We start from the raw sequence: 143,203 nt of genomic DNA, 5'->3' as shown, positions 1-143,203 counted from the left end.
TCCAGTTTGTTAGTTAGTTTGTTCTAGTGGTTGGCTGTTAGTTACATTCTTTAAAGGCTGGTGTGGCCTTTTCTTGTACACTTGTATTCCCTTTATTTGTGTCTCAACAGTCCCTCCTCCCTTGAAAGCGACCTTTCCCTCAAGGTCAAGATGTGGAAATCTATTATGTAAATCCAAGAAAGGTTCCCAAGTTGCATCCTCAATTGGGAGACCTGACCATACCATCAATGCCTCTGGTTCGATGTGATTCCCTTTGTGTATCCACCTGAAATCTGTTCCTTAGGTTCTTGGAAGATCACTAAGAACTTCTGAAGTAGCTTCTGTAGTTGTGTGCGGCCTTCTTCGGATCTGCTTCCTTGGGCTAGAATGGGGCCGTTCCCGTGGGAGTCTATCTACATTAAAACGATGTGGGCTGGGTCTGTTGCCTGTTTCCTTAGGGAGGCGAGACTAATAGGTCCTGGACCCTTGAACAGTTGCCCTTGAATATGCACCTGTGAGCTGCCCACTTGAAAATCCATGGTGAGACATGCCCAATCACATATCACAGGCCCTAGTTGCCTTAACCATTAGACTCCGAGAACTACATCTGCTCCACTGATTTCCAGGGGGTGCAGATCTACCTCGAACTCATGTCCTTGTATCTTCATCTTTAATTCTGTGCACGTATTGTCGCAAACCAAGTTGCTCCCATTAGCTACGTGCACCCGGAAGGTTGTACATGGTTGGACTGGAATCCCTAGTTGTCTGACCAATGTTTGGGTAATGAAATTGAGAGTGCTGCCACTATCTATCAGAACTGACACATGGCGCCCTTGTACCAGTCCGGTTACTCTCATAGTTTGAGAAGAAGCAAGACCAGTCAAGGCTTGCAGGGGTACTTCCGGGTATTCCTTTGTCCATTGCCCCCATTCTTGGTTGTCCATTGGCTCTTTAATGTCTGTTGATTGCTCGACGTATTCGGTTTCAGGTTGAAGGAAGAAAACTTGAGGGATCTTACAGCGATGGCCCGACCCGAATTTGTCTCCACATGCATAACAAAGGCCCTTTTCCCATCGGGCTTGCATCTCAGCCCATGTTAACCTCTTGGCTGAGTCGGGGCCTGAACCTGGTTCTGGGTTCGGTATACCTGGTATGATCGCAGCTCCCAGAGGTTGATTAATCCTTCTTGCCCGATTCAGTTTGTCTTCATATAGTCTAGCTAATGTTGCTGCTTCAAGAACGGTGGTGGGCTGCATGGATTTTACCTCCAGCCACAATTCTTCCCTGAGTCCACCAACAAAACTGCCAACAAGCACGTTTTCTGGCCAGCCTTGCACGCACACAGCTTATCTTTCGAACGCCATCTGATAATCTTGGACGGAGCCAGCCTATCGTAGCTTAGCGAGGCTTTCATCATAGTTCTCAAAGGCCGAGACTCCAAATCGCATGGTTAAGGCATCGGTGAAGTCTGCCCATGTGGCTCTTGGGTGCCGTCGCCGGTACCACTGGTACCAGACGATCGCCTCTCCTTCCAGGTGTGCAGAAGCTAATGGGACACGATTAGGTCTCTGTGTGTCGTGCTAATCAAAGTATCTTTCTGTTCGCAAAAGCCAGGATGTGGGATCTCCCCCTGCGAAGATGGGAAACTCGATTCTTGCTGTTCTTGATCCGCTTCGATGACTGGTGTCACTGCGCTCTTTCTGATTCGGCGCAGGTGGTGCCTGTGTCAGTCGTTCAAGCAAGGATGCGAAGCTTTCTTTGATTTCTTTGACGTCAACCAATATTCTTTGCATTTCTCCTTCCATGTTGTCGACTCTGTTCTCCATTGCAGATGACCTTGTGTTTGGCATCTTGGCTCTGATACCAACTTGTTAGGGATTGCCTAGCTCAGGGTCTCTTTCGAGGGAGCCTGCCTCCTGAATGAGAGAGAGAGAGAGAGAGAGAGAGAGATTGTATTCCCAAATCGATAATCCCCTCCTAGCTTCTTTTCCTTATTTATATACTGCTGCTACAATTCTGTTATACCCGTCTCTCCACTTCTCCAGCTTGTTAGTTAGTTTGTTCTAGTGGTTGGCTGTTAGTTACATTCTTTAAAGGCTGACGTGGCCTTTTCTTGTACACTTGTATTCCCTTTATTTGTGTCTCAACAGAATATTATATATTTAATACAACAAAAGTAGTTAGATAATAAGATACAAAATTACCTAAATTCTGTCACATTGAAAGTGCCACTGTATTATAAACTTGACTATAACAAGTCTGACACAGCGAAATCTTCGAAATTGAATGTTTCAATTTCCCATGTTATGTTGCATGTAGATTGTAGAGTTGTTAATTTTGTTGTTGTATAATGAAAAGTAAGCCAGTAATTATGCTTTGCATATTTTCTCAGACGACTATGGCAGCAAAGACCACCATGCTTAAGGCCCATTCGTTGTAATCTTCAAGGTAAGACAATATATTTTATAATATATACTACAATGTTCTTAATGGTGCTCATTATTGTTGCATGGTCAGTTCCATGCCCATTGAAAATGGTGGCCATTGTAAGTTTCATATTGAAGCTCCAAAAAATTGTTTGTAATGTATGTATGCAAGTCAATATCATCTCTAGATTCTCTACACAGATAGTCCTTACATACCAACCTATTTATATTGTCTAACACAGAATTAAGTAAACTTCATATAGCTAAACCATTTGTATCATCTTTACACATAACAACTTATCATTGTGTTATGGGTATGCCATTGGTTGTTTCTCTGTTATGGTCATCCTATCATCCATTTCTTTGCTATGTGGAAAATGGGGCTCTTCCTGTATATCATCTTTTTCTTCTTGTATCTCTGTCTTACTTTCTGAGGGGGCGTGCTGAAAGCCTTTACCTGAGGCTATTTATCTCTGTTTCTGAAACAGGGGTTTTGTCCCTATCTATCTAATACACCTGTGGCTATTTGAATTTTCTACTTCGGACAACCCTCCTATTCATGTTTAGTGATCTGTTAACATTTGCATTATGCATATTTATGTATATATATATATATATATTTTTTTTTTTTTTGAAAAATCATATTTATGTATATATTACCATTACTATCTATGTATATATGAGTAGCACCCTGCTTCAATGTGGTCAGCATCAAATTGGTGCCATGGGTACCATGGCAATAGGAGGATCTGTTGCCTTAGTGGCACCATTGCCATTGATACCTTGATATACTATACTATTAAGTATGGTGGACAATGCACTGTTTGGCTGAATACTGTTGCCTGGTATGCATATTTCCTGTATCTTCTGTTGGAACTGTTTCTTCGTGCTTACTTTCCATCTTTTTTGTGTTAGGTGATTGGAGTGTCATAGAAACAATTGCTAATGTGCTTACATCACTTCCTTTTATTGCCCTTGGAATCCAGGCCCCAAGGTGACAAAGCAAGATTTGATTAACCTTATATCTGACATCAATATACTTATGTTCATTTATTCTTTCCAATAACTTGTTTTAGTGATGATGCAGGAAAAATTTGAATTGCACACTGTATGCTAATTCATTAATTGGAGTTGGAGTTGCATCAAGTTTATACCACTCCTCAAGAGGAGAGATGAGGAAGTACTTAAGATGGGCAGATTATACAATGATCGCAGCAGCAACAGTTGTAAGTTAGAGTTAACTCATAAATCTTGCACTTTGTTATCATCATCTAAGCCTTGTCCCAACTATATGGTGTCAGCTAATACTTAGCACATAGATCAATTTTTATCAAAAAGTAACAATGCTCTATGGAACTTCAATAAATTCCCAAAATAAATTTTATATAAATAGATTCCTTATTCATTGATATTTAGGGCAGGTAAATGTGCAGTTTCAAACACCCTATGGAATTTAATTGCATTTTACATTGCCTTTTACGTGAAACTTATGCATCAAGGGATTATTTTACTCATTGTCTGTTATGCATTTCTTTTTTCATAATTTGATTTTAAGAATGCTTATGAAAATGTTATCGCTGGGAAGGCATGGATGTCTTTTGCAGTTGCTGAAGCTGTTCCTATACCATTCATTAAATCTTTGCCAATCAGAAATAACAAACGAACAATTAAAATTAAAATCCAACAATTTAACAATATCATTCCACATTCTTGGTGTCAACCAGTTCAACTTGATGCATCATTCATTGCTAAATGCATGGCAGTTCATGAAATCAATTTACTTTAAAGAATTTACTGCTCACTTTCAAAGGTCTTTTACTGGACCTAACTGAATCTTATTGCAGTGTCTTTCAAGGGCACTCAGGAATGAGAACCCAAAATTTCTCACAGCAGCATCTGCTGTTTTTCTACCTATCCAGCCCTTAATAGTTTCAGCTGTACACACTGGTCTGATGGAGGTAATCTTCTGTTTCTTATCCTGGGATTTATTGGTGTTTTGTTAAATTAGATATCGATTTGTTATATTCATTTTGTTATAATTTTTATAAATTGCATTGTAATTTTACAAACCTATCTGCAGATAATGGTGATGATCTCATACCTCTAGAGATTCTCTTATTGAAACTTGATTTCTTTTTTTTTTTTTTTTTATAATTAACAGAAGTATTGAAACTTGAAATATCACTTGTTGCTCTGAGCTCCATCCAATAATTGTTGTATATAATATCCATTTTACTGATCTTTTGAATTACCCAAGTTCTGTAGTGGTAGTAAGTGCTGGCAATCAGCATACACTTAATAATTTATCTTGTTCCCTATGGTGCTTTTTTTTGTCATAATCACTGCTCCCACAGGGTTGAACTGGTCTTATGGTTAAACTTCAGGATAGTTTTTCTTTTGCATTAGTTCTTGCTGCAGTCCAGTAATCCTTTTTATGGTGGTTGTTATTCTGTCTTATCTTGTAGTGTACTTCTAGACAGTCCCTTCAATTGCAGTGGTTATATATACAGAATATTGTGATTCTTAGGTGTGTTTGGACCTAAAGCACATTTCCTCTGAATTCATATTTTCTCCCTATTCATCTGTCAACATCCTTTTTTAACTAGGTACAAATTCATTTTGTTTCTTTGGATTCGTAAGGTAAAATGGAATTTCATCACATGGATAATTACTAAAATTCTTGGTTACAAAGGGAACCAGGAAATGGGAATAGGCCATTTAATGATTGCTGGTCTATGAACCTTGAGATCTCTTTCTCTGCAATGAGATGTTGTTTGTTCCTTCCCCAGATTTCTAGTTATTCTGGTTGTTCCATCTTTTCTTTTAGCAAGATTTCCATTGGCTTCTTGTTTTGAATTTACAGGAATTTTTCAATAAAATTTTCAGCTTTAATTTTCTGATGATTCTTCTTTAGCAGATGAGTGAGTTGGTTTTGTTTTGCTTTCTTACAACATTCCATTATCTCTAGCCAACTTGATTGCACCTTTTACTTGGAACTTTCAAAACTTTCCTAAAACCTGTTCCCTTCCTATGGTGGCTCAATAGGTGCTAAGCATTTTCTTTTCCTTAGACATTCTCTTGCTCGCTCCATGTTTTCTGACTGCTATGAGTTTTGTCCCATATGCATATCTGGCATCTACATTCTGTTTTAGGTAATCATCAGTTTCAAAACAGGACCAAGCAAATAGTAGGTGGATTAATATCAGTCACGCTGTGAATGTTGGCAATAACCTGAATCCATTGGTTTCAATCTCCCTCTTGCTGACAGATAATTTTGTTCATTTGCTTGACAATCCTGCTAAATTAATATAGGAAAATACTGCTGTGCAGTTACATCTTCATCTAGAGGGCTTCCACCATATTTAACTGGATTTCTTCCTTTTGTTGTTTCCTTCCAGGTAGCATTTGCAAGAAGAGTACTAGATGAACCTGACCTGAGAATGGCCCACAATGTGCATAAGATGTCATCTCTTTTGGGAGGTGCTCTTTTTATTGCTGATGATATCTTCCCCAGAACTCCATACCTTCATGCTGCATGGCATCTAGCTGCAGCAGTTGGTGTTGGGACATGTAATAAACTTCTTGAATGATGTTTGATGTAACCTCCAAAAATGCATTATAATCTAACCCTGTATGAGCCATCACTATCTCAAATCAATTCCATATCCTATTCTTTCTCCTGGAGCAACCCATTTTAAACAAAATCAAGATTCATACACCTAAAAGATCAATGCATCCTGCAATTCTTTCACCACTATGAGATGGTTGTTGGGATAACCTGGGTTAGAGTAAACATCTCTGTTGGACTTTACAAAATTCATGAGCTTGAGAAAGGAGGGCTTTTTGAGCAACTCCGTTGAGATTATTGTCAGTGTTCTTGTATATATCAGCAGAAATGAATATTTCCTGTAAACCAATGCCAATTGGGTAGCCATGGATCTTGATTGAGCAATGATCAATAAGAAAAGCATGATCTCTTTTTAAGATCATTTCCCCGAGTCCGACTTTCTGGGGCTCCTGTGAGCCGTTGATATTAACCGTGGCAGAGCCCCAAGGAACGAAACAAAGATTCCCAAGACATAATGCCATTATTAAATCTAACCTTTGCGCTTAAGACAGAGAAGACCACAATCCACAAGGTACCCATTTGGGAGGGCTTAAGCGTTGGTTGAGCAGCCTTCACATAGACGCTTTGGAGAAGTCACTAAAAAGGGCGAAAAGCCATGTTTTTGGCTTTCAGATAGTCATTCTTGGCTCTCCAGTGTTTTCATCAAACAGGACTTCTAGACTGTTCTGGTGGGCCAACCTCACAAAGTCAGAAACCACTGCATGGAAGCCCTCCCAAATTGGCACTAGATTCAGTTTTGAACTCCATCTCGGATTAAGGATGTAAATGGACGGGGTGTCGTATGGGTTTGGTTCGACACTTCAACCTATACCCAATCCACACTATACCTTATTCAATTAGTTAGAGTATTGAATTAAATTGATGAACCATAGAAGGAATTTAACAAGTTCTGGGTAAGATGGGACCACTCTAAAACACATAAGTAGGAATAATGCCACCAACATAACTAAATATGCATTTACCAAATTTAGAGTTGTCAATTGATGGTTTTGACCCGATGTACACAAACCAATTGGGTCGGTTCTAGTTCCAAGATCTGGTACTAATGGGTCAGTTTCAATTCATTATCTATTGTCCTAATCATTATTGATTTGGAATTGGTTCTACCTAGTCCCAATTCCCAAATTGATTCAGACCCAACCTGAGCCATTTATCGAGTTCATCGGATTAGACCCGATTGTCCCAATAACCAATCAGTTTGGTTTTGAATCTAAAATTACAAACCCTATCGAGTTTGGTTCAGTTCCAATTCCTTAATATTTCTTATCAAGTCGATTCCAATTTTATGTAGATCCATCACGTTGACGGTTGACAGCCCTACCAAATTGACTCCAGTGCTCCATTTTAATACGCATTTACCAATTTAGCATTGTAGTGGAATTTTCCAATTTGGCTTCAATTAGACTTCTTTTTATAAGACTTAATTGAATTCTAATAAAGAGTAGCAAGTTAGATTAAGGTAAGGGTGTAAAAATAGGCTGTAAAAACAGTAGACTAGTGCTAACAAACAAAGTTATTGAATTGTTTTTCTCTTAGGCTCCGTTTGGTTTGTGGGAAAATTTGGTTGAAATGGGAAAGTGTAAAAATTTAACTTTCCATTGTTTGGTTTTATTAGGATGGGATGGGAAAGTGTAAAAGGGGACTTAAATGGCACTGTTCACCTTCCTCCTTCGTTTGAGACAAACAGTGGTGAGTCAAGTGACGGCTACCCCCTTCATCTCCCACCTCTAAAATGGCATTGTTCACCTTCCTCCTTCATTCTAGACAAACAGAGGTGAGTTAGGCGACCACTACCCCCTTCATCTCCCACCTCTCCCACTCTCTTCTTCTTCTTCTTCCTCCTCTTCTTCTTCTTCTCGTTTCAACCTCTCTATTTATTCTTGATTGCCACTGTAACTTGTATGGTCGTGCTCTTCTAACTCTACCGTAACTTGTTCAGTCGTCATCGCCGCCGCCTTCGACCCGTGCTCTTCTAACTCTCATGATGACGATCCCACTGGCATGGTCATGCTCTAATGTCACTGCTGCCTTATGGGAGGAGGGAGATCGTAACTTGAATTGTCTCGAGTTTTTCCACCAGGGTCACAGTGTTTTGGTGTGATCCCGAATCCACAATTTTGGGATCTCACATCCCACCTTTTTCTCATCCCATCTCCCTCTTTCCTTGAAAACAAATATGAGAAAATATAATATTTTTTGAATATTTCCTTTTTCTCATCCCTATCCCACAAACCAAATGGAGCGTTAGCAATTGATTTTTTTTTTTGTTCCACTGTTATGATCTTTACTTCTCTTCCCCTAGAAATACTTCATGCTTAAATGTAGAAACAAGTACTGTTGTGGGAATCCAGATTTCCTACCCACTCTCATTGCCGGCAGGTAAAGAGTCGGTAGGAAAAGTGAGTAGGAAATCCCGCTTTCTGTTGTGAACTCTCAAGGATCGTTTAACTTCTCCAAATGTGCCTTTGTGCCAAGAAGAAAATTAAGAGGACAGCATCTACCTAAAGCGTAGTAAACTAGGTAGGGTGCAACCCATCCACGATAGGGTTGGATCGGGTTTAAGTTGAGGTAATCCCAATTTGTCGACATTACAGAATTGAAATATTATATACATGTATTATATTTGTGGCCCAAGTTGGAAAAAATACACGTTTAAAAAAAGCTAAGGTTGTGTTTGCTTTGAAGGAAAAAGTAAGAAAAGGTAAAAAAATCTTTACAAACCTTTTATAAGTTTTGCTACCTTTCTTTTCATACCCCTTCCTTTTCCTACTTTTTTCTACCTTATGTTTCAAACCAAACATAACAAATATAAAACAAAACAAAATTAAAATGAAAACAAGCTTATACGTTCATTATAGAAATCATCCCATCTGACAGCTAATTTAAGAAAATTAAAACATAAACATTAGAAAACCAAAGTGTACGCCAACCCCCACACTGAATTCCCATATATCAGCATACCCACTGGTTAGACCAGTTAGTTTTGAGGTGTTAATAATGTTTCTCCAATTCTCCCTCATTTTTAGAACCTATTATTACCTAGCTGGAACTTTTTTTTTACCTAGCTAGAACTAATTCTATATAAATAAATAAACAATAAAAAGGTCGTAGGCACAACCTACATATAGATTGTAATGCATTTGAGTGATAAAATATTATTCAAAGTCTCTCTCTGGCGGCCTTGGTGAAGATTATGTATGGGGTTAATTAGTACATGGCTACGTACTGGCTCATTGACCCTGGCCTAGACCCAGATTCTTAGTCGGCACAAGACACGATTCTTCCATTCAAAAACAAAAAGAAATGCATCCCCTAACTGGACGACCGATCAAATCAATTATAAACCAAACAATAATTCAGTAACATGACCGACTAGAAGCCAAACCATGTACTATATTATAAAAAAAAAAAAAAAAATCACCATTAATTAATCCATCATCTCACAGCTCTTTAAGATAAATAGATTTCTATATATATTAACAAATCACTCAGAACAACCTGGAATAATGAATTGAAAAATGTAAGGTAGGTAGCTGGCTATATCTATATCCACCAAATGCCAACTAAAGCAAACCCCACCACAGCTATCTGATTAGAAGGCTCTTTAATTTGTCTACGCACCAACTAACAACAACATTCCAATCAAACTAAGCTAATCGCACTTTACAACCACTCTGTTTTTACCCATTCAAACCCAACACTACTCCTTCACCCATATTATCACATCTATCACCATCACCATAATTTCGTCGAGCACCTTCATTCAGCCACCCCTCCTCCTTCTTCTTCCTCCTCTTCTTCATATTCGCCTTCATCTTCGGCCGTGGCATCCTGATACTGCTGATACTCTGAGACCAGATCATTCATGTTGCTTTCAGCCTCAGTGAACTCCATCTCGTCCATTCCCTCTCCAGTGTACCAGTGCAAGAAGGCCTTCCTCCGAAACATGGCCGTGAACTGCTCGCTGACTCTCCGGAACATCTCCTGTATCGACGTCGAGTTGCCGATGAATGTCGATGCCATCGTTAGACCCTTCGGCGGGATGTCGCAGACGCTAGACTTGACATTGTTGGGTATCCACTCGACGAAATAGGATGAGTTCTTGTTCTGTACATTGATCATCTGTTCATCCACTTCCTTTGTGCTCATCCTGCCTCTGAACATGGCGCATGCAGTCAGGTACCTGCCATGTCGTGGGTCTGCAGCGCACATCATGTTCTTCGCATCCCACATTTGTTGCGTTAATTCAGGAACAGTGAGCGCACGGTACTGCTGTGACCCCCTGGACGTCAATGGAGCAAACCCAACCATGAAGAAGTGAAGTCGAGGGAACGGTATTAGGTTTACTGCAAGCTTCCTCAGATCTGAGTTCAGTTGCCCTGGAAACCTTAAGCAACATGTTACTCCGCTCATCGTCGCCGAGATGAGATGATTCAAGTCCCCAACTGGATCATCATTACACATATATATAACAAATCAACAAATTATTTTTAGTTTCATGGAACGTAACAGCTACCCAGATAGAGATCGATGAAGTTAAAAACTACTCAGTTGAGAAATTAAGTGATCGAATTGTAAGCAACCCAGAAAAGATTGCAGCATGGGTTCTACATATTCTACTTACAGCTTGGCGTGCTAAGCTTGAGAGTCCTGAAACAGATATCATAGAGCGCTTCATTGTCAAGGACCATGCATTCATCTGCGTTCTCCACCAGCTGATGCACAGAGAGTGTGGCGTTGTAGGGTTCGACGACGGTGTCGGACACCTTCGGCGACGGGAAGACTGAGAACGTAAGCATCATACGATCTGGGTATTCTTCCCTTATCTTTGATATGAGCAGAGTCCCCATTCCAGACCCAGTTCCACCTCCCAGAGAGTGACAGACTTGAAAACCTGCGTTCATATTAAGAAGTAAGAACCCATTGATAAACATGAACAGGTAAGAATTAATACTGAATTCTAATGCTTTCTGCGACGAGAATTCATACATACCTTGCAAGCAATCACAGTTCTCTGCTTCCTTCCTCACAACATCAAGAACTGAGTCGATCAGCTCAGCCCCCTCGGTGTAATGCCCTTTCGCCCAATTGTTGCCGGCGCCGGACTGTCCGAAGATAAAATTATCGGGCCGGAAGATTTTGCCGTAGGGACCGGTCCGGACGCTGTCCATGGTGCCTGGTTCAAGATCCATGAGGACAGCCCTCGGGACATACCGTCCACAGCTGGCTTCATTGTAGTAAACGTTCACTCTCTCAAGCTGCAGATCGGAGGTGCCGTTGTACCGGCCGGTGGGGTCGATGCCGTGCTCGTCGCACACCACCTCCCAGAACTTGGATCCGATCTGATTCCCGCATTGCCCTCCCTGAATGTGTAGAATTTCACGCATTTTCGCTGGGGAGGTGGTTTGCTGGTAAGGACTAAAATGGAAAGAAAATTAACTGAATAAGTTGCCGAGTAATCGACAGTGCAACTTCCCTGCGAGGGCTCGAGTGTGGAGGGACAGTTATTTATACGAGGGGCGAAGGAGATCCAACGGTGGAGATTGGTTTTCAAGCATAGGAAATTACAGATTGCCCTTGTGTCATGGGAAGATGAACGGTGAGGATTTGGTAGTTGAGAAAAGCGGTACCTACTGCGAGATCTTATGTCAATTATTGGGGTGGGTTAGTTCACTCACCAAATTGGAATCTGCTCGTCACACAGATCGCCTCACAGGCATATACCACCGTGTATTGGGAACATCTCCCGTTAATGGTAACACATAAGTATGATGTACTTGTGACTGTGAGGTTGTAAGGAGCAGATCCGGTCTCTCATTCACCTCCGTGTCGACCCAACTTGCCTTTTGGACTGGAATCCTAAAAGCCCTTGTTATTTTAGGAAATTACTTAGCTGCCACGAACCATATTTCAGAAATATTTTTTCTAGTAAGTGCTTGGGCCACTTCTGGCCCAATTTTGGTGGGATTTGACTATTCTCTCTGCTTTGGTGGGCTTTCACTTCACCTGGAATTAGAAGTATTTGACATTTAATACTGATGTGGTTGTAGTCTCTCTCTCTCTCTCTGGAGTGGGCTTTGTTCTTGGGCTCAACAAGAAGTCTTGGACATGGGCCTATGGGCAAGAAGAAGGAACACTGGACTGCTAGAAGCATAGAAGGCCCAACCCCTGTTGACGAGCCATCACTCACACTCACACTCACACTTGGGCTACACATCACTAGCAAAAGCAACGGTTGTAATAAAATGGAACTTCCATAAATTAGTGAGGAAAACAGAAAGGAATATGAGAGTGGACCTTGCTGAATTGCTGGTGAGTCACCCATTATCTAACGTGGCTTAAAGATGGCCACGTGGCAAAATGGAACAATCACACCCCAAATGTCGCTCCATCCGATTTTTACTAACTCACTCGTCTGTGGCTCAATCCTGACCCAAATACAAACCCTAATCCCTACACATAGTTACTGAAAAACTTATCTGTTGTATGGAAAAGGATGCAATACATCTCGTTTTAGGACCAAGCCCTGAAGCAATTTGTCATTGGATTATACGGACTAAGCTTTGGAAATATGAGATTTTCTGCTAAGCACGTCCAAGGGGTTAAACCCTAAATACAAGACAGGCGTTAATCAGCCATGAAACTGGATACAGATAACCCTTAAAAAGATTACAGGAAAAGAAGAATTATCCATTTTGAACTACACCAAACCTATACAATAAAAAACACACACACAGAACCTCTCTGTCCATCTATGATCTATCTAGCTAAACGATAGGTAAATACACACAAAAAAAGGCTATTTCTAGGTCAAACTAGTAACAATGGTCACAAATTTCATGGAAGAACATTTGTTCACATACTATCTATCTCCAACTTTTTCCCATGATTTGACCTTTTCTTTTTTCTTTTTGCTGGGCGATTTGACCCAATTCAGAGGTAGTGCAGATACTAAAGAAGTAAATCACAAAAATCGCATTAAGTCTGAAGAATCTCGTGCGTAACCAATTCCGAACCAGGCCATACAAAGCATGAAATCCAATGGTTCATCCTCTAAATTTGAAAAACACCACATATGAAACTCAAATCTGAATGGATAAACAAAGAGCAAATAAATAACAAGCAAAACACTAGCTATTTAAATAAACAACGAGCACAAGATTAAAGGTAATCTTCGCATCATGATGGTAGAAGAGATCACACATGAGATATAGCTAGTGGTGAGATATCGGTTATCATTCAGTTTATTTGGTTAAAAACTGAACCTAATAAACTTGGAAAAGCTAAAACCAAACTAACTGAATCGAAACTTTTTGTTTGGTTTTTCAGTTAAAAACTCAATTTCATTATATCTATATATCTATACTATATAAAAGTGTGAATATAAAGTGAAAGTTTTGTTATCTTTTATTTCTTTATTTAAAAAAGGATATAAAAATTATTTTATTATAGTTTTAATGTCAGCTTTTAGGATTACTAAATACCTATATTTATGTATTTAGTCCATCTCTAATTGTAAGGATTGTAAATGTAATTTCAATTACTATTTCCATATCATTTGATCCCTTCTCATTAAGTCTTATGATTAAGGTTTTTTTTTTTTTTTTGAATAGGGTAAGATATCTATTATTAAAAGAAAAACGAAAGAAATGTACAAGAGATGAACAAACGCAACAAAACTAACAAATCACATAGGGAACCACTTACAGCCCAAGTACAACACTCAAGGGCCAAACAACATCACAAAAAGACTTGTTCATGGGTCGGGTAGCCCGACGGGCTGGCCCAGCCCCACCTGTTATTAAGTCGGGCATGGTCATAATTTTAGGCCCACGGGCTCAGGCCTAAAGCATCGGGCCCGACTTTTATCGAGTCGGGCTTAGGCTTGGGCTTTCTCAAAAAAGCCCAACCCGAGCCCGAGTCTGACTTGATACTATACATTAAATAATAATAATATATTTTATTTAATAAAATATATATAATATTTTTTTTGTTCTTCTCTTTTTTCAAATAATAGTGAGATGTTTATTATTTTTGAGTTTTGAAGGTTTTTAATAAATAAAACACTTTTTTACTGAATAAAAAAAAGAAAAAAAACTTTTTTCAAATTTCTGACTGGGCTCGGGCTCGGGCTCGGGACCGGGCTTTGGGCTTTATATGAGGGTTGGGCTTGGGCTCAAAACTTAAGCTCGATGGTCGGGTTGAGCTCGAACTCAAGCCTGAATGTATTCTGTTGATACATATACAAAGCCTGGCCCGAACCCAACCTGGCCCGGCTCATGAGCAAGTCTAATCACAAATAAGAACACACAACAAAAACCTAGGACTTGAACCACAGACAAAGCCTATCCACCTAAGGCCTAGAAACTAACAAACCCAAAAACAGGCCTGCAAGTTAATGGGTCGAACTGTTTCTTCCTCTGCCTCTTCTACCCCTTCCCCTGGTGTTGCGGGTGCTTCAAAGCGCAGGGGTAGCAACCGGTGAGTTGCAACAATCCCTCAACAGCTTGGATTTTCTGTTCCCAAGCGGCAGCACCGAAGCCGTAAGAGAGACATATGACTAGGAGCTTTCTATTTCCGCCTCTGAGTTCAGTTCTGAGCATCTATTTTCTGAAGAGGAGCGGGTTTCGCTTCGTTGTCGAGTTCGGAACTAAACCAATCTCGTAACTGGGGCTCTTGTTCTACTGTGCAAGGACCCATTGAAAATTTATCACACCCAGCCCAATGTGACCCAAGTTGTACTCCTATTTGGGTTTTAACATCACTAAGTCCAGGCTAGAGGTTCATATTTAAGGCTGGTCAAGGTTTGGTCCTTAACCTGGCCCAAATACATCAAATTTATACCCCCAACTTTATTATAGAGAATCAAAAGGGATTGAGTGAATACAAGAGAAAACTAATGAGGTAGGGAAGATGTTACAAATATTGACAATGCGTGTATGTGTTTATAAATAGATAGATAGATATATAATTATTACAAACAGTTATATATATAGAGAGAGAAAGATTTATGATTATTACAAATAGTTAAGATATAATTAAGAGGTTTGAGGCTTGTTATTAGAGTAAAAATGGATTTTATGAGAGACAATTAATGCCTAAAATGATTTTAATTTTGCTTCATATATTTTTTATAATTTAATTTAAAATTAAATAACCACGTGTTAGAAATGAGAGGGGGAAGAGGTGTGTGAGCTTTGTGGTGAGAGGTCTCCTCACCTCCCCTCTTTCCTCTTTCTATAGATTGGAACAAGGTCATTTCATGTTTTCAAGAAGTCAACTCATTTCTAGTTTTCTTAGAACCAGAAAGACATTTTAGACGACTAAAACATTGATTCAAATGCTTTCATATGATTAAAATGAAATGATTCTGTTGTAAATGAGAATCATTTTCCCTTTGGGTTTTAACATGTAACATTTTTCCAAGTATCTGTTCACAAGTCACAACATTTAGAAACAAGAATTTTCCCATAGCTTTCTTTTTCTAGACGTACAACCTTAACGTAATTTATTACTTTACTTGTATTTTTATACTTTTATATACAAATAACATTGTACTATTTTACCAATAATAACTACCTAAGGGGAAGTCTATTAGACCTTTCTTTACCTATTTAACTATACCATTAAAAAGAGAAAAAAAAACCACTTATGTATGGCTATAAATTTGAGAACTTAATCAGACAATTAGGCAAAAAATAACTGATTTGGAAAGGAAATGAAGTCCTCAACCAAAACACAGAACAAAAAAGATAGAGGAGACATAGAAGAGAAAAAGGTTTTGAATCCTTTGGAACCTCTCTTTCCCTTATAGGGATTCACCTATGTCCAGCCTTGGCCAAATTATATAGGAAAGATGGGTTAACCAAGCTAGGGCCAATAAATGAAAGAAAGCTGAAATTGAATCTTCAATCAAAATTGAGACTAAAGGTGAATTACCAGAACCAGAAAGTAAAATGACTCCACATGGGAAATGGTTGAGCAGTGCTAAGCATACAATTTTGTTTTTTTTCCACTCTTTACCATACACCACAAATGTGGCATCGCAGGGGGTAATATTCCAAATGTGTGGTGTAAGCAGCTGCAATTGATTGAATTGGGTATAAGTGAGAATAAATAAAAAAAAAACAATGTTTATATATCTTTAGTATTTTTCAAACATTTTAATGAAGAAGAGAAAAAAAAGAAAGAAACTTGAACATATATATAGAAAGTGATGAAAATTGTGGAGCCAGAAAGAATTTAAATTTCCCTAGTGCTATCCCCATCCCAAACCCTAGATAATAACAATTAATATATGAAGTGAAAATAATGACTAGCTTGTAGAAGTGGGCACAGAGTACACCAACTAATGTACTGAATCATTCTAGCATAATGATCCGAATGCAATATATGGTCAAGCAAGTGGGCTCCCTACTGGACAAGAACAAGGACATGATGGGCATGGCATGATGGACATAGGGGACGACATGAACCTTCATACTTCAAAGTGAATGAAGTTTGAAGAATGAGTGGAGAAGAAGGAAGATTCCAAACAAAACCCTGTGTATATGATAACTCATTAAAAGGTGTTGTATCATTCTATGACTTTCGTACCTGGCATGAGAAGCCCAGTAGATAAAAGTATTGCAAATTTATTGGACGACAAGGGTAGGTGGGCCTGCGACTAATGGTTAAATAGGTGAGGGCAGTGAGGGAATTTCAAGGAAATTCGTGCAAGAGAGATCTAGAGAGAGAGAGAGGGGGGAGGAGAGAGAAGACCTAGCAGATGCAGAGAGCAATCTAGTGATCTAATCTAAGAAATGTAGGGAGGTGTTTGATAGTGTTGGGGATGAGATGGAGAGAGAGAATAGGGAGAGGGGCGAGGGGCAGTTCGGATTGAGAATAAGTGTGAAAGGCACGAGTCAGGGGGCGAACAATAAATACGAGTAAGAGGTGATGAGGCTTATGATAACCCTCATGATCGTCACGTCGTTTTTATTCGCGTCTCCCGATAACTCCCAGAATTCCACGCTTCAGCCTTGGTTTTGCTTTGCCTTTTTTGCCTGTCTGCCTTGCGCCCTCTCTCTCTCTCTCCTCTCTCTCACAATAAGCCAGTCAACCTCCTGTCGTCCTCACTGTCTTCTATTTAAATCAAGGGTAACCACTCTCTCTCTCTCTCTCTCCCTATCTATCTTGCCTGTTCAATCTCCATCTCTGAAACTAAAATACCCTTCATACAGCTGAGCTGAGTATATAGCACTCATATATCCTCCTTCCCCAACAAAGACATATGTGGTGAGAGAGAGAGGGAGAGGAGAGCGAGAGCGAGAGCAGCATCATCATTCTCTAGCTTGTTTCATTCCCTCACCTGTAAATTGTTCAGCTAAGCATATAGAAACCATTTTTCCTAGATAGATATATAACGAGAGTGAAATCTAGCGAGGGACACAGTTAGAGAGAGGGGGAGCTGCTGCTGCTGCTGCTACTAGGCTACAATGTGGATGATGGGTTGCAGTGATGGAAGTGGGTTTAACATGGCGGATTCTTTCAACGGTCGGAAGCTTCGGCCTCTCATGCCAAGGCTTACTACTAATAGCACTAACACTGCAACTGTAATGGCTCCTTGCTTGACTCGTATTCATGGTACAGATTTCTTTGCGTTGAATACTCATCTGGGTAAGTAGTGTTTGCTTTCTTTCCTTTTCCTTTTCAAACTTCACTCCTCGTCTGGGTTATTTTGATTTTTATTCTTTTGTGTGGCTTGGGTTTCCTTATCTGTTTCAGCCACTGTAACCGAACACAGTAAGAGAGAGTTCAGTGCACAACCAGTGGTGAGCTCCCGGTGGAACCCCACACCGGAGCAGCTACGGACCCTCGAGGAATTATATCGATGTGGAACTCGAACGCCGACGGCTGAGCAAATCCAGCACATCACTGCTCAGCTCCGCCGGTTTGGCAAGATCGAAGGGAAGAATGTGTTCTATTGGTTTCAAAACCACAAGGCAAGAGAAAGGCAGAAACGCCGTCGTCGTTCTGCTGCTTCCGAAGAACAACAGCACTACGATACTGAAAGCTTAGACAAGAAAGAATCAGGTAATAAACACGTTAAGTAACTTCTCAATCTTGTTATTCCCCACCAGTTTATTTTCTTCTTTTTTTTTTTCAACCACAAACCAAGTTCATGAAGGACACCAGAAGTATAACACCAAGAGAGAGAAACTGCATGAGAGAGAGAGAGAGGAGAGAGAAGTCCTTATTTGATTTTTGTTGTTTTATTTAATTTATTGATTACTTGAGATGTAAAGTGTAGGGTTTTGTTTTTCTTTCTGTCTACAGGGTCGAGTAGGACAGGCTATGAAGTTGAACAGACCAAGAACTGGGCTCCCCCTACAAACTGCAGTAGCCTTTCAGAGGTGCATATATAGTCCTTGCTTATGTTCCTAATATAAATCTCTTAAACTTAATGACCAGAGATCTCTAAACAGCAACAATGATTAGAAGTAGTAATAGGAACTATTGAGATTAAAGTTCAAAAAAGGCTAGATGGAGAGGGAAAGAAAGGAGAGATGCACAGAGCAACAAAAGCTTTGTATATGTTGGGAAACGAAAAGGGTTTAAAAGCTGCCCTCCTTCCTTTCTGTCGGGACTGTTGTTATTGGAACAAGTTGCATTTTTTGACCTTGTAATTCATTCATTCTTTAGTTTATTTTATTGTTTGTTTTTTATTTTATTGTTTTGATTTCTTCATCCTTTATGTGTTTTCGTTTTCTTCAGGAAACTGTTTCAATGCAAAGAGCAGCAGTGGCAGAAAGTAGAACAGACGGGTGGATTCAATTCGAGGAGGGAGAATTACAGCACAGAAGAACCTCAGTAGAAAGGAATCCTACGTGGCAAATGATGCAGCTATCTTCTCCTCCCTCCACCCCTCTCAAAAACACCATAACCACAGCAACAACAGAAGCAATAACAGTAGTAGACCCAAAGCTCATAAACAACCAAAATCTGGAGCTTTTTAAAACACCCAGCAGAGAATATCTCCCAGCTGATCTCCTCAGCAATGGCGAAGAACGCAAAGGCCAGGAGGAGTGTGGAGAATCTCAAACGCTTCAGCTCTTCCCACTAAGAAGCGACAGTGGAAATGGTGGTGTCGGTGATGAAGAGAAGGAGACTGAGGTGCGGAATCCAACCACGAATTCCAACTTTACTACATACCAATTTTTTGAGTTCCTTCCCACGAAGAACTGAAGAAGGAAACTTACCCATGTGGAGATGGTACTAGTGGGGCGTGGGATTACTTTGTTATGTATGTAAGTTAATGGGTGAAGCTTACATTTTGTTGTTATTGGAAATTCCCACTGTTTTAATTATTGCTCTTATTTTTATACTTCATGGAAGGTGTGCAAAGGATGGGTGTGGGCATTTAGTGATGTTGGAGTTAAGAAGGTTTCCATAAAATGCATTTCTACCATGATGGCTGGAATAATGAAGAGCTTAATTAAGGAAAATATTACAGGGTTCTGTGTTGATAGGACTACTTTAATTCTACCTTCTAGGCTCAATAATTAGGCATGAGAGAGAGAGAGAGAGAGAGAGATGGTGATGGAGACTTTGGTTCATAAATTGAGCGGCCTGAAATATGAATTTGATGTGAAATTGTTTGATGTTGAAATAACCAAGAATTAGGGATGGAGAAATATGCTTCATTGATCAGCGTTACAAAGATAGAAATCATATCTTTTCTTATGTATGTTTCTTTTTAAGTCCAAGGAATTGTGGGGGAAGGGGCAACTAACATAGTTGGAAAACCAACAAATTAATATTTTAGAAAGAGAGCTCAACAACAAACCATAAAAATATGAAACTAACTTGTCTTAGAAAGGTAAAAGTATTTAAGCAGTTCATTGAATATAAGCAAGGATTAATGCAAAAGATCATTAAACCCATCATTTTCCTGGCAGTGTGAGTTCAATGCTTTGAAGACAAAATTGAGTTATTCACATCTTAGACAAAATAAAGGTTCAGGTTGCAGCATAACATTAAGTTTTATCCTTATCCTCTTAGGGAATTAGCACCAGAAACAATCTTCCCAATGTTACACACACTATTTAAAGTGACATTTTGGTGCTATTAATTAATGTGGCTAGTTATATGAAAGAACTGTATTGCCCCATTTTGCTACTGAACAAATGAGCAATTTTCATTCATCTGAAAGATTATTGGATACACCCCATGGACCACACAAGCAGTGGACAAGTAAGATCCACCATTAAGTGAAACCCTCAACACAAGCAGAAAGATTTATATAGATGAAGCAAATGCATCACCCCATATGAATATCAGTACAGAAGTGACATAGACTGGCATGCACATATTTCTTTCACATGTGATGACTGATGAGATGATAAACACCATAGCTTTTTAGATTGAATAATTTTTTTTGGATCTATATGATTTCATTGTTATTTGAAGATCATTGCATTGTACCTTCAGATGAGGTCCATGCGTGGTAAGAGAACTAAAAACAAATCTTCTCGTCAATTATGAAAGACAAAATCTTATTATAGGACCAGAAGTACATATATTGAAAAGTATCTTGAAATATCACACAGGCAGTTGCACTTGGGGTCATTCCATATTTAATAAAAAAAAAATCACCAGATGCCTCCAAAGTTACATAAGATGAAATCCATGAACAATTTAAATTTTTTACCACAACCCTACATTAAATAAACAAGTCTTAGTTGCAAGAAGGTACGTATATGCATTGATCCCTGCAGCTAATGAACTTGTCCTTATTATTGCTTAATAACCTCTTCACAAGAACTAATGTCCGAACAAAACCAGTGAGTTCATCAGGAGTTTGTGTGGTATAGTTAAAAGGAAGAAAAGAAAATAGCAGCTCTAAAATTTGAATTATAATAGATACAACCTCTATTTTAGGAGCCTCTTTTGATTGGCCAGATGGCAAATAGTCCAACCCACACCAATATTATACTCCACCTTGTATTGATGGTTCCCCATACAAATTCTTATCTTTTAAATATTATAATGAAAGTTGCCCTAAAAAGGGGTTTGTAACCTTGTATTGGGAGGTGGCAAGGACTTTGGGGCTGAAATTTTCCCCATGAATAGAGAGGTTAGCAAGACAAATACATGTGGGGCCCTTTTGGGCTCCAACTAGATTGCCAAGTGCGATATTCCTGGATCGTTCAGGGAAGTTGACCCAGTTAGCAGAGCCACGTGACCCATCAGAAAACCTGTTTCTTGTACATGTAAACAAACAAAAAAGACTTGAGACAGATTCATTGGTTTCTCACACGATATGAATCAGCATAGATTTGTATTTGACAAACAAAAATAGTTAAGGAATTTAATCGATAGTGTAGGAATTTAATCGGTAGGTTTGTATTTCACAAAATTTCAGTTGAAACATTTTTCCTGGTCGAAGATTAAAAATGGGATTTCATTAATTACCGAAACGGAAACGATCCAGAAACTTGTGAAGTTTCAGATGAATTTGGAACTCAGATCCTTAGTGCATCCATCTTGAATTTTGTGCAACTTAGAATGCAATATCCATGGATGGAGGGGTGAACTCTTTTACATCTTGGTAGAGAAGCTGCTTTGTTGATGTATTAACTAATCATTAACACACCCTTTTGGTCCCCTATGTCAAAAACCAGTTCTTATCAGACGGCTGAGATCATTAATCAGTGATGCTATTTTTTTATTTTTTTTAATCCTGGAAATGTATCACTAAACTGTTTCATTACCTTAGACAGCACAGAGACCTTCAGAATTTACAAAAGCACGTATGTCGAGAGATCCGAATCACATGGTGAACAGATGAGGAACACCATAATCCCAACAATCCACTTAGAGAGAATAATTCAAATTAGCTCCTTGTAAGTTGTTAGTGGGGAGTCTGGGGACTGAGCCTGTTGTTTGTCTGACTGGAGGTGGTTGTCTTATTGAGACAGGGAGGAGAGAGAGAGAGAGAGAGAGAGAGAGATGGGAAGCCGTTTCCTGTGTCAATTAATGTGGCTGCTGAGACCTTTAGATTTTATAAGATCATGGCCGGTTTCTGGGCAATACGCATTATTTGAGTAAGTTAGGTTCAGTTCCAACCACTGATCCTTCCAACCACCTTTCTTCTCTACAAACTCAGACACTGTAAATGTTTAGTGACGCCCACAAGTCACAACCCTTTTTCACTCTCTCTCATTTTGGGTAGTTTTATTTTCCTCTCTCCCCACCCCACCCCCCTTCCTTATTATTATATTAATATGTAAGTAACATACAGACTGACAGGTATTGGATGGTTCTGTGCAGAAATGAGAAGTCCCAACGCTCCTTAGATGATCCATTAATTGCCCGAGCAGACCCAATAAACATAAATTAATTTGGTTTGGTAGTTGGGATGATTAAGGTTATTCATAATTCTACATTTGAGAGGGAACATTGGCTGGTTCTGTACTTGGTCTATATCTTCAATTAGTAAAATTAGGGCAATGACCTTTCACTTTGATTTTTTTTAGCAACACAATCAGAGGGACCTGCCTAAGAAGTAACTAACAGCTTAAAAGTTAGCTTTGGTCAGATGATTGAGATCATTCATCAAGTGAATTTTTCTTCTTCTTTTGTTACTTAGAAGAAAATATTTCAAACCTGACTGCCATTGGATAAACTCCTTTTAAATATTTGTTTTGTTTCTAATATCTCACAATTCTTAAGCTGAACCTGGGCATGTTTAGCTTCTGTTGCAATGTTTATTTGTTTTTTCTAGAAAATAGAAATAGAACATCAGTCAGTTCTTTGAGCTGGACCATTTTGTGTTAATGTCATGGGTAGTTCACCTGAGCCATGTTCCTATTCCAATACCGACTATGTGAACCAAACTTCCTCTTTCTTACTGAGTTTACAGCACTATGCATTTCTAGGCTACAGAAAACCAAAAAGTTTTAACCCCATCCGTTGTTTCATTTTACTAATTTACTCAAATGTTGGTTTGATTTACATGAAGTAAAAATCTTCCATGAATTCTGTTACTATGAAAAAGGGTGCAAAATGAAACATTTCTGCCTTCACCCTCTAATTAAGGGCATTAATGTGATAAAGGACAAAGGCCCTATGAAAGAATTCATGATTTACCCCCATGTATTTGTCACTTGGGCCCTTGTAACACTCAATGCTGCAAATCAACAGGGATTGGGTGGTTGAGTACTACTGCACAAATAACTTTGTTTGTGCAAGGGCCCTTTGTCCATATTGTTGGGATAAGAATGATGGTGACAAGTTATTTGATTATTGGAGAATGAGAATGAAGATACTATTTTCTTTTTTTTTTTCTCTTAACCCAAGAAAATGAGAAATGAGGGTACAATATATATATAGAGAGAGAGAAAATTAAAATGTTGCATGGGTTTGATAATATGATAAGGTTCATACCCTTTAAAGTTCAAGCTGAACCCATTCATGCAAATATTTTTGGTCAATCCAAACTTCTAAACATGAAACAGCTCTGCAGAAGGGCCCCAACCTTGCTCATCCAAACCACATCAGTAGGAAATGGGTCGTGCTCATGAATCAGGAAAAAGGGGAAATGAAGCAAAATCAAAAGAAAAGAGTTTAGTCCTTGGAACAGATGGTGACAGTTAAACAGTGAGATCACGTTATGACATGGGTGATGTCCTAATTTTGGACCCATTACGGCATGGGCCCCACTTCCCCCACACATTGAGCACGAGTGCTGGTCCAAACCGTCCTCATCTACCAGCTGAGGGCCCACATGTAAGGAGAATGGAATGTGATCTAAGGTAGAGTAATTTGAAAGTGTGGGGAAAGGGGTACTGAGCCTGCAAATAAATTGACTATACCTGGGGATAGTTAGACAGGCCCCTTAAAGCTCCTTGTGTGATGAGGTCATCATGGGATATCTTTTCTCTGTCCCTGATTCTCCAAGCAAAGTGTATGCTTTTCTGTGCTTAAATGAGTCCTCACCCACTTCTCTTCTCCCCACTCTTTTACTTTTCTCCCTTTTCAATAACCAAACCCATTTTAAAGGAGATTTTGAGTATAGGAAAATCCAAACAGACCAAAACCCAGTTATGTAATAAGCTGCTTCTTGAATCTTGATTGGTAGTTCCTTTTTTTTTCTCTTTTATTCTCTTACTGGTGTTTGGAAGTCATACTGAATGAAATCATTTTTGTATTTCATTTTTTTTCCCTTTTCAACCCACTTGAAAAATTCAGGTTCAGCAAGCACCCCATGAGATTGGCCAGGCTGGCCCACCAGGAGGCTTAGGCCCGAACCCGGTGTCTACTAAAGAGGGAACTCTCACTTAGAACCCACTGGGTTAAACTCAGAACCCATGAGTCCAGGACCTCTCACTTGGGAGTTGGCGCCTGTGACAGTGTAGAGCTTTTGGCCTTTTCCTGTATTTGAATCATGTATATGTCACTTCAGAAGATTCATTATTAGAATGCTAATTATAATTAATTAACTTTATTTCATCCATCTAATCTTAAAAATGGCATTTCATTTCATTATTTTTATTAACACCCATCCCCATTCCCTACGCTGCAGCCAATCATCTTTAATGTATAATTAGTTCAGTTCATTTTATGATATGTTAATTCAGAGCTCAAGTTAAGTCATTTCCTATAAACATACACTTGTCTATAACATGACCCAAACTCTTAAAGAATGTTTAGAAAAAACCTGAAATTCATCAAATTCATGTCTGTTTAACAAGGCCAAATTCGTACTATGCAATCTTGGTCTATCACAGAATCGTCTTTTTGTTTGGTCCTACTCAGTTGGAACATTAATCCCTGTACAACTTCACTCCCCAACAATATTTTATTTATCTACTGTTTGATTTTGAGCAGGCAGGCTAGTTTTTTTTTTTTTTTTTATCTGTTGTTACTGTGGTGGGTGAACCCAATAGGGAAAAGCAGGCTTGGTTTTGGGTTGGCTTCTAGTCCTGTGAAAATGCTTGAACCAAACCCGGCCTGTTAAAAGAAAAAGGAAGGAGCAAAAATGAACCAAATCTGGTTATTGATTGGATTGAGGGTGCCCCAAACCGAACCTCAAGGCAAGCAAAGCTAGTCACATCTCTCAGTAAAAAGTAGTTGAGTAATATCAGTCCAAACATGGAGGGTAGGACAGGTCTTCGGATAAGTCAAGCTTTGCCACCCCTAGTGAAGACAGGTTCCAAAGCCAATTACCAGGAACCAACACTCAGGCTTTACCGAGCAAACTAGAATCTTCATTTTGACTATAACAAGGAGATGACCATGTATGTCTATGTTCTTTTCTTTCCTGAGCTTTTGTCCCAGCTGCTTTTGCCCTCCATTTAGCAACAAGTGAGGGAATGTCCAGTCCTTCACTTTGGTGGTGGCCCCTCAGGTACCTTTGCTTGGTTTTGCATCTAAAACATGAGTAATTATCCAAACATACCTTGAAAACTCCCTCCAACTTCTTTTAACCTAGACGGTATATTTTTTCTTGTCTATTCTACATAGGAACCCTCTCTGCTTAAATGCTTTCAATGGAATTTTGACCACCAGCTCTCAGGCAAGCTGGTGCATGGTGCAGCCTCCTTTATCAGCGATGGAGGGGTCAAGTTCTTCCAATGATGGTTGTCTCAGCTCCCAAGTAGTTTGGTAACAAACCAGTTGATGCTCTTGACCTGAACACAATGAAACACAGGGCCACCAGTTTTCAATCCTTATCCCACAAAGTTTGGTGTTCTGGACAAGTGTTGTTCGGACACAGACATGGGATTCAGAATCTGGTGCATGTCCAAGAGTCTGTCTCAAGACCAAAAGAAAAGATGATAAAAGAAAGAAGCAGACTGAGGTAAATGTTAAAAAGAAGGGCTTGTGTTATTATTAGAACTGTCCATATACTTTGAATTCTAACATCATCTATCTTATAGGAAAAGGTCCAAAATTTTATCTTAACATTCCACAGAAAAGTGTGTCATTTATATTGTTCATTTACTGTTAAAAGCAGGGGGGGAAGTTAGATAAAAGTGTTCCTCAAGAATCCATGGAATGTCGGTGTCCAATGCGCATCCGACAGACATTTCATCCATTTAAGAGAGTCCATGCAACACTCCCCAAGTATCTTTTTCCCCCTTTCCCCTCTTTTGGGGGTGACATGGGAGGAGGTGAATTGGGATCAACCAATGACGGAGCACCACCTAAGAGTTTGTCATTCGAAGATCGGCTTGAATAATGGATGACTGTAAGTCTTTGCTGCATATGGCTGGATGGTGGGATTATTCAAAAATTATGCAGATTATATTGTTTTTTTTCTGAACATAGAAACCCTAGACCCATTTACTCATGTAGAGCCAGCAAAACCTTAGATACTCTCAAAATCTAGTTAGAGGAAGACATGAGGATCGAACTCACGAACACTTCATATTCAGATAATCAATGAAAGACATTTACTAGAAAGTCAAAAACATTTGATTGTCCGGTTTGATCCTCAAGTTGGTTCAGGGTGAAAGAGATCTCAACCCTACTGGCCAACCCAACCCAACTTGACTTAAATTCAGATGGGTCACTCCGAACTGATGTCCACTCAATTTGACCTGTAGCTATATACATTCCTCTACGTCTCTCTGTAACTATTCTATTTGTAGAACTGAACGATGTGTTCGAGGTGAAACCAATGTAGGTAGTAGGACAATTGAAGCACCAAGCAGGACCACCATCAGGCTACCAGATAGAAAGATCAGAGAAAAGCTTTACAAAACAGTGCATTTACATTCTTCTGCTATCTTTTCAACAGAACTACAGGGACGTTGCAGTGATACTGCAGTCTCTTCAATAACATTCATTCCCTTTGGGCATATCTCATAAATTACATGGTACATGCAACGTGTTGGTGGGTTAGCCCATGGTTGGTGAGTCGAAATGTTGTAAAAGTGAAGTCGAGGAACATTTATCAATGACAAATTAATCTTCGGGATGATAGACACATTTGACAGGATTCTTTGGCCTTTGTCATGGACGCAAGTAACTGTTTGGCATGGCCTGACAGAGTCTTCATGGAGCTTGATTGAAATATTGGACGTATGGGGCTGTGCCAGTGATTGCAATGTAAACTAGGAGGCCAGGTCAAGATCAGTTTATGCTTAAGGCAATGTAGATACTTGAGTTAACCCATATCAGATTAGACCACTCCTTCCGAGCCTAGGCCACTCTAGTTTTATGGCTTCATACTGGCTTGAAATTCACACACTCATGATGGTGAAGATAACTGATAAGATGGATGAGTGGAAAAAACAAGAAATGATAAAATACAAACAAAATAAATAAATAATGCATCCAAAAGAACCTTGACTGGCCCCAAAATGCGACAAGATAAGGAAAACTGATTTACAACAATGGTCACATGGATCAGGAATAAAAATGGCGACAAGTTAACTTGCTGAAAATTGAAAAGCCTAAAAGGACAAGGAAAAGACCAAAACTGCATGAATTGGAATGGTGAGAACACTTGGAAGACAAGTTATTCAATGGAAGATATGGCTCACAGTGGAAGGGAATGGAACAGTGCACAAGGCTCCCACCAACGCGGGGTCTGGGGAGGGATAGATGTACACAACCTTACTACTGCACATACAGAGATGTTTTCAACCATTGCGCCAAGGCCCACCCTCAGCCTAGCCTGAAGGATGAGCGTACTATATTTGGTTGCTATTTGCCACCCTGAGATTGATCAAACTTGTCACAATTGAAATAAACTAAAAGTTTTACCAAATACCTGTGCAACTGCCAAAATCCACTGTCTAACCCCCATCCAGATTTGTCCCCACAAGCCTGAAGCATTAATGATATACCAGACGTGTGGTCATCAATGTGATCGATTGTTGGTGTTTCAACCTCAAGAGGGGGGCTAGCTAGGCAGTGGTCCCTTGGCTTCAATCAGCTATGCTAGTGTAATAGTTGCATAGGGTGATGAAATGTCCCTTGTCCTGGCTCCTAGAGGCATTGACATACCCAGAAATGATACTTGGCCTGGCATTGCTTACACCCATTCATAATTAGCAAATTTACTTGCCGACAGCCAAATTTTTTACTCTATCAAAGCTCAATCAGAATATATGGGGATTTTTTTTTTTTTTTGTTTCTTAAAGAGGAAGAATTGAGACAAGTTTGAGTAGAATGAAATTCTGATGTCACAACCCAAATCTCAGAAGCGCCATGAGTGTGACAGACCAACCACAGTGACAGGCAAGGATTCAAAAAAGACCTATTTGTGTGCAACAGAGAGCATTTAAGATTTAACTAGCAACTTAACAGATTTGAATTCCCATGGAGGATTTACTTCTGGCTGACACAAGATTACTAACAATGAATTTCTTTTCATTCTTCAATCACCTAAAATGCATTTTACATGAAAGTAAACAAATGTGATAACTAGGCACTGGTCAAGCTCTAGGACTCCATGTAAATACCATGACTAGAGAAGAATGCCAAGCAGTAAGAGTGAAGTAATGATAATAGAGTTGGTGGTCATCAGGCAGAAAGGGTTACATGGTGGCCTTTCTGTCAAGGTAGATGGGAAGAGATCCCACAAGGAGTTTGTATTCATAAGAGTTGTTCATGCGATTGCAGTGCTACTGTGAATGCAAGGGAAGCTTGACATGGCAACAGATCTGGATATTGAAAATAGATGCAGTAACTGCCAGTGCTTGTGAATTTTAAAGCAGCATCCACAAGCAGGGTATATGTCAACAGACTAGTTACTTCACAACTGTCTGTTAGCATGGTGAATCATCAAAGATGAGAAGCCTATTCTCTGGCTTCAAATTGGCACAGCTGTAGTATGGGTGTGAATAAGAACTTTGTGGAGGGATGGCTTGGGAAAACTGGAAGATACAAATGAAGAAATGTAGATAAAATCTCAAACCAAGTTATACAGGATCATTGAAAAGTGTTTGGTTATGCAGATAAAACTCAAACCAAGTTATACAGGATCGTTGAAAGGTGTTTGGTTACTAGCAAACAATCAGATGGAATGCATGTCCTACTCTGGGTAGAGGACTCTTCAATGACAAACAAACCGCTTTAGCAGGAATACATCAGGCAGTTGAGGATTTAACGGCTTCAACTAATAGATGTCACATGTGAAGACTAAATCCAATGATCCTAACCATCCTATAGGAACTTCTGTCCTAAAACCATCCAATTAAAGCAGATGCTTGAGTTTTCTCTTCATCAATTATATCAACCAGATAATATCTCATCTACCAAATATACTACAGTGTATTCCTAGGAATAATAACTTTGTTTCACCTGGTTAAAGGTAATCAAGAAGAGCATCCTGCCTCATCTATGACATGCTACCACGTGATAACGAGGAGCTTCTTAAAGATCAAATAAAAGTACTGAGAGCAAAAATAGCAGGTTGAAAACCAAATTTACAAATGCCTTACATGGAAATGTGTGTTTAATCAGAAAGCAAATGCTATTAAAGAAGTACCGAAGTCCTCTTGTAGTTGTCTATTTCCAAGTATTACATATCACAAACATGGCTAATATTACAAGGTTCTGACAAGCTCAGACAATTTCATTTGAGATGCAAAGCAGCACAACCTCCTGAAGAGAACATATGGGCAACAAACTGCCCATTGTACTAGGTCAACAATTTAAACTCAATTCATCCTTCAAAGGAAATTGCATCTCATCGTGCTGAATTTAAACAACAGTCATCAGGAGAAATAGCTAGACAGATTGACATTGAGCTTGAATTAAGAAACATAAAGGGGTTCTGGTCCCACGTTTCTTCTAATCCTGAAAGAGGATTAACACAGAAAATAATCAACAATTAAAATTCTAATTAGAAAATGTACAAGAGTTGATAAAATTCAACTACAATCTTCAAATTATTATATATGTGGTACAACTATAATTGCAGGTATCATCTTCATAAGCACTATAGTTGCAAAGGAAAAAATCTGTAATCACATATTGCTCTTATAATCTGATTTAAACCCATAAACATGTGCAGTGGCACATATACAAAATTGAACATCATGAGATTGCTATACCAGAAGAACTGTATGTTTTAAGACCATGACTATACAGCCATTCTGGGGTAATAACTTTCTGTGACTGATGCATCAAAGGTCCAAATCAACAAAGATCAAGCAAAGAATGAGTTCTCAGAGGTAGTTATCCATATGGTGGTATTAGATGATTCATTCAGCTCAGGGAAGTTTCTCTCCTGTTTCCTTTTTAAGGAAAAATGCTAATTTGTTAGGATTATCAAACTTTATATCACAAAATGGAGTGAAGAAATTAGTTCTAATTATTAATTGGTATTATGAAGATACAAAATTCAGAGAAGTTATTAAATATACCCATTTTTTACCTCATTATTTTGAACAGATTTCTCTGTCAATTAGTTCAATCCCTTCCTTTGTTTTCCCTTTTCTTTAGGGATAGGCATGTGGGTAGGGTGGGGAAAGACATGAAAGTTAACAGTTAGTGACTGAAAACCCGCCAATGAGTAAAACTGTAGTTTGTAGGTGAATGGTTAGTTGTCAAGAGAAGTTAGCAAAACCATATCCTAACATATTCAAAATATTGACATAGATTCTAACCAGTGTTTTAAAAAGGATATGAGGCTTGCACCTTGAGGCATTTCAAGGAAGCAAGGCTCCAGGAAAATGCCTTGAGGCTCATACATGAAAGTAGAACCACATTTCTCCCACCTTGAGATGTATGTATGTGTATGTATATGTATATGTATATGTATACGTATATGATATTATCCGTACAGCAAGGATTGAAGATTTCAAAACAGCTAGGCTTCAGAGGTGTTGAGGTTGAAGGTGATTCTTTGTTAATTACAAATTGGATGAGAATGGGCAGCTTAGGCATGTGGAGTCGCAGACTAGCAATGAGAGAAGTGAGGTACCTAACAAATGAATCGGGAGTCAACTTCAGATGCGTTAGAAAATCAGTAAATGGCCAGGATATACACTTGCTAAATAGGGGATGAGTAGGATTGAGATGTTCTAATGTATCAATGAATCTAAAGGACCGTATTGCACCTTTCCTTTTCTTTTTTCTTTTTTTTTTGATAAGTAACAAACAACCTTAGTAATAAGCAAAAGATTACATACACCTTTTTTTTATCAATAAGATTACATACACCTTTTAGAGAGGGCAACCCTTAATCCCCCTTCCAATTTCAATATAATTACAATTGAACCAAAAAAAAAACTGATCTCTGCCCACCCCCTGTATTGCAAGGTTCAAAATATCGATACAGGGCGATACGTCGGTAGGGTGTACCGGCCTGTATTGGTACTTTTTTTGTGTTTTTTTTATTTTTTTCGAAACGGGTTCAGAGGGGCCGGTTTAAGGCTGGTCTATCCTCTGAACCACTCACCGACCCAAAAGCATATCGGGAAGGCTCTGATACGATACGTACCGGCTGATACGGGCCGATACGTGACAAAATTTGATCCTTTCTGTATTGCAATTTTGTCTTTCATGTTTGGTTGAATTAATAAAATTATCTGTTGCTCATCAAAATAAAATATAGAAAAAAAATCATGTATGTATAGATGTACATGTGCATGCAAATAAAAAAAATGTATGCATTATTTACAGTATTATTTAACATTTAGAAGTTCTTAATAGTTGTTAAATAATTTGTAAGAATGCAATGGCTTACCTAAGTCCAAATATTTTCAGTTCCTTTATTTATGTATTCATTTGTATAATTTTCCTAAATAAAAGTATACGCTTACCAATCCTCAATCAGCTCGGTCAAACACAAACATAATAGCTTTTTTATAGCAAAAAGCAGAATACTTGAAGACATCAGTTTCTTTTTGACAAATGTTCTTTATAATCCTTACAGGAGAAAAATGTTCTAGCTAGAACAGTTGCTCCCATACTTACCAGTTATCTGGTGCCCACTTGCAGCCATCAGTATCCACTACATGCAAGCTGTAGGCATGCCTTGATTTTGCAGATTTATTCTCAAAACTGGAATACAGAATGAGGAAGAAAGCAGAAAGTCAATGATAATTAAAATGGATCAACTATTAGTAGCTCTTTAAATCAACTGACCTTTGATGTATAAGATCCCCATCAATGACCACCAGTGAGCCAGCTTTGGCTTCAAGGGCAACAAAATCTTTATGATCATATGATGGAGATGGGTGATCAAAATGAACCCCTTCTTCATCTCTAATGAACCTCCTCACCAGGCCATCTAGAGAGAACGTGCACAAGAAGATAAAACTAAGCCCAAAAAAACAAGTAGTTGTGTGGTGTATGTAAACAAACAAAGACAGGCCAGCTAAAGACAAGAGGGCTACTCTTATGGGATCCTGGAAGAGCCCAGAGGCATCCATTGACAATGGTTGCATCCTCTAGAGCTAACCACAACCCTGTGCATGATCGGGGCTCTGTATAAAGGAATGAATTATCCTGGTGTGGCACAACTTCTCCTCCAATACCAGGTTGCTGCAAATGAAATGATCACAGATTATATAACATTCATAAAATTAGTGAAACAGCTTAATAATGCATATTTATTTAATAGAACATCCACCACCAATTTAAGAATATTGGTTGCCAAAGCACTGAGAGAAAATCAACCATATATGATGCTATGAATCTATGGGGAACTGCAGTTTGTTTTTATGTTCATTTTATGAGAACGGTTGCACTTGTAACAGTAGCAATCATTTAAAGAGAATTTCTTAATATTAATTTTTGATATTCTTACAGATGCAGGGTGTGACTTTTCAGAATCCCCTAACATTTTCCTGCCATTTTCTCGTTGTGTTACATTTGTGCATTCATCGTTGCCATCTGACTCTTCTATTGGCAGTAATCCTTCCACTGCAATTAATATATTCTTGTTTGTCAGCTGCATATTTGAAAATTCTAATCCAGCGATGGCTACCACACTTGATTTATTGAAATGAAAAGCCACTGCCTTCACTACTTGGCAATTTGGCATAAAGTGAAGAATTGAATAACCACTAGGTGCATGCTTGAGAAGTCCTAATAAGATTCTCAATAATATGCCTGACCTACTCCAAAGAAACTCCTAGAAGACAATGGTGGACACATGTAAGACATTGACTATAAGAGATTAGGGTTCCCCCCTGCCTTCTAATTTAATTTCTATTTTCTCAGGCAGAAGCAGTAGATATTCTAACTAATTCTTAAGTTTCAATTACAATCCCTCCCAGAATTAGTGTTTTTTTATTGGGAAGCCTTCTTAGAAAAATGTAACACTTAAGATCTACTTCAAAGAAAAAGGCCTAATTGGTGTTTATCCCCACACTGGTGCATCCTTTGTAAGGAGAATGGTGAGACCTGTCATCGCTTACTAATATCTTGCCCATTTATTTCAGAGATCTGATGTTGGTTTTCCTCTCTTTTTGGTTGCAGGTGGACCCCTCCCTCAAATGTACAAAGCTTGTTCCATTCTACTTCAATTAGGGGGTTAAAGAAGAGAGGGAAAATGGAGATGCGTAAAGCAGCTATCTGTTGGACAGTTTGGGAGGAAAGGAATCAAAAGACCTTCCATGGGAAAGAAAGAAATAAGGGTGCCATCATTGAATTAATTTCTATAAGGGTGGCTCATTGAGCTAAGACTATGAAGCTCTTTGAAAATTATTCAGAAGGAGACATCATCAGTAAGTGGAAAGAAGTGGTATGGCCAGCTCCAATGAAGACTTCATCTAACCCAGTTTGGTCTCCTCCAGCTTTGGGGTTCACTAAACTGAACTTCGATGGTAGCAGCAAAGGAAATCCAGGCCCGTCAAGTATAGGGGGAGTTTTCAAGGATGAAGAAAGTTGAATTATTTCCATGTATTCTGGTTCTATTGGATGGGGGGATTCTCTAAGATCTGAAATATTGGCTGTTCTGGAAGGGGTAAAAAGAGCCCAAGAGTTGAAGGTGATTCTAAGCTGGCTATCAATTGGCTACAGAAGGACGATTTCAGTTTGTGGAAATATCTGAATGAGAAAAAGAAAGTTAGATAGTTCACTCAAAACATGGAAAACAAGTTTCAATGGACTAAGAGGAGTGTCAATTCCTTGGCAGATTCATTGGCCAAACAAGGGGTGGAAAGAGTCAACTTTTTCTGGGCAATATTGTAAACTGAAATGTACCTTTAGGGAGGGTTAAGAGATTTTACCCCTCCTCTTGTATCTTTTTCTCTTAATATCTATTAATAAAAGTTTCTGTTAATTATCAAAAAAAAATTACAACAGCATGTCTCAAATACTGCAATCTCCAGCAGAATCACAAATCTTATTTCTTTGGCTTTGATTTCAGTAACAAGTTTTGTGCAAAACAATTCCATCAGAATCCATGCTTCAGACCTGTACCTCACCACACTTTGGTTACATTCGATTGTAATTAAAGCATCATCTAGGTGTTAACTAAGTGATCACCTAGGAAATTTTGAAGCGCAATGCATATGCAACCACCTAGGCAGGTGCTATAGATATAATCATCATAGTTGTCAAGGCAATGCCTAGGCAACAAGGCACACTTGGATGCTCGCCTCGCCTAATCGCCAAGCAGTTTTGTATGTTGTGTCATAAAATACTTTTATATTTTTATTTTTTTTTCTGATTATAATTATAAAATAGACATTATTAAACTAAAATATTAACTTTATGTGTTTATATACTAATTTCTTTTTATTATTTTCTTATTTGTTATGGTTTAATCAATACAAACATTGTCAATGACTGTATTGAACTCTTCTTCTTCTTCTTCTTCTTCTTCCACCTTTTCTTTTCATCTTTTCCTATAACAAAAATAGGGGTTCAGCCCCTATATTTTTTGAATTGTCTCTTCTTTCTTCCTTTTGTTCTCATGAATATGTTGATTTTCTATACTTTTCTTATGGAAACTATGGATAATTATTAAGGAAAGATGGTTATGGAACCTAGGGAACTACCCTAGGATATATGTTTTTTACTTAAAAAAAATATTGCTTAGGCGACTAGGCAACAAGGCCCTCTGTCACCTAAACTCACCTTGGCACCTTGAAATCTATGATAGTCATGAATCATCTTACTGGGGGAAAATAACTAATTATGCACAAATTCATGTTATGTATCAAAAGAAAAACTAATTATGCCCCCTTTATAATGTTGACCATTTTCGGTGTGTGTGTGTGTGTGTGACCATTTTCGGTCAACAGGATTGTATGTAGATATAAAATTAGGGCTCTTAATTCTTGTATGTATTTCTGTTTTCCTTTGAACCAGGGAAGTTATTCAAAAGTGTTATCATTATTTCTGAAAATCAAATGTAAGGACTAAGGAATCAATTTATTGATTTAATTTGAGGTTTAATAGTTTACAATTAATTTCCATGATACTTGGGGCTATATATGTTCACTATAAAATATGCAAATATTTTATTTATTCATTCCTGTCACTTAGTTGTCCTATAAGCATCTACTCACCTTGTCAGGCCAGGTGTTGCCTAGCCACCTAAAGTCCTTAACTACTTTAGTACATACCTCAAATGCCTCTTAAGCACCAGATTCAACCCAAGTAACAACACGCAACAACCAGATTCCAGCAGCAAAGCAGCTTGGGTTGAATTACTGGGCTCATGCCCTTTAGGTTTGAATCTTCTGGTTGGGCTTGCATTGACCCCAATCCAGTAGAAGCCCTCATGCAACCATAACCCCTTTAGGATTCTACAAATTGAGCACATCTGTCATTCAGAATCTAGAATATTAAAATTTTTTATCAATATCTAGAATTTTAAAATTTACAAAATTTTACTTTATAAAGATGCTTTTTAGGTGGCCATTTTTGTTTATTAAGCTCTGAATATCTTTTGTTATGTGTAAGATATCGAGATCCATAAAAATATACCAACCACTTTTCAATGCCACCTTCCAGGTAAAGACTATTTTAAGATTTTATGTTTATCAACTTGTCAACCAACAGAATAATATTAATAATCTGTTTTAGCTAATGTGGTCCCGTCCTACCACCAGAAACATAACTTGCCTGAATCTAATAATTTAGCATATGTGCAAAAATAATATAAGGAACAACAACAATACACACAGCAATCAGTTGGTGCAAGAGCCCTGCTTTCATAATGATTAGAGTATAATAAGTGGCATCCAGAAACTCAGAAAATTTTACAAAATGAACTTGAAGAACATGTAGCCGATGCCAAATATAGTTGGGGTAAAGGCTTAGATGATGATGACACTTGAAGAGCATTTTAAATGCTTTCATTGAAAATGACACTTTCTTTTACAGTTCGGTTTATTATGGTAATATTAATTTGCAGTTCTGCACTAGATTATATCTAAGCATTTCCCTTTTTTGCTCTTGCACATATGAGACTATTTTTTTCTGTCGCAATTTCATACCATAGGTTGCATCATGCTGAAGTTATGAAATGCCAAAACTAGTCACATGTCATGTAAAATATTCATTCATATTAGGCTGCAAATTTCTCATGAAGCAGAAATCAATGTCATAATAAAAGTTACAATTTCACAAAATTACAAATTACCTTGAATATGTACATGGATTGAATGACCACTGGCCTCTTATAACCCAACGACGAGAGCAAACTTGAAATTTTCGCTGAGGAAGAAAACTTTTTAAACACTGGATCGAGTTCATGTAGAGCTGCATGAATACCAGATAGGGATTGCAAAATAAGTTTCAACCAGATATGCAAGATCCAGAAAAGTGTTAAATTAAAAATACCAACGGTTTAGTATAGAAATTCAGAGAACAAGCAAAAAAATCATGGTTTTCTGAAAGGATATGCTAATAAGAAAATTTCGAAAGGCTTTAGGAGCAAACCATGGCCAACTTTGTTAATGGAGAGTTGCTTTGACTGCTTCAGGTTCCCATCGTCATCAAATGCCTTCTCTGCAACAACAAATTAACCAAACTAAGCACAGCCAATACAGCAACGAGCAACATATATTATCCAATGGAGCCGCTTAGTGGTACCTTCAAAGAAAAACGAAATTTTCTCTGCACTCTCGTAGAAATAGTTGTCGGTTAACTGTTTCTGAAGAAAATTTGGAGAACCAAAAATCAGGAAAAAAGAAAAAGAAAAACAAATCATTAACTTGAGTTCTGTTCAAAAGGGTTAGCTTGTTTGTTTGTTTGTTTGATTTTTCTAAACAAAAGAACCGATTAGGTTGCCTGGTTTTTGGAAGAGAAAATGGAGGCGGTGGAGCAGTCGAACCCATCGAGCAACTCGTCCATTCGCTTCCTCAGTCCATCGATCTCTTCAGGACATGAAAACGACTCAAGCACCAGATATCCTGCTCCATTGAAATTTACAAAAACAAAGAATAAAACTCGTAAAACATCATAATCAAGTTGCAGGAAAGAATGATTTTTTTCTCTCTTTTTACACTTCTTTGGTGCTTTTATAGTTCCAATGAATATTACCCTGAGAGTTGAACAACTGAACTTGCTCCGGAGTTAGACTTCCGACACTTCCCATTCCAGATTCTTGACGGATTCGATACTCTGAAGTTCACGCAGATGAGCTCCAGATAACGATCAAACTCAGAGAGAGAGAGGGTTCGAGACAACTTGGACGATCAGGTTACGGTTCCCAAGGGGTCCGGATGAGCTGAAGACAACAATTTACAACGCCGGCTGGTCATTCAACCGCGTTGTAACACGTAAGTACCCCATTTTTCATGTTCGAAGTTAACGGAAGAGAAGCCCCCCCCTCTCCGTTTCATTGAGTACCTATTTTAAATTAATAAAATAAATAAATAAATAAACAATCCTTTTTAAATCTAATGTAAAAAACGAAGAGTTGAAGCTGGTGCAGACGATCGATTTTCAACAACCGACATTCAACATTGGACGTAAAGCAGCATTGACAACTGAATCCAACTTAATTTATCAACACCAAACCCTCTCATTTTTTCGGCTGCAAAAACTTGCCTAGAAACAATAAATCTAATTATTGTCTTAGAAAATAAAATCTGGTTGAGTGAGCAAACCATTACAGAGAGACCTAAAAACTAATTCTGATTCCAAGAGCAAGTCGTTACAGTGACTGTTGTCTCAGAGAGATCCAACCTATAGAAAACCTTGCTCAAAAAATTAGAAACTGGGTCATATCCAGTTCTTGACCCCTAATTCCCTCTTCACTCTCTTTCTCTGTCTTCTCATTTTTCATTTTTCTTTTTTTTTTTTTTTGTCGTTGTTCACACTTCATAGCCGTAATAAGAATTTGCAATATTTGATTTTATATGATGAATTTGTTATCATTGTATAGCCACATGAATGTTCCTTTTGATGCAGAAATGAGTAAAAGTTTAGGATTGATTTTCTCTAAAAGTTATAACTGATATTCTGTAAAAGTTATAAGGAATTTGGTATCTTATCTTTTATTGTAAAGATCAATTTGCAATTTTTCTTATCAATTTTTTGGAATATGCAGGGTCTGGTATTGACAAACCGGATTGGATTCAGTCGTTAGTGCTGCTTTATATCCGATGTTGGTTGTCAGAGATCGATAGTTGGTCGTCGGCACCAACTTCAACTCTTCATTTTTCACATCAAGTTTAAAAAGGATCTTGTCTTTAGGAAAATAACGGGGAAGAGGAGGAACTGGGGTTATTTATTTATTTATTTATTTTTAGTTAATTTAAAATAGATATTAAAGATAACGGAGAGGGGAGTTTCTCTTTCGTTAACTTCAAACATTAAAAGTGGATTAAAAGTGGGGTGCTTACGTGTTACAACGCGGTTGGATGACCAGCCCGCGTTGTACATTGTTATCTTCAGCTCATCCAGACCCGTTCCCAAGTCCCAAAAATGTGGGAAAACGATCATACAAAAATACAAAATTATGCCAAGCACACCAATTATTTGTTCTCATATTCTTTACAAAGCATCTCACACCACGCATTTGGAATATTATGTCATTTCAAGTGGGTCGGCAGAATAATGTGTCCAACTGTCGTGGATTAAGTAGGACCGCAGTGCATCGGATTCTCTGCAAGCAAAAAGAACCCATCCATTCACTGGGAACATCTCCAAATAAATCTAACATATACACGTAGATATTCTCAACTTGCGGTTAAATCTCGTGGGCGCCAGTGCAAAGTTTTTGTTTGCAGAAGATCAGGATCGACTGAAGGTTTTTATTAATTATAATAAAAACAATGGGCAGAACGTATAACTTCACAACTACGGAAATGTGGATCCTGTGGGACCTAATTGAGGGAACGGGATATGCTCCTCTCACACTTGCGCGCCTCACGTGCACATCCACCGTGCATTGGGAACATCTACTGTAAATTATTATTTGTAAATACGGAAGCAGATCCGGTCTCCTAATGGAGTATCATCGAGTTGGGCTCGGAGGGAGACGAGGATATCAGCCCAGCCCCAGTTCGGTGGATAGTTGGATACACTTGGAAGTTGGACCTGATCTAGTTCAGGGTGTCATTGAATCATCGACTCCCTGATTACCCGGCCCAATAAGCATGTTTAAGGTTCCAAATGTTGGGCTCAGGAAAAAGTAGGGTAAGGAAGGGAAATGTAGGAAATTTATACAAGGTTTTTAAAGGTTTCTTTATTTTTTTCCTCCTTTCCCTACTTTTTCCTTCAAACCAAACATTACCTTATGGTTCGTTTGGTTGTCGAAAAAGGATGGGATGAGAAGGGAATTTTTTTCTCAATCCTGTCACCTATGCTTGTTATCCTGCCAAATTTGTTTCCCAATGTTTAGTTGTTGAGAAAATTTTACAAGAATGTTGGGTCCATCCCAATTTGATAAATCTATGCATTCTCTATTTCTACATCACAAGACTTGTTTTGGAGACGACATGGCACAATAGTATTTGAACATTGAAACATGTGATGTTGACATGGCACAATTAAAAATTCCTATGTAGCAAATATTAGGGGTGACCAAGAAGAACCGAAAAACCCGACCAAAATCGAATTGAAAAAATGGTTAATTGAACTAGTCGGTTCGATTTCAGTTTGATATTTTTAAAAACCTACTAAGACCGGTTCAGTTCCGGTTAACCTATTTAAAAAACCGGCGGTTAATCGAACTGACCAGTATATGTTAATAAATAATAATATATTATATATATAATATAATATTTTTAAAAATTAAAAAATCAAAATCCCTAAGACCCTAAGCGCACCTTTCCGGCTTTCCCCTTTCTTTCCCTCTCTCTCTCTCTCTCTCTCTCGACTCTCGTCTTGCCTCTTGGACTCTCACTCTCACAGTCTCACTCTCTCGAAGTCAAACTAAGAACTTCAGAAGTCAGAATCACCAATGGCCGTCGGCGATGGCGCTCCGCCAACGAAGCCTCTGTCCGACGAGTGTGTTCTAGACTTCCGGTGAGTGTTTTGTACTTCCCTATTTTGTGAATCTGTGTTCTCCTTTCTCTCTCATAACCTAATATTCTTCTTCTTCTCCCCAGTGGTCAAACTTATCGACGGCAACGAGCAAGCCTTTGAAATCCGACCAACGGTGTCTCACTATCTCTCTCTCAATGAGTGACAGTATCTCTCATCAGATAAGTGAGTCAACACTCAATAGATCTGAGATCTCTCTGAGTCTCCATCTCTCTCGCTCTCAGAGTCTCAGTTACAGACTTACAATCTCACTCATCTCTCACTCTCAGACTCAATTGTTGATCTCTCATTCTTAGTTGCAGTCTCTCTATCTTAGTCTCTCAAATATCACTCGACAAAGTGTCAGCAACTTTAGAAACTCAGTCTCTTCTCTCTCGACACCAAGTCAGTAAGTCACCAACCAGCATTCGGAAAATCGACAACCAATCCGACAGTCCGGCACTGTCAAATATCACTGTTCCTATTTTAGGTAATTTTTTTTAGTATTTTTACAATGTTTTTTGTATTCCTTCGAAGAATGAATGAATGTTTTTGTTTTAGTATTTTTAGATGTTTTTGTTTTAATTGATGTCATGTGTATGTCTATAAATCATTGTATGGATAATTCATATTTTATGGTTAATTTGGATTAAACCAATGTATTTTTTTTTTATTTTATGGAGAGTTCAGATTAAATCTTGAACGAATGAATGAATTTAGAAATTTAGTATATTTTTCTCACTCCACCTCTTTTAGGGTTTTTTTTATATTTTTAGAATGAGTGTTGGCTTAAATCATTGCCTAACTTTTCAGATTTTGTGGAGAACTTGGATTTTTGGCTTAAATCATTCATTCAAAATGCCTTAAGCTGCTTTTGACTTAACAAAAATGCCCTAAGCTACTAAGCATTGATGTTATCCCATGATGGGTGCTTAAAATCAGGACTTTCTTTTGTTCCCTTTCCATGTATATCTTTTTTTCTATTTCATATTTTTTAAGGCTATGTTAGATTTGAATGTTTATTTTTTTAATTACACATGTATTTTTTTTATTTATTAGATATATGTCAAGTACGGGTGATAACAATACAATGCCAGAGAGTAATCCTGCACCTTCAAGTAATGCTTGTAATTCATCTCACCCAACTAGTTCAGAGATTGATTCAAAAGTTTATACCACTTCATCTAGAAAAAAAAAATCTTAGGTGTGGGATCATTTTACTAAACTTGATTGTAAGGACAAAAGTGAACAAAGGGCAAAGTGTAATTATTATGGTAAATACCTAGCTTGCCCATCTTCAAGTGGTACTAGTTTCTTAAGTAATCACTTTCCTAGGTGTAAACAATATCCCCTTAATAATGTAGACAAGCGGCAAAAGATTTTGGAAGTTTCATTTCAAAGTTCTAAAGAGGGGAGCACCACACCATCACTTGTGCCTTACAAGTTTGATCAAGATGAATGTAGAAAGGAACTTTCTAAGATGATTATTGTAGATGAATTACCTTTTAAGTATGTGGAACGATAGGGTTTCATGGCTTTTGTGGTAAGATGCAACTAAGGTTTGTAGTTCCTTCACGTCACACAGTAGCTAGAGATTGTTATAGTCTTTATGTGGATGAGAAGAAAATGTTGAAACATTTTTTTGAAAAACCATCGTCAAGGGTTTGCCAAACTATAGACACGTGGACATCATCTCAAAACCTTAGTTACATGTGTCTTACTGCTCATTTCATTGATGATGAGTGGAAATTGCACAAAAAAAATTAAATTTTTGTCCAATTTCTGGTCATTCAAGAGAGATAATTGGCAAGGCCATTGAGAGGTGTTTACTTGATTGGGGCATTGAGAGAGTGTTCACTGTAATAGTGGACAATGCAAATTCAAATGATGTAGGGATTCAATATATGAAAAAAAAAACTTAATAATTGGAAGGGAAGTGTCTTAAAAAGTGAGTTCTTATACATGAGATGTGGTGCACATATTTTGAGCTTAATTGTCAAAGAATGGTTGTTAGAGGTAAATGATTCTATTTTCAAGATTCATTATATAGTGAAATATGTGAGATCTTCACCAGCAATGTTGCAAAAATTTAAGGATTGTGTGGAGAAAGAAAAGATACTGAGTAAGGGTCTTATTTGCCTAGATGTTGAAACTAGGTGAAACTCTACTTAATGCTGGAAGGCATGCGTCGGGTAGGTCTTTCCCACTTCGGCTTTTTCGCTCATATATTTGCTTCGGGTTACTGATGTTGTATTTCACCGTAGGTCCCGAGGCGAAAAAGATAGACAACCACAAGCTCTTCCACCAGATGAAGAGGAAGAAGTGCGTGGCAAAGAAGGCATGCGTCGGGTCCCCGCAAGCTTCAGCCAAACCTCGACTTTCGCAGACTTCTGCTTCGGGGCCCGAGGTGGCAGTCGTGCCCGTCATTGACTTGGAGGAGGGGGTTGTACCTAAGGGGCCCGAGGTGATGGTGGAACCTGCCGTTAAGCCCATCGAGCCTGTTGCCGAGCCCACCCGACTTGTTAGAGAAAGCATTGTCGAGGCTAACGCCGCTGTTGCTGGGGCTCATCCTGTCGATGCTGCCGTCGAGACCTCCAAGAGTTCCACTCATGATGTGGAGATGACGGCTTCCAGCTCGGAGGGTCAGGGGAGCCAAACCGTCCTGAACCCCCAATGCAGCTTGAAGAAGAGTGAGCTGGCTGCATAATCGGGGGAGGTCTGCGAGTGGGCTGAACTCACTCCTGGTCAGCTCGGCGCCCGAGCTGCCACTCATACTATGGTGGTGAGTCCCCCTTATTTATTTATTTATTTTTGTGGTCTCCTTCTTACTCGGTTCTCCTTTTTGCAGGTGAACTCCGCCATTCGCGCCTTGACCCTCCAATTAGAGCGACATTTGAGGCAGGCTCTGAAGGCTGAGGAATCATCTCGCGCAGCCTATACTAAGTTGACGGCAGCTCGTTGTCAGGTTCACCGCTTGGAGAGCAATGCCTCGGCTCAAAAGAGTTTCATCGAGGTGTTAATGTCAGAGAAGGGAGAGCTGGCTCGAGATAAAGATAAGTTGAGGGCCGAAGTGAACGGTCTCAAGGTCAGTCAGGAGGCCTTAGGGCTCGAGGTGAGCAGCCTCAAGGCTGAGAGGGATGCTCTGAGGCTCGAGGTACAAGGCCTCAAGGAAGCGAAAGGAAAACTGGAGCACGAAGTGGGGTACCTCCAAGAGGATATAAGGGAGAACATTGCAATCTTCGAAGGTGCTCTTGAGGAGGCCAAGACCCAGGCTGTCATTGACTATGTCAACTCTTCGAGATTCGACAATGTGATGACGGAGGCATATCATAAGGGTTTCAAGCTCAGTCGGTGGATGATCAGGCACCTCTACCCCGAGTTGGACACGAGTGCAATTACTACTTCACGGATTACTGACGACATCGTGCGTCAGTCAAAAGACGACCCCGATTCTAAGGATGAAGGTCCCAAAGATGGAGCAGAGGATGCCAGTCCAGACATTATCTCCGAGGGTGTCCCTAATAGAGGCGGCAAGCCCCCGAAGTAGTTTGCCCTTTATATTTGTAGCTTAATATTTTCCCTTTCTGAAATGTGAATGTACTATCCTGAGCCTTTGAGCTCAGGTAAAACTCTTGTACCTGAACTCTCTTTTTAATGAAATACAGTTTCTTTCGAGTATCTCTAATTGCAAAAATACTTCTAAGTGTGAGTGGACTCCAAGCTGGTCAATATAATGTAAAGGTTACCCGAGCTGTCATGCCACCGAGCTGGCGGTAAGGGTAACTAAGTGAAGTTGTGTTACTTCGGGTCGCGCGGGTTACATCGGACTATCGAGTTGCCGAGTTGAGTAAGAACAGCAAAGGTATAGACACCGTAGGGTTTATACCCGAGCTGTCTTTCCCTTAAGGGTTAGAGATAACCAGGTTTTTGTCAGTTTGCCATGCCAAAGTGGCAGCTAGGGCTTTCTTGTGACTCTTAGGCGTAAGAAGGGACTCGTAGTCTGCTCTTGGATTTCACCCAGGCCAAAGTGGCAACTGGGGTCTTCTTGTGACCCTTAGGCTTAGGGAGGGACCCATAGTCCACTCTTCTTACCCTTACTTTCGTCGGTGCCAAAGAGACAGCTGGGTCTTATGTGCCGAGGTCATGTTAGTTCGGTATTCTGGCCCTTAGGCTTAGGGAGTGGCTCGTGGCCTACTCGATTCTTACAGATAATATTGTCTTACGTTGACAATATTCCATGCTCGAGGTACTTGTTTCCCTTCGAGGGTCTCGAGCTCGTATGTTCCTTCCTCGAGCACTCGTTTCACTCGGTAAGGACCTTCCTAGTTGGACCCGAGCTTACCAGTGCCGGGCTCAGGCACCATAACTTTACGAAGGGCCAGGTCGCCAACGCGGAGGTTTCGCCTCTTGACCCTGGCGTTATAGTATCGGGATACTCTCTACTGGTAGGCTGCGGTCCTAATGTACGCGAGGTCCCTTACTTCGTTAAGTAGGTCGAGGTTAGTACGTAGCTCGTCTTCGTTTGTTTGATCATTGTATGCTTCTAGGCGCAACGTAGGTACTTCGATCTCTGCGGGGATCACTGCTTCGGTGCCGTAGGTGAGATTGAAGGGTGTTTCTCCCGTAGCGGTCTTCTCCGTGGTCCGGTAGGCCCATAGGACACTGGGTAGTTCATCTGCCCACAATCCTTTAGCTCAGTCCAGCTGTGCCTTTAGTCCGCAGAGGATGGCTCTGTTCGTGACTTCTGCCCGACTGTTTGCTTGAGGGTGCGTGACTGAGGTAAAGTTCTGTTGGATTCCCATGTCTCGGCACTAGTCTTGAAATTTGATGTCCTCGAACTGTTTGCCGTTGTCGGAAATCAATACCCAAGGTAATCTGAAGCGGCATACGATGTTCTTCCAAAAGAAGTTTTGGACATTTCAGACTGTTATCGTTACGAGGGGTTCAACTTCTACCCATTTGGTAAAATAGTCCATTGCTACCACTAAGAACTTCCTTCCACTCGTTGCTGGTGAGAATGGCCCGAGTAGATCGATGCCCCACTATGCAAAGGGCCACGGACTGGTGAGATATTTGAGGTCGACAGCGGGTTGGTGGTAAATATTGGCATGTCTCTGGCATTTGTCACATTTTCTAACGAGTTCAATGGCATCCGCCTTCATTATTGGCCAAATATACCCTTGTTGAAGTGCTTTCTGGGCAAGGGCCTTGCCCCTCAAGTGTCCGCCGCACAGACCCTCATGAGTGTCGTGGAGTACGAGCTCAGCTTCGATAGGTAGCAAGCAACACAAGTAGGGGAGCGTGTAGGATTTCCTATACAGCCGCTCGTCTATCATGACGTATTTAGTTGTTTGGCGCTGCACCCTTCTGGCTGCATTGCGATCTGCAGGGAGGGTCCCGTGTAACAAGAAGCTTATGAGTGGGTCAATCCAGCTCGGCTCTGCTTGAACGACGGGAGCGACCTCCTCTACCCCCCCCCCCCCCCCGAGAATGCTAGGCTAAGACAGGTCCTCTATGTACACGGTTCTCATGGTGATGTCACTAGTGATGGCTAACTTGGACAGGGCATCGGCCACAGCGTTCTCCGACTTAGGGATCTGTCTGATGAAGTGTGACTGGAAGTTTAACAGGGCCTCTATGACTTTGGCTAAGTAGGCGACCATGGTCGGCTCACGAGCTTCATACTTGCCCGTGACCTGGTTGACCACGAGCTGGGAGTCGCTACAGATAATAATGTGCTTGGCTTTTACTTCTCTGGCTAAGGCCAGCCCGGCTATCAACGCCTCGTATTTTGCTTCGTTGTTAGATGCCTTGAACTCGAAGCGTAGCGCGTACTCCAGTTTCATGCCGCTTGGGCCGTGCAGAACTATTCCGACACCGCTGCCCTATTGGTTCGAGGAGCCATCTACGTGAAGGATCCAGGGCTCTTCATCCCAGCTCGCGGTTGGCCGAGCTAGGAGAGGTGCCACACTGGCTGCTACTTCACGGGGTTCAGACTTGATCGACCCGGGAGCTTCGGGATCACCCGAGATGGGAGCCTTGCGCTCAACCTTCCTGGGAACTTCGGAGATGAATGTGCATTCGGCTATGAAATCTGCTAAGGCTTGGGCCTTAATGGCAGTTCGCGGCTTGTATTCTAGGTTGTACTCACTGAGCTCAACGGCCCACTTCGTCAACTGACCGGAGACCTCGGGCTTAAGTAGTACTTGCCTCAGAGGTTTGTCGGTAAGGACGATAACCATATGAGCTTGGAAGTATGGGCGGAGCTTCCGAGCTGCAATTATCAATGCGTATGCTAGCCTTTCCATCTCCAGGTATCTCATTTATGCTCCCTGCAATACTTACTAACATAATAGATGGGTCGTTGGACCCGATATACTTCCTTTATTAGTACCGAACCGACCACCTCGCCGCTCGTTGAGAGGTAGAGTTCTAAAACATCACCCTCATCGGGTCGGGTTAAAGTCGACACACTAGTAAGGTATTCCTTGAGCTCGTCGAACGCGAACTGGCAATCTTGGGTCCATTCGAACCCTTTGCTCTTTATTGCCTTAAAGAACGGCAAACAGCAGTCCGCCGATTTAGACATGAAGTGGCTTTGGGCAGCTATGCGGCCATTCAACCTCTGAACCTCCTTCAGCTTCCGGGGTGGTCTCATGTCTAAGATGGCCTTAACCTTATCCAGGTTGGCTTCAATGTCGTGTCGGTTAACGATGTATCCTAGGAACTTACTCGAGGTTACACCGAACACACACTTGTTTGGATTCAATCTCATATTAAACTTACGCAAAATTTCAAAAACAGAATGCAGGTCTTGTATTAATTCATGTGAGAATTGAGTTTTGGCGACCATGTCGTCTACATAGCATTCTACTTTTCTGCCGATTAACGACGCAAACAACTTAGTTACAAGCCTTTGAAAGGTTGCCCCTGCGTTTTTCAACCCAAAGGGCATAACCTTGTAATAGTATAGGCCGAACTCCGTGATGAAGGCAGTCTTTTCTTCGTCTGCCGGGTCCATCTTGATCTAGTTATAGCCCGAATAGGCGCCCAAGAAACTTAGCAACTCATGCCCTGAGGTCGTGTCCACCAAACAACCGATTCCGGGGAGCGGGAAGCAGTCTTTCAGGCAAGCCCGGTTCAGGTTGGTGTAGTCGACGCACATGCGCTATTTACCGTTGGCCTTCTTTACCAGGACGGAGTTGGCTACCCAGCTCGGGTATTGAACTTATCTTATGAAGTCTGTTGGGAATTTCATAGCCAAGTGGTAAGTGGAGACCACCGCCCGTAGGACATGGGTGATCGGCTATCCTATTATGGCATTGTAGGGGGAGGGGGTCGCTACCACCAGGAAGTTGTGTTCGAATCTGACCACACAAGGCCATGTGCCGATCTCTATAAGTACTGTTATTTTCCCAAGGGGCCGGACTTCTTCTCCGTTGAAGCCTACCAAAGGAGTGTCTGCAGGCTTTAGGTCGCTTCTCTGCAACTGGAGTTGTTCAGACACAGCTTTGAAGAGTATGTCGGCCGAGCTGCCTGAGTCGACGAGTATGTGCCTGACCTCGAAGTCGTTGATTCTCAGCTTTATTACGAGCGCGTCATCGTGGGGGTAATGGACCCCTCGCACGTCGTCTTCTGTGACATAAATTGGCTCTTCCGTTCTCTGTTGCTTTGGGGGGTTCTGCTCTTCCCGGGTGACCTCACGAACCGACGTCTGAGCTACCGCGGAAGTGCAACCTGCAACGATTGAACCTCCCACTATCATGTGGATGGTCCCCCAAACTGGCCTCTCCTCTAGAGGCTGCCTCTATGGTTGTTCGGCTGGCTTGCTGCTGGACTCGGGAGCATCTTTACCGTGCTCCCCTTGCCGACCTATTATTTTGTACAAAGTTTCTCAAATATCTGCGACGGATGAGCTCCTCTATCTCGTTGCGGAGGTTTTTACAACTCTTGGTACCGTGGTCGTGGTCTTTGTGAAAACTGTAATACAAACTCTTATTTCTTTCGTTGGTATTCCCCCTCAGACAGGGTGGCCACTTCACATACGGGGCGTCCTTGATCGCCATCAGGATTTTGGCCCGCTTTGCGTTCAATGGGGTATAATCAGCTCGGTCCGGTGCAGGAGCTCGGAACAATTGACCCGGCTTTGCACCCTGAGCTGTTTCCTTTTTTCTTCGGGTGTCCTCTTGACTGGAAGGCTCTCCTTCTCTCTTTCTTTTTTCGGGTGCACCCTCGCCCTTCTAGTTTATTTCCTCTTCAGTGGCTATGAACTTATCCGCAAGCTTTAGAAACTCGGTTATGGTCGCGGGTTGGTTGACGACCATGTGCCACTTGAACTCATTGTGCTTCACGCCCTTCTTGGCTGCTGCAAGGCGTATGGCGGGGTCCAGGCGCGGTATCTGCATACAAGCGTCGTTGAACCGCTTGATATAGCTTCGGATGGACTCTCCCTCTCTTTGTGCTACGTTGATGATGCTTTCTTCAGTTTGCGGGCACCATTTGCTGGTGACAAAGTGGGACGTGAAGGCTTGTGCGAACTGCGCCCAACTTCTTATCAACCCGGGTGCCAAGTTCCGGTACCACATGTGGGCTGCTCCCCTGAAAGTAGTGGAGAAGGCCACGCACATGCATGACTCACTAGCTCGCGCCAGGTGCATCTGTGACTGAAAGGCATCTACATGATCATTCGGGTCGAACGGCCCGTCATACTTGTCAAGAGGGGGGAGCTTGAAATCCTGGGGCATCGGGACTGCCAAGAGTTCGGAAGACAAGGGGGATGGAACCGAGAGTAGGGGAGCCTTGGCTTCGGTCAAGCCTACCTCTTCTTTGCCCATGAGCTCGGGCAAATCGCGGGTGACAGATCAGCGAGCTTGGCAGTAGCGTCTCTGCTTCTTGATGGGCTCGGCATTCGTGCTACTCACCTCCGCGCTGTCTAGAATGGTTTGCACCGGGAGTAGCCCGGTCTGCTGGTGATGGCTAAAGACAGAAGGGGCCTGCTTGGAGTCTTTTGCCAGGATCTTGAACCGGTTTTCAAGGATCAGGGTTCCAAACTTCGACTGTCGAGGCAAAGTATACCTGCCGAACCAGGGTCCTCCCGACCTGTTCGCCCGCGATGAGATCGGGGTAGCCAGTTTCTCCCGTCTGCCATGGAGGGAGGCATGGTTTTTGGGAGATTCTGGGGGGCCTCTCCTCGGTCGGAGTGCTCGCTCTGGTGGTGAGATTTGGCTTGCTGCGAGGCTAGGCGCTGAGGCGGGAGTTGAGGCTGCTGAAGCTTAGGTTGGGGCAGTTGGGGGAACTGCTGCTGATACTGGTACTGGGAGACCTAGTGCAGTACGTGTTGTTGATAGAGCTGAAGTTGTTGGAACTGTTGCATTTGAGCCTGCATGGCCCTCATGCACTGCATCAGGTCCTCCAGCTGGTTCAGGCTGGCCGTTGGGAGCACGACCGAAGGTTCGATGAACGTCGTTCTGATTGTAGCAGGGAGTGGGGCGATGATGGGTGCCATTGTGAGGGGCACATTCAACTTGGGGATTTCGTCCACTGAGAGGGGGACGGTGAACTGTCCGATACGACAGTAGGAAGCTGGGGTTGTTCCCTTGAGTTATCCATTTATGTGCTTCGTCCGACTTTTCTAGAGGAAGCCATGAGTGTTGGATTGTTTCAAGGAAGAAAAAGGAACTGAAAGAGTTTAGAGAGAAAGGCTTTTTGAAGCGTTTCCCACAGACGGCGCCAAATGATGTAGCACAATCCGGTCACTCCTTGCTAGCGCTCGCGTGGCTTTTGAGATGTACTAATGCTCCAACGCTTAAGTTAGTACTGTGTGCAAGAAGCTGAAAGAGAATGAACACTAAGAGTGCAGGTTGCGCTAGTCATTCAAGATACCTTGTTCCTTGAGGATGAGTTCCTTATAGCTGAATTCCATTTGCTCCAGGCCCTCTGACTTCTGATAGGGCAGGTATAACCGCCACTGTCAGTTTGCCACAGCCGTTACAGGCAGTGCTGAGGTGGCACGCGCGGGGCCGTCGTGTAGGGTACGTGCCTGTTAGGTGTGGGACGCCATTCTAAAGGTGGCAGGCGCGGCGAGGGGACATGCCTGAAATTCGCAGGTTTGTCAAGTACGACAGTTGGGCAGGAAGCCCTCCTATGGTATACCGAACTATTCTCCTGTGAATTGCCCTAAGCTGGGTCGTCCCGTGAGTGACGGGCTGCCTGCAGCCGGTTATGCCAAGCTAGCCGACCCGAGGTCTTTGTGCCTTGGGGCGTCCGAAGAAGAATCGATCGTTCTTGCTTGGGAGTGGCCCGAGGTCCATTGGGAGGAGCTCGGGTCTCGAAAGGGGTCAGGGGACCCCGAACTCAGGACCCCCGAAGTGCCTTAACCCCGAGGAGGAGGTGTGGGCAAGGCGGCTTTCGGCGAGTAGTTTACCTGCCGAGTTGCCGTGCTGAACTCAATGGGACTTCCCCACCGAATTGTGCTCACATCCGTTGTGCTATCACGCTGAGTCAGAAATCATGTGAGATCATTGTAGGATTTACTTTACCGATTGTCAAAGCATTACCACTTGCAGATTCTGAAGTTAAGCTTCCAATATATATATATATTCAATGTTGAAGGTGAAAGAAGCGGTTAAACAATCATTTAACAACAAGAAAATCGAATATAGCCCGATCATGCAAGTTATTGATAAAAGATGGAAAAAACAAATAGGTCACAAGCTTCATGCAACAAGTTATTATTTTAACCCATTATTTCACTATCACCCAAAGTCAACGGCAAAATCCCCAATCATCATGTTAGGTGTTGTTGATGTGCTTGAAAAGTTATGTAGAGAAGAAGGAACAGAGAGAAATGTCAACAAAGAGCTTTCAATGTTAGAGTGTGGTTTGGGTGATTTTGGAAGGCCATATGCATTGACTGCTATCAAGAGAATGGATGCAAGTAATGGTTAATACCTTTGACCTATTTGTTATTTTATATTTCAATATTTATTTTATATTATTAGTTCAAGTGCTTAAATTGATTAAATTTTGTTTTATTGTTTGAAGGTGAATGGTGAATGAGGTTTGGTTGTCACACTCCAACTCTTAGAGAAGTTGCTATGAAGGTTTTTAGCCAAACTTGTAGATCTTCTGGATGTGTGCGTAATTGGAGTGTTTTTGAACATGTACACACAAAGAGAATAAACATGTTAGAGCACCAAAGGCTCAATGACCTTGTGTATATCCACTATAACCTCCGCTTGAAGAATAGGTATTAATTTAGTCTTTCACCTTCTTATTCGTTCTATTTTAATATTTATTAATTATTGATTTGTTCACAATTAGGCTAGAGCTTATTGGCCTATGATTATTTGATTGTAACTTGTAGGAAGAAGATGAAAGACTATGATCCCATTAAGGTGGAACATGTTGACATCACAGGAGAATTAGGTAGTGGATGATGTTGAAGAGCCTCCATTGCTTGATAAAGATGAATTAGAAAATAGGTTCAAGGGGAATGGTGCAACAACTCCAATCACGGAGGTGTTAAAAATATCAAAGAAAAAAAGTTTTAGGGAAGAAAGTAAATGAGTAATTGGGTAACTTGAGATTGAGTTTTTGGGTTTGAAAAATTGTGGTTGGTATTGCACTCTAAGCTTTTTTTTCTTCATTGTATAGATGATGATGATGATTAAGATTTTCTTCTTGAGCCATTGGGAGATACGCAAGTTAATGAAAATGACCCAAATGAAGTTGAAGATGATAAAACACAGCCGAGTGATGAAGATGAAACCCAATTATGATAGCAATCATGGTCATTGTGAGATTGTGCTGTTATGAACTTTTTACTCTTTGTGTTTTCTTGGGAGTTTGGACTTTGGGTTATAGATTATGTAGTTAAGAACAATTTTTCACTTTTACGTTTTACCTTTTATTGATCTAAGAACTTTGATTGTCTATGGGCTTATGACAGCCATGGAGCTTGTTTGATTTTTTTTAATTTTTATAGAATATGATTTTTTTTTCTTTTTAGGATAAGAAATTACAGGTTTATGAGGTTATGGCAGCCATGAGAGATTGATGCTTGCATGCTCAAAGTTCAACATTTGAACTTCATCTTTAAAGGTATGAATTTCACCCCACTTTTATTTTAGTTGATGATTGATGAATGCATAAATTAGGAAGATAATTGGTAATTTGATATGTCAAGTAGTGAATGTTTGATGGTTAATGATTTATGATTGCATAATATAGAAAGATTAAGTTTGTTTGTTTGAAAACTTAATTTTCATCTTTGATTTTTCTTCTTCTCTCCACTTTTTTAGGTGATGATTGATGATTTAATGACTTAAAAAGATTATTGATATTCAAATAGTTAATGTTAGACGGTTTTCAATTTTTTGAAAATTTTTGCATTTTTATGCATTTTTTGATATATATATATATTTATTTTTTTTAATATTAGGCATTTTTATAAGTTTTAAGATATTGCAGACATTTATTTAGCTATTTATAAATTTATATTATCTTTTAGATATTTATACAGATTTTATTCATGTATATGTACATATATATGCATATATATAATTTTTAATATTTTAACTATGACATCACCATATTGAACCGTTTGACCCACCTGATCGAACCAGTGTCCCGCGACCCGGTAGGAAACCGGGTTGACCTCTGGGTTGGTTTTAAAAACATTGATTTGAAGCTCCAGATTTTAATTGTTTATTTATAAAAATATTAAAAATTATAATTTGTGGTCAAAAAAGGGATTTTGTGTGAAAACAACAGGGCAAGGTGTTGTGACACATAGATCTTGAAAAGTTATCCAAAACAAAAAATGATCATCTTAATTAGACATTGGCAAAGTTATGGCCTTTGATAGTTCGTACATACATTAAGTGTGTAACTCGTGATTCAATGTCTGGGTCAAACGGGTTAACAGTTGAACCACCCGGGTCATACAGTTTTTTACCAAATCAACAATTTTTTGTCCGAAGTACAGATTTCAATAGAATGGGACCCAAAATTCAGACAATGTAATGGTTCAAACAGTTTAACCAGCCAGATCAACGATGGGTTGAAAACACTACTTGATTTATTAATAACTTTCCTTCATCTTTTTATTTCTTTCTTATTTTATATCGACCAAGCATGGGCTAAGTGTACATATTATTTGTAAATAGATCCTATCTAAACCATAGGTTAAAATAATGTACTCCGGTTAGGGGAGTTCATGGTTCAGTTAATTGAACTGCGGGTTTTTTAACTGAACCAATCAGTTTGGTTTTTTAAAAAGCCAAACCGAAACCGAACCAATGTAAGCAATTTTGTCGGTTAACTACAGTGAGGTTTTTCAGTTTTTATATTATAATTTTACACTCAAAATTAAGAAGAAAAAGTAAAAAAAAAAAAAATAACTTTTTATCCACTGCAACCATTACTTCATACCTCTGACATGAAGTTTTACCATTATGTTGTGTAAAGGAAAAAAACAATAACTTAATTGCATATCGTGTTTAATGCCCATACCTGAAGTCTGCACTTTGTAGATTAGTGGAGCATTAAAGGGCTAGCAGAGCGCTGGAGGGCTGAGGGCCTGTTGAGTTTGCAGATCTGGTGTCTGTTATTCCTTCAGACGGCAAACTAGCAGAAATAGAACAGTGGAAGGCTGAGGCTAACAGGGAGGAAACTAGGAAAGGGGAGGACGCCACCAGTGTCACACCAGACATTGGATGACAGAGTGTTGAAGGGTAGAGGCTACACTACTGAGGAAAGGAACTTACGTAGAGAGTAGAGAGTGGTGGGAGATTGAGATTGGGAATTGGGAGGGAGGAAAAGAACTTACGTAAGTATGGCTTCATTTTTCAAAATTGAGTTGGGATTTGGGAAAGCCAAAAGGCATGCTAAGTGTAGATGATCGACTTGATTCGTGATTTTGGAAAGAGAGAAACTTTAAAATATTGCAACTGTAAAAAGTAAGACTTAGAATATTGAATTGACAAGCCAAAAGACGTGATGAGCGGGCAATTGGTTGACATGATTCTCGATTTTGGAACAGAAATAATATTTTAAACTTTAAAATATTGAAATTGTAAAAAGTTAGACTTACAATATTATATTATATAATATATACCGGACGGTTCAGTTAACTGTCGATTTTAAGGTTAACCAAAAACCAAATTGTTGCTTCGGTTTTTTAGAAAAACCAAACCAAAATCGAACCGATCGGTACTTTGTTTGGTTTTCAACTTTTGATGAACACCCCTAACTCCGGTTTGACTTTGCTATTAGATCATTTGTTCATTTGGTCTTGAACCGTTATATTGCAAAAAACCAAATTGTTGCTTCGGTTTTTTGGTTTTTCAACTTTTGGTGAGCACCCCTAACTCCGGTTTGACTTTGCAAAGCAAGCATGTGGTGGCCATAAATATATGAAATGAAAGTGGCCCTAGCCATGTTTTGAAAATCGGAATAGATGGTTGAACGGTTTGGCCCGAAAATCAATTAGGTCATTGGCTCATTTGGTCTTGAACTGTTATATTGCAAAAAAACCATTGAAATTGTTATAGAACCGTTGACTCGAACAATTTAACCACTAGATCGTTTGACCTGATTGTCAGTTTTCGAGTTGCTTCCAAACTAATTCTATTTTTATTTATTTTAAAATAAAAACTAAAAAAAATGCAAAAAAAAATCTTTCACAACCTTGTTTGATTATTCCTAATGGCCAAAATTAGTTAGGGTTTTTTATTTTGAGTTTTCTAGGTTGTAAACAACTAAGAAATTGCAAATCCTATAAATGAAAAAGATATAAAAAAAAAATCAATCGATGCAAGAGATGAAAGATGAGACAGTAATCGTCTTAGATTTGAAATCTGAGATACACGAAGCAAATGCGATTTGGGATCTAAGAGAGAGTTAGAGAGATGAGAGAGACCTAAGAGAGTAAACAGTGCCTCAGTGGTGGTGATGATGAACACAGTGTGCAGGCAGTGTTTCCTCCTCAGAAAAACGATTCTACAACTACAAGCAATGAACACGATGCGCTGCCTGTGCTTCCTCCTCCCCCTCTTCTTCTTCTTTATTAGTTTTAGCCAGTCGCCCTTCTCTAAGTCTTAGGCTCCTCCTCTAATAATATTGTATATATATGGTATATTTTAACCTATATCCTAATCTAATGGCCAAAATAAAAATCTTTGTATTATTTTGAATCTTATTGGTTTGACCCTCTCAAACTACATGGCTGAACTGTTGACCTAGAAACTAAAGGCCAAAGCAGTTTTGTTTCTAGGTTGGTTTTTAAAGCCTTGGCCCAAGCAAAAGGGAAGTTGCAACATCTCCCATTTCCATTGTTTATGTGTGCTTTCCGATGTCTTTTTTTTTTTTTTGTATTGAACCACTCTCCTTTGTGCCCTTATAGGTGTCATATTTCATTTTTCTTGGCATAGCACAAAACTTTTTTTTTTCTAGCAACATTTTAATAACTCTTCTCAAAGATGGTGAGAGCCGACAATGAGGCTCAAAAATGCATCTCATCTGGGGCTACCCAATTTACATGCCAACCGAGCCACCACTCAGTTGGTCAGTGTTGAAATTGAGTGAAAAGTTAAGGGGGGTTTTATGGCTTTTGATGAACCTAAAAATCATGAGACAACAAAAAATAATCTATGACTAGGGATGCAAATGAATCGGATCGGATTTGAACCAATGTATATTTAAAGTTTTAAAAGGCTAAAGGTATAGTTGAGGCGTAATGGCCCAAAAAGATCAAACATAAGCCTCAAAGTTTAAGAAAAAAGTGTAAATCAATGAAAACATATAATATACCAAATTAAAATGATAGAAATTACACATATCCATAAACTAAATTTTTGTAAGTAATAAGTTTTAGAATTTAAGCATTAAATAAAATAATAACTAATCAACTAACAATTGTGAACATTTTACACTTCATGTAAAAAAACCAATTTAAAAGAAAGAAAACATTTTACCCTGAAACTTGCTGCATATTTGAAGCACGAGGACTGCTACAACTAGTTACTTTTTAAACCTTCCACTACAAGGCTTCTCCACACAAAGACCTACAAATCCTTATTTTAAACTGTGGCTTCATATTTGGTTTCTGCCTAACTCTGATAAAAAATTCTATCGAACTTTAATGATAGAAGCACATATCTTATAGCCTCGCACTCATGTAGCGAGAGTTCAAGCCTTACAACGGTGACAACAATGGTGGCAACTATTGAGGCAGAGTCAACGCCTTCTTCTTTGAGTTCTACAATAGGTAATACAATGGCAACTGCAGAGCACACCCCTAGATCTCCTAGATCAAGGATGAGATCACTGAGCTCAAGACTTGGGAACCTAAAGCCCTTTCCTAGAATTTCGCCTACCTCTGCGGTGGTGGTTTGAGCCACCTTAGGTGCATTCACGACTCCCTTGACGATCTCCTCCAACTTCCCCATACTCAAGACTTGCTTCGTCGTCCCACTAGATTGAGAAGCTCCTCAAAGATTCCTCTGCTTTGTCCACATCTTTCGAGCTAAACTCTTGGCTCTTTAAGAGGAACACCTATCAGCCCAAGTGGCCATCAGGAGGAGAGGTGAGTCCAAGATTGCTTCTTATATCAAGGTCGTAAGAGGGAGATTGGGGGAGAACCAGAGCTAGAGATAAAAGAGAAAAACCACCACATAAGGTTGTAGCAGTGTCAATAGCTTCATATGTGATGTCATATGTGATCACGTGTGATGGAAAATTAACGATAGGGGAGTATTTAGTCAATTGTTAGAAATAGTAGGGGTAATTTAAGATAATACTGAAAAAGTAGGGGTAGAGTTAGTCAATTTCCTAAACCTTGTGAGTAGTTTGCCCTATTTTAAAAGTCAATAATTGTTGGAGATTAAATTATTGTTATTTGTTAGAGATTAAACTATTAATTTAGTTGAAATTAGGAGCGTTAATTAGGCAATTCGGTTTGGCTGGAGATTGCTTGGCTAGCCAAACTGATCTGGTCAGGTTAGGGAATTGGTCACTCGAAATTGACCAATTATTAGTGAAAATTAACCAACCACTAGTGAAAACTAACCATTGGTTAGTTAATAAATGTTTAATTTTTTAATGTTTAGCATAATTTACATTAATCGCTGTAATTTAATAAATTTTCATTAAATTATTACAACAATTATTTATTCACAAAAGATATTACTAATTGGTGTAATTTACTAATTTCTATAAAACCAATAATTATAGTTAACAATTATCAAATAGTTTAGGGAAACTCTTTAACTAATAATCCATAAATTTTTAAATAAAAATTAACTAAAGAAATAGGATTTTAATCTACAAAAAAAAAAACCAAAACTATTTAAGTAATAATCCATTATTATTATTCAACTAAATATTTATTAAAAATTTTAGGAAATAATCTATTAGAAATTGCTTTATGTTTATTTAAATAGCAATTCATTATTATTATTTTAATAAATAATTATGAATTAATTTGGGAAATTATTAAATCTATCTACACTAGTCTAGACCAATTGGTTGACTTCAATCATACTTGGTTTTACATTAATTAATGACAAATGATTTATTTTTAATGAAAATTAATGTAATTTACTATAATTACATCACTCTGATTAATAGTAAATAATTTATATTAATTCACATTACTTTATTGTCATTGTAAATAACTCATTTATTATACATTTTTGCTAATCAACAAAAACTTTAATAATTTTTTGAAAATTATCATAAAATATTGTAATTTATTGTTATTTAATTTACTATTAGTTAATTAGTTATAGAACATTATTAAAATCGTAGGGATGGTAATATTCCCTATAAAACTAGAGCGCTACCCTTCCCCACCCCGCGGGGCAAGTTTTCTCGAATTTTATATAGGGAAGGCGAAGAGACAGGGTGGGGATGAGGAAAATATTTTTGCTCCAAATCAGGGATGGGGTTTGCATGTAATTCCCCAAACCCAATGGTGGAGAAAATTTGGGGATTCCCCATCCTTGACAAGGAATGGGGTGCCTCACCTCAAACCTACCCCATCACCAAGGACGGGAAAAGGATGGGATAGGGTGTCTTGACTATGGGTGCGAAAGATAGGGATGAGTGCCCCATCCCATGCATCGCACGAGGCCCCAGAAGGCCCCATATCAACCTTGCCTAAAAATTGTATTATATTAACAATAACCCTCTAGTTCTTAGACAACCTTTCACCTCTTTTGTTTCTTATGCCTCCCCTCCCTTTTTCTGTTAATTATTTGTAGGAGGGGTGTAATTAGATATCTTTAATGTTTATTCCAAGGTTTTTAAAACCGACCCGAACAACGAATCGGTCAGGGGTCCGGTTCCCAGGTCGAACAGTCCGATCATTCGAACTGAATGGACGGCCCGTTCTGACAAAAAAAATAAAAAATAAAAAAAACTGGCCAAACCATTGAACGGTTTGAACAATCCAACCACCCAAGTCAGCGGTTTGCTGACCAAATCAATGGTTTTGGGGGAAATTACAGTTCTGGGGTAAAACGAAACCGGTCACCTTATCGATTCTCGATTTTTCGGATCCATGGTTTATTCTAATGATGCATTTTTTGCCAAAAAAAAAAAAAGTTATACTCCTGTGTTTGGTTTGAAAGAAAAGGAAGGAAGAGAAAGAAAGGAAAAAAAAAAAAAACATATTCAAACATTGTATAAATTTTCCTACCTTTCCCTTCTTTTTCCTACCTTCTCTTTCAAACTAAACACACCTAAGTTAAGTGTGTTTGATGATTGTTATTACAAGTTCAACTACACTCAAAACCGATTCTTTTTGCCTTTAGTGGGTTTGTTCTAAGTCAAGGACACCATCAAGGCAATATAAGCTTAGATGCATATCCGTTATTGGAGTAAGCCAGGGGCGCATGTGATTATCGATGCACCACCAGCTCACAAAAGCTACCTGGTAAAATGGAATTGCTTTTCGTAGGGGATACGTTTGTCCCAAAGAAGAAATAAAAAAGTGTGACCAAGTAGCCCAAACGGCACCCATGATTCATATTCAGTAGGCTACAATCGTTGATCAAGGTTTATTATATCCTCCATGTGAAATCCTGACCTTTCATTTGATTCCGCAACTTGCACGTGCTGATTTAAATACATATATCTATGATTCCTCCAGACATAAAGGAAACGGTGAAAATGGAAATGTATTGTTGGGTCTGCACTGCAAAAGTGTAGGCCATCACATGGCATCTTACATCTTTAATTGGATGTGGAGCTGTTATATAATAAGCTTGTATCGATTATGTGGTTCAGACTCAAGCCTAACTGTCTTATAAAAGGCTTAGTGCAAAAAGCTCTGACTTTGTATAGGATGTCAATGGGTTCACTCCACCCTAGCCAGCGGTCGGAAAAAAGAAGTAAAGGAAAATGTATCCATGATATGATCCAATTCCAACCCATAATGCCAGGAATTGAACTGATTATGTATAGACCCATTTCATATTCAGAGATCAATAAATTGAGATACTAATGAGAGATCATTAGACCCATTTCCAACCCATTTGTAGATCTGCCTGCAGTTCAAATCAGAATTCTCAGGTGGAGTGCAGTCTAAAAATCCTTAAAATTTAATTCATCAGAAAATTATATATATATGCATACATTTTCCTTTTATAAGTGAGGTATAAATATTTTTAAGAAATATCAAAAATACCCTTATGTTCTAATTTTATTATCATAATCTACAGCCTCTCTTTCTCTCTCTCTCTCAAGAAGGGTAGCTTGGATGCATATGGGTCTACAGGCATTCATAACATGGAGCGTTTGCCTTTTTTTTTTTTAACATTGCAAGTTTATACCTCCTCAAAGGAAGGAATATCAACTAACCACCAAATTATAAGGTCATGGGCAAAGTCCAAAGGCATTGGGTGCATGTACAACACATGCACAACACATGTACCCTCTCTTCATTTATTGTAGAAATAATAAGTTTAACAGTCATTCTCTTAATTAATTTGGAGATGGCCAGTAGCCACTTTTTGGGCAAACTTCATCATCTCCTAGAAAGGTCATTACCCAATGTTAGTCCCTATTAGTGGGACCTTGGGAGGGGTAGAGTGGGTATTTTCTTTTTGAGGGGGAGGGGGCACAAAGTAGCTGTCCTTAGACTCAAACCTATTTTCTCATGATTGCCAATCTATTATTTTACCATTACACCAAATAGTGGCCCCCAAGTTCCATCATCTCCTATCTATATCTGTATTTATATAGAAGAAAAGGGAGATCAAGAGTCTCTCATCTCAATGCTCATAAGTCTTAAGGTCTCATTTCTCATAAATGTGATTATTTGTTTTTTAATTAAATTTTTAAAAATATAAGAAGACAAAATAAAAACTCTCTTACATCTTAATGGTTTCTAATAAAATTCATTATTACTTTTTTTAAATCAATAAATCCATTATTACTCTCTCTAATTGTCAATATTTGCAGCATCACCCCTAGCCCATTCTCAATCCTTTTGAATATTCTATCTAATAAAGTAGAGGTTAAGGGCCAACCCAAGACCGACCCTATATTGGACCCGAAATAATGCCTAAACCCAAATTTATCAACCCAAACCTAACCAAATTTATAATTAGCCCCTACCATTGCATTGATGTCTTTACACTTGTAGTGTCTTTATTTACATCCATACACATCAAATTGAAGTTTGATTTTAGAAATCATCTAGACTATGCTTTATAGGGTGCTATCTTTATGTTAATGGCAATTTTGCCACTTAAACGAGTGTTGCAACATCTCCATCTGTACCCCTACCCTAAACCTCCCTAGCCCGATGAGGGTGGGACTGAACTCGACCCCATGTCTCCGCTACAACCAGCTAGAGACTTTACCATCAAGCAAACTGACACCTCAGTTTTTTAATTTATGACATGGCAATTGTATTTTCATTACCCACATTGATTCTAACTAATATGAGGATTTTGTATAGGGCATGTGTTTAATTTTGTCATGTTCTGCCTTTTCATGCTTGGATACATCTTGCTGGCTCTTTTCTTCAAGGAGTAATTGATTTCCTTTTCATGTGTTGTCTAAATTAGTTGGGACCCTTCATCAGTCCGGACAGTCCTAGTGTTGGACTAGCTTGTGAGTTGTGAATTAGCCATGAATTTATTTTCTTTTTCCCTTCTTTTATTATCATGTAAAATAAATATAATGATATCAAATTGATTCCTATCCACATCCCTAGCCAAAAAGGACAATCCTCATGAATAACAAGATAAATATTCTTAATGCAAAGCTGTAGTGTCGTGTGGGTAGGGATGTGGGAAGAATTTGTTGGTAGGATATTAAGGTCATCAAGTAATTGATATTTGATACTTCATTCCATTAATCGTGTATTTTTGTTAGATGACAAAATTTGCTCCTGATTCTCATAGAAAACCAAATCATGGTTTTCGAACTGTCATTTTAATGAGAGAAAATAGGAAATTATTTTATTTATAATTTATTTTAAAATTTACATTCCATTTCCATCATTAATAAAAACATTTCTTATTTGTCATATTTATTATTGTTTAATATGTAAAATATATGATATTAAAAATGCTTTTATTTTTTATTTCTATATTTTTTGCATTTTATTATTTAATTGTGACAACATAGATTGACCCATTTGACCTGAAATGGTTTAATTTCTTACCATTGCCTAGATGAAAACACTATTTTTTTTTCAGGTAGATTTTAAAAGTATGTTTTTATGTTATTGGAATTATTACTTTATTATGTATGGATTTAATTAATAGAATTTAATGATGATAATAAATAAAAATGCCTTAAATATATGGTTCAATGAAGGTGAATGCAAATTAATACCTTCAGTGTTGGATTTAATGAGAAGAAATTTCATGCATTGAATATCTTATAAATCCCATCATTAAAAGAAATAAAAATGCCTTAAATATATGATTCAATGAAGGCGAATGCAAATTAATAACTTAAGTGTTGGTTTTAATGAGAATAAATTGCATGCATTGAATATCTTATAATTGTCTCTTTTCAAATCATTTAATGTTAATAATTGATTACCCTTTTGCCCTCATTTTTTATCAATAAATTTAAATATGGAAGAATAAATTTTGTCCTAAAAAGTTCCAGAAATATTGTTGAAGCTATTCGTGCTTTTTAAAGTAGTATATATATTGATGGTGAGCGATCCGGTCACTCCTAGTGGCACTTGCGTGGCTTCCCAAGAAGTACCTGAGATGAGGAAGAAGAAGAATCCCCGGGGGGTTCGCCCGGTAGGAACGCTCCGAAGATTAAGTCAGTATTCTGAGTAAGAAGCAAAGAGAAGATAAAAACTATGAGTGAGGTAGTGCAAGAGATTTCAAGAAGATCCCTCGTTCCTTGATACTAGCTCCTTATAACAGAAATCCGTTGTATCAGGCCCATAGGCCTCTGACAGGGTGGGTATAACCGCCACTGTCACCCTGCCGCAGCCATTACTGACAGGGATGATGTGGCACGCGCGGGGCCGTCGCCATAGTGTACGTGCCTGTCAGGTGTAAGGCACCCTCTGAAGGTGGCAAACACGACGCTGTCTAATGAGGGATATGGCCGATGTTCCCTGATTTGTTGGGTATGATGGTCGGCAAAAGGTCTTCCTACGATGTGACGGACTACCCTTCCGTGAGCCACCCTGTGTCGGGTTATCCCGTAAGCGACGTGCTACCTATGGCAAGCTATGCCGAGCTGGCTGACCTGAGGTGTCTATAACTCAGGGTGTCCAGAGAAGGATCGGTGCGTTCCGATCTAGGAGTGGCCCGAGGTCCATTAGGAGGAGTTCGGGCCTCAAGAGAGGCCAGGGTACCCCGAACTCGGGGTGCCTCGGAGTGCCTTAACCCCGGGGATGAGGTGCAGGTAAGGTGGCCCCAGGTGAGTAGTTCATCCGCCCAGTTACCGAGCTCAACTCGGTGGGACCTTCCCTCTGAGTTGTGGTTGCATCCATTGCGCTCACGCTGAGTCACTGTTTGAGCAAGGTCACGCCCCCTGTACCTGTGTTGCAAGGTCGGGCCAAATCACCCTCCATCAATTGCCCCCCACTCCCTGCGCTGGCGGCAATGACCCAGCGCAGGGAGGTCATGACACTCCGAGTGGATTTGGCGTCGGTACTTATGTCATTCTGCTGCGCGCTCCTTCTAGCTGGACCGGTCTAGTGCCCGGTTCAATTAAGAGAGAGAGTCGAGTCGTGTCCAATTTATGGTGGACCTCATGCGATTTGGACTTTGCAGACGTAAAAAATGCACTAAACTATTTTTGCCTCGAGGAGCCCGCTGTTGTGGCTATAAATAGAGGGGACCCTTGGCCATTTCTTCGCCACAAAGCTTTCATTGTTGGTGCTTGAGCTCGCGCTAGAGGTCTCTTAGCTCGGGTCTTCCAATTCGTCCCATTCTCCCAGTCCGGTCATGTTCCTTTGGTGATTCCTCCTGAGCTTTCTTTTTCCTTCCAGTTTGTTATGTCGTCTAGTGTAGACAGCCTTGTCGATGAGCCCGGGGTGGGTACCTCGGCTCAGGGTGGTTCTTCTGCCGCCCAGCCATCCGAAGTGCAAGTGGCTTTGGGTCATCTGGCATCCACCTCCCACCGAGGTCGGGTGCCAGATCAGTTCGGCCCTTCCACCATGACTCCGGAGAAACTCCAGGACCTCATACGGAGGTTGCACCTTCCTGGAGAGTATTCTTACAGTCTCCCTACCGGTAACTTCCCATGGGAGCATGGTCCTGATGAGATTGTGGTCTTCAGGGAGAAATTAGTATCCAGACTCCGACTCCCTCTTCACCACTTGATTTTCGAGGTGCTGGTGCACTTCAACATTACTTTGAACCAACTTTACCCGAATTCCATACGGAATATAGTTGGGACCATTTCTCTTTGTTTTGACCGTTCTCTCCCTATTGACCTGGATGTTCTCAGCACCATTTTTGCCATAAAGAAGAGTGCTTCGAGCACTCCCCGGGCACAGACGATCTTATTACCTGTCTCCCCGCCCGGGTTTCAAGCTTATGCACAGACTCCCAAGCAAAGTCCCGGCCTGGAAGTGGGACTAGTTCGTAGTTCGGAGTAGCATGGGGTGGCCCTTCCCTACTGACTGGAGGGTGGCCGTTCAAGACCCCGACATCATGCTAGATGGGAAGACCAAGAAGGAGCTCCGGTCGCTGGCCCATCTTGGGTTAAATTATAAGGAGTTCACATCCGAGGAAAAGCTCATCCAGGCTGGCTTTAGCTCGGGTAGGTTTTTCCTTATTTCGACCCTTTGTTTGCATGTTCACTTCAGGATTGCTAATATTGAACTTCATTGCAGGTCCCATGGAGGCAGAGAAGATTGACAACCAGAGACTCTTCCGCCAGATGAAGAGGAAGAAGCGTGTGGCCAAGAAAGCATGCGTTGAGTCTCCGCAAGCTTCAGCCGAGATTCAACCTCCGCGGGCTTCAGCTTCGGAGCCCAAGCTCCCAAGCACTCCACCTGTCATCGACCTGGAGGGAGATGCGGTGCCTCAGGGGCCCGAGGTGGTAGCGGAGCTTCTGCTAAGCCCATCGAACCTGCTGTTGATAGCGCTGCCGAGGCTTGTGCTACAGAGGCTGCTACCGGGGCTCATCCTGCTGAAGCTACCACCGAGGCTTCTGACGAGGCTTCTGAGGAGTCCACTCGCGATGTAGAGATGATGGCATCCAGCTCGGAAGGTCAGGGGAGCCAAACTATCTTGAATCCCCAGCATAGCCTGGATAAGAGCAAGCTGGCTGCATACCCGGGGGAGGTCGCCGAGTGGGCTAATGATCTCACTCCTGGTCAGCTCGGTGCTCAAGTTGCCACCCATACTATGGTGGTGAGTTCTTTTCTTTTCTTTCTTAAAAAAAAAAAACCGGTTCCCCTTTTGACTGGTTTCCCTTTGGCAGGTGAACTCCGTCGTTCGCGCCTTGACCCTTCAATCATATCGGCATTTGAGGCGGGCTCTAGAGGCTGAGAAGTCATCCTGCGCCGCCCATACCGAACTGAGGGCAGTTCGTGGTCAGGTCCACCGCTTGGAGAGTGACGCCTTGGCTCAGAAGAGCTTCATCAAGGTGCTAATGGCGGAGAAGGGTGAGCTAGTCCGAGACAAGGACAAGTTGAGGGCCGAGGTGACTGGGCTTAAGGTCGGCCAAGAGGCCTTGGAGCTCGAGGTGGACAACCTCAAGGCTGAGTAGGACGCCCTGAAGCTCGAGATGCAGGGCTTTAAGGAGGCAAAGGGGAAGCTGGAACGCGAGGTGGTGTGCCTCCAAGAAGATATTAAAGAGAAGACCGCGATCTTCGAGGATGCTCTCAAGGAGGCCAAAGCTCAGGCCGTCATCGACTATGTTAGCTCTTCAAGTTTTGACGATGTGATGACCGAGGTCTACCACAAGGTCTTCAAGCTCAATCGGTGGCTAATTAGGTACCTCTACCCCGACTTGGACACGAGTGCCATCACCACTTCGCGGATCACTGTTGACATCGTGAGTTAGCCACAGGATGACCCAGATTCTGAGGATGAGGGTGCTGAAGATGAAGCAGAAGATGTTGGCCCAGTTACCTCCCCCAATGAGGTTTCTGGCAAAGACAACGAGCCCCCGAAATAGCTCGGGGCTCTGTACTTACAAGCTTAGTCTTCTCTCTATTTTTCTTGTAACAGGATTTTGTAACGACATTTATGTAATAAAAACCTTACTTTGTTGAGTATATCAGCGAGTCTTTCGTTTATTTGCCGAAGTGATTGCTTTGTTTCGAACCGTTAGGCTATTAGGCTAATTGCGCAAAGCGGGAGTTTCTCAACCACTGTGTTCCCAAACTGTATTCCATTACTTTAGTAGGGGTAGCCTTGTGTACACCGAGGTGAGTGACATAGTAGGGTATACGCTCGACCTGTTTGCACCTTGGGCGCTGCAAGTACCTAGTTCATGCTGAAGGAGTGACTAAGTCTTGTACGCTGCCGAGTTTTCTTTATTGGCTCGACGTTTCAGCCCTTAGGCTGGAGGAGTGGCTCGTGGCCCACTCTCGAAGTCTTCCCATGCCATAGAGGCGACTGGGTCCCGTTGTGCTGAGGTCATGTTAGCTCGATATTCTGGCCCTTAGTCTTTGGGGGTGGCTCGTGGCCTACCCAATTCTTATAGATAGTATTGTCTTAAGTTGACAATATTCAATGTCCGAGGTACATGTTTCCCTTCGAGGGTCTCGAGCTCGTACGTTCCTTCTCCAAGCACTCGTTTCACTCGGTAAGGACCTTCCCAGTTGGACCCGAGCTTGCCAGCGCCGGGCTCTGGTACCATAATCTTACGAAGGACCAGGTCGCCCACGCGGAGGTTCCGCTTCTTGACCCTGGCATTATAGTACCGAGCTACTCTCTGCTGGTAGGCTGCGGTCTTGATGTACGCGAGGTCCCTTACTTTGTCAAGTAGATCGAGGTTGGTACGTGGCTCATCTTCGTTTGTTTGATCACTGTATTCTTCTAGTCGCAGCGTAGGTACTTTGATCTCTGCAGGGATCACCACTTCGGTGCCGTAGGTGAGATTGAAGGGTGTTTCTCCCATGGCGGTCTTCTCTGTGGTCCGATTGGCCCATAGAACACTGGGTAGTTCATCTGCCCATAGTCCTTTAGCTCGGTCCAGTCGTGCCTTTAATCCGCAGAGGATGGCTCTGTTCGTGACTTCTGCTTGGCCGTTTGCTTGAGGGTGTGCGACTGAAGTAAAATTCTGTCGAATTCCCATATCTTGGCAGCAGTCTTGAAATTTGATGTCCTCGAACTGCTTTCCGTTGTCAAAAATCAATACCCGAGGTAATCCGAAGCAAAACACGATGTTTTTCCAAAAGAAGTTGGCTTTCTTCACCATGACGAGGTTGGCTACCCAACTAGGGTAGTGGACTTCTCTTATGAAGTCAGCTGCGATGAGCTTCTCGACCTCCTCGTCGACTGCTTTCCACCACTCCGGAACTAGGTTGTGTTTCTTCTGTCTAATGGGCCTAACATTTCGGGTCGTAGAGGTTCCTGGATGGAAGCACCGATCTGAAGCGTCCGAGCTGGACTGCCGCTGAGGTCGGAACTACGACTGTTTCTTCCGTGGGCGCGGCTCGTTCTTCGCCTTGCTCCGTAGGCCGCTCTAGTTCAAGGTCATTGGCCACTTTGGTCTTTCCCTTCAGGGCGGCAACATAGCACTTGTGGGACTCGAGCTGGTCGCTCCGTGCTACCCCCACACCAAAGTCTCTTGGGAACTTCATAGCCAAATGGTAAGTGGAGACCACTGCCCATTAGACATGGGTGATCGGTCGACCTATTATGGCATTGTAGGGGGAGGGGGTCATGACCACCAGGAAGTCATGTTTGAATCTGACCACACAAGGCCATGTGCCGACTTCCATAGGTATTGCTATTTTCCCATGGGGCCAGACTTCTTCTCCGTTGAAACCAACCAAAGGAGTGTCTGTAGGCTTCAGGTCGCTTATCTGCAACTGAAGCTGGTCGAACACAACTTTGAAGAGGATGTCGGCTGAGTTACTTGAGTCAACGAGTATGCGCCTGACCTCGAAGTCATTGATTCTCAGCTTTATTACGAGCGCGTCATCGTGGGGATAGTGGACCCCTCATGCATCATCTTTTGTGAAAAAAATTGGCTCTTCTGTCCTCGACCGCTTTGAGAGATTCAGCTCTTCCTGGGCGGCTTCACGAACTGACGTCCGAGCTGCTGCTAAAGTGCAACCCGCAACGATCGAACCTCCCACTATCATGTGGATGGTCCCCCAAACTGGCCTCTCCTCCGGAGGTTGCCACTACAGTTGTTCGGCCGGCCTATTGCTGGACTCGGGAGAATCCTTACCGTGCTCCCCTTGCTGACCTATTTTATTACTATTGTTATTATTATTTTATACAAAGTTTCCCAAACATTCACAACGGATGAGCTCCTCTATTTCGTCGTAGAGGTTTTTACAACTCTCGGTACTGTGGTCGTGATCTTTGTGAAAACTCCAATACAGATTCTTATTTTTCTCATTGGGATTCCCCCTCAGACGGGGTGGCCACTTCACGTACGGGGGCATCCTTGATCGCCATTAGGATTTCAGCCCGCTTCGCGTTCAGTGGGGTGTAATCAGCTCGGTCCGCTACAGGAGCTCGGAACAATTGACCTGGCTTTGCCCCCCGAGCTGTATCCTACAAGGTGTACAGTGGGGTCCAGGCGCGGTATCTGCATACAAGCATCGTTGAACTGCTTGACATAGCCCCGGATGGACTCTCTCTTTTTGCACTATGCTGAGGAGGCTTTCTTCAATTCGCGGGCACTGTTTGCTGGTGACGAAGTGGGACGTGAAGGCCTGCACGAACTGCGCCCAACTTCTTATCGATCCAGGTGCCAAGTTTCGGTACCATGTACAGGCTACTCCTCTGAAAGTAGTGGAGAAGGCCATGCACATGCACAACTCACTGGCTCTCGCCAGGTGCATCTATGATTGGAAAGCATCTACGTGATCATTTGGGTCAAACGATCCGTCATACTTGTCGAGAGGGGGGAGCTTGAATTCTTTAGGCATTGGGACTGCCAGGAGTTTGGGAGATTGAGGGATGGGACTGAGAGGAGGGGAGCTTTGGCTTCAGTCGAGCTTACCTCTTCTCTGCCCCCGAGCTCGGGCAAATCGTGGGTGACAGACTGGTGAGCTCGGCGGTGGCGTCTCTACTTCTTGGTGAGCTCGGCATTTGTGTTGTTCACCTCTGCGCTGTCCGAAATGGTTTGTGCCGGAAGTAGCTCGGGCCACCGGTGATGGCTGCGGATAGAGGGATCCTGCTTGGAGTCTACAGCTAGGATCTCGAACTGGTTCTCAAGGAGCGGGGCTTCAAACTTTGACTACCGAGGTGATGTATACCTGGCAAGCTGGGGTAGCCAATCTCTCTTGTCTGCTGCGGGAGGAGGCCTGACTTTTAGGAGGGTTTTGAGGGGCTTTTCCTTGGAAAGAGGGGCGTTCGTCCTAGCGGCGAGACCTAGCTTGCTGTGAGGTCAGGTGCCGAGGTGGAAGCTACGACTGCTGAAGCTGAGGTTGAGGCAGCTAGGGGAATTGCTACTGGTAGTGGTACTGGGAGACGTGGTGCAACCCTTGCTGCTGATAGAGCTAGTGTTGTTGGAGCTGCTGCATTTGGGCTTGCATGACCCACATGCATTGCACCAGGTCGTCGAGCTGGCTCTAGCTGGTTGCGAGAGGAACAACAGTTGGTTTAGCAAAGGTTATTTCCATAGAGGAAGGAAGGAGAACACCCATAGGCGTCGCCACTCGCAACACGTTCAGGTTGGGGACTCCGTCCACCGAGAGAGGAATGATGAACTGTCCTATGCAGACTGTGGGAACCTGGGGTTGTTCCCTGGAGTTATCCATCTCCATGCTTCGTCCAACATTGCTTGAGGAAGCCATGAGTGTTGAATTTTTTCATGGAAGAAAAGAACTGTGAAAGTTTAGAGAGAATGGGATTTTGAAGCATTTCCCACAGACGACGCCAAATGATGGTGCACGATTCGGTCACTCCTAGTGGCACTCGCGTGGCTTCCCAAGAAGTACCTAATATGAGGAAGAAGAAGAATCCCCGGGGGGTTCGCTCGGCGGGAACGCTCTGAAGATTAAGTCAGTATTCTGAGTAAGAAGCAAAGAGAAGATAAAAACTAAGAGTGAGATAGCGCAAGAGGTTTCAAGAAGATCCCCCGTTCCTTGATACTAGCTCCTTATAACAGATATCCATTGTATCAGGCCCACAGGCCTCTGATAGGGCGGGTATAACCGCCACTGTCAGCCTGCCGCAGTCGTTATTGACAGGGCTGATGTGGCACGCACGGGGCCGTTGCCGCAGTGTACGTGCCTGTCAGGTGTAAGGCACCCTCTAAAGGTGGCAGACACGACGCTGTCTGACGAGGGATATGGCCGCTATTCCCAGAATTGTCGGGTATGGTGGTCGGCAAAAGGTCTTCCTGCAATGTGATAGACTACCCTTCCACGAGCCACCCTGTGCTGGATTATCCCGTAAGCGGCGTGCTGCCTATGGCAAGCTATGCCGAGCTGGCTGACCCAAGGTGTCTATAACTTGGGGTGTCCAAAGAAGGATCGGTGTGTTCCTATCTGGGAGTGGCCTGAGGTCCATTGGGAGGAGTTCAGGCCTCAAGAGAGGTCAGGGTACCCCGAACTCAGGGTGCCTCGGAGTGCCTTAACCCCGGGGATGAGGTGCAGGTAAGGTGGTCCCCGACGAGTAGTTCATCCGCCCAGTTGCCAAGCTCAACTCGGTGGGACCTTTCCCTCCGAGTTGTGGTTGCATCCGTTGCGCTGTCACATTGAGTCATTGTTTGAGCAAGGTCACGCCCATGTGTACCCGTGCTGCAAGGTCAAGCCAAATCATCCTCCATCATATATATATACATTTATATATATATATATATATATATATATATATATATATATACATTTATATATATATACATATATATATGTACGTATGTATGAATATGTTTAAAGTACAATGCAATTCGGATCATAATGACATTAAAAATATATGGATATTTGTTGTGGGTTCCTTATAAGTCATAAAAGTTAAATCCAAATACCACACGTCATATATGGTTGCTCTTACTAGGATTGCTAATACGAATTCACATGTTCATTTTGATAACCATTATTAGACATAAAAGTATCAAATATACAGAAAAATACAAAATGTGTACTTGGGTTGTTTGCACTCCCTTCATATATCTCTCTTTTCACTGTGCAAAACAATGATTTTAGATGTATCTATATCTATAACCATACTGTTATTAAAAAGTGGGAATGATGTCTAACAAAATTGGGCCTTTTTTATTATCTTTTTAAATTTGGTCCCCGTACATGTGAGGGCAAAAAATGTAATTTGAAAACTACTTTCCACTTCATTATGTGCACTCCCATTAAGCAAAGAAAGTATAACAAATAATAAGTATTGTTAATGATCAAAATGGAATACAAGATTTAAAACTGATTCAAAAATGAAACCATTTTATTGTCTAGGTGTTGGGTTATTAGTGGTTCAGCCATTTGGAATAAATGAATCAACCCATGATATCATAGTTAAATAATAAAATTATTAAAATATAAAATATAAAGAAAACAAAGAAAAAATTAAGCATATCTCTAATATTATATATTAATCAATTAAACAAAAATAATTGTGATAAACAAAAGATGTTTTTATTAATGATGTAAATAAAATACAAAATTTATACCCAATTTGAAAATGAAACAGCTTTCCTATCTAGGTGGTGGGTCAATAGTTTAACCTTCCAGGTCAAATGGATCAACTAGTTATGATATCAAAAATCAAATAATAAGTATTGAAAAAAGATAAAAAACAAAGTATAGAAAAATATATAGATTGTAGAAAACATTTGGGCACATTTCTAATATTATATATTCATCATATCAAACAAAAATAATCATGAAAATAAGATATTTTTTATTAACGATAAAATGAAATACAAAACTTAAATTGATCCAAAAGTAAATTGGTATTTCTATCCAAATGGTGGTTCAATGTTTCAAAGCCATGATATTGTAATTAAATAATAAAAATTTGATATACACACAAACGCACAAATAAGGCATGAGCCTCATTTAATTCCTAGACTTGGCTTGGCTTAACTTGCCTAACATTTTATAAATGAAGGTAAGGCCTCCATTCCCATTCTTGAGTATTGTGGGACTTGAACAACACTTTGAGTGTTACATTGAGTATTGTTTCAAGTCATGCATTACCTATGAATGAAAATGAATGCCTTGCGTAGGAGGACTACTCTAGTATTTGAGTTGACTCAAGGGAAAGTTGATACTATGTTGATACATGTATCAACTCATGAATACGTTTGTGTTAAAAGTTTTATATTTTATATATAAAAAAAAATATTTAATATAATGGCCTTACTAGTTGAACCATTGATCTGCTTGACTATGTTAATGGGTCAGGGATAAGACATTAGTTCTTTTTTTTTTGTATCTTATCCATTTCTGTTATTAATAACAATTATTTTTATTTTTAAACATAATTTTGTTTAATATGATGAATATATAATATTAAAGGTATGTTCATTTTTTTTTATAAATTTTATAATATATGATTTTTATTTTATAGTTTAACTTATGACTTCACAAGTTTAGTTGTTTGAATGAGGGGAAAATGTGGTTTCAAAATTTCAATTGATTTTTAGAATATTGGTTTTAGTTTATCATTGTGTTTTTATCCCATAGTCAAATCAACTAGTCATAATTGTTGACTTATCACCCAACTATGATTTTGGGTCCATTTACCACCTAGTTGCTTGTTAGAAACTATTGACTTAGTCAATACTCAATAACACGGTGACTTGTGCAATTCAGCCATTTAACTGCTTAACCCAAAAGCAGGATCATAGGTAGATATTAATTATATTTTTTCTTGGTTTTTGTATTTCGTTTTCATTAACAATAAAAAACAACCTTTATTTTTTAGTATGATGAATATATAATATTAGAGATATTATCATATTTTTCCATAAAATTTAAAATTTTTTCAACATATTGTATTTTTATCTATTTTTTAATTTTTAATTATGATATGATTGGTTAATACTATTGATCCACCACATGGATTGAAAATCATTTTGTTGTTGGGTTAATTTTAAATGATGCATTCGGCTTATAATTATTAGTAAAAGAGTATTTTATTTTTTCACACTTGTTTTTGTTTAATATAATGAATATATGATATTAGAGATTATGTGCTCAAATGTTTCCACAAAAGTTATTTTTATTTTTTATTTTTTGTCCTTGGTGTGTTTCTACTTGTTTTAAATAACCATTATTAAATTATAACATCATGGGTTGATCCATTGACTTGACACCTAAATAGGAAAACAATTTTATTTCTAGATCAAATTTAAAATTTGTATTTTATCTACATCATTACTAAAGTAATTCTTATTTATCACTTTTTTGTTTAATATGATTAATGTATAAAATTACATGTGTCTATTTTTTGTGTAATTTTCAATAATTCTTTGTATGCTTTATATGTTAAAAAAAGTAGTATTTAGATATAACATCATGGATGGGCTCATTTTACCTGAATGGTAGAATCATTAACTATCTACTCAAATAGGAAAATGGATTTATTTCTAATTTTATTGATTTTAAGTTGTTTATTCTATCTCCATCATTAATTAGTAAGAATAATTCTTATTTATCATATTTATTATATGATGAATATATAATATTAGAGATGTGCTCAAAACTCTATAGATTTTTTTTTTGTTTATATCTATTATAAATTTTAAAATTTTCTCTAATTATGGAATCATGGGTTGACCTATTTGATCCAAAAAGATTGAACTACTTATCCACTACATTAAAACAACCAATCTCATTTTCATGCTAGTTTTAAAAATAGAGATATTTATACTTTTGAAATTACCATTTATGGATTTAACTAGTAAAATTTAATATTGAGAACAAGGATGCCTTAAATACAAGACTTGTGTGAGAGAGAATGAGAGTTATAATTAATACCTTAAACATGAGATTTAATGAAAATGAATAAATAAATTGAATACCCATAAGCTATGGGGAGCTATTTACACTATTGTATAGTTATAGACTAGAGAGAGAGAATCTGCTTCATTTGCAACCCTAAATTAATTATTCCCACCATTTGCGATACATTTAAGAATCTAACAGTTTGAAAGTTCAAGCCAAACACGGCCTAATTATTAAAGAATCAATTCAAACCAAACCAAATACGGCCTACTTATTGAGGAATCAGGATTCAATTTGACACTGTAGAGATAAACGGAGTGTGTTGGGAAATTGGGATAGAGACGTTGTTAGAAACCGAATTTACACGCTCTGTCCTTCCTTGTCAATCTTGGACGCTTGGTAATCACACAAGTCTCGCTTCCCACTGAATTAAAAGGCAAAACCGTAATATCAACAAAATTCCAGGACATTTCTATTTCACGCCATCTCTCTCTCTGTCTAAGAGGCCAGTCAATCACAAATGGGTCGAGCTCGATTCGATCCGAAAACCCCCATACAAGGAACTGAGGAAGGAAAGCTGGCGAGGAAAAACAACATTATATCAAAATGGGCGCAATGAATGATCCGACCCATGCCAGACCGCACGTGCTCTCTGCACTCCCAGATTCTCTCTCCTCCCTACAAAGACTCATGTCCACTCTCCTTCCCTCTGTTTTCTTCTCTCTCCCACGCTCTGATGCTCTCCCTCTTTTTTCTTTCTAATTTCTAATACTTTCTCCGAGGAAAAAAAAAAAAAAAAAGAAGCAAGAGAGGGAAAGAAAGAGGAAACAGAGAGAGAGAGAGAGACAGACAGAGAGAGCGCGAGCTCTTACGATGCCGAGAAGACGAGTACAAGAGATCTCATCGTAAGAGCTGCAAGGAGGGAGGTAAAGAGAGATGCACCCGTACAATCGGCTGTCGAGTAGCGGCCACAACACACCTTCACCACCGCAGTCGCCGCTCCGGTCCCCGAGGTATCGGAAGGGGAAGGGCGGGAGGCCAGGACTTCAGCCTCGGACACTCGCGCAGCGACTCGCGTGGACCTTACTGTCTGTCTTCCTCCGTCGCCAGGGCGTTTTCCTCTTCGCGCCTCTCATTTATATCGCCGGGATGCTGCTGTACATGGGCACCGTCTCATTCGACGTCGTTCCGCATATCAAGCCTCGCCCTGCCCCGGGTTCTGTCTACAGAAGCCCCCAACTCTATGAAAAGCTCCGGCCTGAGATGGACTCTGATAATTCTTCCGCCGATGGGGTCAGTTGCTTCTTGATTTCTTTCTTTCAAATCGATCGCTGTAGTCGAAATTTTGATTGACGTTGAAATAGAACATGATTCCAATCTTTTTATTAATTGAAATAGGGTGTAGATTTTGTGGTTATTTCTTCTACAAGATTTTGATCTATCAGTGTTTTGGATTTGTTAATTTCGTTGAGAAGTATGTATGGCACTAGATACAGCGAAGATCTGAAGAATGAGGTACTTTAGCTGAGAGTGGCTGTTCATATTTCAAAATAAGAAGGGAAGCGACATTTTTTTTTCCGTTGGTTTGGAAAGAACTGTTTTTGAGAACTTGGATCATGCAATCATCTGCTTTGCTTTTGGTTTTCCATATCGTGCTCCGTTGGTGTCTCTTTGGAAGTGGCAATGTCATTGGTTGGTGCCTGCCGAATGGAGATTTAGGTAGCTGAACTAATGTTACTCTTTGTATTATGGTTGTCGATGCCCTGACTTACTGGTTGCCAGATAAAAGTGTAGAAAGGATGCTTTTAGGAGAAATTTAGTAAGATTAAGAAATAAGTGGACATTGAGTTAGTACATAATGAACTATTATGCTTTATCATGCTTGGTGCATGGTGCACCTCAAAGTCCAACAAGAGAACTTCCAAATACGCTGTACTAGAAGTCTATGTATATATGGCCCAAACCATAGGTGCATTCTCTAATTTGCTTCATCGAGCTTTACATATTTTAGTTGATGGTTTATTGGTTGGCTTAAATTTGGCAAGTTTGCTAAAAGTTCAAAGATCAATCTGAGGTTTTTTTGGTTTCAATGCAATTGAAATGCTTTGGGAAATTTCATGCTTGTTTCATATATCAGAACATGATTGAGTTTACTAGGAAAAGAAATTCATGCCACTGGTTTACCTTGCACTGAAAGAAATTGAAACTATCCTCCAAATTCTCACCTCTTTACTCCTACTATTATTTTACTCCACGTGATGTTATCAGTGTATTTTTGTGTGGTATACTCCTTTCTCTCTTGAAGATTTTGATGGTAACACCTACTTCTAAATCTGAAATAACAAAATGGTGTTGAGCCTAAAACCACAAGAAGTTACTAAAAAATGTGAAGTGAGTGCTGTCTTTGGGGAAGGTAGAATAAACAAGTTATTTTTGGGCATTAATCCCATTGGGTTTTGAAGATGAGTTTGCTACATTTGGGAGCATATAATATTTGAATCTTAGTGGGGGATTCAGTATTGTATGCTGCAAATGAACTATAATACTTATACTTGTATTTTGATGTTAAGGGGACTTTGCCCTTCCACGCTTTTTGATAATAACATTTTCTGACAGACTTTACACATTAGAAAAAGAATAAACTCTTAAGTTCAACTATCCAGAATAAACACGTTATAGAAGGAAATACCAATGGTCAGTGTCCTAGTGTAAGCATCCAAATTATCTTTACCTGAGGTACTACAATGGGGTTTGAAAGTGTACCTTTCCAACTGGAATTAAAATTACTATTCTTTTTTTTTTTTTTTTTTGGTTGGGCAAATGGGCTACAACAGGGGTAATTCTCCCCCAATTCTCAAATGCCCCAAACCCTGGAGAAGCCGTGAATGTAGGATTAATCCCAGGTCTCTGCTACAACCAGCCAGAGATCTTACAAGAAAGCTACTTGGAACCTTCAAGAACAGCATTTTTTCCTCTGGGAGTGGGGGAAGCTACTTAAACGAGGAATGAGGATTTCCTACATACAAGGACCTTTGTACATTTGTACTATGGATAAACATAACCTAAAGTTTGTCTTTTGGGAAGGTGAATGAAAAGCATGGAAATATTCTGGGAAATGAATGGGCATTCCGCAATGTACTTGTATACATCATTTTAGCAAGATAGTCAAAGATTGTCCACATGTAGAATTTATGAGAATCAGAGAAACTATGTAATCATACAGGCAATATGAAATATGCAGCTAAGAATCAAGTCAGGACTCTAGGATTTTATTTGCAGGACTGTAGAATTGAAAGACCATTGAATGAAAAAAAAATGATAAGATCTCATTCTAAGCTCTAAGATCCTTTTCATTATATTTTTTGATTTATTCTGAAGAGCTACATAACTTGGGGGGGGGGGGTAGCCCATCCCCCAATCCAGGTGCAGGTGGGATCCGATCCCAAGTCTCTGCTACAACCAGCAGGAGACCTTACCAACCCGCTGGTTGGCACCTTGCTGATCTTTTTCATTATATTCAACTTCACTAATGAGTACTATCAGAAAAAATTCACTTTCATCAATTGGGGAAGATTTTGTGTTACTCCTTTTATGAACAGATATATCATGCATATTGCTGATAAAAAATCAGATGCCATGCATAGAAGGATTAAGAAAGATGACGGTCATTTCTTTCTAGCATGTGATATGACTAAAGATGGTTGGGGCTTTTTTTCTGCCTTCATGTTCCATTCCATACGCATTAGAGGTTACATGCCATTCATTGCACATGAAGTACTTCAGGGATGGTCATCCATTTTTGAAGACAAGGGGCAAATAATAGAAGATCACATTGTTTGTGGTGGTACCATGGGTGCATATGGTGAGAATGAAGTAGAAGATTATTTGAAGGCAAATGAAGAGTGCTTTTGCAGATGTGCAGACATTTGTTCAATCTTGTTCAACTGTGTATTTGTGTTGAAGAGTTCAAAGCCAATATACTTGGATACCCATACAAGGGTGCTGTGTCGTGTTGGATACTTCATTTTTTAGTGATACTTTATTCAGCTGTCTTCTTGCCATATCCAGGTAAGAGATTCAGTGGGAATATATGGAAAAGGATTGGGGAATATAGTGAGACATTTATTATGAATGAGGATTTTGAATCCTCTTTAATATATGTATATATATATATATATATATATATATATATATATATATATATATATATATATATATATATATATATATATATATATTGAACCTTTATAAGGAACTCATTACATAGATCCTTATAGATGAGTTTGATTTTCTTAGCCTTATTTGTTTCAAATGAAACAATTTTCTATGGAGAATATCTTTGGCAAGTGCAATAAAGTAACAGAAGACTTTAATAATAAATTATATCCTTTTCAAATTAATAGTTCAATTCCCCCAACATTAATCGTGTTTTTATGCATGTGCATTTTTTTCCTTTTTTTTTTCCTTTTGTTCTCATAATTTAGTTGACCGTGTCACCATGAAAGGGAAATAACCCCTTTTAAGAATTTGATCAGACTTAGTTGGACCTTGATGGAGACTCAATTGTGCTTCATCCCTGTTGCCATTAATTGATCAGGTCAATGTCAACCTTATCAATCTGGCTTATCAGTTTTTCTTTAGGCCATTTTATGTTCTGGTTGACTTGGGTTGGACTAGGTGCATTCTAATTTACCAAATGTCTACAAAAGTTACCTTCATGACTTGTGACCATCATTTTGTTCCGATAAAGGATCTGCCTCCGCTCAGGCCCTTTAGTTTTTTTTTTGACAAGTAAATCAGACCCTTAAAAAATGTGTTCATTGTTTGCTCTGTTGTTTTTCTTACAAATTTATTGATTGTATCTTCTGCTATTTATGGAGATTTTCTGTTAACACATGTTATTAAATTTACTGCAGTTGGTGACTGTGTGGAGGCACCCTTACAGAGGTGGTGAGTGGAGACCATGTATAAACAAAACATTAGGAGGTATGGACTAGAGAATTTAAATTTAGGGATTTAATACTGTTGTTTGTTTTGCTACTATGCCTATCTAAATGAACATTGATCTGCTGTTTCTGTAGATATTGGAAAGCATTTCTATGTTTTTACTTGACTTGGCTGGCTCTAATAAGAAGTTTTTGACAGATTAGTATAGCCATAAGCATTGCTTCATACAAAAAGTTCCTGTTTTGGTTGTTTTCATATGCAACAAGTTTTCATGTGCATTTTTTACTGCTTTATAGTTTATACCAGGATTTTTTTTCTCCTTTTGGAAATGCTTGTAGTGAGAAAAGCCAAAATTCCACCTTTTAGCAATATCTTATTATGTAAATTATTTTGATCTCCTTCCAAGCTGAGGGTTAGTTTGTGCATGGACATTTTGTGTGGGAAACTCTCCTTCCTTACATGTTCTTATTTCTTTTCATAGTCGTCCTTAAGTGCTTCTCACATTACTTATTAAAACAAAAATAATTCTATTTGTATGGTGATTCTCTTTCTGTATTTGAGAATCAGGAATTATAGCACCTCAAAGGCCTTCTTGGCCCAAAAGGACAAAAAGGGGTGGTTATAGCACCTCGAAGGCCTTCTTGGAAAGCCATTGTTGGAGTCTTGTCTTCCTTTCATCCTTTCATTAGATTTGATGTGTGCTCAGGTATCTGTTTTGGGAGGATATTTGGATTGGGAACACTCCCCTAAGGATGGGTTCTTGGTAATGTATTCTCTTTCCCTAAATAAATTCAAAGCTATTTCCTCATTCTATGTATCTAAGGGGACCTGGCATTTGGGCCTGAGAAGAGGGTTAAGGGATTCAGAAATGGCTTGTGCAGATAAACTATTCATTCTTTTGAGTTCAACTTTCCTAGATCTTTCTTACCCAGACAATAGAATATAGATAGAATCTGCTTCAGTTCTTTTTTGATCAGAAGAATCCACTTCAGGGTTCTTCTCTTGCTCCTCTTTTTTCAATGCTCTAATTCTGCCTACTATTGCGCCTGTCTCCTTTCTTGCTAAAGAAGTGTGGTGTACTCCTATTCCACTAAAAGTTAGGGTTTTTTGTTGGGAAGTGGCTCTCCAAAAGATCAATACCATGGACGTACTTCAAAGAAAAAAGGCCAAATTGTTGCCTTTCCCCACATGTTTGTTGTCTTTCCCCCATGTGTGTGCTGAACCTTTTTGACTCTAGTTTCTTCCAACAACTAAAGAAAAGGGATAGGGGTAATGTGGAGAATAACAAGAGTAGCCATCCTTTGGTCGATTTGGGAAGAAAGAAATAATAGGATTTTCCAAGGGCAAGAAAAGTTCAAGGAAGCACTTGTTGAGTGCATTACCATCTAGATTCTGCATTGGCTGAAAGCTTTGCAACTTTTCAAGGACTTCTCCTCAGTTTATTTAATTAGAAATTGGAGTACTATAGCCGTATCCTCTTCCTCTTTTATGGTTCAAGAGAGTTGGTCCCCACTGCTACAGTTTAGGGTGAAATTGAATTTTGATGGAAGCTCCTTCGGTAATGTAGATCCTTCGGGAATTGGGGGTGTCTTTAGAAATGAGGAAGGAAGATGTCGACTCTATACTCGGGCCCGATTGGGGTGGGAGACTGTTTAAGTGCAGAAGTCAAGGCCTTACTCCAAGGCTTGAGATTGGCAGAACAATGGGGAATGCAACACTTAGAAGTGGAAGGAGACTCCAAGCTGGTAATAAGGTGGATGCAAGTTAGAAATCTTGGAATGTGGTCACTCAGACTCAGACAACCACTAAGAGACTAAGCTGGTAATAGGGTGGATGCAAGTTAGAAAGCTGGGAGTGTGGTCACTCAGACAGCCACTAAGTGAAATTGTGAACTTAGCAAAGGAGCTTGGGGTGCAATTTAAATGGGTAAGAAGGTCAGCAAATGGAATGGCTGACGCTTTAGCTAAGCAAGGAGTTAATAGAAAAGCTTTGTTTTGGGCTAATATCGTTTTGGCTTCTCCAACCATCCTTCGGGTGGTGATATTTGTACTCTTTTTTTTTAACTTCATCAATGAAAGTTAATATTTCCTATCAATTTTTTTGACATGCAACTACTCTATTAAATGCATATTATATCATATATTGTATTTGAAATATTGATAACAAAATTATATTTGAAATGTTAAAATTAATTTATTTGAAATGCTATTATCTTTAGATTCAATGATTTGCTATGTTTTGAGAGGAAATTAATGTTATTAGTGAATTTTTTTTTGATAAGTAACTCTAAGATTTTATTTATATAAATTGAATCTGAACAACCGTTACAAGCATCCTTTGGATAGGATAGAGGTTACTGCCACCCCCAAGTATACAATATACCAATTACAATTGAGCCCAATACAACTGATCTCTATTAACCCCTTGTTTTGCTAAAGCATCAGCCAACCCATATGCAGATCTCTGCACCCATTATACTTCATATTGATGCTCCTTGAGTCCTTGCCAATCACTTCATCTGTTTTAGTTTGTTTCTGTATCCCCACATTGCCTTCTTACTATCCCTTAGCCATCTGACCACAACCTTGGAATCACCATCAATAATTAGCCTGTCCAATTTTCATGTCTCTAGCCTGTTGCAGTCCATGAAGTACAGCATAAAAGTTCAGCTCCTGTGGAATCCCCAAAAGTAATTGATCCAGAAAACATTGCAACAATATGGCCATCTTTGTCTCTAAAAACTCCTCCCACACCGGAAAGACCTGGGTTTCAATTTATATGCATGCTAATGGGATGGCAGATTCTCTAGCAAGGCAAGGGGTTGAGAGGGAGCGATTATTTTGTGCTCAGCTGCTTTAAGGAGCAAGTGTTCACCTGCTCCTGTGATCAAGGGATGGGTAGGGAGTGATTGTACTGGGCTTTGTTGTTCTATCTGCTTATAGGGGTACTCATACCTCAGTTGTAATTCTATGTATACTTTTGCTTATATTAATGAAATACTTTTTGTTATCTATCAGCAAAAAAAAAAAAAGATTATGTAAAATTAAGGAACAAACCTAGAGTTATAGTTTTTTCTTTGTAAAATTTTATCATCTAGGTGATGCCTAGGTCATTCCAAGTAAGCAATCCCATTTCCAGATTCAGCCTCTGCTGCACCTCCTCTATTTTACTTCTGACAGACCCATATGACTTTGGAAACTCTGGTGGGTGGCGTAGGTATGACTAGGGTAGTTGGAGTCCAATGGGTGTTGCCCTCACTTACATTTGTTCTCTAGTTTCTTTCCCAGGCTGATGGCTGCCCTGTAATGTTATCTGTGATAACTTGATATCTGTACATCAGTACATAAGTGTTTCATTGTGTAAGACACTTCAATTGTTAGTGTAGAGTTTGTCTCTAAAATCTTGACCATCTTGTTCTTTGGGCATCATTTTTCCCAGTACAATTAGGAAGCCAAGAGAATTGGAATGAAGTAGAGATCCTAGTGATCAGAGATTTCTATCTAGTCATACTTGTGAAACAAGAAAAGAAAAGTTTCTCCCAAAAGCACTGATAAAAAAAAAAGTTTCTCCCAAAAGTGTGGTATCCATTTGATTTGGAAACCATCTCATGGGCCTTGTCTGTATGAGGGTGTTCTGGTCTCCTATGGTTCCTTTAGTCCCATGGGCATGCCCGCATTACACTCCCAAACTGAAAAAGGGCAGAACTAGTCATTGATGCTATTTTCATGTTTGATGAGTACATATACAATCACATGCATGTATCTTTCATGGGCCTTGTCTGTATGAGGGTCTTCTGGGCTCCTATGGTTTCTTGAGTTGCATGGGCATGCCCACATTACACTCCCAAACTTAAAAAAAGGCAGAACTAGTCATTGATGCTATTTTCATGTTTGATGACTACATATACAATCACATACATGTATCTTTCACTAGCTGCTCTCTGTGTGCATGTTGCCTTCCCAATTTTGTAATTGTAGTAATGATTTGTTCTAAGTTTTAACTTGTGTATGTTTCCATAATATAACAGATTTACCTGAATCAAATGGCTACATTTATGTTGAAGCAAATGGTGGCTTGAACCAGCAGAGGACATCGGTTGTTTTTATTCCTTAATTGTGATTCTTTCATTATTTATAAATCTTTCATATTCTTCATATTGCTTTTTTATGCCACAAGGGATCACCATACTGCTTCCTGACTTACATTTTCAATATATTTACTGCCTATATTTTGTAGATCTGCAATGCAGTTGCTGTTGCTGGTTACCTAAATGCAACGCTTGTGATCCCAAATTTCCATTACCATAGCATTTGGAGGGATCCTAGGTTTGTCAATGCTTCTAATTTTCCCGAATCTAGTCTGTAAATGGGATATTATTATTGAAGATTATCTAGAGTCTTGGTGGGTAGTCAGAGCTTTCTATATTAGATAATTCTTTGAAGCAATAGATTTTTATAAGCCTATCTGCTATGATAATATCTTTTTCTAATACAAACATCTTAGATATGGTAAATGCATATATACATATATTAAGTAGTCTACTCATCCCTTCTTTTCTGATGGATTGGTTTAATGATATTTGATTTTTTTTTTGGTAAGATATCTATTGTGCTTGGAACTATCCTGTTATATACTGGATATGTTTTTATCTTGGCATATATTCTTTCTGGAATTATGATAGATTTTTATTTTTCTGCTACATTTTCTTAAAGACCATGTCATATGATCTGATTTTCTGTGAAGTCCTTGATATTCTTGTTTTAATTGGCATTTCAATTGGTTGTATGGATGAAACTGTTGAACTTTTTGTTTTAATTCTTTTTTTTCTTTACAGCAAATTCAAGGACATCTACGATGAGGAACATTTTATTAGTACCTTGAAAAATGATGTACAGGTGGTCAGTAAAATCCCTGACTTCTTAATGGAGCGATTTGACCGCGACATGAGTAATGTTTATAATTTCAGAATAAAGGCTTGGTCTCCAATTCGGTACTACAAAGATGCAGTTCTCCCAAAGTTACTTGAAGAACAGTGAGTTAAAATATTCTTTATTCTCAAAAAAAAAAAAAATCTTTATTGTATACATTTTCTTTTACTTGCTTCCTGTGTATATGCGTGAAAATTGTAAATGTTGCTTTGAGAAAATTGAAAAAGTTCCCTGTTCCCTTTTCTGAGACCATTTTCCAAGGACAATTACTCACTCTGGCATGGGAGTTATTTGTTGAGAGTGAAGCACTATGTTACAAACTTGGTTGCCTATCACCATGTGTTGATAACTTAGAAGGTTCTCCTCAAGTTAATATCCAATTACAAAAAGGATGTTAATTGTCATTGATACCACATATCTCTAAGACATAAGACTCTCTGTGCATGATGATGTTAATTTATTCTTTGTCTTTTTCAATGTATAACATGCCTATAGCAATGGGAGGCAGTTGCAGTCAAGAAGGTGAGTAATGTATCGGGTGACGATGTGGGGGAGAGAGGAAACGTCTAATCTCTTGGTGGTGAGAACAGTAATAATGTTGAGGGAGATGAGGAAATTGAAGGTATGGATCAAGTTGGGTCAGAAGTAGTTGAGAAGGGAGACTTTGTCTACTGAGAGGTTTGTTTGGCTGTGATGTTTATGAGAAGGTTGAGGAAGTCATAAAGAACAGGAAAGGGGAAGAGGATCAGCAGACAACAGAGTGGAGTAGGATCAAATGTAATCAAACATGTTATTCATCAAAACAATACTTCTGAAAACATAGCTGGAGGGATTTTTGTGAAGTGGCTATTGGTAAGTTGGGTTTGGATGTTGGAAGAGGTAGAACTATGAATCAAGGCCTTGATTTGAGTGGGAGCAACACAAAGAAGTTCAGATCTTCTGTTCAAGAACTAATGGATAAGAGATAAAAATGTTGGTATTGGTAGAAGAAATGAAGGATAAAAGGAAATAAAAGTTATCGTCCGGTTCATATTATTCGAGGTGTTCTCCAAACTGAAAAATGGATTCTGAGGAGCTGGTCCAAGCAAAAAAAGATACAAAATTTGCACCTGGCTTAGTCTGGCATCCATTTGTTTGTAGTTCTGATTTGCATCCATTTATATTTTTTATATTATGATATAATACTATTACAATAACTATTATTACTCTAGACTTGTCTCCTTATATTTTACTATCTCCTAGGAACAGCATTGAAGAAGATGCTCTAGTAGTTTAGTGGATTCTAATATTCTGAATAGTAAGAATCCTGTTTCCAAGTGTATTTAATTAAAACAGCTTCATTAAGATCTGACAATTTTCTTTTTGGTATGGATAATACAGGGTCATAAGAATTTCTCCTTTTGCAAATCGTTTGTCATTTGATGCTCCACCAACTGTCCAACGCCTTAGATGCTTGGCAAACTATGAAGCTCTAAGATTCTCAAATGCTATAGCAACTTTTGCTGAAACTTTGGTTGCAAGAATGAAAGAACGCAGTGCAAAGAATAATGGGAAATATATTGCAGTACATCTACGATTTGAAGAGGTGGGCTTTCATATGAAAGGAATTCTTTAACCTTACTGTTTATTGTGGCCATTGCCTTTGTCTGTTGAGCTCTTGACAGAATCTTGCTAGGAAATGTAGGTTGTAATTTTTGTTGTTTGCAGGATATGGTTGCCTTCTCTTGCTGTGTATTTGATGGTGGAAAGGAAGAGATGCAGGAAATGAATGCTGCAAGAGAAAGAGGTTGGAGAGGAAAGTTCACCAAACCTGGTCGTGTTATAAGGCCTGGAGCAATCAGGATTAATGGGAAATGCCCCCTTACACCCTTAGAAGTAATAATCCTCTCACTTATCCATTTTCTCTTACATAGCTATTTGCAGTTGCCTACCTGGCATTTTCATGTTTGTTCATATATTTGCTCCTCCAATCACACAGGTAGAGAATGTATTTAGTTCTTTTATTATTCAGTAGTGATTCAAGCTGCATAGAAAGAATCTAAGTATGACCCAATAAAGACGATTAATATATGTAATGATTGTGAAAAAGGTATAGTTGTAATGGCAATTTTAAAAGTAATAGAATGTCAAATTTCACTATTTTACCATTTCACTTCTATCCTTTTTTCAGCTGCTTGGGTTTTCTATCGTTCTTTTTCTTTGCCTTTTGCTTTCTAGTATAATACTTAATCAGAATAGGCTATGATAGTGGAATGGTACAGGGTCAACTAATATCATAATAGTGGTATGCTGAATGGTGGGGAAAGATATTCAGACTTGTATGGATGGAACAGGAAGTGGATTGGTGGTTGTAGAAAGGATTCACTGTTTCAGATACAAAAGCTAAGTGCCGAAGACCAGCACAACAATTAAAAGGATTAGAAAGAAATATTTTAAAGAGAAGAGATAGCATAACCATATGCTGTAGAAATAGATCTCAAGCTCAACAACAAGAACATGTTAGAAGAGAAACAAAGATAAATTCATAAGCTGTTTCATAAAGAAAAGGTATCAACTAAAAGTTTCGCAGACATCTAATTATGTATACCTAAGAGACAATCCAATCATGAATCAATGCGTCATTACCTTGTTCTCTTGTAGTACTTTTTTATTTTAATGATTTTTTTTATTTGTTATAAACATGTATCTGTAGCATTCCCAAATCAGTTCTGGTTTACAGAAATCTTGGTCTCTTTATTAGTGATCATGAACATGATCATTGTCATCCGAGCCTTATCCCAGCTATATTGGATTGGCTACATGAATCCTGTTTCACCCTGTTTAATGCCATATCCATTGTTAAGTTATGAGCACTTGAGAGTCATTTCATACCACTTGAACCATTATCCTTTTTGGTCTACCCCTAGCCCTTCCAGTGTTTTAAAAGCGCAAGTCACAAGGGACAATTTGCACCTGAGGTGCAAGGCGAGGCGTGCGTTTCCACAAAAAAAAAAAGGTGAGGCGTGTGCCTTTTTGAAGCAAGGCATAAAAATACAAAAAAATGCTAAAAAATAAAAATGTCAGAAAATTAAAAAAAAATGCAAAAAATTCAAAAAAAGTGCAAAAAATAAAAATATTAAACATAGTACTAATAAGAAATATAAACTTAAATTTTAAAATTAATGTTTTAAAAAACCTATTATCTAAAATTAAAATACATAAACATAACATGTAAAGCATATTCAAATGAAAAACTAAAAATAAAATCAAGCATATAAAACATTTTCAAGCATCTTAAGCCCACAATCTCTTTTTTTCCTCAATTGCATTACTTCAAGTAGCTAATGTGATGTAAAACTTATTACACTCCTGATTCTACGAGTCGCCTCCGTCCACAAGCTTAATTTTGCATTTAATCATTTATTAGTTTCATCAATTAAAACAATGTCATTGACAAACAACACGCACCATGGGACCTCTCCCTGAATATATATATATATATATATATATATATATATATATATATATATATATATATATATATATATATATATATATATATATATATATATATATATATATATTGATGAATAACTGCAAGTTTCATTAGGAAAATCAAGAACAGTGATTACAAAGCAAGCCAATTAACAGTGAAAGATAGACACTCTTATCTCTCCTCAAGAAAGTTTTCTTTATCTTACAGTTGAGCCCAAGACAGTTGATCTCTCTTCCCATCCCTTGTTTAGCTAAAGACTCTGCCAGGGAATTAGCACTTCTTTTAATCCATTGTAGCCTTACATCCATTTCTTTTATTATTCAACTGAATTACTTACTTTCATTGTTGTAACTTCACATTTTTGTCTCTTCACTTTGTAGCCTGCCCACAACTGGTTGGAAATCTACTTCAATGATTAGCTTCCTTAGATCCAAACTTCTTGTTCTTTGTACTCTTCCATTAGAGTTGGAAATTGTGCTTTTAAAGAGTCACCTACTCCAATCGAGCCTGAAAATGATGTGATTACTTTGCCCTCATTATCTCCAAATACTCCCATACCTAACAAACCCAGATTCCTCTAATTGTTTCCATCAAAGTTGAGCTTAGTGAATTTGCTTTCTGGTGGGAGACCAATGAGGATTGCTAACAGTTTTGCCTGTGGAAGAGTTAGCTACTTCCTTCAAATTTCCAAAGAAATCATCTGTTGAGGTTTTTTTTTTTGATCAGTAACAGGAAACTTTATTAATGATATGAAACTATGTGAAACTTTAGGTACAAAAGGGGGAGGTAAAATGTCTTACCTCCCCACCAACAGAATACAATGGAAAAAGGTCAAAAATTAGCCCAAAAGAAAGATTCCCTATTCACCCCTTGCTTGGCTAACCCATCAGCAAATGAATTAGCAGTCCTCTTCACTCAGCTGTAGTGCAACATAATATCCCTAATCATCCATTTGAATTTTTTCTTCTCATTGTTATAACTCCACAAGCCATTGTCTTCTTCCTTTAGCCACCTAATCACCACCTCCGAGTCACCTTCAAGGACCAAACATTTGATATTCAACTCCCTTGCTCTTTGGATACCTTCCAGGGCTGCAAGAACCTCAGCCCTAAGAGAGTCTCCTCCAATTGGGCCTGAAAACATGGCAATGATAACCCCATCCTCATTCCTAAACACTCCTCCAATCCTAGAAGGCCCTGGGTTCCTTAAGCAGCTACCATCAAAATTCAGTTTTATGAACCCAGAGGGAGGAGGGGACCAAGAAGGACTATGAGTCCTCTTACATAGGGCAGAGAAAGCTATCTCTTTCCAATTTTTTTATCAAATCAGCCACATAATAGCCTGAGAACAGCTCCACAGTTTTCAGCCAATGGGCTACCCTTAACAGAATTAGATCTAATAAGTTTTCCAAGGTTCTTTCCTTGTCTGAAAACGTTCGTAAATTTCTTTCTTCCCATAGTGAAAGGAATTCAAGATTTCTGCCAATGGACCACTCTAATTATAATGTTGTTGAGCTGGGCCTAGTTGTTTTTTATTCTTATTTTAAGCTATTTAGTTAGGAAGTTGTTGGGCTTTAGACCCATTAGTTTATGTTTCTAAGTTGTGACTGTTCAACCACATTACTAGCCACATTAGTAAGTGCATCCTTGTAATATCTCATCTTTTAAGTTAAGTATAAATATAATGAGGGGTTGGCGGCTAGGGTTAATTTCAAGAATCTTGGTTGACTTCCTACTTTTTTCTCCCTCTCTTTTCTTCTCCACTACTGAAATCTTTATCTTCCTCCCCTTTCCTTTCACAAGAAATTCAACTAAATCTACAATCAGTGATTTCTACTTGGTATCAGAGCAGGCCGAAGGTTCTTTGAGTTGTTTCCTCATGCAGCCCTAGATCGGCCGACTGCATGGTGATTTAAGAGGCTGATCGAAGTTCTCAGGTAAGCCCAGTTTTTGGATTTTTTTATGGATTTGTGTGCCTTGTAGCTAGTCTAGGGTTTCTCATCAAAATCAGGAAAAAACTAGAGAAAGGAGAAGAATTCCGTTTCTGTTGGACTCTTCAATTTTGACCTAGGAAGTGGTGCCCTAATTTTTTAGGGTTCCTTGGAATTTTCTGTAAGGGGCGGTTCAAGTCCTACTTGATTTGGAGGCTTCTAGAGAGAGCGGTTGCCTCTTCTCTCTCTTCTCCCGTCCCACAGAAAAGGAATCTTTTGTGAGAAGATAGTCTAGGACACCAGAAAGGTGTTGTTGGTTCCAGAAGTGTTTCGTTTGATCTTGTTACATATTTCAGTTATTTTCTTTACATTTTTTGAGAAGCATGGAGGGTCACGGAGTTGAAAATAAGCTCGAGAGTGAAATGAGACCAGCGGGAGGAGGTGCTGGAGACCTTTTTGGGACTGGGACCATTACTATAGTTAGGTTGGATGGTGCAAATTACTTAGAATGGTCACAATCTACAAAGATGGCCATTGGTGCTCGTGGGAAATTATGGTATATCACTGGTGAGGAAGTGAAACCCGAAACTAGCAACTCTCGGTGGGTATAGGAGAATTATATGGTGATGACTTGGTTGTGTAATTCCATGTTGCCCCATATAAGTAAAAATTTTTTATGGGCACATATAGCTAAGGAAATATGGGATGGGATTGCAGAAGCCTATTCACAGAGGGAGAATGTTGCTAGGGCTTATCAGTTGAGAAATCAAATTATTTCTACAAGGCAGGGAGATAGACCTGTTGTACCCTATTTTTCAGCCCTTAAAACCCTGTGGCAGGAGATTGACCATTTAGAGACATTTGCTTGGGAAACCACTAAGGATGCAACTACCTATCAAAAACATTTACAGAAGTATAGGGTGTTTGAATTTCTTGTTGGCCTTAATCCTGAGTATGATATTGCAAGACATCTTCTTTCCAAGGACAGTGTTACCCTCTCCCAAGCATATGCCTTTGTGTTAGGGGAGGAGAGTAGGAGAGATGTGATGATGAAAAATCCAGTTTTTGATCAGTCTGCCATGGTGAGTACTGTGAAACCTAAACAAAGTGGAGATCGGGGTGGCAGTGAAATCAAGAAGGAAGATAAAAGAGATTTGATCTGTGACTATTGTAAGAAGCCTAAAAACACAAGAGATACTTGCTGGAAGCTTCACTCACATCTTGTGTCGACTAGACTGAAAAATAAGAAGGGAAATGCACACATGGCAGTTACTGGTGACATTTCGGCCCCTCCCACTACAACTGCTACAATAAGGGCCGAACTTGAGAGGTATGGGCAACTTTTGAACCAGCGAGATACAACCAGTTCCAGTTCAGCAGCAAGCTGACAAGAAGGTACAAGTGGCACTGGTGGAGTCCACTCTATTGCCTTTGCTCACATAGGTAGTTCACATGTCACTGCAAATTATGTTTCTACTTCAGGTAAGGAGGGACCTCCTTGGATTATAGATTCTGGAGCCTCAGAGCACATGACCCATAGCTCTACTATTTTTTCTTCTTACCAGCTCTGTTTTGGCAGAGATAGGGTCTCCACAGCTGATGGATCCCATGTTCCTATTGCTAGGAAGGGATCTGTCAAGATTAGTGATTCTATTTCTCTACCCTCGATCCTTCATGTTCCTAGATTGAGCACTAATTTGTTATCTGTTGGTAGTTTGATTAAGAACCTGAACTGCTAAATAATTTTTTCTCTTGGTCATTGTATTTTGTAGGATCTGGATTCAAAGAGGACGATTGGAAGTGGTCGTGAAGTGAATGGGATCTACCTCCTGGATGTTCTTCCTCCTCATCAAAGTCATCATGTAAGCAGGGATAGTGAGTCAGGGTCTGTGGGTCAAATTATGCTTTGGCATAATCGTTTGGGCCATTTACCTTTTTCTTCTTTGAGTCTTTTGTTTCCAAAACTTTTTGAGTCTGTTAGTTTGTCAAGTCTGGAGTGTGAAGGTTGTCAACTTGGAAAGCATTGTAGAAATTCATTTAAACCTAGTAATAAAAAGTGTTCTTCTTCTTTTGATGTTATTCATTTGGATGTGTGGGAACCTTACCATGTTCCTTCTATGGGAGGCTATTGATATTTTCTCTTATTTGTGGATGATTTCTCACAATACTCTTGGATTTACCTGATGAGATCCCGTGATGAAGTACCATCCTTGGTGAGGCAATTTCATCAGATGGTGCTAGCACAGTATGGAACAAGAATAAAGGTGTTCAGATCAGACAATGCTAGGGAATATTTTGAAAAACACATTGCCTCATATCTATTAGAATATGGTGTTGTCCATCAGAGCAGTTGTCTCTACAATCTACAACAGAATGGTGTTGCAGAAAGGAAGAACAAACACATTGTTGAGATTGTAGGAAGCATGATGAGCACATCTATAGTTCCAGTTCGGTTTTGGGGTGATGCAATTCTCATAGCAGTATATCTGATTAACAGGGTGCCTTCTCGTATACTTGGATTCAACACCCCATTCAGTCTCTTTTTTCTTGAGGGGGGAGATGTTTCATATTCCTCTCAGGGTGTTTGGGTGTATCTGCTTTGCACATATCCTTGGTCCTGACCGCTCGAAGCTTGATCCCAAGGCAAAGAAGTGTGTCTTCTTTGGATACCCGGAAAATCAGAAAGGGTATTGTTGCTATGATCCAGTCTCTAGGAGCCAGTATGTTACCATGGATGTCTATTTTTTTGAATCCACATACTTCTTTTCAAAGAATCCTTCTCAGGGGGAGTGTTTTGGGGAAGTGAGTCAGCAGTCTATTCCTCTCCCAGTTCCAGTCCCTCTGTCTACTCTTGTGCTTGACCATCCTGTGTTACCTACTTACCACCTTTACGTCATGCTTCTCAGCATTACTTATGACAGAGACTTCACAAGGAGGTTGATTCCACTGTAGCAGAACTCACATACTTCCTGTCGATTCCTTGGAGACGCCAGATTTGGCTGACATGGATTCAGGTATTCCTCTTGGTTCCGTTACTGTTTCAATTCCCATTGATTCTACTAACCCTGTTACAGATAACCTTGATCTTCCTATTGCTCTCAGAAAAGGGAAGAGAAAGTGTACTGCTCATTGTATTTCACACTACTTATCCTACAGTGGACTTTCTCCTTCCTACCGTGTTTTTCTTTCCTCCCTTGACTCAGCTTCTATACCCAAGGGTGTTAGTGAGGTTCTCTCCAAACCTGAGTAGAAGACAACTATGCAGGAAGAGATGGCAACTTTGGTTAAGAATTAGACATGGAACATTGTGGATCTACCAGAAGGCAAGGAGACAGTTGGATGCAGATGGGTTTACACAGTAAAATATAAGGCAGATGGAAGTATAGAAAGGTACAAGGCAAGACTTGTTGCATAAGGGTACACACAGACCTGTGGTATTGATTACTTAAAGACCTTTGCACCAGTTGCAAAGATGACCTCTGTTCGGATACTTCTTTCTCTTGCTGCCTCATACTCTTGGCCTTTGTTTCAACTTGATGTGAAGAATGCTTTCCTAAATGGGGATTTGCAAAAGGAAGTGTATATGAATCTTCCTGTTGGCTTTTATAGTGATACTGAAAAGGGAAAGGTATGTAGGCTTAAGAAATCACTTTATGGCTTGAAACAATCTCCTAGAGCATGGTTTGGCAGATTCAGAAAGGCCTTGATTGCTTTTGGATACACTCAGATTCAATCCGATTATACATTGTTTGTGAAGCGAAGGGAATCTTTGGTGTCAGTCCTAATTGTTTATATGGATGATATTGTTGTCACGGGGAATGACCTAAGTGAGATTGATTGTCTGAAAAGGAATCTACATAAAGAATTTAAAATTAAGGATCTTGGAGAACTGAGATACTTCCTAGGCATTGAAGTTGCAAGATCAAAACATGGAATTTTTATTTCTCAAAGGAAGTATGTCTTGGATCTTTTTCAAGAGACATGTGGAACAAAGGCAATCAATACCCCTATTGATCAGAACCATAGAATCAATGCATCAGAAGGTGAACCAGTAAAGGACATTGGGAGATATCCGAGACTTGTGGGTCGGTTGCTATACTTGTGTATGACAAGACCAAACATTTCTTATGCAGTAAGTGTGGTAAGTTTATACATGCATGCTCCATGAGTCCAGCATTGGGAGGCAGTTGATAGGATTCTTGCTTATCTGAAGGGACACCCGGGCAGAGGCATATTGTTTAATGATCATGGACAGTTGAAACTAGAGGCTTATACAGATGCAGATTGGGCAGGATGCCTTGATGTCAGGAGATCAACTTCAGGAGTGTGCACCCTTGTTGGGGGTAACATTGTCTCGTGGAAGAGTAAGAAACAAACAGTGGTGGCAAGATCAAGTGCTGAAGCTGAATACAGGGCCATGGCACATGGAGTTTTAGAACTTCTCTGGATCCGTTCCCTATTAGAAGAAATTGGTGTACAGGCAGAAGAACCTATGATGTTATACTGCGATAACCAGGCAGCAATTAACATTGCCCATAACCCAATCCAACATGACCGAACTAAGCACATTAAAGTGTTTAACAGAAGGAATTCACCCTCTATTTATAACCATTCTGGATCAGCTTCCTAATCCTATCAGGAAAGCGTATTTTTTGATCCAAATCTTTATTTGGATCTGAACTCTTAAGTGGATAAGACTTATCTTATCCTTTTGCTGATCTAGATCCAGATCTAATCTCAAATTCACCAATAATTAATTAATCAAATTAACCCAGTTTAAATTGGGCTTTAGGCCCATTAAGTTATCAGGCTCACTTCCCTTTTAATTTGCTGGCTGACTTGGCTCTCTTTGTATGGCGTGGGACCCTAACATTGATCTCCACAAAAGCCATATGGGTTCAGCCTAGCCTCTGTTATAAGGCCAGGCCGAATTCACTACTGAAGACAGTGAACCCCTGAGCCCATTAGTATGGGCTCTTAACAAGCCCAACATTTACACTAAATGGTCCTTGGGTCCAGCCACCTTATGAAGGTCCAAGGACTATGGACTTAAGTGAGATTAGCTCATCAAGTATAACCTTAAATGGTCTTACACTTAACCTCTCAGCCCATAATGATCAAACACTACCCGACAAGACATGACCTCTCCCTTGGCTGCAAGGTACAGTGTTGCACTCTACTCAGGATGGATCTCGGGAATTAAAACCTTTGCAATCATTTTTCATAAAAACATAATATATATATATATATATATATATATATATATATATATTTTGCAAAATCAAATTTCAAACATGTTTGAAATCAACTTTCGACAGTTTAGGTTTCCATAAGAGATAGTGCTGTTCCCCGATCATTTACTTTGTCCGACAAAGGGGTTGATTTTGTCACTATGATCACCCACTCAGGTGAATTCTCAAACTACCCCAACGTACCCAGATTTTTACCCCCGCTAAGGATTTCACTGATTGGCATATCAAAGACAACCCAATCCAACACCTAGTGCAGTACCATAGTCGAGTCTAGGGGGTAGGTGTTGTTGAAGATTAATTAGTTTTATGCTGTTTTTCTGAGTAGATGTTTTATGTTAGTTGTTAGATAGGAGGTGGGGACCACAGTAGTTATGTGAGTCCAATTTTTTATTATGTTTCTAAGTGTTAAATATGCTGTTTTATGTTTTGCTGCCCTATAAGGGCATAATTGTCTTTGTACTGTTATATTATTTTAGTATAAATAATAAGTGAAGGGGGCGACCAATTATTGCTCTCTTTTCTTTTCAAGTTCTCTTGTTCTCTTGTTCTCTTGTTCTCCTTCTCTCTTCCTTCTCTCTTCAAGAAACTACTTTCTTTCATATTTTTTTAATTCAACAGATTTCTACTGGTGTAACTTTCTAGTTTTTCCCATCTGTCTCCAAGGTCTAGGGCATAACTGGAAAATGGTCCGGTTTAGAGTTTCAAGCAAACCCACACTAAATGTGCTTCGGGTCTCACCTGGGCAGTTGAGACAAGCCACCCCAACTGACTTGGTAGCACATTAGTGTCGGCCTTGGTAGGATAAACCTCCCTAGGTCTATCCAATGGTTGTGAAAATTCTAAACTAACACGAGTCTCATAAGTGCCCAGTTTAAGGGTATTACACAGAAACACACCATATATAACATGAATCAATTATGTACTTTATTCATTTACAATAAATGTCAAAATGTACATCAATCTGATTGGAGCTAAGGGCATACATTGTCTAACACTATTGTCACTTCAAACCAAGACAAGATCCCAAGGATTAACTCCACTTGAGAGGGAGAGGCATCCACAAAGCACAACGTATCATTTGCAAATTGAAGATTATTCACCTTCTCTCCCCCTGGCACAATTGCAAAACCTTCCCACTCACCTGAATCTGCAGCCGCCTTGTAGAATAGAGTGAGGATCTCCATTACACATAATAATTTTTCAAAATATTTTTTCATCTTCCCTTGATTTCCTCATCTTTACCAAGACTCTTTGATCTTCCTCTTTAATGTGCCTAATATGGTTTAAATTTGTCTTTCCTTTCTCTCATGTTTGCTAGTTTAAAAATTCCTTTTTCTCCCTTTTTAGTGCCTAATTTATGATATAACTCATCATATGCCCTAATTTAAAATCACTTTATTTTTAACTTCCTTGTGGTTTTTATATTTTTCCAAGTTTTCTCCATTTTTGGATAAGTGTGATACCAAAACCAATTCAAATTAAGAAATGTTGACCCAATTGTTAGAATAAATATGTCATTGTCTTGTAAGCCTTGTAGACCCAATTGCATTAGTCTATATTTTGATGGTTGCAGCTTGGCCAACCTTGGGCCCTCAGGTATTGAGGTTGTTTTCAGAAATGGACATGAGATTATATTAGCAATATACTTGGGGCCAATAGGGTCTGGAAATTCAACAAGGGTTGAACCCATGGCAGCATTGCAAGGCTTGAGAATGGCCAAGTCTCTGAACCACATCAACTTGCAAGTGGAAGGAGACGCTAAGGTGGTGGTGCCGTGGTGGGTTGGTTAAAAGGCCAAAAAGAAGGGCTCTGGTGGAGGCATATCATGAAGGAAATTAAGTATCAAACAAGGGAGAATATTGATAAAAAATTGAATCTTTGATTTGATTAACAGATCTGCAAATTGCTTGGCCAATACTCTTGCCAATCAAAGAGTTAATATGTAGGGTTGACCATGATACTGGTAAGACATCATCTCTGTAAAAACTTGTGACCAATCAACCATGTAACAGTATCTTCTTCTTTTTTGTGGGAGGGGGGGGGTGTTCCTTTACATGTAGAATGGTGGAAGTGAATATAGAGTAGGAATGACCTACTTGTAAGAGGGACTCTGGGCATCTTGTATTTTCATTCTTTGATTCATTTTAATAAAAATTTCATTTATCTATAAAAAACTGCCCCTGCAAAATGAGAATTGTTTCAAGTTTTACATGTATTACATATTAGATACCCAACAGATGCGGCAAAGAGAAGAGTGCCTTCAAGTTTTGTGTTGGTGAAACTTTCCATTATGTCACCAACATGGGTATGACACCCATTTTGAAGTATCTATATTTCTATGTATCCCATTATTAATCTACATGGTACAGGCTTATTGCTAATACACTTGAAATTTATTAGTTTAGGCAACTAATGCATATGAATAATCTAATGTAATGTTTCTGGAGATCTATCCAATCAACTGTTGCCTATTCATACTGTTGCTGCATTGAAGATTTCATAATAGTAGCATTTGAAATTTCTATACATCATAACTGAAAAATGTTACCCTTCACTGAATAATGATTTGAGTTATATGGTTACTGGAACGCTTCTCATAGTTTAGGTTTTTGCTCACTTGTCACTCTTGTATTTTATTTATTTATTTATTTACTTATACAGGGTGGTATAGGATATAGACTATTGAAGATTTGCATGTTAACAAAGTGGTTATGAGTTTGATAAGCCATCTTGCCTAGCAAATAATAAATTAATAGATGAACAATAAGGTGTTGTAACTTTGTTGTAACTTATTGTTTACATCAATCTACACCTCATTTACTTATTAATAGTTTACTTGTTTTTAATTTGAATGTGCCATCAGGTTGGTTTGATGCTTAGGGGCATGGGTTTTGATAATAGCACATCCATTTATTTGGCATCAGGAAAGATCTACAAGGCTGAGAAAACCATGGCTCCACTTCTTGAAATGTTTCCCCTTTTACAAACAAAAGACACGCTAGCATCTATGGAGGAACTTGCTCCATTTAAGGTGTTGATATGATTTTATTGTTTTACAAATTTAATGGCTTCTGTTTATGGCATGTAAATGCCTTTGTGGCCTTTTCCAATGTCATTGCTTTAACTTGTGTTGCTGCTGCCTGTAGAACTTCTCTTCCAGGATGGCTGCTATAGATTACACTGTTTGTCTTCATAGTGAAGTATTCGTGACAACTCAAGGTGGAAATTTTCCTCACTTTCTAATGGGCCACAGAAGATACTTGTATGGTGGGCACTCCAAGACAATCAGGCCTGACAAGCGAAAGTTAGCATTACTGTTTGATAGTCCAAATATTGGGTACATGCTCATTGCACTAAATGCCTTTTTATTGTATATGCACTGTATTGAACCATCTGACAGATCACAGATATGGTTTTCCCAATTCTTGATTGACATTTCTTTGATATGTCTTTCTAGTGCCTTGAAGTTCAGTATGGTTGTCTATCCATGCGTGGACATTCATAAGGGGGTTTAAGTGCATGACATTATTGTGACAGATGTTATTTTTGTCCATCAATCAAGTATTGCTTGAAATGTTCAGTTCTTTTAGTTAGGGTATTCCTGATGAGTGCTTACCATCATGATGACAAGAGGCCGGCTCTGGGCTACATTTATGAGGCAATAGACCAGGCCAGTGTATTACACTATTACTAGGAATTTTGGCCTTAAAAAGAAGTATTAGAAGTTCATTTGGGAGACTATTGGTTAGTCTATGCATGTTAACATCTTATGTTACTTGCTATATATTCTTTTGGTATTAACTGGTTCATGATTCTTGTGGGTTTTTATAGTAACAAGTACATACAGTGTAATATACTCCTTTAAGGGAGAAAATCTTAGTCAGTGGTCATTGACACCCATACCAACAAATTCCAAATGGTCTACCTGGTGAGGGAAGATTGTTAATACCCCTGTCCTGATGGAATCCTTTAGCTCACTTTCTGATCTTATCTGAACTAGGTATTCATCCTATGGCTAGAGATCTTTCCTCGCCAAGTGAATGACAATATGACCACATACCGTATCCTCCATTTCTCATCCACTCAATCACCCCCTGGAAATTGCCTTCCACTTACAAATTACATTAGCCTATGGGGAACTGAGTATTTTTACTTGAAGTAAAATAAGTATTCCTTGAATAGAATTCCTCATCTCCTATAGACCCTGGGTACGCCATTAATACCTCTCCTGTATGGTTGTTTTTTATAGGTCCTCCCAGTATGCTTATAAATTTTACTTGTTAGATATGAATATTCCATGGGTGTCTCCATTATGAATATATGTCATTGGTGACTTCACTTTTGTAATTCATTGTTTTTTTTTATCAGTAACAACAATTTCATTAATCAAACAGAAAAAATGGTACAAAGACAGGGAGGTAAACTTTCTTAGCTCCCCGTGCTTTGGCTAGAGCTCCCCATAAAGAAAAAATTAAAGTTACAACTGAGCCCAAAACATAGATTCCCTAGCCACCCCTTGCTTGGCTAACTCATCAGCAATCTCTCCCCACTTTCTCAGGCCTGTTTTGACCTAGGCACACTTAGCAATCTCTCCCCACTTTCTCAGCAGATCATCCACTATAAAATTTGTGAACATCTTTGAAGATTTCAGTCACTGTACCATCCTCAAATGAATCAAATCTATCAGGTTTTCAGCCCTTCTCTCTTTTTCAGAGAAAATCCTTGAGTTCCTTTCTTCCCACAATGACCAACATACAACAGCCCTTAGACATCTCCACATTGTCCTGCCCCTTTTCAGCTTCCACCTGAAGAAGGAAGAAGAGAATAGGCTCTGCAAGTTCAGTGGAGGACTCCTGCTGCGCCCCAAAAGGGAAAATGTCCAATCCCAAATAGTTCTTGCAAACTGGTATGAAACCAATAGGTGGAAACCAGTTTCCCCGTCAGCTTTACAGGGAACACACCAGTGAGGGGATAAGCATGTCCTGGGTCTTTTTTTTGAAGCAGATCACTAGTGTTGATTCTTTCCAGAAAAGTTTCCCAACAAAAACTCCCTACTCTAGGAGGAATTGGCTCACACAAATCTCTTTGACGGGAAAGGAGGGCCTATGGGACTGGATGGCTGGGTTAAAACTTCAAAGAAAGAGGCACAAGAGAAAGAGCCCGAGGGGGTGGGGGTCCAAATTCTAGTGTCTTCCTTTGTGGGGTACAAGAAAATATTTTCAAGAAGGCCAAGGAGAGTCAAGATGCTGTTCAGGTCTGTGTCTCTAACTTCCCTTTTCAACCCCAAATTCCACCCAAACCCAGAATTTGAAGATGATGGACCAAGAGAGGATGAAATTGGCTCATTTTTCAAGTCAGAGAGGGCATATAATGATGGAAATTGGTCTTGCAAGTTGGTCTCCAGGTTAGCTAATTGTCTTGCGGAGGGTGGATCAACCAGGTTGGAGCTGGCCCCGCAAAAATTTTAAGGGAGTTTACAAGATAAGTTTAAAATTATTGGGGAAGCTCTGTTTGAAGAGTGTGAAGACAAAATCATCAGAGTTGGTTGATCCCGGTGGGGGAGCTCCATTTGGTCCTCTGGCTTTGGATTTGCAGATGGCTAGTGATCAACAGAAAATTAAAATTATGGGGGAAGAATTAGAAGCGAATTTGGAGAGAACATGTCTGATCTCAGAAGAAAAAATGGAGGAGGATTAGATATCGAGAAAATTGTTGATTAAAATATTGAAATTGGAAAAAAGACTTGTTTTTTTGGGTGGAGAGGCGTTTGCTAGAAAAGTCATTGTAGAATTTGAGAGGGAGGAGAGCTTGAAGAAAGCCATTGTGGGGGAATGAGAGTTTTGGAATGTAGACAAAGGGAGTGCCGATGTGTTCAAGGTGGAAGTTTAGTGGAGGCTAGCGTTATGTCTCTCGCTTTTGTGTTTTGTCTGTTTTGTTTGGTGTGGTTGGGTCCAGGTGGAGGGGGATGTTTGGTGGTGAGTCTTGTTGGTGACTGCTTGTTACCTCTCTTTTGTGAGTTTTTTTTTCATGTTTAATAATTTTTTTATTATAAAAAAAGTTGGGGTTTTGCTTGGTTTGCATAAGTGGGTGCCTAAATAGAACACGATGCACTTGTTAAATAGCTGGTTATTTCAAGCTGAACCTGGGAAAAATGTGTGCCAGCTGTGTGCATATTACTACCCTTGGTTATAAACCAAAGAAATTTGACTTATGGCTTATAACCTTTTTGATAAATTTATGGGAAAGAGTTACAAGAATGAAATAATGAAGGTTCTGGTTATGCATGCAATGCTTCAGTTAGAATGGTATTTAAGTAGCTGATATATTGCAGTTTTCAGGTTTTCTTTTTCCCTTTTTTATCATGGACTTGTATTAACCAGTGAAGTTATACTTTGATGGTGGTGGATTCTTTTTTGGTCTTTCTTGTTTAGAGTGGTCAGCAACTAAGCATGGAAATTCCTACACTAACAACATTTGTATTTATTTGTTTAGGGATTGATCTATTTTAGAAAGATAAATCAGAATTCTAACCATGTGAAAAATATTCGGCGTCAAAGTTAGATGCAAATTAATTGAACTGATCTTAGTTTGTCTCAGGGTCAAAGTTCTAAGCTCAGGCTTGGCTTGTCAAAAGCTTATCTGGGCTTGGTTTGGCTCATTTGAATCCAGTGTATGGGCCTTCAAGTTACCGGGCAGATTCAGACTGAGGTGTTAACCGAACCAACTAGTGTATATATATATGTATGTATACATATGTATATTATATATTTTTAGTATCTCCAATATACTATCTATATGTTATATATTTATAAGTATCTATGTAAAATATACTATAAATATAAAAAACCAAATAACCAAACCAGTCAAAAATCAAAACTGGTCAATTGGTTAACCGGTGGTATCAGTTCTGGGAATTGCAAAAACTGGTTGTACCAGCTTGGTTTCAAAAACTAGGGCTCATGAGTCCTGGTGAAAACTCTGGCTCAGCTCAGAAAGGCTGAAATCAAGAAAAATCTGAGCTAGCTCTGCATATTTAGAACCTTAAAACGTGTAATGACAGTTACCAGTTATTTCATTCTTGTAGTGCATGAAATGACTGAATAAATTTGTAGCGCATGTAATGACAGTTACAAGTTACAGAAGAGGCGAATAGAAGGGGGAAATCGATCTCTGAGCTAGGTCTATCGACCGGATGGTGATGATTAGACTTATCATGTTGTTGATCTCCCAAACCCGCGCTACATGAGAAACAAAATAGAAGAAAGGGAAGAGGAAGACCAAGGGTGGATAAGTTGCAGTTTGGAGAATGATTTTGATGATAACTCAGAAGAGAGTGCGAGTTTAGGTAGTTCAGAAGATGAAGGATTTCACGAAGATCAAAATAGGGAGATCTTAAATCTGGAACACCTGTTTCTTGGGGATATGATGGGAGAACAAAGGGAGAGCGTGGAGGTTTGGGTGAATGAAACAAAAACCTTTAACAGAGCAGTCCAAAGCCCAAAACTGGATGAGCCTTTCCCAAGTTCTAGTGCCTTGTGATAAGCTGAGAAGGAGATAGCTCAGGATAACCCAGAACTGAACAAGGGTACATCACAGAGAGGTAAACAATTGGGTAAAGGAAGAGGTCTTTGGGTAGACCAATTGACAGGGAATAATTCCCTCAAAACTGAGGAGACAGAAAGCTCCAATTGCTCAAAATAGGGAGCGACAACCAATTATTCTCATTTGCCCATTTCTCACAACCCTCAGTCGAACTCAGGTAACTCTGTCAATTTAGTTTTTGCCACTGATGAGTGTTCCGTGTCTCTTGTTCTAGATTCCCTTCTCAACCAAGAGTTGGAGGCCCATCGACAGAGAGCCACAGTGAGGCTACAAGGGGAGAAGGAAGGGGAGAAATTGGTGGGTAAAACATGCAGGGATAAAAAGATTTGGGGAATCATTGAGAGCTTAATGGGTGAAGTGGAGAGGAACGAACTGTAGAGGGAGGTCACAAAGGGGGCAGAAAGGGCTATTGGTGGAGGAAATGAGGAAAGGAATGAGAAGATGTTTAGGAACGGGAAGAGTGGAACAATAGAAAAAGAGGAAACTAGTAGGGAAGAGTCAGCAGCAGAATTTGTGGTTAAGCTAGGGTGTAAACTGAAGAATCCAAATGATTTAAATGCCTATCTACAAAAAAAAAGAGGATAGTAAGATTAAGAAAAGAAAATTGAGTGAAGTTGAGAGACTAAAAAGAGATATTGAGGGGGACAAGAAGTTTGGGGTGAGAGGGGATAGAAGGAAAGGGTTTAAATAGATTTTGGTGGTGCTAGGGCTGAGTTTCAAAAGTTAAAATGAGAATCCTAAGTTGGAATGTAAGGGGGTTGGGTAGTGCTAGGAAGAGAGCAACAATTAGAGGTGATGGACCTACCCCTTTCAGGTTTGAAAACATGTGGTTGATCCATCCAGGTTTCATTGAGAAAATTAGAGAGTGGTGGGAGCAATTTAATCCGGTAGTAGAGTGGGAGGGAATGAGGTTCCACAAGAAACTTCAATTCCTAAAATCCCAAATAAAGGAGTGGAACAGGCTGGAGTTTGGAAGAGTAGAGGAAAGAAAACAAGTCTTGCTGGAGTAGATTGAGGAATTGGATGAAGGAAGAAAGGGGATCCTTTGGAGAGGAAGACAGGGAGATGAGATGGGAACTGAGGAGGCAGATGGAGGATATATTGCTTAAGGAGGAAATAAATTGGAGACAGAAATCCAGGTGTAAGTGGTTAAAGGAGGGAGATAGAAACACTAGATTTTTCCATTCAATGACAAATGGTAGGAGGAAAAAGAATTTCATATCAAAATTGGAATTAGAAGGATTAGTCATGTCCCACTCGACAGAAATAGCAGAGGCCTTTGTAAGTCATTTCAAATATATTTTTAGAAGGCCTTTAAATGAGAGGGTTTGGAGTGGCTGACTCTAAGTGCAGAGAACAGAGAGTGGCTAGAAAAGAGTTTTGATTTCACAATGGTATTTTATCAGGATTGTTGGGATATTGTGGAGAAGGATCTTGGGTCAGTCTTTGAGGAGTTTCACAGAAGGGGAATAATTAATCCGAGTTTGAACTCCACTTTCATTGCTTTGGTCCCAAAGAAGAAAGAGCCATCACAACCAAGGGATTTTAGACCTATCAATTTGGTGAATAGTTTGTATAAAATAATTGCAAAAGTGTTGTCCCTAAGGAGAAAGGTGGTCCTTCCCACCATTATTGCACCCAACCAAGGAGCTTTTGTGCAGGGAAGACAAATCACCATTCAAATCCTGATTGCAAATGAGAGTTTGGAGAGCTTTAGGAAATCCAAGAAGGGAGTGGTCTGCAAATTGGCCTCGGAGATAGCTTATGACCTAGTTGATTGGTCTTTCTTATTGGAGGTGTTGAGAAGCTTTGGCTTTGGAGACAAGTGGTGTAAATGGATTTGGGGCTGTGTTAGGAGTTGTCACTATTCTATCTTGGTGAATGGAACTGTAGTTGACTTCTTTCCCTCCTTGAGAGGTATAAGACAAGGAGACCCACTTTCCCCCTTCCTATTCACTCTGATTGCCGATGTCCTTGGGAGATTAATAAAAGGGTGGCGAGTAGGAAGGGAGGAGGTACCATTGACACATCTGCAGTTTGCAGATGACACAATCCTCTTCTGTGAAGGTGGGGGCATAAATTGGATCAGGAATTTAAAATTGGCAATACAACTCTTTGAGCAGATGTTTAACCTCAAGGTGAACTTTGATAAGAGTTGTATGGTGGGAGTGAATTTGGAGGAGAGGGAATTAAGTGAATATGCAGGTGTGTTAGGTTGTGCAATCTTGGATTGGCCTTTGATTTACTTGGGCCTCCCTTTAGGTGATATTCCTAAGAATGAAAGCTTCTGGAACCCGGTAATGGAGAGATTTGAGAAAAGGCTTGCTTCCTGGAGGAAAAATTATCTTTCCTTGGGGGGGAGAGTCACTTTGATTAGGTCTACCCTAGCTAACTTACCTATTTACTTTCTGTTAGTGTTTAAGATTCCCACAAAGGTTTCCAACTTTTTGGAAAAATTAATGAGGGATTTTCTGTGGGAGCTAGGAGAGGAGAAGAGGGATCATAGGGTGAGTTGGGAGGTGGTAACTAGATGTAAAAAGCTAGGAGGCCTTGGGGTTGGGAACATCAAGAAAATGAATGTCTTTGTTGGGGAAATGGTTGTGGAGGTTTCCTTTGGAAAGAGACAAATTGTGGACAAAGATTGTGCCTAGCATAAATGGGTTGGGATCCTAGAATTATGGCAAGGGCTACAACTGCTTCTCCTTGGAAAGTCATTCATGATCTGTTTCTAGTTTTCTCCCCTTGGATTAGGTATGGTCTTAACTCTCCTGGAACTATGGCAAGGGCTACAACTGCTTCTCCTTGGAAAGTCATTCATGATCTGCTTCTAGTTTTATCTTGGATTAGGTATGGTCTTAACTCTGTTAATCGAATAAAATTTTGGGAACATCTTTGGATTGGGGACTCACCTCTGAAGGACCCAATTCTTGTTTACTTCCTAATAGGTGTACTCTCTGTAAAGCTGATGGGGAAACTGGTTACCACCTTATGGTTACTTGTACGGTTGCTAAAACTGTATGGGAGTAGGCTTTCTCCCTCTTTGGGTGTATTTGGAATCCCCCCGAGAGCGTCCAAAGTCTGTTCTCTCCGTTTTTCCGATGGCCTAAGAAGAGAGGGAAAATTATGTGGAGAAAGAAACTCATGATTTTTTTCACGAATTTTTTCAGACAAGGAAAGAACCCTAGAAAATCTATTAGTCCTAATACTTTTAAGGGTTGCCTACTGGCTGAATCTATGGAGCTGTTTTTAGATTTTTCTGTGTCTGACTTGTTAAGAAATTGGAAAGAGATAGCTACCTCTGCCCAATGTAAGAGGACTCTTAGCCCCTCTTGGTCCCCTCCTCCCTCTGGATTTATAAAACTGAATTTTGATGGCAGTAGTTTAAGGAATCCAGGGTCTTCTAGGATTGGGGGAGTATTCAGGAATGAGGAAGGGATTATTACTGCTATGTTCTCAGGCCCAATTGGAGAAGGAGACTCTCTTAGGGCTGAGATCCTTGCATCTCTAGAAGGAATCCAAAGAGCAAGAGAACTGAATATCAGACGTTTGGTCCTGGAAGGTGACTTGAAGGTGGTGATTAGTTGGCTAAAGGAAGAAGACAGTGGTTTGTTGAGCTATAACAATGAAAAGAAAAAAAAATTCAATTGGCTGTGTAGGGACATTGAAATGCAATACAGATGGGTGAAGAGGACTGCTAACTCATTTGCAGATGGGCTGGCCAAGCAAGGGGTGAATAGGGAGTCTCTGTTTTGGGCTAATTTTTAACTTTCTTCCATTGTATCCTGTTGGTGGGGAGTTAAGACATTTTACCTCCCCCTATTGTAACTAAAGTTTCACAAAACTTCACATCATTAATAAAGTTTTTTGTTACTGATAAAAAAACCATTTATAGTGCCTTTCTGATTTGTTCAAGCACATTAGCATACTCCAAATTACATCTAGAACTGAATCACAAACCAGGTTACTCTATTCTCTAGCCAGTTCAGGATTGACGTACATTGCACAACCATACCAAGTTATCAACATTGGCCGGACTCAATTATGATAAGGAATTGAAATTTTGAGATTGATGCAGTAGAAATGATTTGCTGATTGTTTTTGTTGTGGAGTATGCAGCTTGTTTTATAAATTGATTAGTGTAGCATCTAAATGGTGCTGCTGGATATTGTTGCAGATGGAAAACCTTCAAGCGCCATGTGCTGAACATGCGATCTCATAGTGATGCCAAAGGTATTGAGCTCAAAAGACCGAATGACTCTATATACACCTTTCCATGCCCAGATTGTATGTGCCTAGTGAACAAGTTGGAAGAACTGAGATTCTCATCAGTCCCTTGAGTTTCTTGAAAAAGGTCATGGATTCTTTTGTTCCAGTACTGTGGCGTGCAGATCTTGTCATTGACATTTATTCTTTACATTGGTGTAATTCTTTTATTCTTCCCTTCGGCAAGAGGCAGCGCTATCAAATTTTCAAGATTGGGATATTGCAGAGCACATTGCTCTCATATATTCATTATTTTTTCCGGGATGGAGCTTAAAGTTTGGGTTTACTGGAAGAGAGGATAAAGCAGAAAAGAATGAAGTCTTTCAGTGCAGTTTTCCCGGCACTAACTGAACAATGAACTCATATTTCTTCTGCAGCTACTGTATCTAACAATGCTGCTACACAACTTGCATTTGTATGCATCAAATTTTGCCTTCGTGTGTATATTACTTGATTTAAGCCACACATCTGTGATTATGATACTAGAAATGGTTGAACTTTGTGTACATCGTCATGTATCTGAGTCAGGGGATTGATTTGTTTGTTTGGGCCATCATTCTTAGTTGACATTTCATTTCTCTTGTATTTATCATTTATTTTTCATGTGGTTATTGTTTTCATTTTTGTTTGATGGGGTTTTATCCAATTTGTTGCAGTATGTAAGCGCCTGTAGCCTTACATTCAAGATCTTTTATAGAACAATCATGCTTCTTTCAATTCCGACTTATATACTGCCATGATTTTAAACTTAGGCTATATGTTTGGTTTGATCGAAATTTGGAAATAAGAGAAACTGAAAGTTGAGGGAAAGTTTTCAAGGAATTTCACAAAATTTGTAAGACTTACCTTTCAAGTTTCTGTTTTCTGTCTTGTTTTCTATCAAAACCCACATTGCCTAAATTGAACATAGAAGTAAAGATTAGAGAGAATGTTTTCATGTGAGGAGTTTTTCTAGAAGAGAGCTGTTGCTGACTTGCTGTGCTGGTTCAACTTTTAATTGCATGCAACAGAGATGGAAAGCGTGTTTGCATGTACGTGTATAATTTATTTGCATGCATTCTTTGGTTGATTGTATTTGTCTGGATGAGTATAAAGAACAGTGGATCTGAATAATAATGTTTTAACACTTTTCACCCAATCAAAACCTTTAATCTTTATTCTATGGGTTTGCCTGTCTAGCTATACTTGTATGTATAGGCACAAGTATTGAAAACATAGAGTATCCAAGAGGCAATTTTAATAAATATACGAGGATAAGCTTTGGATACAAATAGATATTGTGATGAAATATAATTAGGGCACCCATCGATATGTTAGAGGATTTTAAATAAATACAAAAAGTATCAATATAATCAAATCTGTCTATTGGGATGCGCTTTGTAAATGTTGGGAAATGATAAAAGAACTGGAATACAGACTATATTATAGCTATACTTGTATGTATAGGCACAAGTATTGAAAACATAGAGTATCCAAGAGGCAATTTTAATAAATATACGAGGATAAGCTTTGGATACAAATAGATATTGTGATGAAATATAATTAGGGCACCCATCGATATGTTAGAGGATTTTAAATAAATACAAAAAGTATCAATATAATCAAATCAGTCTATTGGGATGCGCTTTGTAAATGTTGGGAAATGATAAAAGAACTGGAATACAGACTATATTATAGTTTGTATCAATGTTTTCGAACCGCTGTTGGCCTGGATGGTTTGACTGTTTGGCCTGGGAATCATCTAGACAATTGGTTCTGTTTTACCCCAAACCCAGTCTCTTATAAAAAAACCGTTGAATTGGTTAATGATTCATTAACCTGCATGGTTGAACTGTTGATTTGTTCGACTCATTTAATGGTTTTTAGCAATTTTTTATTTTAATTATTTTTTTAAATTTTTGTCAGAACAAGCCATCCAGTCAAGCCGGATGGGCAACTCAATGGCTAGAACGGTTTCGGTTCTGGGTCAGTTTTTAAAACATTGGTATGTATCAGCTTTTTAAATAACGATATGTATTAGATAGACATAGGCTTTTCATCATTTAGACAAAATGGGAAGAGACCCAAAAACGAGAACCATAATTCCAGAAAGCATTGTGGATTAGGCATTATTTTTCTTGTCCGCATGAACATCTCTGATCTCTCAGCCCACCATTTTAGCTATATCTCCTGAAATTTCTTTAGTTAGGTAAATATGTAAGATGAATTGAAAATCTCTACTTCACTTGCCACTTTGCAAAATGGAATGTTGGAATAAAAGTGCAAAATGCCGCACTTACCAAATGAAAAGGTGATGGGAACAGGAATAAGAGTGTTTATATTTAAATCTAAATCTTAAACCCTGAACCCTAAACTTTAAATTATAAACATTAGAAACTTAAATTTTAGACCCTAAATCCTTACACTAAAATTTAACTATAAAATGCATGTGATTGCACAAAATTCCTCCGACCAGATAGGAGCCAATAATTCCTCAATTTTGGGCTGTCCCTCCATCTGCCGAATCAAACTCAGGGATAAATAACCGTTTATCCATTGGCCAAGTCTTGAGACCATGTAAACTTGTACAATCATATAGTAATGAGACTTTTATTCAACACTTGTAATGGTTGTTTCCTCTCTATCTACCTTAGGATTGGAAATATAGTAATGAGAGTTTTACTTGTGGTAATGAGAGTTTTACTTGGTGGTTGGTGCTATTTGATAATTTGCTAAAATAGGCACTGAAAGTTGTATAAAGACAGCATTTTAAACTTAAAACCTGTTTAAACGTGGGTCAGAGTCTCAGTGACCTCTAGATGAACCTTGGAGACTCTCTCTAAATGAAATTGGGTTTTATTCCTGATGTAGCACAATTCGGTCACTCCTACCTGGCGCTCGCATGGCTCCTGAGAGGTTCCTGAGACGAGAGGAAAGAGGAAGAACTCCCGGGGGGTTTCCCAGCGGGAACGCTCCGATGCTTAAGTTAGTATTGTGTGCAAGAAGCAAAAGGAAAACGAAGGCTAAGAGTGTAGGTTGTGCAGATGATTCTAAGATACCTTGTTCCTTGAGAATAAGCCCCTTATAAATGAATTCCGTTGCTTCAGGCCCTTTGACTTCTGACAGGGCAGGTATAACTGCCACTGTCAGTCTGCCACAGTCGTTACGGGCAAGTCTGAGGTGGCACGCGCGGGGCCGTCGTTACAGGGTACGTGTCTGTCAGGTGCGAGACACCTTTCCAAAGGTGGCAGGCGCGGTGCGAGGGACATGCCTGCTGTCCACAGATTTGTCGGGTACAGCGGTCGAGCAGGAAGCCCTCCTGTGGTATGCTGAACTACCCTCCCACGAATTACCCTGAGCTGGGCTGTCATTTGAGTGACAGGCCACCTATAGCTGGTTATGCCGAGCTAGCTGACCCGAGGTGTTTGTGCCTCGGGGTGTTTGGAAAAGGATCGGTGTGTTTGCTTGGGAGTGGCCCGAGGTCCATTGGGAAGAGCTCGAGTCTTAAAAGGGGTCAGGGCACCCCGAACTCCGGACCCCCCGAAGTGCCTTAACCCCGGGGAGGAGGTGCGGGTAAGGCGACTTCTGAAGAGTAGTTTACCTACCGAGTTGCCGAGCTGAACTCGGTGGGACTTTCCCTCCGAGTTGTTCTCACGCTCGTTGCGCTGTCACGTTGAGTCATTGTTTGAGCAAGGTCACGCCCACGTGTACCTGTGTTGTGAGGTCGGGCCAAATCACTCTCCATCAATTGCCCCCCACTCCCTGCGCTGGCGTCGGTATTCATGCCGCTTTGTCGCATGCTCCGTCCAGCTGGACCGGTCTAGCGTCCGATTTAATCAGAAAAGACTCGAGTCGTGTCTGGGTTACGTGTGGATCTCACGTGATTTTGACTTCGCGGACGTAAAAAATGCACTCAACAGTTTTCGCCTCGAGGAACCCGCAGCCTTGGCTATAAATAGGGGGACCCTTGGCCATTTTCTTCGCCACCAAGCTCTCGTCATTATCGTTTGAGCTCGCGTTGGAGGTCTCTTAGCTCAGGTCTTCCGGTTCGTCCTGTTCTCCCAGTCCGGTCGCGTTTCCTTTGGTGAGTCTCCCCGATCTTCCTTCCCCTTTTCAATTTGTTTCTTCCTTTTAGTTTGCTATGTCGTCTAGTGTAGACAGTCTTATCGATGAGCCCGAGGTAGGTACCTCGGCTCGGGGTGTCTCCTCTACTGCCCAGCCATCCGAAGTACGGGTGGCTTCAGGTCATCTGGCGTCTACCTCCCACCGAGGTCGGGAACCATATCAGTTCGGGCCTTCCATAATGACTTCGGAGAGGCTTCAGGACCTCATACAAAGGTTCCGCCTCTCTAAGGAATACTCATATAGCCTTCCCACCGGAAACTTCCCATGGGAGCACGGTCCCAACAAGATCGTGATCTTCGGGGAACAACTGATAGCCGGGCTCCGACTTCCTCTTCACCCTCTGATCGTTGAGGTGTTGGTACACTTCAACATCACCCTGGATCAACTCCACCCAAACTTCATATGGAATGTGGTGGGGTCCATCTCTCTTTGCTTCAATCGCTCCCTCTTTATAGATTTAGATGTTCTTAGTACAACTTTGGCTATAAAGAAGAGCGCTTCAGGCTTTCTTCCCGAGCATTGGCGGTCCTATTACCTATCCTCCCGCCCGGGTTTCAAACTCATGCACAAGCTCCCGAGCAAAGTCCCAACTTGGAAGCGGGACTACTTCATAGTCCGGAGCAGTACGGGGTGACCCTTCCCCACCGATTGGAGGATTGCCGTTCAAGACCATGGTGCTATCCTCACGGGAAGACCAAGAAGGTGCTCCAGTCACTGGCTCAGCTTGGGTTGAATTATAAAGACTTCACTTCTGAGGAGGAGCTCGTCCAGGCGAGCTTGAGCCTGGGTAGGTTTTCCCCCACTTCGGCTTTCTGTTTATATGTTTGCTACGGGTTGCTGATGTTGTGTTTTACTGCAGGTCCCATGGAGGCGGAGAGAATAGACAACCAGAAGCTCATCCGCCAGATGAAGAGAAAGAAACGCGTAGCCAAGAAGGCATGCGTTGAGTTCCCACAAGCTTAAGCCAAGCCCCAACCTCCGCAGACTTTTGCCTCGGGGCCCGAGGTGGTAGCCGCCCCCGTCGTCGACTTGGAAGAAAGGGCCATGCCTAAGGGGCCTAAGGTGATGGTGGAACTTGCTGTTAAGCCCACTGAGCCTGCTGCCAAGCCCACCAGACCTGCTGGTGAAAGCGTTGCCGAGGCCAACGTTGTTGCTATCGGGGCTCATTTTTCCGAAGTTGCCGCCGAGGCCTCTGAGAGTTCCACTCGTGATGTGGAGATGATGGCTTCCAGCTCAGAGGGTCAGGGGAGCCAAACCGTCCTGAACCCCCAATGCAGCTTGAAGAAGAGCAAGTTGGCTACATACTCGGGGGAGGTCAGTGATTGGGCCGAACTCACTCCTGGTCAGCTAGGCACTCGAGCTGCCACTCATACTATGCTGCCCACTCGATTCTTATAGATAGTATTGTCTTAGGTTGACAATATTCCATGCCCGAGGTACTTGTTTCCCTTCGAGGGTCTCGAGCTCATATGTTCCTTCCCTGAGCACTCATTTCACTCGGTAAGTGCCTTCCCAGTTGGACCCGAGCTTGCCAGCGCCAGACTCAGGCACCATAACTTTACGAAGGACCAGGTCACCAAAGTGGAGATTCCGCTTCTTGACCCTGGTGTTATAGTACCGAGCTACTCTTTGCTGGTAGGCTGCTGTCCAGATGTACGCGAGGTCCCTTACTTCATCGAGTAGATCGAGGTTGGTACGTAACTCATCTTCGTTTGTTTGATCACTATATGCCTCTAATCGTAGCGTAGGCACTTCGATCTCTACGGGAATCACTGCTTCGGTGTCGTAGGTGAGATTGAAGGGTGTTTCTCCCGGCGGTCTTCTCCATGGTCCGGTATGCCCATAGAACACCAGGTAGTTCATCTGCCCACAATCCTTTGGCCCGGTCCAACCAAGCCTTTAATCCGCGGAGGATGGCTCTGTTTGTGACTTCTGCCTAACCGTTTGCTTGAGGGTGTGCGACTGAAGTAAAGTTCTGTCGAATTCCCATGTCTTGACACCAGTCTTGAAATTTGATGTCCTCGAACTGCTTGCCGTTGTCGAAAATCAATACTTGAGGTAATCCGAAGTGGCACACAATGTTCTTCCAAAAGAAGTTTTGAACATTTCGGGCTGTGATCGTCACGAGGGGTTCAGCTTCTACCCACTTGGTAAAATAGTCCACTGTTACTACTAAGAACTTCCTTCCACCCGTTGCTGGCGGGAATGGTCCGAGTAGATCGATACCCCACTACGCAAAGGGCCACGGGCTGGTGAGATACTTGAGGTTGGCAGCGGGTTGGTGGTGAATATTGGCATGTCTCTAGCATTTGTCACATTTTCTAACGAGCTCAATAGCATCTGCCTTCATTGTTGGCCAATAATATCCCTGTCGAAGTGCTTTCTAGGCAAGGGCACTGCCCCCCAAGTGCTCGCCGCACAACCCCTCATGAGTGTCGCGGAGTACGAGCTAGGCTTTGGTAGGCCGCAAGCAACGCAGATAGGGGAGCGTGTAGGATCTCCTGTACAGCCATTCGTCTATAATGACGTATTTGGCTGCATGGTGCTACACCCTTCTGGCTGCATTGCGATCTGTAGGGAGGGTCTTGTGTAGCAAGAAGCTCGCGAGCGGGTCAATCCAGCTCGGCTCTGCTTGAACAACGGGAGTGACCTCCTCTGCCCCCCTGAGAATGCTAGGCTGAGATAGGTCATCTACGTACACGGTTCTCATGGTGATGTCGCTAGTGCTGGCTAACCTGAACAGGGCGTCAGCCTTAGCGTTCTCCGATTTATGGATTTGTTTGATGAAGTGTGACTGGAAGTCGAGCAGGGCCTCTCTAACTTTGGTCAAGTAGGCAATCATGGTTGGTTTGCGAGCTTCATACTCGCCGGTGACCTGGTTAACCACGAGTTGGGAGTCGCTGCAGATAACAATGTGCTTTGCTTTTACTTCTCTGGCTAGGGCTAGTCCAGTTATCAACACCTCATACTCTGCTTCATTGTTAGACGCCGCGAACTCAAAGCGTAGCGCGTATTCCAGTTTCATGCCACTTGGGCCGTGTAGAACTATTTCGGCTCCGCTGCCCTATTGGTTCGAGGAGCCATCAACGTGAAGGATCTAGGGCTCCTCATCCCAGCTCGCGGTTGGCCAAGCTAGGAGAGATGCCACACTGGCTGCTACCTCATGGGGTTCGGACTCGACCGGCCTGGGAGCTTCAGGCTCACCCGAGGTGGGAGCCTTGTGCTCAACCGGCCTGGGGACTTCGGAGCTGAACGTGCATTCGACTATGAAATCTACTAAGGCTTGGACCTTAATGACAGTTTGCGGCTTGTACTGGAGGTCGTACTCACTGAGCTCAACGGCCCACTTCGTCAACCGACTAGAGACCTCGGGCTTAAGCAATACTTGCCTCAGAGGTTTGTCGGTTAGGACGATAACAGTATGAGCTTGGAAGTACGGGCGAAGCTTCTGAGTTGTGATTATCAGTGCGTATGCTAGCTTTTCCATCTCCGTGTATCTCGTTTCTGCTCCCTACAATACTTTACTAACATAATAGATGAGTCGTTGGACCCGATCAACTTCATTTATTAGTACCGAACTGACCACTTCGTCACTCGCCGAGAGGTACAATTCTAAAACATCACCCTCCTCGGGCCGGGTTAAGGTCGGCACACTAGCGAGGTATTTCTTGAGCTCGTCGAATGCGAGTTGGCAGTCTTGGGTCCATTCGAACCCTTTGCTCTTAATTGCCTTAAAGAATGGCAGACAACGGTCCGCCGATTTAGACATGAAGCGGCTCAGGGCGGCTATGCGGCCATTCAATCTCTGAACCTCCTTCAACTTCCGGGGTGGTCTCATATCTAAGATGGCCTTAATTTTATCCGGGTTAGCTTCGATGCCGCGCCGGTTAACGATGTATCCTATGAACTTGCCTGAGGTCACACCAAACACACACTTGTTTGGTTTTAGTCTCATATTAAACTTACGAAGAATTTCAAAAACAAAATGCAAATCTTGTATTAATTCATATGAGAATTGGGTTTTAATGACCATGTCGTCTACATAGCATTCTACTTTTCTGTCGATTAATGGTGCAAACAATTTATTCACAAGCCTTTGAAAGGTTGCCCCTGCGTTTTTCAACTCGAAGAGCATAACCTTGTAACAGTATAGGCCAAATTCCGTGATGAAGGCAGTCTTTTCTTCGTCCGCCGGGTCCATCTTGATATGGTTATAGCCCGAATAGGCATCTAAGAAACTTAGCAACTCGTACCCTGAGGTCGCGTCTACCAATCGGTCAATTCTGGGGAGCGGGAAGCAGTCTTTTGGGCAAGCCCAGTTCAGGTCGGTGTAGTCAACGCACATGCACCACTTGCCGTTGGGCTTCTTTATCAGGACGGGGTTGGTTACCCAGCTCAGGTAGTGGACTTCTCTTATGAAGTCAGCTGTGAGGAGCTTTTCGACCTCCTCGTCGACTGCTTTCCACCGCTCTGGGGCTAGGTTGCGTTTCTTCTATCTAACGGGCCTAACTACAGGATCAGTATTCAGGTTGTGAGTTATGAGTTTAGGGGTCTATACCGGGCATCTCTGCCGTGGACCATGCAAAAATATCTAAAATTTGAAGTAAGAAGCTTACCAGTTCGGATCGTAGAGGTACCTGGACGGAAGCGTCGATCTGAATCGTCTGAGCTGGTTTAGCTGCTGAGCTCGGAACTGACTGTTTCTTTTGTGGGTGTGGCTCGTTCTTTGCTTTTTTCCATAGGCCGTTCCAGCTTGAGATCATCGGCTACCTTGGTTTTTCCCTTCAGGGCGGCGACGTAGCACTTACGGGATTCGAGCTGGTCGCCCTGTGCTACCTCCACACTAAAGTCCGTTGGAAACTTCATAGCCAAATGGTAAGTGGAAACCACCGCCCGTAGGACATGGGTGATCGGTCGACCTATTATGGCATTGTAGGGGGAGGGGGTCGCGACCACCAAGAAGTCGTGCTTGAATCTGACCACACAAGGCCACATGCCGACTTCCACAGGTACTGTTATTTTTCAGGGGGCCAGACTTCTTCTCCGCTGAAGCCTACCAAAGGAGTGTCTGCGGGCTTCAGGTCGCCTTTCTACATCTGGAGCTGGTTAAACGCATCTTTGAAGAGGATGTCGGCTGAGCTACCTGAGTCGACGAGTACGCGCCTGACCTCGAAGTCGTTGATTCTTAGCTTTATTACGAGCGTGTCGTTGTGGGGGTAGTGGACCCCTCGCGCGTCATCTTCTATGAAGAAAATTGGCTCTTCTATCCTCGACCGCTTTGGGGGGTTTTGCTCCTCCCAGGTGGCCTCACGAACCGGCGTCCGAACTGCTGCTAAAGTGCAACCTGCAACGATCGAACCTCCCACTATCATGTGGATGGTCCCCCGAACTGGCCTCTCCTCCGGAGGCTGCCTCTACGGTTGTTTGGCCAGCCTGCTGCTGGACTCGGGAGCATCCTTACCGTGCTCCCCTTGCCGACCTATTTTATTACTATTATTATTATTATGTACAAAGTTTCTTAGATATCTGCGACGGATGAGCTTCTCTATCTCGTCGCGGAGGTTTTTACAACTCTCGGTACTGTGACCGTGATCTTTGTGAAAACTGCAATACAGGTTCTTATTTCTTTCATTGGGATTCCCCCTCAGACATGGTGGCCACTTCACGTAGGGGGCGTTCTTGATCGCCATCAGGATTTCAGCCCGCTTCGCGTTCAGTGGGGTGTAGTTAGCTCGGTCCGCTATAGGAGGTCAGAACAATTGGCCCGACCTTGCCCCCCGAGTTGTGTCCTTTTTCTTTTGGCTGTCCCCTGTACTGGAAAGCTCTCCTTCCCTCTTTCTTTTTTCGGGTGCGTCCTCGCCCTTTTGGTTGATCTCATTTTCGGTAGCTATGAACCTGTCTGCAAGCTTTAGAAACTCGGTTATGGTCACTGGTTGGTTGACGACCATGTGCCATTTAAACTCTTTGTGTGTCATGCTCTTCTTGGCTATTGCAAGGCGAACGGCGGGGTCCAGGCGCGGTATCTGCATACAGGCATCGTCGAACCGGTTGATATAGCTTCGGATGGATTCTCCCTCTCTCTGCACTATGCTGAGGAGACTTTCTTCAATTTGCGGACACCGCTTGCTAGTAACGAAGTGGGACGTGAAGGTGTATGCGAACTGCGCCCAACTTCTTATCGACCCAGGTGCCAAATTCCTATACCACGTGCGGGTTGCTCCTCTAAAAGTAGTGGAGAAGGCTACAGACATGCATGACTTACTGGCTCTTGCCAGGTGCATCTGTGATTGAAAGGCATCTACATGATCATTTGGGTCAAATGACCCGTCATACTCATACTTGTCAAGAGCGGGGAGCTTGAAGTCTTTGGGCATTGGGACTGCCAGGAGTTCGAAAGACAGGGGGGATGGAACCGAGAGGAGGGGAGCCTTGACTTCGGTCGAGCTTACCTCTTCTTTGCCCATGAGCTTGGGCAAATCGCGGGTGACAAATTGGCGAGCTCGGCGGCGGCATCTCTGCTTCTTGGTGGGCTCGGCACTCGTGCTACTCACCTCTGCGCTGTTCGGAATGGTTTGAGCAGGAAGTAGCCCGGTCTTCTGGTGATGGCTGCGGATAGAGGGGTCTTGCTTGGAGTCTGTTGCTAGGATCTTGAACCGGTTTTCAAGGATCGGGGTTCCAAACTTCAACTGCCGAGGTGATGTAGACCTGGCGAGCTGGGGTCCTCCCGACCTGTCCGCCCGCGGTGAGATCGGGGTAGCTGGTCTCTCCCGTCTGCCTTGGGGGGAGGCCTGGTTTTTTGGGAGATTTTGGGGGGCCTCTCCTTGGCCAGAGGGGCGTTCGTCCTGGCGGCGAGACTTAACTTGCTGCGAGGCTAGGTGCCGAGGCGGGATCTATGGCTGCTGAAGTTGAGGTTGAGGTAGCTGGGGGAAACTGCTGCTGATACTGATACTGGGAGACCTAGTGCAGTACATGTTGTTGATAGAGATGAAGTTGTTGGAACTGTTGCATTTGGGCCTGCATGGCCCGCATGCACTGCATCAAGTCATCCAGTTGGTTTGGGCTGGCCGCTGGGGGCACGACCGAAGGTTCAGTGAACGTTGCTCCGACTGTAGCAGGGAGTGGGGCGATGATAGGTGCCACTGTGAGAGGCACATTCAAGTTAGGGATTCCGTCCGCTGAGAGGGGGACGGTGAACTGTCCGATACAAACAGTAGGATGTTGGGGTTGTTCCTTGGAGTTATCCATTTCCGTGCTTTGTCCGACGTTGCTAGAGGAAGCCATGAGCATTGGATTGTTTCAAGGAGGAAAAGAACTAAAAGAGTTTAGAGAGAAATGCCTTTTGAAGCGCTTTTCACAGACGGTGCCAAATGATGTAGCGCAATCCGGTCACTCCTACCTGGCGCTCGCGTGGCTCCTGAGAGGTACCTGAGACGAGAGGAAAGAGGAAGAACTCCCGGGGGGTTTCCTGGCGGGAACGCTCTGATGCTTAAGTTAGTATTGTGTGCAAGAAGCAAAAGGAAAACGAAGGCTAAGAGTGTAGGTTGCGTAGATGATTCTAAGATACATTGTTCCTTAAGAACAAGCCCCTTATAACTGAATTCCGTTGCTTCAGGCCCTCTGACTTCTGACAGGGCAGGTATAATCGCCACTGTGAGTCTGCCACAACCGTTTACAAGCAAGGCTGAGGTGGCACGTGTGGGGCCGTCGTTACAGGGTACGTGTCTGTCAGGTGCGGGACACCTTTCTAAAGGTGGCAGGCGCAGTGCGAGGGACATGCCTGTTGTCCATAGATTTGTCGGGTACGACGGTCGAGCAAGAAGCCCTCCTATGATATACCGAACTACCCTCCCGCGAATTACCTCGAGCTGGGCTGTCCTTTGAATGACGGGCCGCCTATAGCCGGTTATGCCGAGCTAGCTGACCCGAGGTGTCTGTGCCTCGGGGTGTCTGGAGAAGGATCGGCGTGTTTTTGCCTAGGAGTGGCCCGAGGTCCATTGGGAGGAGCTCGGGCCTTAAAAGGGGTTAGGGCGCCCCAAACTCGAGACCCCCCGAAGTGCCTTAACCCAGGGGTGGAGGTGCGGGTAAGGTGGCTTCCGATGAGTTGTTTACCTGCCGAATTGCCGAGCTGAACTCGGTGGGACTTTCCCTTCGAGTTGTGCTCACGCTCGTTGCGCTGTCATGCTGAGTCACTCTTTGAGCAAGGTCACGCCCACGTGTACCCGTGCTGCGAGGTCGGGCCAAATCATCCTCCATCAATTCCCTTTTATTTATTTATTTATTTGCTTTATGACATCCAAATAAATCTTCCATGTAGAGGGAATGACTTCACATAAAAAGCCATGAAGCCTTGTTTGGTGAAAAACCTGGAAAGCGAAAAATAAGCTTCCACAAGCTGAGGAAATGACTTTCCGGTGAAACTATTTTTGGTAACTTCTTAGAAGCAGTTTTGCCAACACAGCTCTATCAATGCTAAACCCTCCCAAACGGACCCTTACAACCCTCTAGACTGGGCATCTGTTCAATCTTCAGTTTACTGTTTACATTAGCCTGCAGTTCATCTCTTATTCATTAGTAATATTAGTAATTAAAAATTTAATTAAATATTTAATATGAAATTTTCCTTAAAGAAAACACTATTTTAACCATATATCAAGATACTTTTGAGATCATGCATGTGGGTTCATTTTGGAGCCTATTCTTCAAATAAATGATTCTTTGTGGTAGAATTGTTACAACATATCCCCATTAGCAAATACACTAATTCTTCATTAAAATGCTGAAAATTTTAGATAGAAGATAATAATAAAAGGTTGAAGTATAGGCTGATGTGAACAGACTGATTGCACATATTGCAACCATGCAACCAAGAGGCTCCCCCCTACTTGGTGGGGGAAGGCTTGAAATATTGCTAACGGGGAGAATTGCTAAATACCGAAGAATTTGTGCATGCATGCACATTTGACTTATACATAGGAGTTGGACACTATCTTTGACCCTGTTCAACCAAAACAATGGATGAAACAAATCTACATAAAATTAATAAAAAAAGAAAGAAAAACCTGATAATTCTTTAGATTTTTATATAAAAATAAAATTGCTTCACCACATGTAATAGTAGACAAATTTGGGTTCTTGGTCCTTAACCTAACCTAATGAAGTCATATAATTTACACCCCAACTTTCTTACGGAGAGCCGAAAAGGAGTTAAAAGGGATTTAAAAGGAAAAGAAGCATTTAATGGGGAGGGAGATGTTATAAACATTGACTATCAAGGAGAGAGAGAGAGAGAGAGAGTAAATATGGATTTTGTGAGAGACAATAAAACCCAAAGACTATGTAATTTGGTTTGAAGGAAAAGGTAAGGAAACCTATACAAGATCTATGAAGGGAACATGTAATTTGGTTTGAAGGAAAAGGTAGAAAAACCTATATAAGATCTGTGAAGGTTTTCCTTACTTTTCTTTCATTTCCCTACTTTTTCCTTAAAACCAAATATAGGATAAGGGTTTTAATTTTACCTTGTTATATTTTTAATGATTTCATTTAAACAATAAATATTCTTATGTGAGAAAAGGAGAGGAGGAGCCACAGATGAACTCCTCTCTTGTATTTCCACCTAAACAGTAAAGAAAAAATGAAAACCCAAGTCACTCTCTTTCACAATTAATTTAGTTTGGAAAAACCGTGAAATCATGCATTTTGTCAAGGCCTTGTGGCACCACCTTAATGCATTTTGTCCAATTCAAGGTAGCGTCACATCAATGCATCTAAGACCATGATTCACAGTTTTAGCTCAAGGCTAACAAAATCACATTGGCGCCCCAAAAGCACCCTACACCCACATTTACATCTCATTGTGCATTGGAAACATCTACTGTTACAGTTGCTGAAAAGTATTTGAAGAAACTCAAACAGGAAGATCATGTACAGTTTATTTATTTTTGATAAAAAGTGAAATCATTTGTTAACAAATCAACAAAGGCCCTAAATCGAGTACTGAGAATGCTTGGGAGAGGATTCAACCAAGATCCCTTTTGACAATCCCGACTAGCCAAATAATGCGCTGCAGGCGAGACCAGATCTGCTCCTCACACGTTCCCAACGCACGGTGGAAGTGCTTGTGAGGCGCCCATTTGTGAGGAGCAGATCCCGTCACGCTGCGGAATTTCTTCATCTGAAATGAACTTACACCCAAAAAAATTCAAACTATTAACCTCACAAAAGATTTCAAAGAACAGGGGGTAGTAGTCAGTTTCAACTTTCAAGAGGTTGCCCTTCTACAGTTACAACGGAGAAAGATATTTGAGAAATCCAGAAAATGTTCCACCTAAGTGGCCTACTCCAGACTTTAGAATCTTCCTTAATCCTTACCATAGCATTCTCCACAGTACAGAGTACAGACTATGCGGTAATCCACTGCCACTAAATATTTAATTAACCCTAATGCTAAAAGTTTATAGATATCTGAGATTCTGCAATCTTTGTTTTTTTTTTTTCAGACGACCAGCAATGCCATTATGCCAATGCAATCTTTTATGTTTATTCGGAGTTTGATAGCTCGGGCAGTGTGAGAGGAGGTCACTCAGATATGTTTTCTTCATTTTCCAACACACGATTACTATACTGCCTGCACACAGCTAGAGCATTAGAGCCTACCCAACACAGGTTCATGGGTCAAAGCCCTTTGTTTAATCTTCAATAGCCCAACTGTTCGCTTCTCCCAATTTTCAGTTTTTCACTCTCTAGTCTCTAGTCTCTACATTCTAAACCCTAACATGAACATGAACTCTTGGCCCCCCATGGCTAGTGCGGTACAGTACTGATCGTTTTTTTGGGGTAAAACAGTACTGATCACCATATTCTCTATACAACAAACAACCTTTTCTTCTCTCTTTTTTTTTTTTTTCCCCAGCACCTCTTTTGTAATCTTGTTCATTGTTGGCATTGTTTAATGGATGCTTGGCTGTTTGCCTGTATCCTTTGCCAATGCATGTTCAGCAAGGAAAACCTTCTTACTGTTTCTGAGTCGTGGGCCTAAGAACTTCTGTGGGTTTTGGTGTAGGTTTGCAACAGTGGAAAGATAGCATCCAAGGAAGTCTGATTTCAAAGACATGTGAATTGATTAATTTTTGAATGGAGACACTTATCCCCACTGTGACTGACAGCCTCGGTATTAGAGTCACTTTGTCATCATTCGGATGATTCCAACCCTGCCTTCTCTGTGCTTTTTTTTATCTCCACTCATGGAGAAAAGAAGAGAGACAGAGAGAGAGGGAGACAAGGGAGCCCCATTCTCTGTAAAAACACGACTGACTTTTTCCCCACTATTTTCTTCAATCTTTTACAATTACCACTACACCACATCAGGGCCAATACCAAACCAAAGACCCACTTCTCCTTTATTTACGAATAAAACAGACCATCTGAAATAAGTGTACAAACTCTAATACTAAAGCGACACATTCAGTATCCCTGCTGCTCAACCATGGAGGTGATGCTGAGACCTCTTCTTACTCTACTCTTCATCCTCTTCTTTAGCCACATTTCAGGTACTCTCTCTCTCTCTCTCTGCCTTTATTCTCTTTACCTTTGTTCCATTTCTGTTTCTTCAGCTGGATAATGGCTTCTGAATATATTAATATTTTGTTTATTAACTCTTCAAGATTTAAGACACTATACTCTCTCTCTCACACACACACACACAGTAGCTAAGAAAGCTAGCTAACCTTTTGGTTTTGTTTGTTCAGTTGAGGTCTCAGCAACGACAATTGCACTGTACAACAAATGCTCGCACCCAGTATGGCCAGGCATTCAACCAGGTGCAGGCAAGCCCGTCATCGCCCGAGGCGGATTTAAGCTCAAACCCAACCAAGCCTACTCCCTCAAAGTCCCGGCCGGCTGGTCCGGCCGCATCTGGGGTCGTCAGGACTGCTACTTCGACGCCACTGGCAGAGGCTGCTGTGTCACCGGCGACTGTGGCGGGAACCTCTACTGCAATGGCCTCGGTGGGACACCCCCAGCCACCCTAGCTGAGATCACATTCGGGGAACAAGATTTCTACGACGTCAGCCTTGTCGACGGCTACAACCTGCCCATCTCCATCACCCCGTTTAGGGGCAGCGGAAAGTGCAACTACGCAGGCTGCATTAGCGATCTGAATGAGATGTGCCCGGTCGGGTTGCAAGTCCGATCTCGCGACAACCTGCGGGTGGTGGCTTGTAAGAGCGCTTGCTTTGCATTCAAGTCGCCCAAATTCTGTTGCACCGGGACTTACGGCAACCCTCAGTCCTGCAAGCCAACTGCTTATTCCAGGATCTTCAAGTCTGCTTGTCCCAAGGCTTATTCCTACGCCTATGATGACCCAACTAGCATTGAGACCTGCCGTGGTGGGAGCTACTTGGTCACATTTTGTCCTCACCATTAGATCCTTTCCTCTCTCTCTCTCTCTCTCTCAATCTATCTTTAGTCAGTGTTTGTTCACTAAGGCTATAATTAACCAGTGTTTCTCTCTTATATGATCTTTCAGAAATTACAGTTGTAATCGAGTAATAGCCTTTATGACTCTCTTGGCAAATTATGATGAGTGGGTTTTTAATTTATCTATCTATACTTCCTTTGCTTGACTAGAATGGTTCTGTTTGTTTATTCAATGGTGTTGGCTTTTAGAAGATCGGATTGGGAGAACTCCAGTCTGAAACCAGTTCAATGATCAAAGTTGATACTTGATAGTTCCTCTGTAGTTAATGGCTGCCTTTTTGTTGATCTTGTCAAGGGGAGTAGTGGGCAGTGGGATTGGACATGTAAAGTTACAAGAGTTGGAACCAGTTGTTGGCCATGTGGTGATGGTGTGGGTGAAGACTGAAGACCAGCTGTTGGGTCTGGGTTTTGTCAGGTAAGCCATGTGATATTGTGATGGGCCTTCTGAGATTTAACAGTGTAGTTGGTGCTGGTTGTGGTGCATGAGAGATTATCCATCCAACCAGGGTCCTTAGAGGGGAGCCCAGAACAAATGGCCAGCTTGGGGGAGGAGACCACATCTCCGCCATGTATTGGTAATATCTCCCGATGTTGGTACTAAAACCGATGGGGTTCTGCGGGTTTCTGGGTCGTCTAATTGCAATCTGGGCCATAAGTCCTATATATAAATTTCTATTATTTGATGTATTATATGGGCCAGTTGCGTCTGTTTGTGGTGTAAATGTGAATAGATATAAAACTTAATTATCATTCATATTTGTCTATATTTATTTTTATTATAAGGTTTAAAATTCTAATCCTCATCCGTATTTTCACGTGTTTATTTTCGGTATAAGGTTTAAATCAGTGTTTTATTTACACACTAAAAAATTTTCAACAATTCATTATTTTAAACCCATCGGCTTTTAACTCCATCGATATACTTTTACAAGGAGGAAGTATACACCAGACAAATGGAAAAAAAAAATGTTTTTCTTGTAAAGCCTTACAAACCTGTCCTGAAATCCTGAACCTGTGAACAACACTTCTAGAAACTATGTACATGACCCAAGAGTAAGAAAGCTTTTTCCTCTTTAAGAGACTTTTATTGTTGTAAAATCAGACGGCCATACTATTTTGTGCTTGCTGATTCTTTGAGCCAGCTGGTCCACCAGGTAGGGTCCATCCTTCCATCCGGTGGAGACTGGTTGCTCCATGTTGTTGATGAGCATGAGAAATGGCAAGTTATGGATGAAAACATGAATTCTAATAAAGTATGTTTTTTTTTTTAATTTATTTATCAAAAGTTCACTTGAATGTAAATTTACTTTTTTTTTATTGATGTACTTTTACGTCTTATTATCAATGTAAATATGCATTGGTCTGTCATAAATGTAATGTTGCCAAACATAGGTAAAAGTGAAACAAAGTGTAAATTTACCCTAAATCGAGATTTACACTCCATTTGCATTGTTTCCAAACAAAACCTTAAGAGCTGTAGCGGATTCTTTTCTCCATATTTGAATTTTGAAATGACTTAAATGGTTAAATGGGTCCCAGATCTCGCTAGCTTGCAAATCCATGATATATTTACAGCTTTCAACGGGGACCCACTATCCTGTCAAACTGTTGAATGGCTATTGCCAAGTAGATCAACTGCTTTAGGGGTAGTTTGGTGAATCTTTTTTGGAAGATCTTTTGATAGTTCTGACAGTAAAAAGACATTAAGCTTTTGCATGAAGATCTGAGCAGTCCAAAGCTAGTTTGGCTACCGCATATATTTCCATTTCTTTTCAGTGCACCGATTTTTGGTGGCCAGATCTGTTACGAATCAAATGGAAAAAGACTGTGGCACGGTCTACCCGGCTTGTAAACAATTGAAAGAATGCACGGAAAGACATGACAAACTGGGATCCTACAATTGGTTGAGAAAATTTTTTGTTAAAATAAAAAAAAAAACCTCTACAAATGATGCCCAAAAAAGCCCATGCTTTTATAATGGCAATTTCTACCTTACACGATAGGTACTTGCCTCAATGGGGTGGGTTTTCTTTTTTCTTGAAAAACATATTTTGAGGTAGGTATGAGTTTGGAGATTTTATAACCTCTATAAACTTGATCCGTTTCAACGTACGTACAACATGAAAACTTAATGTATTAGGTGTTGAATTTAATACAGTTTAGAATTTTATGATAAGGATAATTGATATTTTATGTGTTTTTTAAATGCTTTAATCAAATAATTATAAATTTTGATGCTCGTGTTTATGTTATCTGTTTATTGCTTATATATAATAAGAAATATTAGAAAATTAGATGCAAGTTTTAGATCCAACCTACCAACCCGACCCACCTCATCCTTAAATGTGGGGAGGGTTTTACGTTTTCATTTGCGGGGAGAATTTGGATTTTGAAAATCCAAACCAATATGGGTTTTTGGGAGGGTACAAATCCGGAGGTCTAAAGAGGTGTGTAGGGTCTAGAATTTACAAAACCATCTCTGAACATGCCCCATTGCCATCCCTACTTCTAAGTTCCAAATCATCAAAGTTAATGTTCATTCTAGCCACAACCACTGTGTTGTAACTTTTAGACATGGTTCAAAATTTCGATACTCATATCTTTGGGGGGGTTTGATACACCTATTTACAAGTGTTTTGGGACCCACTCTTTTTAATAAAAAATGTTAAAATATCTTTCCGAAAACCAAATTAAAAAACTGAAAAAAGTATTTCTGCATGTATCTAAGTACCGATATGCCTATGCTGATACATAGAGGCATATGGATACTTTGAACTATGCTTTTAGATGCTCATTCCATGGTGGGTCTCTTATGGTTCTTGAAGTACATGACAGGTGGCAAATTATGGAAACCCCAAACGTGGGCCCAAGCTGCGCTTGAAATTAGCTTGAAATCAACACAACAAATTAGCTAGTTAAGCAATCAATTTCTATCCTTTCCTCCCCAAAAATCTATCGTTTAATTTGTGGAAAGGGAATTAAAATTGCTTATTCTCCATTTGTTTGGTTGAGATGGGAATCAAAATCAAATTTAATGAGATATGTAAAATTCTCAATTAAGGTTGACATTAGATGAAAATAAGGGTGGATTCGAGTCGAGCTGACGCAAGTTCTTGGTTATTTGAGCTTGGATAGTTAATAGACTCGAACTCAATTCGAGCTAGAGACTTGAGCTTGAGCTCGGCTTGGTTCAAAGTTCACAAGTTTGAGCTCGGCTCAGTTGCAAGCCAATCATTTTTTTAAATAAAAATTATACATATAAAAAAATATATTTTTATTTTACATACAAAAAATTAAGAATTATAGAAATTATTTATTATTATACATATAAAAATTAAAAATATACATATCAAAATGTTTTTATTTTACATACAAACAATAAAAATTATAAAAGTTATTTACCATTATACATAAAAATAAAAATATTATATATAAAATATTAATATATATAGTAAAAATTATTTATTTATATATATTTATATGTATGTATGTATGTGTGTATGTATGTATATAATAAAAAATTATTTGTTTATCATACTAAACTCGATTAAGCTCACGAGCCTCATGAGCCATTTAATGGGCTCGAAGCTTGGTTTAAATCGAGCTAAGCTAAATTTTTCACTGGTCAAGCTCGAATAGCTCGTGAGAAGCTCAGCTCATGACTACTCTATATGAAGAGAATTTGGGGGGAGAGGGGGGGGGTTAAGTCACTTGGCTTTTCTTTTTGCCAGCTAAATTTAGGTGGCGTTTTATAACTCTAAAATGTAAATTTTGAAAAATTTAAAAGCTATTATTTTAGGTATGAAGTTCGAATGGCCATTCCAATGGAAAAATGTCATTCCATCAAACGGACATTAAGGTTATGTTTGGTTTGAAAGAAAAAGTAAGGAAAGGAAGAAAAATGTAGGAAAACCTTTATAAACCTTTACAAACCTTGTATAAATTTCCTTATTTTTCCCTTTCTTTCCCTACTTTTTCCTTCAAACCAAACACAGCCTAAAGGCCAAACTATCAGTTTTGGTAAAAGCAAATTAAGAAAAAGTGAAAGGAAAGACAACAATTAGATTATAAAAAGATTAAAAAGGTTTTCCTGTAAAAACAGAAGAGAAACATATTTTTAAAATTTTCTGTTACCCAAATCAGTAGTACGGACTACTCTTGTTAGTTGCACGCTTAGCTGGATGTACTATTGTACCTGAAGCGTTTGTACAACTGCAGACTGCATGTGGTCCAACCCCATCAACACCTCTCACGGTGGGGCGCATTACTAAATGTACCTATTACAACGTAAAAGCTTAAAACAGCAAACTGTATGTCTGTATCTGTGTATACAATGCATAGGAGATGCATATAGGAGAAGAGAGAGGTTAATGCGCAGTAGCCGAGCCAGGATTTTTTATTTTTTATTTTTATTTTGGGAGTGCGGGTGGGGGGAAGTTGAAGCAGAAGTAAGGTATTTGAGAAGGTTTGAATTTATTACATATTTTTAAAGAAAAAATAATTTCATTTTTTTTTCTTTTTTTTTATTTTGGGGGTTGGAGGAGAGTTAGAGTATGTAAGTTTTTTTTTTTTTGGGGGGGGGTGTAATGACCCTGTTTATTACATTTTGACCAACCTCCCATTACTAACCCTATATAAATAATGATTAATGATTTAAGTATTTAACAAAAATTTTGGTGGTGGGGGGACAAGGACCCCCACCATACTTGCTTTTGCCCCTATTCGTGGGTCAGAGGTTTGATTCTGGTCAAATTGTGATAATATGATATATATATACTATGGTCTATGGGTCATATAAATACTATATATAATATAACTTTAATGTATTTAAATGTAGTGGATGGATGGTAAGCTTTTGAATTTTAAAACAAATTACTAGGGTTTAGGCCTTTTAAATTACATTTTCTTTAAAATATGTACATAATAAGTAAAAAAGTGGATTAGTAGTAATTAAGTAATCTATAAAAATAAGAGGTATTGGGTTCAAATCTTGTTACTAAGGTGGTGTTTGATAATACTTTTTAGATGCCTGAATCTTAAATATCTACTTTTCAGATGCAATGCTTATTTGGTGTTGCATCTGAAATATGATTTGAAAAGTTTTTTCAGATCTGAAATTTTAAGACTCAAGCCCGTCACTTAACACGCTAAGATGCATTTCAAACATGGCCTAAAGTAAAAAAATACCCCTACTCCATTTGATCTCTCTCTCTCTCCCCTGTCTTCTCGACACTATCGTTGCAACTTGCAACGACATCTGTTCAGTGAATATTAACATTAATAATAATTATTGATTATAAATTATTTATTTAATTATTAATTATTCTAATATTTTTATTAATTTTACTTGTGTTATTTATTATTTATTAATTATTTTTATTTACTAGTAATTTTTAATTATTTCATTAGTTTTTAAAAGTTATTTTAATTTTTATTTGTGTAAATTATTAATTATTAATTATTTTAATATTTTTATAGTCATTAATTATTTTTTTAATTTTAATCGTTTCATTTATTAATTAGTAATTAGTAATTATTAATTTATTATTTATTATTTGTATTATTTTGAAGTTGAAAATTTGAGATAATATGAATTGAACTCAACATTTTCAAATAGTATGTTCTAGGGTAAAATGGTAAAATCAATAAATTTCAAATGGTAAAGGGTTGATACAACACAAACAAAGTTATGGATTCAAAGCCTTTAAAAAGTACCTATGCTTCTTTTTAGATTTCAGACATAAATTATATCCTTTTAACTTTTCAGATTTTAAATTTATCAAACACCACCTAACATTTTAAAATTTCACTTATGTATGGATTTGGGCAATTTTATGAAACCAAGACTAGTTTCCCGATTAAATTGATCGATTAGCCGATTTTCATCGGGTTTCGAACAAGTCTGGTTATTGGGATGTGACTGAACCGATTAGGGCCCTAGGTCATGGTTCAACCGGTTTGATTGCCGATCTAATCCAATTTTCTAAACACTGGGCGTATAGTCAAGCGGGTTGGGCCGGGTAACCTAGGCCCAACCCTAAGAATTGGGCCTAAAGCCCAAACTCGGTCTGAGTTGGGCTCGAGCCCAGGTTGGGCAAAAAATGGCCAAAAGTGAAAAGCCGTTCTCTCCTAATTTTTTGGTCTGACCATCTGCTCTTTCTAAACTGTATTTTATTTTGTTCAAAACAGATACCACTGCTCTTTCTACCTGAAACGATTTGGCTAGAATAACTAAGGTTGACTTAAAAGCTAGGGGTGATCATTTTCACCCGGGTTGGACCAAAAATTCTGGGGTTGAGCCTAAGTTTTGTATTAAGGTCTGGGTTCGCATCAAACTCACAAATTTTAGAGTACACGTAGGCCCAGAGTCAAACTTGGCCCTACCTTCGCCCACGTAGGCTGGGCACAGACTATAACCCTTATTCACAGGTGCAAAGCCTGAATGGCTGCCGCAAAGCCTGAATGGCTGCCGAGACCATTATCAGTTTATCACACCTACTTAAAGCACTATGTCAAGATCCTTGGGCCATGGCAAGACCAACTTGACCCGATTGTGAATGTTAGACCAGACCGGGTCGGTAGATGTGAGTTGAATTGGCAGCAGCTTTGTTCGAGTTCGTCCGAATCCACCAGAATAACGAAATCAAGCTTACAGCTGAACAGGTGAAGACTGAAGAATATGTTTCTCATCCCCCTTCAATTCACAAGCAAAAAGCTCTTTGGTTCCCTTTCTTTCTTCCCCGTTCAATTCAACACTTATTGCCAGCAAACCACTCATCTGACGTCTCATTTGCTGGATAAACAGGCGGAGGAAGACGAAGAAGGAGAGGAGAGCGTAAACGTAAACAACAGGTCTTACTGGGGTAGAAAGATTCACAGACTCTGCACAATTGAACGAAACGTAGACGGCGCACTTCATCTCCTCGACCGCCTCCGTCTCCGAGGGTATCGCCCTGATTCGCTCAACCTTAGCAGCATAATCCACGCTCTCTGCGATTCTAATCGTTTCTCCGAGGCCCACCACCGCCTTATCCTATCTATCGCCTCTGACTGTGTCCCTGATGAGCGTACTTGCAATGTCCTCATTGCCCGCCTCCTCGACGCCAGAACTCCGGATCAAACACTGCACCTTGTATGCGGTTTAATTGCTGAAAAGACAGCATTTGTGCCATCGTTAATCAATTACAACCGCCTAATTGATCAGCTATGCTCCATTTCGCATCCAATTGAAGCCCATAGGTTGTTCTTCGATATGAAAAGTCGTGGGCATGCTCCGAATACTGTCACCTATACTTCTCTTATCAATGGGTTTTGCAAGGTTGGGCAATTGAATGTTGTTCGGAAACTGTTTGATGAAATGGGCGAGAATGGTGTTGTTCCAAATTCACTCACGTATAGTGTATTGCTGAGAGGTGTTTTGAGGAAGCGGAAGGTTGAGGAGGGGACGGAATTGATGCGCCAGCTTTGGCGCATAATGATTGATGAGGAGGACCTTTCTGTCAATAATGCAGCTTTTGCTAATCTTATTGATTCTCTATGTCGAGAAGGGTTCTTTCATGAAGTTTTCAGGATTGCTGAAGAGATGCCTCAAGGGAAAAGCGTCAACGAAGAATTTGCTTACGGGCAGATGATTGATTCTCTTTGCAGAGCTGGACGGAATCATGGGGCATCAAGGATTGTGTATATAATGAGAAAGAGGGGATTTTTTCCAAGCTTGGTTTCATACAATTCTATAATCCACGGTTTGAGCAAGGAAGGAGGATGTATGAGGGCTTATCAACTGTTTGAAGAGGGACAAGCATTTGGATACTCGCCGTCTGAACCTACTTTCAAGGTCCTTGTTGAGGGTCTTTGCATAGAATCTGATCTTTGCAAAGCCAAGAATCTACTTCAGTTTATGCTGAATAAGCAAGGTGTGGACCGAACCCGAATCTACAATATATTCCTAAGAGCGCTTTGTTGTATGGATAATCCTAGTGAGCTTTTAAATGTACTTGTTTCCATGCTTCAGGATGGGTGCCAACCTGATGTAGTTACCCTCAACACCGTTATTAATGGGTTCTGCAAGATGGGAAGAGTTGAAGAAGCTTTGAAAGTCCTACATGATATGTTGAATGGAAATCTTTGTGCTCCGGATGCTGTTACATTCACGACCATTATCTGTGGTCTACTAAATGATGGAAAGATCAAAGAAGCCCTCGACCTGTTGCACCACAAAATGCCCGAAAAGGGTCTTTGTCGTGGTGTTGTTACTTACAATGTAGTTCTTCGGGGGTTATGCAAATTACAGAAAGTTGATGAAGCAATGGGGATTTTCAGTGACATGGTTGGTCAAGGAGTGGTTGCTGACAGTACAACTTATACAATTATGGTTGAAGGATTATGCGGATCTGACCGAATAGAGGAGGTAAAGGAATTTTGGGAAAATGTAATTTGGCCCTCAGGAATTCATGATGACTATGTTTATGCAGCAATTCTTAAAGGCTTATGTGGGTCAGGTAAACTGAATGAGGCATGTAATTTCTTATATGAACTGGTTGACTGTGGGGTTGTCCCAAACATTGTTAACTATAACATTCTAATTGACAATGCTTGCAAGTTGGGTTTGAAGAGAGAGGCTCACCAGATAATGGGAGAGATGAGAAAAAATGGGTTGGTCCCAGATGCTGTGACATGGAGAACTCTAGATAAGTTGCACCGGAACTCAAAGAAAATGTTCCCTGCTGATATTTTGCCTTCGCAAAGCAAAGAGGTTGCAGAAAAGTTGGAGAAGGATTCTAGAATTGGGGGACAAGGAGGTCCAACCTAGCATGAGATATGTACTTCCAGCATAATGAAAGAAATTGAGTGTCCTGGTTGAAAGGAACCCTGAGATTTTAGAGAGAATGTTAGAAACTGACCTTACATGAATTATTTTTGGTAGCACAGTTGGAACTAGAGAATCAAGAAGTTGCATGCATTTATCTCAGCTTACTGGGCAACATAATCAAAGGAGATGCAGGATAAGTTAGATGTCTACATGGGGTATATAATCAAGTACTGAAGTACTGAAAGAAGCCTTAGCCCATCCATCTAGGTTTGGAATACACAAATTCAGGGCAGGTTCTGTTCTTAGCAATCTGGAATACAAGGAATATCATGATGCAGTACACAAGTAGTCAAATTTATTATGAAGAGAAACAACAAACATCAGGAGAAAGAGTTCCTCATCTGTAGAATATATCCGAATATCATTTGATTACAAAGACATGGCTAACTGATCAGAGCTATATTTTTTTTCTTTTTTATTTTTTGATCAGTGATCAGAACCATGAATTGTATTAATAAGATTTAAAAATAAATGCCATCTTTACAGAAACCATTCACCACGATCAACTGCTTTTTTTATGGTTTCCAAGCTAATTTCCAACATCAATGTAACTCAAGATGCTGTCAGAGAATAAATTTCATGTTAGGGTTTGTCACAAGTTTGTTGACGTATAAGTAATGGGTATGGAGGTATATTCTGTCTTCAGCTTGTATTTTGGTTTACACATTATTCTTAGTCCAGGCCTGCAATTTGCATAGAATATGTCCAACTCTGTCTTTTTTCTCACCCTGCACCCAACTAGTTTCAACATCACAAAATTTGCATGGGCACCTCTCATGATGAAACCAGTCCTAGCAGACTGCAAATGGTTAGGATTAAGGCTGAATTAAGTTGATTATCTCTCACAAAGCCAGTCCTAATTTATTGATGAAGATCGAGTACCCAGAACATTCGCTTATCTAGAAAGTTGTTTAATCATCCTATTCAAAAACTTCTACAGTGTGCCCTGCAATGCTACCCAGCTGTGCCCAGTTTCCTTTCTCAACCCGCTTGCACAGAATCTCTCCCTCAACTTGCCCTTATCATCCCACAATCCCCTGTCAGCATACATATTTGATAACAACATATATGGTCCATGCTTCTCAGGTTCTAATTCCATAATCCTCTCTGCTGATCTCTTTCCCAGTGCCATCTCCCCATGAATCCTACAAGCACCAAGCAATGCTTCCCATGCCAAAGCATCCGATTTAATCCCTGTATCCTCAATAAATCTCTCTGCATCCTTCAACCTCCCTGAACGACCAAACATATCAACTATACAAGCATAATGTTCTCGCTTTGGCTTGACACCATAAACATCAATCATGGACCTGAAAACCTGAAGCCCTTCATCCACGAGACCACTATGGCTACATGCAGATAGACATCCAAGAAATGTAATAGCATCTGGCTTCAGTCCTTCATTTATCATTGCTTCAAAGAAATTGAGAGCTTCTCTTCCCTTCCCATGCTGGCCAAATCCCGTAATCATTACTGTCCAAGATATGAGATCACGGTTTTCCATGGTCATGAACACCAATTGGGCATCTGCTAAGCTGCCACACTTCGAATACATATCTACAAGACCATTCTGCACCAATAAATCCAAGCCAACCCATGATTTAATGACCCTTGCATGAACTTGTCTACCTTGCTCAAGGCTTGCCAAATTACTATACACCGGAAGAATACTAGCAAAGCTGAACTCATTTTCCTTCACGCCTATTCTCAGCATTCTCCTATAAAATCGAACAGCTTCCTCATTCTGCCCTTTTTGCATCAACCCAGCAATCATCGCAGTCCAGGATATGATATTGGGTGTAAACATTCTTTGAAAAACTTGAGTAGCAGAAACCATTCCATCTTCACACTTTGCATACATGGTGATGAGTGCATTGGCAATAGGCGTTTCAGAAGTCAGGCCGGCTTTCACTATGCAACCATGCAGCTGCAAACCCAGTTCCAGGTCTCTTGGTTCTGAACATGTCTTTGTGATGCTCGTCAAAGTGAAGCCATCAAACCTTGCACCCTCCTTTCGCATCCGAGAGAAGATTCTCAAGGCATGGTCTTTGCTATCATTACATGTACATGCATCAATCATGATATTCCATGAGACTAAATCTAGTTCAGCTATCTCATCAAATGCACGTAAAGCACATTCTAACCTCCTTTTCTTCGCATACCCATCAACCAACGCGCTCCCCACGAACTCATTAGAACTTAAACCATATTGAATTGCTTGGGCATGAAAGAGCTCTATCAAGTGTGAAGTGTCTAAAAGCACAGAAGCCCGTATCAATGCAGATAGGGTGATACGGTCCGGCTTGACATCCTCCTCTTGCATCTTGGAGAAAACTTGCAAGGCTCTGACACTGTTACGATTATGGCCAAAATAAGAGGAAATCATTGTATTGAAAGAAACTACATTTCTCTCAGGCATTGTTTCAAACAGGAAACACAGAAGCCGAGTGTGTCCACATAGAGCATACAGCCCGAGAACTTTGTTCCACAGGGAAAGGAAGCCATTAGGAGCCAATTTTAGGAGTTGGGCATGAACCAACATGCCTGCTCGGAGGTCGCGGGCGTTGGCGCCTTCCTGTAATACATGGCTAAAGCGGTGCAATCTGATTGAGTTGTCGTATTGAGTATCAAATTCTTCAAATGGGTGTCTCGCAATTGGGGTGGATAGGCTTGAAATCCCTGTAAACAAATGGGGAATGGGGTAACGGCGATGGTGACCAGAAATCTCTGTAGCTGATTTGCAGAGGCGGAACTGCAGGAGAATGCCCTCCAGGGTGGTGGATGACCCACGGCGCATTCTAAGAGATTTGCAGGCTGTAAGTTCTTCGTTGGGCTAAATCCTAGATAAAAACGGCCCACGGCGCATTGTCTGCAACGCCTGTTGCGGCCACGGCATCATGGGACACGTGGTGCTAGCATTGACCTGGCACAAGAGGTGATGATTCATGTCTCATGAGTCATGACTGATGAGATGGTATGACGTGGCTGTTAGATATGTCACCCCAGCACGTGTGTCTGGGAGGTTGATTGGCAGTTACCACGTGTCAAAATCAGACATTCCCAGCCGGCAGCCAACCATGATGGGACCCACCTAAAATATTCTTGGGTTCGGGGCCAAGGCCAAGTGATTCGTAAATGGTGTTCAGCCTTTTACTTGCCACCTGTCCCATGTTTCAGAAGTCTTACCGTACACACCAAAACCCAAACCCTAGAGAACTGAGAAGCCACAGGTCAGAGGTCAACGTTTCGCTCTGGTCTGGGCCGTCTGGTCCACTTCTAAGTCACATCAGCGTCATCCACCTGCCTCAGGCTTAAGTCATGGGCCTTCCTTAAAACCCATAAATAAAAGAAAATGTACAAAAATCGAAAATCCAAACTTGCATTACCTACTTTCTACGTATGATAAAAGAAAAACAAAATTCCATAACTATGAAATTGAGCTGATCGATTCATGTTCTTTCGTTCTGGTTTTCTTTGACATGATTCATTCATATCACAAACAGAAACAAAAGAAAAAAAAAAAAAAACGAAGCGAAACACATAGACCGGAGATTAATCCATGAAACCACATGTACAGACATATGTTTGGCTTCGTCATCCATCGATTGATTTTGATGTTTACAGGATTAGAACTATTGAGCAGAAGCTCTTCCATTGTTCATCATCACCTTGAACTCCTCAAAGCTAACGTTTCCATCACCGTCGGCATCGATGGAGCTGATCATCCGCCTGCAATCGTCAACCGTATACGGCTCTCCCAACCCATTCAACACCATTTGCAACTCCACCGCCGAGATCAATCCGTTCTTGTCCTTGTCGTACAAGTCGAAGGCGTCCTTCAACTCGCTCAGCTCATCACCGCTCTTCTTTTCCCCAATCATGGAACTATGGAAGTCGGCGAATTCATTCAGGTCGATGAATCCATCGCCGTCGGTGTCCATCTCCTCCATCATGCGTTTAACCTCATCCGCCGACACCTCGGTGCCGAGGGCTCGTAGGACGTCGCCGAGCTCCTTGGAGGATATCTTGCCGTCGCCATTCATGTCGAATCGTCTGAACACTCTCTCAATCTCTTCCCTCTTCTCAGCATCCAGTGCAATTGAAGAACCAGATTTCTTGGACATGGTTGGTTCTCTCTCTCTCTCTCTCTGGGCTTCGAGAGCTTCTGTACTTGTTTTCTCTGATCTTCCTCGTTACAACCACCAACCAACCGCTTTCGTTGTTCGGATTATCGAAAAAAGATAAAAAAGAAAAGAGAAAGGTAAACGCTCGATTGATTTATTAACACTCACGCGGTTTAAACGCGGCATTTAAACAAAGTCGCCTTCAAACACGGATCTTCAACCGACAAAAAACTCTTTTTTTTTTTTGGGTTCGGGTCATAATAGCCAAACACGTCGATTACAAAACATTACTGATGTCAATAATTTGGCCTCCCTTGTTCTTCTTTCCTTTTTTTCCTTCTTTTTCGTAAGTAGATAATCAAATGAATCGGATTTATATGGGCCCAAATATAACTCATAGGACCCAAATCCAAATTAAGGGTGATCATTTCTACCCAGGCCCACATGTTTCTGGGCCACATGAGGCCCAAAAAGTTTTGGGTCAAGCTTGGGCCCAATACTTCAGTCCAGGCCTTAACCTATATAAGCGAAACAAGATTCATGTAGGTGATGCATGTAATTGGGATAATCATCCATATACCTTAGAAAATCTTGTAACCGGTATTATAAAACTGGTAAGTGGTAACCAATAAAGTGGTATTGATGTATTTAATGGTATAGGCCCATACCCCATAGCCCGGCCCAAACTCATCGTTCAGATTTGGGTCTGGATTTAGATGGATCCAGACCAGACTCGACTCGTTAGAAGAGTCGAATGCTATTCAATTTTCTTTTTCTTTTCTTTTACTGGTTGGTTTTCAGTTTTCTATGGGCGGCTTGTCGACCCCGAGAATGATGGGTTATCAGTATGTACCCGAAAGTGATACAGATTTACAATGAAAAGTTGAAGTGGACAAGCATAGACTCGACTCCGTCTGGGTCGTTTTTGATGGTTGGTCGTATAGCTCGTGTGGCCTAGCTAGGCCCTGGCCCAGGACTTGAATAAAGGAAACAAGGATCAATGTGCTGTAGGGTTGCCTATGCCTGAAGTCATGAATTGAGAGCTCATATGTAGGGTTGCATAAAAGTAGTTTTGTTTTAATAATAATTTTAGTTGTTCTACATTAATTGTTGGCTTGAAGTTTACCATCGAAATGCTGCAATACTATTTACTAAATGAGTCTGACCAAAATGACTTCTGCAATATTTACCGAATGAGACCCTTAGTTTCAAAATTACTTCATGGAACTTGAATTTTATTATGTTAATGGATAATGTGGAACTTGGAAGAGTTTTAAAATTTCTTTCATGTAAGGTTGCAGATCCATCCAAGTTATATCTCAATCTCTATCAATTCATAGTTAGGTCAGCATACCAATTCTTCATAACGACCAATGCAAACAAAACTGAAATTGTAAAAGCAATGAAAACGATATGGAAAATAAAATGCTGTCTAGAAAAAGAATTCTTTGGTTATTACTCAATGGAAAAGCTACAACCATAAATGTACTAACTCTCAAATGGATGGATCTGGATATGGACTACTCTGTCTTTAGCTAAGGGTTTGAGAGCGAACTTCATAGTCAAGGAATGAACAGTGGCCCAATAAGTTTGGATAGAAAAAAGCTCTCATTTCCAAGGTCTGAATGAGGAACATAATTCAATTCAACAATTGAAGGGTTGAATAGGAAAAGGCTGCATTTATTCTATAGGAAATTTGGAAGAATAGAAAAATAAAAACAATGAATCTTAATAATAAACCTATCCTTCAAAAAACATTTAAAAATTCATGGTTGGTGTACATGAAATTCAAAAACATCAGTTAGATACATGGTTTTAGAACCGTCTTTGACCTGGATGGTCAAACTGTTCAGCCTAGAAACCGTCCAACTGGTTCCGTTTCACCTTTGAACCGTTAATTTGTAAAAAAATTGTTAACCTATTTGACTTGGATAATGACCTTTGAACCGTTTCACCTTTGAACCGGGTCAATGACCTGCTGACCCGGGCAATCAAATTGTTAACTTATTTGACTTGGATAATGTTTTTTTGCCATTTTTTGTTTTAATTATTTTTTAAATTGGAATGGATTGTTTGTTTGGACTAATCACTAGAAATGCTGACCCAAAAACCAGTGGCCAAACCGGTACTGGTTCTGGGTCCATTTTTAAAGCATTGGTCAGAACAAAAACATAGGCAAAGTCTACTTAGTTAGCAAGTAGTGAAATGAGAAAGACAAGTAAGTTTGATACCTTGAAATTTTAGAATATACAAATAATTAACCAAGATCCTAGCAAAAAAACATAGAACCAAGGTTCAAAATATTGATACGCCCGATATGCCCCTAGCGGCGTATATCGGGCGTTTCGATACTTGTTTTTTTACCTTTTTTTTTTAATTTTTTTTTCAAAACTGGTTCAGGGGAGCCGATCTAGGACCCTTCCATCCCTTGAACTGGTCAGACCCCCGATACACCCACTGTAGGGGCGTATCGGAAGGATCCCGAAATGATACGTATCGGCCGATATGGGCCAATACGTAACGATACTTTGAACCTTACATAGAACAACAACAATCAATATAGTACAAGCATTGCTAAGATTAGTAATTCTTGTAAGAGAAAAGGAATATTGGAAGGCATGGATCATGGAAATCTCAAAGATAGTAGGGTAAATTGTTGATAGCCATTGGATGTTGTTCAATCCGAGGACATGATTAGATAGTCCTGTCAATTGAATGAGTTCGAGGTGGAAGGACAAAGCCATGCACCGGGATCTATAACCATGAGAAGGGTCAGAGGCCCGAAGAATTATTCCTCGGATAAGTACTTTGACTCTCAAGTCAGTAGGATAGAGAGGGATGTGGGCAGGATGAACAAATTGAGACAGTGCTAGTCCAAGCCGGAGAGATAATGTAAAGAGATATATTCAAAGAGTGCAGAGTTTCCCAAGTCCCTTACCTTGAGCAAAGAATACATACTTATAATTGAAGGGAATGGCTATTTATACTTGAACATCAATAATTTAATAATAATACTAAACACAATGAAATGGCAAAACAAGATTCATATAGCTGACGCCATATGATTGGGATAAGGGTCAGATAATGATAATGGTGATTACCTCCTATATCCTCTAACCAACTATATGATAAATCCAACATTAGTTTTGGACACAAACTCAAATCAGTATGGGTATATTGAGTAGGGTTATCATGCAAGAAGAAAAAAATAGCATATTACAAAAATATCGCTGATGTTTTATATATTTTTCATGATTTACCTATAATAACCTCAGATGTCTAATTGTCATTTTATATGGGATTTGTATGATAGTTGGGGATTTATCAAACAAATGTTTGTCGATCAATGTTTCAACTTGTGGTCGAATAGACCAGTTAACTTGTCACATGGTAAGAATTTCATGTCCATTACGCCAATGAACCGCTTCTCTTCAAATCAGTCAGTTAAACTGCTGGACAGTTTGGCCCTGTTGTTTTGATATTAATTCATGGAAAGATCTATGCTGCCGGAAATATACGGTAGTAGAAGGTTTATGATAATTGGTTGATTGGTTATAAGTTTTTTTGATATTATGTCTTTTCAGTAGTTAGTTAAATCTTTAATTCATATTTTGTGCTTTTAATTATTTTTATTATTAATAAAAATAATTCTTAATTATGTATTATTGTATCTTAACTATTTTATTTAATATGATGAATATATAATATTAGAAATATATATAATTTTTACAAAAAAATTATTTTTCATCTATTTTTTATAATTTTGTTATTCATTTATACATTATTAATTAATAGGGGTGTTCATGAAAACAAATGTTATCATCAAGTATTATGAGGGAGACCTTAGTAAAATGTTTTTTTTGTCATTTACATCAAAACAAATTTAAGAAGGGTGAATACACGAGTTGAAATAATAGATGAAATTTAGACCATATAATTGAGCAGAGGCTCAAGTCTTTGCGTAGATCATAAGGCAAAAAATAACAGAATTTGAATGAAGCCAATCAGTAGCCTAGGCCAAAACCCTCAATTACATAAGACCCAATTCACGGAGTTCTGAAATTCTCATCGAAGCCCATGTGCATTTTGATGTCTGGAACGTAAACTCGACGAGGGAGAAGATAATTTCGAGTCTCAAAACGAAATCACTCATTGTTAAAATTTTCGATCGCTGCATCAACAAGAAAGAAAAACTCATTCATTCCCCGAAAAATTAATTTGTTTTCCACTGGAATTACTAGCGTAGGGCTCCTAAGATATCTTCATCTCTGATCTCATGCACCCAAAACGAAGAATCAATCCAAAGCAAGTGCGGGCAGCAACCCCGACCCAACTTGTTTTTCTGGGGGTTGGGTTGGGTTGGGTGGGCTCAAACCAAGTTGCACCCCAACCGGTCATGGACATGATGCTGTCGATCATATAAGATAGCTGCTAGAGCTTATACCCAAGCCCATCAACGGGATAAACTAAACGAAAGAACCCATTGATTCAATGGACGGACGCCCCTAAAATCACAGCCACAACTCACAAGAGCGGAGGAGACCCTATAAACGAAGGAATAGTTGAGGCCTGCTTGCTATTTTCTATTAAGGGTGTGAATGGACCAGTTTTAGATTGGACCCCGTCCAGTCTAAAATCAATTTGGACGGATTGGATGGACCAATAAGACATATTTGATTGGATCAATTTGGTCTAAAATATTTATTAGATTGGATTGGACCTGGTCTGTCCGTAATAACTTTATATTGGATTGGGTTGGATTAAGCCAATATCTGGCCTATTGATATAAGATAAGAATATAGGTGTCAATGGACCGAATTTAGGTTGAAATTAATCTAAACCAAAATGAATTTGAACAGGTTGGACAGTCCAGACATTGAATTGGACTGGTCCAAAATATTCATTGGATTGGATTGGACCTGCTCCATTTATAATAGACCCATAATGGACTGGATCATATTGGATCAAATCCAGTTCAATTGACACCCCTACTTGCTATGTCCTTGGGCGTAGCAAGGGATGATCTTTTCTTAGCAACGAACATGGGGCTCCACAAAAGTGTTAGGATTTCCCTCAAGCAAATACCCTGCACTCATAGCATCCATTCGCATATTGAGAATATCTTCGTACATGTATGTTAAATTTATAGGGAAATGTCATGTTGCTAATGTGTGGATGGATTCCCATGCTTGCAGCGTGCGTGCAGAGCTTTTGCTTGCAGGAAATCCTGTGGGCTCCATTCAATCATTTTGAAATGTGATTCCAATAGAATTGTTGTTATTGTTATTTTGTATGGTTGCATTTGATTGTAAACTTGTAGTGCACATTTATTGGCATTGATGCAAAACTATGGTAGTGCAAATGATTTGGGTGCAGATTCTGATTTAATTTTGTTTCAAAATTCACCTTTATTTTGTTTGGTTGCAGTACAAATGAAGTAAAATTATACATGAAGCGGAATGAAATAAAAATCAAAACAAAATTAAACCAGAATTTGCATTCTTTTCATTTCCACTCATATGCACTTATACTAGTGCAAATAAAATTTCACTGCAACAAAACACAGGCTATAGAAATAGAATTAATTCCATATGGCATATGAGAAGATGGCATTTAGGCATCGCTATAAATGATTTGTAGGGCTGTTAATGGAGTGGGTTTTGATTCAATCCAATTTGAACATGACCCCTTCTATTTGGACCATGTCCCATACTCTTCAATATGTGTATGGGCCTAAACATTTGGGCTTTGCCTTTGCAAATCCATTAGCATGATGGAGGGGTCTTTGTGGGATCTACCTTGAAGTCAAACTTAAATTCAAATTCAAATTTTAATCACATGTTTTAGTGATTTATGAAAATAATCCAACTAGAACATATCTTAAGTTCTAAGAATGGAAATCTAGTCAATAATTGATTGAAAAACATTCTCTCCATAAATGACAAATTGCAAGCTTTTTTCTTTATGAAAAGTAACTAAAACCAATCAAATCTATAATTAATCAAGGCATATCTCCTCATAGATGGAAAATTGTCATGATTGAAGGGAGAATAATGGATAATAAATTAGAATAAAGTAATTACAACAATTTAGGCTCCATTTGGAATGAGTATAAATACAAATATGTAGAGTGCAAAACCTTATATTTTGTATTATTTTATATCTATTTGTACTGTACATATGTGTATTTGTACATTTTCCAAACTGAGCTTTACTCTCTAAAAGGGGTAAAATCCTCAATCAAGAGGAGGAAGAGACCAGACCAAGAAGTCTATAAATAAAGGTTTCCATCAAGAGGGAGGGGATTTTTGATCAAAGAGAAAACTAAGTGAAAGTAACAAGGCTCTTGGGAAGAAGGAAGCATATACAATCTTCTAAAGGCCAAAGCCACAACACCTTAGGAGTATAGCACAATCCTTCATTTGACCAAGTGTTCCAAGCCCAACTAAAGGAAGTAATTTCCACTATTGTCTAAAGTACGAAAGAATGTCATCCGATCCTTGTCTTCAATTCAAATCTAAATCCTCAAGTTGCAAGAAACACCATCAAGAGAGAATCAGATGTTTTATCTTTTTTGTAAGTGGGGTTTTAAATACAAAGAGGTTGTATCCCATTTGCTTTAAATATATAAAAAATCAATTCATTTGAATTTGTCTCATTTTTCTTATATTTGGATTTGTACACGAAATTTGTGTTGACAATTATAGTTCACATGTTTCAATAAAATAATTAAAAATGTTAATGTTTCTTCATGTAATCGTTTATTGCCTAAAATTAGGTGTGGATTTTAAACCCAATCCACCCCACCTTCAAATGTGGGGAGGGTTGAGCCAGGGGCAAAGCTAGGGAAGACCCAAGGGAGCCATGGCCCTCTATGGCCTAGAAATCCCCAATTGATAGGTTTAGGCCATGTTCGGAACCATTGCTGTTTTTTGAGAGATGTTTTTTTTTTGAGAATATGGTGAGAAAATGTTTTTTTTTTTTCTTTTTGTTTATTTAGGATCATTACTGTTGCTACCATATAGGCATTTTTCAATGTCATGCCAGCATATTGTTGCAAGAAAACACCAAAAAAGAACATTTTATCATACCACACCTTTCCCAATTTCTGAAGTGTGGTTTGAGAAAATGTTTTTTAATTTTTAGATAAATGCATAACCAAACATCAAGCATTGTTTGAAAAAATGAATTTCAAACATGACATTGATCTGACACCATCTTTCATAAAATAAATAAATAACATTTGTTCCAAACTAAGGGTGTAAATCGGGT

At 40.0% G+C, this 143,203-nt stretch overlaps 10 protein-coding genes across 18 annotated transcripts in view; 6 read left to right on the top strand and 4 right to left on the bottom strand.

Moving 5' to 3' along the window:
• LOC148855106 (uncharacterized) overlaps positions 1–6,082 on the top strand; it is an 8,214-nt gene extending 2,132 nt beyond the window's left edge. Inside the window, exons 3-7 of the mRNA XM_088940824.1 lie at positions 2,372–2,427; positions 3,321–3,399; positions 3,493–3,631; positions 4,250–4,363; positions 5,804–6,082. Coding sequence (XP_088796950.1) covers positions 2,372–2,427; positions 3,321–3,399; positions 3,493–3,631; positions 4,250–4,363; positions 5,804–5,995 — 580 coding nt within the window. The 3' untranslated portion in view covers positions 5,996–6,082. The remainder of the gene's footprint in view (positions 1–2,371; positions 2,428–3,320; positions 3,400–3,492; positions 3,632–4,249; positions 4,364–5,803) is intronic.
• A 3,400-nt stretch (positions 6,083–9,482) lies between these two features.
• Positions 9,483–11,525, bottom strand: LOC148855105 (tubulin beta-5 chain-like). The gene is made up of 3 exons (XM_088986657.1): positions 11,027–11,525; positions 10,658–10,927; positions 9,483–10,478 (listed from the first exon to the last, which is right to left on the bottom strand). The coding sequence occupies exons 1-3, from the start codon at positions 11,418–11,420 to the stop codon at positions 9,793–9,795; spliced, it is 1,350 nt and encodes a 449-aa protein (XP_088842783.1). The 5' UTR covers positions 11,421–11,525; the 3' UTR covers positions 9,483–9,792.
• Positions 11,526–16,850: 5,325 nt separating this feature from the next.
• On the top strand, positions 16,851–19,404 carry LOC148855104 (WUSCHEL-related homeobox 1-like). Its single transcript, XM_088985962.1, has 4 exons — positions 16,851–17,691; positions 17,800–18,108; positions 18,352–18,428; positions 18,790–19,404. Exons 1-4 carry the CDS (start codon positions 17,511–17,513, stop codon positions 19,258–19,260), a joined length of 1,038 nt encoding a protein of 345 aa, XP_088842088.1. The 5' UTR covers positions 16,851–17,510; the 3' UTR covers positions 19,261–19,404.
• Positions 19,405–29,487: 10,083 nt separating this feature from the next.
• On the bottom strand, positions 29,488–38,641 carry PAHX (phytanoyl-CoA dioxygenase (PhyH) family protein). Of its 2 annotated transcripts, XM_088983997.1 has the most exons (10): positions 38,055–38,276; positions 37,486–37,794; positions 37,234–37,355; positions 37,036–37,096; positions 36,883–36,951; positions 36,584–36,702; positions 32,379–32,526; positions 32,128–32,272; positions 31,957–32,043; positions 29,488–29,832 (listed from the first exon to the last, which is right to left on the bottom strand). In XM_088983997.1, the coding sequence occupies exons 2-10, from the start codon at positions 37,538–37,540 to the stop codon at positions 29,790–29,792; spliced, it is 849 nt and encodes a 282-aa protein (XP_088840123.1). In that variant the 5' UTR covers positions 37,541–37,794; positions 38,055–38,276; the 3' UTR covers positions 29,488–29,789. The 2 variants fall into 2 exon arrangements, with proteins under 2 accessions (XP_088840123.1, XP_088840122.1); XM_088983996.1 differs by having other exon boundaries at positions 37,486–38,641.
• Positions 38,642–40,182: 1,541 nt separating this feature from the next.
• Positions 40,183–54,404, top strand: LOC148855102 (uncharacterized). 8 transcript variants are annotated; one of them, XR_016113200.1, is made up of 7 exons: positions 40,217–40,419; positions 40,503–40,602; positions 40,740–40,906; positions 51,460–51,664; positions 51,782–51,843; positions 52,072–52,518; positions 53,952–54,404. XR_016113200.1 is itself a non-coding variant. In XM_088985813.1 (5 exons), the coding sequence occupies exons 4-5, from the start codon at positions 43,193–43,195 to the stop codon at positions 43,961–43,963; spliced, it is 705 nt and encodes a 234-aa protein (XP_088841939.1). In that variant the 5' UTR covers positions 40,219–40,419; positions 40,503–40,602; positions 40,734–40,906; positions 42,681–43,192; the 3' UTR covers positions 43,964–44,094. The 8 variants fall into 8 exon arrangements, 2 of the variants coding, with proteins under 2 accessions (XP_088841938.1, XP_088841939.1); XR_016113201.1 differs by lacking the exon at positions 53,952–54,404 and adding an exon at positions 51,212–51,352 and having other exon boundaries at positions 40,219–40,419; positions 40,734–40,906; positions 52,072–52,435; XR_016113202.1 differs by lacking the exon at positions 53,952–54,404 and adding an exon at positions 51,212–51,352 and having other exon boundaries at positions 40,227–40,419; positions 52,072–52,435.
• Positions 54,405–74,671: 20,267 nt separating this feature from the next.
• Positions 74,672–106,960, top strand: LOC148855101 (O-fucosyltransferase family protein). The gene is made up of 10 exons (XM_088941381.1): positions 74,672–75,253; positions 78,877–78,946; positions 82,935–83,002; positions 83,144–83,232; positions 83,742–83,939; positions 85,216–85,420; positions 85,543–85,710; positions 97,356–97,523; positions 97,639–97,829; positions 106,269–106,960. The coding sequence occupies exons 1-10, from the start codon at positions 74,897–74,899 to the stop codon at positions 106,429–106,431; spliced, it is 1,677 nt and encodes a 558-aa protein (XP_088797507.1). The 5' UTR covers positions 74,672–74,896; the 3' UTR covers positions 106,432–106,960.
• Positions 106,961–120,698: 13,738 nt separating this feature from the next.
• LOC148855100 (thaumatin-like protein) lies at positions 120,699–123,087 on the top strand. Its single transcript, XM_088941120.1, has 2 exons — positions 120,699–122,010; positions 122,209–123,087. The coding sequence occupies exons 1-2, from the start codon at positions 121,947–121,949 to the stop codon at positions 122,883–122,885; spliced, it is 741 nt and encodes a 246-aa protein (XP_088797246.1). The 5' UTR covers positions 120,699–121,946; the 3' UTR covers positions 122,886–123,087.
• Positions 123,088–129,530: 6,443 nt separating this feature from the next.
• Positions 129,531–132,405, top strand: LOC148855099 (Pentatricopeptide repeat (PPR) superfamily protein). The gene has a single exon (XM_088941117.1). It carries the CDS (start codon positions 129,618–129,620, stop codon positions 131,745–131,747), a length of 2,130 nt encoding a protein of 709 aa, XP_088797243.1. The 5' UTR covers positions 129,531–129,617; the 3' UTR covers positions 131,748–132,405.
• On the bottom strand, positions 132,128–135,178 carry LOC148855098 (putative pentatricopeptide repeat-containing protein At3g15130). The gene has a single exon (XM_088941118.1). It carries the CDS (start codon positions 134,602–134,604, stop codon positions 132,742–132,744), a length of 1,863 nt encoding a protein of 620 aa, XP_088797244.1. The 5' UTR covers positions 134,605–135,178; the 3' UTR covers positions 132,128–132,741.
• A 48-nt stretch (positions 135,179–135,226) lies between these two features.
• LOC148855097 (Calcium-binding EF-hand family protein) lies at positions 135,227–136,072 on the bottom strand. Its single transcript, XM_088941121.1, has one exon. It carries the CDS (start codon positions 135,929–135,931, stop codon positions 135,440–135,442), a length of 492 nt encoding a protein of 163 aa, XP_088797247.1. The 5' UTR covers positions 135,932–136,072; the 3' UTR covers positions 135,227–135,439.
• Between the last annotated feature and the right edge of the window lie 7,131 nt (positions 136,073–143,203).

The sequence above is a fragment of the Nelumbo lutea genome, chromosome 4 (genome assembly GCF_056320005.1).
Source record: "Nelumbo lutea isolate HS-2025 chromosome 4, American lotus-T2T, whole genome shotgun sequence".
NCBI lineage: Eukaryota > Viridiplantae > Streptophyta > Magnoliopsida > Proteales > Nelumbonaceae > Nelumbo > Nelumbo lutea.
This window is presented reverse-complemented; position numbering and strand designations above follow the sequence as displayed.

Bases quoted from the DNA above. Each gene is read 5' to 3' on its own strand.
- LOC148855105 (XM_088986657.1), bottom strand. From the start codon at position 11,420: ATGCGTGAAATTCTACACATTCAGGGAGGGCAATGCGGGAATCAGATC. The intron at 10,928-11,026 runs GTATGTATGAAT...ATATGAACGCAG, and splicing joins GAACTGTGATTGCTTGCAAG to GTTTTCAAGTCTGTCACTCT. The intron at 10,479-10,657 runs GTAAGTAGAATA...ATGATGATCCAG, and splicing joins CAAGCTTAGCACGCCAAGCT to TTGGGGACTTGAATCATCTC.
- LOC148855104 (XM_088985962.1), top strand. From the start codon at position 17,511: ATGTGGATGATGGGTTGCAGTGATGGAAGTGGGTTTAACATGGCGGAT. The intron at 18,109-18,351 runs GTAATAAACACG...TTCTGTCTACAG, and splicing joins CTTAGACAAGAAAGAATCAG to GGTCGAGTAGGACAGGCTAT. The intron at 18,429-18,789 runs GTGCATATATAG...CGTTTTCTTCAG, and splicing joins ACTGCAGTAGCCTTTCAGAG to GAAACTGTTTCAATGCAAAG.
- PAHX (XM_088983996.1), bottom strand. From the start codon at position 37,540: ATGGGAAGTGTCGGAAGTCTAACTCCGGAGCAAGTTCAGTTGTTCAAC. The intron at 37,356-37,485 runs GTAATATTCATT...TCAATGGAGCAG, and splicing joins TCAGTTGTTCAACTCTCAGG to GATATCTGGTGCTTGAGTCG. The intron at 32,273-32,378 runs GTAGCCCTCTTG...CGTTCTCTCTAG, and splicing joins TCTTCCAGGATCCCATAAGA to ATGGCCTGGTGAGGAGGTTC.
- LOC148855101 (XM_088941381.1), top strand. From the start codon at position 74,897: ATGCACCCGTACAATCGGCTGTCGAGTAGCGGCCACAACACACCTTCA. The intron at 83,003-83,143 runs GTTGTTTTTATT...TATATTTTGTAG, and splicing joins TGAACCAGCAGAGGACATCG to ATCTGCAATGCAGTTGCTGT. The intron at 85,421-85,542 runs GTGGGCTTTCAT...TGTTGTTTGCAG, and splicing joins TACATCTACGATTTGAAGAG to GATATGGTTGCCTTCTCTTG.
- LOC148855100 (XM_088941120.1), top strand. From the start codon at position 121,947: ATGGAGGTGATGCTGAGACCTCTTCTTACTCTACTCTTCATCCTCTTC. The intron at 122,011-122,208 runs GTACTCTCTCTC...TTGTTTGTTCAG, and splicing joins CTTCTTTAGCCACATTTCAG to TTGAGGTCTCAGCAACGACA.
- LOC148855099 (XM_088941117.1), top strand. From the start codon at position 129,618: ATGTTTCTCATCCCCCTTCAATTCACAAGCAAAAAGCTCTTTGGTTCC.
- LOC148855098 (XM_088941118.1), bottom strand. From the start codon at position 134,604: ATGCGCCGTGGGTCATCCACCACCCTGGAGGGCATTCTCCTGCAGTTC.
- LOC148855097 (XM_088941121.1), bottom strand. From the start codon at position 135,931: ATGTCCAAGAAATCTGGTTCTTCAATTGCACTGGATGCTGAGAAGAGG.